General features: G+C 34.6%; 3 protein-coding genes across 19 annotated transcripts in view; 2 read left to right on the top strand and 1 right to left on the bottom strand.

Moving 5' to 3' along the window:
• Positions 1 to 22,449, top strand: part of Pdcd4 (programmed cell death 4) — a 26,008-nt gene extending 3,559 nt beyond the window's left edge. For 2 of the 4 annotated variants that reach the window (XM_020171551.2, XM_020171554.2), the window contains exons 2-12: positions 482 to 584; positions 7,490 to 7,792; positions 9,370 to 9,464; positions 11,681 to 11,794; positions 13,643 to 13,864; positions 15,134 to 15,231; positions 16,112 to 16,226; positions 18,691 to 18,798; positions 19,051 to 19,161; positions 19,782 to 19,921; positions 21,732 to 22,449. In XM_020171551.2, the coding sequence (XP_020027140.1) occupies positions 542 to 584; positions 7,490 to 7,792; positions 9,370 to 9,464; positions 11,681 to 11,794; positions 13,643 to 13,864; positions 15,134 to 15,231; positions 16,112 to 16,226; positions 18,691 to 18,798; positions 19,051 to 19,161; positions 19,782 to 19,921; positions 21,732 to 21,792 (1,410 nt within the window). In that variant the 5' untranslated portion in view covers positions 482 to 541 and the 3' untranslated portion in view covers positions 21,793 to 22,449. Of the gene's footprint in view, positions 1 to 304; positions 380 to 481; positions 585 to 7,489; positions 7,793 to 9,369; positions 9,465 to 11,680; positions 11,795 to 13,642; positions 13,865 to 15,133; positions 15,232 to 16,111; positions 16,227 to 18,690; positions 18,799 to 19,050; positions 19,162 to 19,781; positions 19,922 to 21,564; positions 21,603 to 21,731 lie in introns of all 4 variants that reach the window. The other 2 variants (XM_074078321.1, XM_074078320.1) reach the window with 2 other exon arrangements.
• A 904-nt stretch (positions 22,450 to 23,353) lies between these two features.
• On the bottom strand, positions 23,354 to 41,927 carry Bbip1 (BBSome interacting protein 1). Of its 10 annotated transcripts, none has more exons than XM_074078325.1 (5): positions 41,806 to 41,927; positions 40,968 to 41,055; positions 40,672 to 40,779; positions 25,232 to 25,307; positions 23,354 to 23,944 (listed from the first exon to the last, which is right to left on the bottom strand). In XM_074078325.1, exons 2-5 carry the CDS (start codon positions 41,001 to 41,003, stop codon positions 23,766 to 23,768), a joined length of 399 nt encoding a protein of 132 aa, XP_073934426.1. In that variant the 5' UTR covers positions 41,004 to 41,055; positions 41,806 to 41,927; the 3' UTR covers positions 23,354 to 23,765. The 10 variants fall into 10 exon arrangements, with proteins under 10 accessions (XP_073934426.1, XP_073934427.1, XP_073934431.1 ...); XM_074078326.1 differs by having other exon boundaries at positions 40,968 to 41,043; positions 41,806 to 41,913; XM_074078330.1 differs by having other exon boundaries at positions 40,672 to 40,835; positions 40,968 to 41,043; positions 41,806 to 41,879.
• On the top strand, positions 41,451 to 143,014 carry Shoc2 (SHOC2 leucine rich repeat scaffold protein). Of its 5 annotated transcripts, none has more exons than XM_020171557.2 (9): positions 41,451 to 41,644; positions 82,633 to 83,568; positions 101,196 to 101,333; positions 114,914 to 115,044; positions 119,669 to 119,857; positions 122,792 to 122,914; positions 130,045 to 130,182; positions 130,474 to 130,591; positions 132,303 to 143,014. In XM_020171557.2, the coding sequence occupies exons 2-9, from the start codon at positions 82,866 to 82,868 to the stop codon at positions 132,509 to 132,511; spliced, it is 1,749 nt and encodes a 582-aa protein (XP_020027146.1). In that variant the 5' UTR covers positions 41,451 to 41,644; positions 82,633 to 82,865; the 3' UTR covers positions 132,512 to 143,014. The 5 variants fall into 5 exon arrangements, with proteins under 5 accessions (XP_020027146.1, XP_020027145.1, XP_020027144.1 ...); XM_020171556.2 differs by having other exon boundaries at positions 41,545 to 41,683; XM_020171555.2 differs by lacking the exon at positions 41,451 to 41,644 and adding an exon at positions 42,239 to 42,328.
• The last annotated feature ends 1,165 nt before the right edge of the window (positions 143,015 to 144,179 follow it).

Here is a 144,179-nt window from a genome sequence, read left to right as displayed (position 1 = left end):
ATCTGCTCTCAGATGGGCTGTGGTGGGAAAAAAATGACACATCATGTCATATTTTTAATTTACCAAAACTATGTTATGTTTGAGAGTACCTTTTATAAGTCATTGGTGGAGGACTATCCAATATTTGTGTCCTTATATATGTATATCAGATTAATTTTGAGACTTAGTATTTTTAAAAGACTGGAAAGTGTGTATGTGTACATGTATATATTTTTTGAAATATATATCAAATATGTCTTGATTCCAAGTTTAAGACGTGTTGGCACATGCTGAGATCTGTTTTTTTTCTCTTTTTTTGTCTCAGATAAACTTGTGAAGAAAATTGGAAGCAAATGTTAATTAGGTTGTTTTCAAAATTAAACTCTTGGAAAAATGGCATGTGGGTTTTTTTTTTCTTTTTTACAGCATGCTTAAATAAATTGAATTTACCTTAATTGCGTCAGTTTAGAAGATGAATTTTTTTCTTTATTCAAAAAAATAGATTCCAAAGGAAGACTTCGAATTGGTAATTTGTAATCAGTGCAGCTGAAATTAAGGAACAATGGATGTGGAAAATGAACAGATACTGAACGTAAACCCCACAGGTAAGTAAGTAGTATCATGAACCCTGACTGCTTTGTGATCAAGCTTCAGGTTATATTTATGAAAACATGATAATAAAACTGTCTTTAAATGCCATCTTATCATTTCTATAAGAAAATAGGCCATCTTATTTTTAAGACAAGTTTGTGATTTTTATTTTCATGTAAGTCCATAACATGTCCTTTTTTTCTACTTGTCCTTTCATATCCTGTGTAGGCTTACGTGCCACTATTTATAATAAAGTATATAGCACAGAATGGAGAACAGTGGTGAACCTATTTATTAATATTTGCACATGGGCTAATTAGTGATTTCTGTAATACGAACTGTGATTGGTATCTTCTGTATCTTTCCTAACAATTTATATGTTATAAATTACATATGATATTTCTCCCAATTTCTCATGGTGCTATAATGGCACATTAATACCACAAAGATAAAACAAGGTTTTGTGGTATAGATGACCAAATGTTGAGTAACTGAAGACAACCTAAAATGTATTTATTGTATAGCTTTCAGAATAATCGTCTCAAAGAGTTAATGAGGATGGTAGAATATATGAGTGGTGAAAACTTGTCGTATTGTTGGATTTTAGATAATTCATTGCTTACTAAATAAAAATACTGGAATCTTTTCTGTTTTCTCTAGTTGTAAATACATTTTGTGATTAAATACCATAGCTTCATTTCTTCAGTGACGTTAATTCACTGATGTGTACAACTTTAGTTTTGTTTGATGTAAACAAATACTTTGCAATCATAACTTTGCCTTTCTATATCTACAAACCTTTTAAATGTGTTGTTCTAAAATTATAGTTGAAAAAATTGCTACAATAATTGATGCTTATCTGTGCTGCTGTATATAATAGCTATGTGAGTACAATTTTTTTAGGGTTGTAAATGGGTAGTAGCTCCTTACTAAGAAGGAGATGTTAATATAGTTTAAGAATATGTTTAACCTAAATTCTCCCAAAATTAGTGAACCAATAAAGAAATGGGCAAGTGAACTAAACAGAACTTTCTCAAAAGAAGAAATTCAAATGGCTAAAAAACACATGAAAAAATGCTCACCATCTCTAGCAATAAAGGAAATGCAAATTAAAACCACACTAAGATTCCACCTCACCCCTGTTAGAATAGCCATCATCAGCAACACCACTAACAACAGGTGTTGGCGAGGATGTGGGGAAAAAGGAACCCTCTTACACTGTTGGTGGGAATGTAAACTAGAACAACCACTCTGGAAAAAAATTTGGAGGCTACTTAAAAAGCTAAACATTGATCTACCATTTGATCCAGCAATACCACTGTTGGGGATATACCCAAAAGACTGTGACACAGGTTACTCCAGAGGCACCTGCACACCCATGTTTATTGCGGCACTATTCACAATAGCCAAGTTATGAAAACAGCCAAGATGCCCCACCACTGACGAATGGATCAAGAAAATGTGGTATCTATACACAATGGAATTTTATGCAGCCATGAAGAAGAACGAAATGTTATCATTCGCTGGTAAATGGATGGAATTGGAGAACATCATTCTGAGTGAGGTTAGCCTGGCCCAAAAGACCAAAAATCGTACGTTCTCCCTCATATGCAGATAGTAGATCAAGGGCAAACACAACAAGGGGATTGGACTTTGATCACAAGATAAAGCGAGAGCACACAAGGGAGGTATGAGGATAGGTAAGACACCTGAAAAACTACATAGCATTTGTTGCCCTCGACACAGAGAAACTAATGCAGATACTTTAAAGCAACTGAGGCCAATAGGAGAAGGGGACCAGGAACTAGAGAAAAGGTTAGTTTGAGAAGAATTAATTTAGAAGGTAACACACACGCACAGGAAATCAATGTGAGTCAACTCCCTGTATAGCTATCCTTATCTCAACTAGCAGAAATCCTTGTTCCTTCCTATTATTGCTTATACTCTCTCTACAACAAAATTAGAGCTAAGGGCAAAATAGTTTCTGCCGGGTAGCGAGGGGTAAGGGGTGGGGGAAGGGGGAGAAATGATGTAATCATTGTATGCACATATGAATAAAATAAAAATTAAAAAAATATGTTTCACATATAGTTAATTGCTTTTCTGCACTGTCTAGTATGATGAAAACCACTAGCCATGTTGGCTCTTGAACATGTGAGATGTGGCTAAGTCTGAATTGAGATGAAATGTCTCAATATTTATATTAATTGCACATTCAAATTATATTAGAATTAATTTCATCTGTTCATTTTACTTGTTAATGTAGCTACTAGAAAATTTAAAATTACATATGTGATGTACATTTTGTTTCTATTCGAGTACAATTCTGATTGTAATTTTTGTTTTCTGACTACAGTAAGACCTAGTTAAAATCATATGCCTCTCCCCAATACTTCGTTAAAATAAAGGACTTGTTCCTCAGTATTTAGATAGGCCTAAGGCAAGCCCTTGTTTGCAGTAAATTCTTCCCATGGCAAATAGTTCAAGTTAGACTAGTATACTAATTCCAACTTCCATCTTTACCAGTTCTTTTTCTCTGAGTTGGTAGGTTATTTACTCTGTCCTTCAGTTTCCTCAAATATAAAATTGGAGTATAAATAGTCTATACAAAGTACATGGACCATATTCATCCTCCTTCCATTTCCGTTTCCCTTCCCCTCTCTCACTGGTACCCACCCACCCATGGACAGGACCTGTTTTACCTTCCTGTCCTTCATTTTTTTTAAAAGTGTATATTGATTGTTTAAGGGAGTTTTACCATGGTATTTCATCACACATGCATGTATTGTACTTTAATCAGATAACCCTCTCTGTTACTTTTTTCTCTTACTGTCCTGCTCCCCTATTATTCAGCAGCTTTCAGTGTATTTCATTATGCTATCTTCATAAACAGATGCAGCGTGTTTCGATGTTACTCATTCTTATATCATTCTTTTTACCTCCCCATCTCCCTGTAGGCCCCTCAGACAGACCTTCTCTTACAATCCTGTTCTCTGTGTATATGTATATATATGCACATATGAATATAAGATCATGTATGTATTTATACATGCATCTTTTAAGTCTAGCTTACAAATAGGGAAAACATGGACCTTTGTCCTTCTGAGCCTGGCTTACTTCGGTTAACATGATGACTTCCAATTCTGTCCATTTTCCTGAAAACAACATAATTTTATTCTTTATGGCTGAATAATACTCCATTGTGTATATATACCACATTTTCTTAATCCATTCATCAGTCTGGTATCTGGGCTGTTTACAAAGCTCAGCTGTTATGAATAGTGCTGCAGTAAACATAGATGTGCAAGTGTCTGTATTGTATTCTGGCTTGCATTCCTTTGTGTATATGTCCATGAATGGTATGGTTGAATTCTATGGTAGGTCTATATTTTTAGTTTTTTGAGGAACCTCCATACTTTTTTCCATAGCAGTTTCACTAATTTACATTCCCACCAAGAATGGATAAGGGTTCCTCCCCTGGTTGACCTCCCCCAGCATTTGTTGTTGTTTGGATAGTTGATTATAGCTATTCTGACTGAATGAGGTGAAATCTTAGTGTCATTTTGATTTGCATTTCCTTTATGGCCAAGGATATTGAGCATTTCTTCATGAATTTCTTGACCATTTGTACTACTGCTTTTGAGATTTTCTGTTCAGTTCATTGACCCATTTATTTGTTGGGTTGTTGATTATTTACGGAGTTAGTTTTCTTTTTTTTTTTTAACTCCTTGTATATTGTGGTTATTAATCTCTTGACAGATGTATAACTAGCAAAGAGAAAATACTGCGAATTTTGTCCTAATTATTCCGTTCATTGGACACCAGAATTAAAAATGTGATTGTCTGATACTGTGGTCATATTCTTTGGAATGGTAACCATTAAGATGTCACAAAATTCAGAAATTAGTAAACAGTAGAAAACAATATTGAAGTTACCACAGTCTCTGCTCAGTTTGGTTGGTTATTCATTTGTTTAAACTCAGCCTTGTGCATGCTGGGCAGGTGCCCTACCACTTGAGCCCTTTTTGCTTTAGTTGTTTTTCTAATAGGGTTTTGGTTTCATGCCCAGGTTGGTTTGGATTTTGATCTTCCTATTTATGCTTCCTGTGCACCACCACACCAAGCTTTTAGTGACTGAGAATCACTAAAATTGCCTGGGTTGGCTATGAACCACAGTCCTTCCTCTCTATGCCTCCTGAGTAGCAAGGATCATAGTTGTGACCCACCTATAATCCTTGTTTCTTTCTTGGTTTTTTTTAAGTCAGATCAGTAGTGATTATGAAATCCAAAAACTTAGGTGTGAATAACAAAATATAAAAATGTAATTGATGTAAACATGGGTTAACATATTTTATACCTTCTAGGTATAAAATATACCTAGAAGGAATGTTTACTGCTGCAGACTCATAAAAACATATTTGAAAGGTTATTAAAATAGTTGAAGAAACTCAAGTATGGGAAATAGATGTGCTTAAATAAAATTCTTTAATATTTCAGGGACAGTTTTAAAATACTTCATTATATTTGTCTTTTTTTCTTCTGTACCAGTTTTTTGGTTCATCTTATTGATAGAATAATGAAAGCAATATGTTGCAGGTAAATGTTTAATGTTTTTTCAACCATCTACTCATATGAAAATGCCATCTAATATGTCTATCTTTAGTCTTTCTGTCTCTTTCCCCTGAATCTTATGCTTATCTCTCTTTACATTGAATCCTTTGTTCATCTTCTTTACCTCTTTATCAATACTGCTGTTCTCTAGCTTTGTATTTTCTATAGTTATAGTGATTTCTATAGTTGTAGTCAAATTCAAAATGTGGGTTTGAATCCTGGCCATAATCCTTCTAGATGTGTAACTTTTTAGTGAAACACCTTCTTTCTGCAAAATGAGAATTAACAACTTCTTTATAGAGCTTTGTGACTCTTATATACCACATATGTAAAACGTTCAGCGTGGAACCTGGTGTCTAGTGTGTACCAGATAGCACAGAACTTGTTATATGGTAGGTAACAATAGTAGCCATAATGCTGAAGTAGTTCTACTTAGACTACAGTCACTACTACAACTAGTTTAGTTATGATTATGTCTAAACACCCTTACACCACCAGCTTCCCACCTATTCAGAACTGGCAAGATATCATTTTGCTTGACTCCTTAATCGCCCTTTTTTAAAGGTATCATATTGTTAACTCCAGTTACTAAGCTTACCCTTTCCCCATTAGCTTGTGACTGAATTAATGCAACATTTTTTTTAAAGCTGATTTTCCCCTTTATACTTTCTCTAATATATTCTGTTTTCTTCTGCCAAACTAATCCCCTCACCTATCTAAGACACCAAATCTCAGCTGTGATGCTTTGAATGTGGGAGTGATCAGCAGTGATCTGATGGATGAAGCAAGGGCAAGCTGATGGGTGACCTTAAGTTACATGGTAGGATTTACACTTTGAGATAATGGGAAAACCTTTCAAAGGGTTTTCAGTGATGGCCTGTTTTAGAAAACCAGTCTGTATACTTTGAAGACTGAAGGCAGGGAGACTTACTTTGGAGACTCATGAAATAATTTGATTCTACTTAATGTTTTTGTTTGTTTTTTGATTACCTCAGTATTTATCCTAACATTTATACTTTTTAGACAAAAATTGTAAAGGTTTTAACATCTTTTTTTTATAGACTGATTAAAATTTTTAGTTTCAACATGTCTTAAAACATGTTAAAGACCATACATATACTTGACACATTGTAATTATAATTAGGCATATTTAAAACCATTTGAGTGATTCATCTCTGATACTGAACAAAACTGATGCAGTGGCAACTAATTTAATAGCCTTTCTGAATTAAAATTTTCATAGCAAAACTGAGTGTCTGTGATTTCTGTGGACATTTGATGGTATGAAAGATGCTCTACTTAGGTGCTGGTGATGCAAAGAACAGTTGAATTGTGGTTCTTCCTTTGAGGCTATGACCTAGTTGGAAAAGCAAGACTGCTTATAAAAGAAAGGATTTTGTGATGGGTTAAAAGAACAGTATGTGAGCATTAGTGTTAACTATGGCTAGAGTTAAGAAGGTTTTATATATATACATACATACACACACATATACACAGTATTTTGATAACTGAAAGAGCAATGAAGTGAGGATGACATTTTAGGCAGGGGATCATTGGAAACTCCAATTATGTTGCTGTCTTTAAGGAGATATAATGCCAACCTTATGTACGCAGGAACAATTTCAGATGATAGGAAGTAACATGTATCAAGTTAGGGTAAATGAATTAGGACTTGGAGATGATAGCTTTGAAAGAAAGCCTTATCTTGAAAGCAGTGAAATAGCAGAAGTGCAGCTCAACAATCTGATCACCTATTTTTCTTCCACTCTCTTTGGATTACGAATATTTCCTGAGTATCTGTAATTCTTCAAGGAATGTTTGGGAAGTTATTTAAATACTCTGGACCTTAGTTTCCTTATCTGTATAATTGTATAGTAATTACTGAACTTGTAGGTAAATGAAAAAGTATCCAGCACAGTGCCTAATAAATTACAGTAGATATTATGTAAATATTAGTTTATCTCACTTTCTCAATATTGTCTTAGTATCTCCAGTTGCTTAACACTCTGCTCATAGAAGTCTGCTCTGTGGTGTTCATATTAACATAGATTTTATTTAAACATATGAGATAACTTTTTTCAGGGAACTTTATTCATTAAAATTCAGTGCTGTAGTTTACTTTCCTTGATAATGGTACAAGTAATTCTCATTAGTTGTCATTAGATTGATCCCTATGAAATTGCCAATATGTAACTGTTACTAACCTATAAAAATGGTAATTTTATGTATTCACCTGAATCAAACATGACTGTACTGGTATAATAGTGGATACTTAAAATACTTAGTTTTCTTTCTTTTTCTCTTTAAGATCCTGATAATTTAAGTGACTCTCTCTTTTCTGGTGATGAAGAAAATGCTGGGACTGAGGAAGTAAAGAATGAAATAAATGGAAATTGGATTTCTGCATCCTCCATTAATGAAGCTAGAATTAATGCCAAGGCAAAAAGACGTCTACGAAAAAACTCATCCCGAGACTCTGGCAGAGGTGATTCAGTCAGTGACAATGGAAGTGAAGCAATCAGAAGTGGAGCAACTGTGCCAACCAGTCCAAAAGGAAGGTTGCTGGACAGGCGATCGAGATCAGGGAAAGGAAGAGGACTGCCAAAGAAAGGTTGGTATATACTATGTGCAAAGAAACAAATAGTAAAACAAATTGTCTCATTCTTGTACTGTGATTATTTTGTTCTAGAAATGAAATACAAACAGTGATAAGGTTTATATAGTAATAATGATGACTGTTCAACTTTTTTCTTTAGGTTGATTCTTTTTTCTTGTTTGAGTTGATTTACTTTCCTGGGGTAGAACTTTATCTCCTGTTTCCAGCAAAATATAGTATACTCTAATGTTTTTTAAGTTATGAATATGCATGTATTTTGTTTGCAAGTAGTCAGAAATTTATCATACCTATTATTTAATGAATCTAGTTATGTCCCTTGTTAAGAATAATCAGTGAAGTCTTCACTTCCATTTCCTACATGGGGTATAGGAAATATTTCTCCCTTTTTTCCTTTTTTATCCTGTTACACTAAATTCTTTTCCTGATAAATTTTGCTATTACTATCACTAAAAACAAACAAAGTAGTAAGTATACATTTGGTAACCTCTTTAACATTCTCAAAGATCTGGTTTGGAGTTCTCTTCAGCTGTTTTTGCACTTTAAGTGTAGACATTTAAAATTTGTTGAACATGGGTTCTGTCAACTTCTCTCTATAGTACGATTTTGATACAATTGGAGATTTGACTAGTTTCTTTCTGAATGATAGGAGCTTCAGTTTACAGCCTAATTAAAATCTTAATAATTTAAGTTACTTTCTTCTGGTGGAGAAAATCCTTAGAATGAAAAAAAAGAGTGAAACAGGGAATTGGATTTCAGCATCCTCCATTGAGACTTGAGAATTATCACCAAGTCAGAAAAATGATAGTGGAAAATTTTTCCTTTGAGGGGAAGGGAGAAACAAATGTTCAGATAAGCTGAAATTATAGTAATGTGTTAGAAATTATTTTTTTGTGAATAGTTTTATAATCATTGTTTGGGTCTAAATAAAACCTAGTTGTCAAATTATGGTTTGCTCTGATGGCAAGGATTACACTTTAGGTAAAAAATAAAACCTTCCAATAAATTAGTTATTTATGACATATTGTTAATGGCAAAGTGTAATTTAATATGTAATTTTATATCTAAATTTGCATATGTGAGTATGTACATTTATAGCAAATGTTTTAAAACATCTCACAGTTGTCATTGTGTTTCTTTGATTAATAATTTTCCCTTCTTGAGTTTTCTATGCTAAATTTCACTGGTCCAACATGTTTCTTTTTTTCTTTTTAGCCCCAAGAAGTACCAAATTTAGAACTCACCTGTAGTATCACTTCCCACAGAGTCCTTGAAAATGGCTGGTTTTCAGTTTTCTTTTTGTTTTTACTTTTTAACTCTATAAGCTATTTCAATTTGATGTTTTTGAAAATAGATTACAAAATACATGTAGTGTAGTCATTATTAAAAATCTAAATAAAAAGGAGTTCCAAATATAACTCTCAATTGAACAAAAACTAGCATAGAAATTAAAAGTTTTTAGCTGTTACTTAATATTTGCACATTCAGAATTATGTCAGATTTCATTTAAAATTTATGAATTTATGAACTATGAACTTTGTGTTTTCTTTTTTCTCAATTCTAAACTTTTTCAGGTGGTGCAGGGGGCAAAGGTGTCTGGGGTACACCTGGACAGGTATATGATGTGGAGGAGGTAGATGTGAAAGATCCTAACTATGAAGATGACCAGGTATTGTTTACTTTTTTGTTTGTTATTTTGAGACAGGGCCTCTCTGTGTAGCCCATGCTGGCCTGGAACTTGCTATGTTCTTGTCTCGGCGTCCCATGTGTGGGGTTTTTAGGCATGTACTACTATATCAAGCGCTTACTTATATTTTTTAAATATTTAAAACGTTTGTAAACTTTTGACTTCATGTTTGCAGTTTACTCATAATTTGTCAAATGACATGTATATATTTGTACTCTTATAGCTATCAGATCATGTATATGTTTACAACATGTACATCAAAATCATATATATTCAGTACTTTCAGATTGTTAAGTTAATTTTAGATTAGAGAACCTAGTTAACTGGTAGTAATGTATCAGTCATTTTCACTTAATTTCTGTAGCTAAAAGGTCATTATAAATTCACTTAGAATTATTAATTTACCATTGAGTTAAAATAGGTTCTATAGTAATGATAATTGATAAAGGAGATATAGCCCCCTTTGAATATCATAAAAATGTTACAAATACAAGTTCCTTTTAACTATTACTATTTAGAATAGTAACTATATGATAAAATTTGCATTTTTTCCCTGAGAATATAAATTTTAAATAGATGTTTATAATGAGTTTTTATATTTATCTTTCTAATGGGAAAATTCTTAGAGTAGTGTAATAAACCTGCTTGTATTCACTAGTGTGAGTAATTAACTCATAGCAATCTTGTTGCATTTTATACCTTCATCTACTTTCTCTTTCTGTTGTCTCCTTAGCCTCTTCCCCTGCCCCATCCTGGATTATTTTGAAGCAAATACCAGATATCAAGGCTTTTTTTTTTTTTTTTTAAACAGTACTAAGGATTGAACTTGGCCTTGTGCTTCCTAGGAAGGAACATTGTCACTTGAGCCACTTACCTAACCCTTTTTCTTTATGTATTTTTCCTATAAGGTCTGGACCTCAATCCTCCTATTTGTGCTTCCTTGCTTTGTTGGGAATAACAGGCATATACCACTACACCCAGTCATTGGTTAAGATAGGGTCTCATGAACTTTTTGCCTGAGCTGACATCTGACCTCAATCTGCGATCCTCCTAAGTAGCTAGGATTACAGGCTTGAGCCATTGCACCTGGCCTAGTTGTTTCTGTTGTGTATTGTTTGTATGTACGTACTTAACCTATTTTAATTAATAGTTGGATGTGAAAATATTTCTAAGAGAATATGAAAAAATACATATTTGATTCAAATATTGTGGAATTTGCTAAATATTAGTCTGTCCAGAAAATGTTGTTTGCCTAAAGCCATTCACAAATTGCAAATAAGTATTTGAGAGAGGATGGTTTGGTGATGGACATAAATCTTTTTAAAATTTCAGTTGAGGGCTGGGATGTAGCTCGATGGTAGAGCACTTGCCTAGCATGTGTGAGGCCCTGGGTTCAATCCCAGCACCAAAAAAGAAAAGACAAAAAAAAAAAAATTTCAGTTGAACAGTACTTTATTTACTGCAATACTAAGGTTGAACCCAGGGTCTTCATGCTTGGCGAGTACTCTGGCAGTTGAGCCATACCTCCAGCTGAGCATTGCTTTTGCTTAGTTTTAGATTTTTCAGTCATTATGATACTGAACTTTTATAATATAATAAATGCAATATAAATCATGAAGGCTTTGGTTCCTGCTTTTATTTCTGTTTAATTTTTTTACTTCTTGATTTTTTGAGTCAGGGTCTGGCTATGTAACCCAGGCTAGTTTAGAACTTGCTGTGTGGCCCAGGTTGGCGGTGAACTGGTCATCTTTTGCTTCTGCCTCCCGAGTGCTCAATTTATTGTTTTTCTTTTTTTTTTTTGGTAGATGTCTAATACTAGTTTATATTAATGGAGTACATCTTCATCTTTTTAAAAAGTGAAGTTTTAATGAAAATATTGTATATGATAGGAATCCATCTTAAAGATTTTTGGTTTTGAAAGATTTTTTTGAGAGGACTGTAAAAATTAACAAAAGATACAAGGGTTGGGAGCAAATCATATTTGCTATAGCTAGTGGGGGCTAATCTGTATATTGATTTACTAAATTCAGAATTTATAAAAGGGCATTGATAAACCTTTATATAAGTGATCAAAACAGGTAGAGCATGTTTTAATCTTGCCTTGATGGGGATAACTAGTGAGTTGAAATACAAAGTTCTTATTTCAGTTATTCTAAATAGTTTGTTCTTCATAACTCTTTTCCCCTTTCCTTTCACAGGAGAACTGTGTTTATGAAACTGTAGTTTTGCCTTTGGATGAAATGGCATTTGAGAAGACTTTAACGCCAATTATACAGGAATACTTTGAGCATGGAGATACAAATGAAGTTGCGGTAGGCTTAAAGTTACAAGTGTGATACAGTAAAAGAGAAAAAACAGTATTAGTATTTTTGATGGCATAAACACATCTCTAAGAAAGGAAATAAGATCTCATTATGTTATATTAGTTTTTATGTATTTGGAATCTGATGAGACCTATGTACTGTTTCCCCCAAGATGGTACAACCACTATTTTTAGAATTATATAAATTTGTAACATTTTTGTAATTTATAAAATATGATTTTAGCAATTTCACCCTGTGAAACCTCTTGCAGGCCCTCAGTTAAGGATGCCTTACTTAGTTTCTTTTTTTTTTTTGACACTTACTTCAGTGTTCTGGATTAGATTAAAATTTATCTCTGTACTTTGTCAAAAAAAAAAAAAAAAAACCTGATACAGAGATTTGAAAAAGACTGACTGCGTTACAGAAATCAAGAGAATAAACTTAAATGTTCTTGAAACATAATTTGATGGGAATGTTTAATAAGTTTGTTATGAATTGTTCATAAAGTAAATCTAAAAGGGTAAAATAAAATTGTTTAATTAGGATTACTGGGCTTAAATACAATAATAATTCTTTAGAAAACATAATTTAGATTCTTAAAATCCAGACTGGACTTTCTTGGTTTATCTGTTAGATGAGGTTTGATCTTTGGAAATATAAAGTCTTTAGTGTTAGCTTGTGGAAGAATTTGATAGGTGATTTCTACCTTTTTGAATCTCAGTTATGTGAAGGAAATGATATGGAAACAGTTACTAAATGTAAGGTGAAACATTCTGTTTCAGAGGAAGCGTTTAAGACCTGCAAAGGCAGGAGCTGTTGAAATCTGGGTGTCCATCTGTACTAATTGTATATTAAGTTTAACTGAGTAGTGCTATACAGAGAGTGTTGTGGAAACATATGATGGAGGGCAAGAGGAGAGGTGATTCTCAACTGTCTGAAATACAGTTAGGAAGTTGCTGGAGGTTTTCCGAGAGAATATCATGTTTAAAAGCAGTGAGGTAGTTGTTTAAGTACAGTCGATGAAAATGTAAGGGTGTAGGAAGAGGGTATAGGTTAGTAAACCAGGACACCAGTTAGGAATTGTGAAAATAATTCTGGTACTCTTCTATTAGTAGTTTATGATTTAAAGGTTCTAAGAAAACTTTTAGTAAAGAGGAAGACTGTTTGGCTATTCTTGGGTTCCCTCAGCCACTTCTTAATTTTTCTGTGCTTTGGGATTTAATAATTTAATATTCAGAAGTGTTACTTTGAGCATTAAATGAGGTAATACAGGTGGCTGTTATGATGCCTGATAACATTGTAAATGGTCAGTATTAGCTGGTAACTTTGTTTTTAATAGAAAAGTTTAACCGTATCTCAGTATTTAAAACATTAATTCCATTTAAAAAATGTGGTTTAAGATCTCATTTTAAATATTACATGAAAGTATAAAGTAAACTTTTATTTCAAGAGAAAGCTTTGAAGAAAGTATAGAGTATATTAATAGCCTATGATAATATAAAATGAATTTTTCCACAACTGCTAATCAAACTGTATTTTTGGAAATAGTATTAGTAAATTGTAAAGCAGAGGATTAGTTAACACCAGACTTAGCCACATTATAGTTTAATAATACTCATTTAATAGTTTAATAAACTATTTTCAGTATAACTCAAATTCATGAATTTAGTGATGCTTAGGCAGTGTAAGCTTAACAGAGTGGTTCAATATTATTCTAGCCTCATGAATAAGTCTGCGTCTCTGTTATTTAAAGAGGGAGAGGTGAGAAATATAGATAAAAGCTTGATTTTCCAAAACAAATTTTATTGAACTTTGTCGTATACTCTTTAAAATAAAAATTTGTATTCTTTTGAATAGGAAATGCTGAGAGATTTAAATCTTGGTGAAATGAGAAGTGGAGTGCCAGTGTTGGCAGTGTCCTTAGCACTGGAGGGGAAGGCTAGTCATAGAGAAATGACATCTAAGCTTCTTTCTGACCTTTGTGGGACAGTAATGAGCACAAATGATGTGGAAAAATCATTTGATAAATTGCTGAAAGATCTACCTGAATTAGCATTGGATACTCCTAGAGCACCACAGGTTTGTCATTCTTTTGTTCACTCCTTTTTCTTCTACACTTTTAACTGTAGAAACATGACCTGTTCCTGCTAAGCTTTAATAGAAGGAAAGTAGCCCACATTTCTTGCCATACAAAAAATAGCAAACACTTTGTATATTTTTGCTATTTTGTCTTTTAGACAGTCTTCATGAGAACATAAATGCAACTTTACTTTTTACCCCCCTCCACTATGCTTTGTAATAGGTTTTAGGTCATATATATTTTTTCTGTCTATATATTTTCTATGTATTGTTTTATTAGCTAGGATTTTTTAAAATGTAGATTGTTATAACAATTATAATTGAAGTTGTTTGATGCTTATAAGAGTCATAAGTAATGCTATTATTTCTTTTTATAGTTTTGAAAATAAAATTGCTATTATCAAAATTTTAAAGTTTTAAAGTAGAGTGTAAGTCAATTTTTAAAAGTGGCTTCTGTAATAGTTAAGTAGTCTATGTAAGATATTGAGCTGTGACTCAAAATGGACCTTTTTTCCCTCTTCCTCCCAGTGAGCACTTTAAAAAATGATTACGAGTTCTTCTTTAGAGTTTTTGAAAAAATAAAAGCCAAAAGAAGATAGGCCAGCAAATAGCCACTGCTAACATTTTGATGTTATGTTTCCCAGGTTATTTATCAATGTATGGCTTTTATATATGCTTACATTTTGTTTAATTTTATAAAATGGAATCATAATATACATGCTATTTTGTAAACTTAGTTTTTCTCATACCCTAAGATATGGTAAAATATCTTTCCTTATGTCCATATGGTATGCCATTTTGTATATACACTATTTAACCACACCTTTCTTATTGGACACTGAAGTTGTTTTTAATTTTTATAATTTAAGAATATACTTTGAAATAAGTATTTTGACTTAACTTTTCTCCATAAGGTAAATTCCCTGTAATTTTTTTTTTGAGAAATGAGTCTTGCTTTCTTTTTTAAAGAAGTTTCTCTTTAAGTCATTTAACAAATATTTTTGATCATACATGAAGTGGGCATTTGGGAGTGAGCAATACAGATGCAGCCTCCACTCTGATATTTAAATTGAACGTCAAGATGAGGGAGTATATGCCAAGCATAACCAACAGGTGCTAAATAGATGTTTTTGAATATTCCAACTTGTCTTTTAGGTATTGATTATATAGTTAAACTAATCTTCATCTTAGAAATTGTGTCCTATAAAGATTTGAGGTAGGTTTTTTTTTGTTTTTTTTTTAAAATATAGCTTTGTTTCTTTCTTATAGTTGGTGGGCCAGTTTATTGCTAGAGCTGTTGGAGATGGAATTTTATGTAATACCTATATTGATAGTTACAAAGGAACTGTAGATTGTGTACAGGCTAGGTAAGTAAATTAATTTTGATACTTACAATTTCAAAGTATGGGGAAATTCTATAGGATCCTATTGAAATGACATTTGCATTAATCATACATTGTGAACATGTATTTGTCCTGTGTCTGTATTCTCCATTATTAAAATGAAAAGATTGTTGGCACGAAATAATAGAAAGAAGGAAAGTAGTAAGATGCAGAAGTTCGTTCTGGGTTTTAGTTAACTTATTAGCTATCCTTATGTCAAGTCACCCTTTTCTGGGCCTTAGTTTTCTTATTTAAAATGAAACCATTGGGTGTAGAATGTTAAGGTCCCTTCAGCTTCTGTCATTCTGAAGTTATTATTTTAACAAGATAGACATTAATAGAGGAGCTTTGTTTACAGTTTTATTTTGTATTTACCATAGAAGTACCTTTTTAGAAAATAATGTCTTTTTTATGTTTATTCTTTGTTATAATCACTGTAAGCTAAATGTGATGTTTAGCTGTATGATTTTCCTTAACTTCCTGGAGACTTAGATTTGGATTTAGCCATATCTTAGGTTTTCCCAGGTATAGATGGCTATTTCAGGTCATAGTTGAGATAGTCCCCCTGGGTGGGAAGTTACGGATCTAGGTAAAAGTTTTATGTGAAATGTTTTCTCAGTGTAAATCAATTATTTTTAATTTTTTTTGAATGAGAAATGGAAATAAAAGAACACGAGCATATTAATATGTAATAAGTGTTTTTTGCTATCTACTTTTATTTTGGAAAGGAGTTTTGAATTTTATATTTTGTGTTGTATGAAAGTTTTTGGTATATATGGGATTTTGTCAACTTTATCCATAATTTGATAGCTTCGGGCATGTCCATGTATCAAAATTAAATCCTTTCCTTTTTTTTTTCTTTTAGAGCTGCTCTGGATAAGGCTACTGTGCTCCTAAGTATGTCTAAAGGTGGAAAGCGAAAAGATAGTGTGTGGGGATCAGGAGGTGGGCAGCAGTCTGTCAATCACCTTGTTAAAGAGGTACCTGTTGGGTATTATTTTTTAAAACACATGGATTCTTGTAGAAATACCTGTTAGTTGGTATTTTTATGGGCAAAAATTCCATCCAGTTTTATAAATTATACAATAATTATGTGATTGATAAATTTTTCTGTGATTTTTAAATGACACTGTTAGGTTGAAAGGGCTTTCATGAACAGTTATGAAAAGGTTGCCTGTGAATGTCCATGGAATGCCTGAAATCTTTCTTATGTTGGTATTTAAAACTTTTCAAACACTGTTTAAATAAACCTTTATTATTATTATTATTATTATTATTATTTGAGGTGATGGGGTTTGAACTTGATAGGTGCACTACTGCTTGAGTCACATCTCCAGCTCAATAAATGTTTTATATGAGCAATTTGAAACTGGCTGCTCTCAGACTATAAGTCATGAATTAAGAGCACTAGAGTAGCTCAGAGTGGTAGATTTTTGTGAGGATGTTTACTATCTGTATGTGTTTACTATCTATATGCATTTATTAAAAGAAAAAGTAGTGGAGTTATTGTGTTAAAATGCTGGTTTATTGCCAGTTGACTTTTTTCTGGTATTCTGTAGCAAGAAATGTAAAAAGTAATGTCTTTAACGCTAAATCATTAAAAAATGCAGGCAATTAAAAGAATTGTAGTTTCTGTGCTTTTGATTTTTTAGTATATTGTGATTATAACTGATTTTATTTAATCTTTTCTATATGTAAGTGATAGAATATATCTATTTAATTGCTGAGGAGCTCAAAAGTTAAGAGTATTGACTATTTTTGGTTTTATATATGTTAGAATGCATAGATCAGTGTTTCTAGTGTCACAATTGGAATATGTTTTTAAAAAATAAAAAAATTGTTAGAAAATTTGAGGTATAAAAATGGTCAAGATGCCAAGGCTATTAGGCAAGAAAAGCAATAAAGGGCATACAGATTGAAAGGAAGAAGTAAAGCTAGTTCTATTCCCAGATGATATGATCAGTAGACAGGAAATCCAATATGAATTCCCAGAATAACTCCAAAAGAAACCAAACAATAATTCAACAAGGTTGCAGGATATAAGATCAATATATGAAATTCATTTCTGCATCTCTACAATAGCAATGGATGATCTGAAATAAAATTTACGATTGCACTTACAATAGTAAATTTACAACAGTATCAAAAATAAAATACTAAGGAATAAATTTACCAAAAAAAGTGTACAAGTCTTGTACACTGAAAACTGCAAAACAATGAAGGAAAGTAAAGACCTAAGTAGAAAGATACTCCATGTTTATGGATTAAGACTTAATACTAAGAAAATGCTCTCCAAAGTTAATCTTTTGAAACTGCCAAACTGTTTAATGTTATGTCAGTTATCTCTTAATAAAAAGATGGAAAAGGTAAAACTGGAAATATTACTAATAAATGTTTGAGGTTGATGTTATTTGGATTCCCATTTACATAAAGGAAGGGTTAGACAAAGAAGACTTCTAGAAAGTTTTCATGTTTTTGAAATTTACCATCCTCAGATGTGCATGGAATCTGATGCAGAACATTTTACTTTGTTATAAAACAAATGCTAAAGCTAATATAATTGAAATAACAATATATTATAAAGTAAAAGTAGTTTATTCAGTTGTTATACATTATTAATCAAGATACATTCTAGCGATTACATTTTACTTTTACTTTTTATGGAAATACATTATAGAAGTAGAATGTAGAGGATACTTAACTACTCAGTTAGCCATTTATTGCATGCTCTCTAGACCCAGGTAATTTTATAGGGAATTTATAGTGAAGAACATTTTTAGTTGAGGCTCTTTTGCTGAAAAACTTTTCCTACTTTTTTCCTAGAGCCAGAGATACTACCGTACTAGCTTTAGTTAGGAGAGTCAAGATTTGAATTTCTTTAGCTACAGCTGGAAGCTGAATTACTGAGTGTTTTTAAATCATGGGTTTCAAATCCTCAATTGTAGAGAAAAGAGAAATTGTATGGAAATCTTTGCCTTGCTGTGTAATGTCCCCTTATCATGTCTCATGTTTTGGTTCCCATTGTATTGCTAAACTCAACTTGATAGATTATTTTGTGCCACTTAAAAAATTCATATTGAAATTTTTCAGTTAGTGCCCTCTAGTGGTATTTAAAAAAATCCCTTTCAATAGGAAGTAGTGAAGCATTATGGTCATGACCCAGGCCATATATACATTATAAACCCACTTGCAGCTCTCAGTTATTACTCAGACACACTGAAGCACTGCATTTGCTTCTTAATTATGAGCCCTTTAAAAGTTGGAAATTTATTTTTTTAATTATGAAAAGTTCTTTTATGACTGTACCTTGTTAGATCTCTTTGTTCTGTTTATGATGTTGTTTCATCATGTAATATATTGGGAGAAATGTAAATAAATCCTTTAGGCAAGCACAGTCTTTTAAAAAGTCAGGAATTGTAACATTTCTACTTTTAAATCTGATAGATTGATATGCTGCTGAAAGAGTATTTACTCTCTGGAGACATAGCTGAAGCTGAACATTGCCTTAAGGAACTGGAAGTACCTCACTTTCACCATGAGCTTGTATATGAAGTAAGATTACTTTGCCATGCCAAAGAGAATTTTTAAATATTGCTTTTTGTACCAATGACTTTAATCCTTGTAGTAACACATATCCTTTCATTTTTCTTTTAAAAAATGTTAAGGAAGCAATGTTTAAATTTTTTAATCATTAAAAAATCATTTAATTATTACATCTTAGAGAAAGGGGACCTAATACATTTTAGGAGCAATTTCTTATGTGAATTAATGACCAAAAACTTCATTTCTTTATTTAATTTTTAGGCTATTGTAATGGTTTTAGAGTCAACTGGAGAAAGTGCATTCAGGATGATTTTGAATTTATTAAAATCCCTTTGGAAGTCTTCTACCATTACTGTAGACCAAATGAAAAGGGTAAGTATAGCAATATCTTGAGTAGGTTTTGGGCTTACACATGTAAATATATGATTGAATAAAGATTTAAAATTTTTAATGAAAGTTTCTTTTAGGTATGTTTAGTTTTATTACAGTAGATTTTGTTTTTTAATGTTTGAGATTTGAAACTCTTGCACCATTTCTTAGAAAGTAAAACCCATACTTCAGTGGGTTTTTTGCTTATTTAAAAAAAATGTAATAGTGTGGTAGCCCAAGATTTCACTTTCCTAAGATATGATAATTTATCTAGAGAAAAACATGAGTCTTTAAAAAATTATATTTTATTTAAAATTGTTTTTGAAATGGTGGGATTCTTATTTGGCCTTGTATTTTTTTAAAAAGATAGTAAAATGTAGCTAGAGAAGTAGATGAGGCAGGAATTACACAGCTTTTGATGTCTGTCTGCAGCGCTTTTGGGAACAGTTTCAAAGAAAATGTTCTGTAGCAAATGTACTTTCTATACTTGCCACGTCACATCTGACTTGCTACATCATCTAAACAGTTGGCCTTAAATGTAGATTGATACAGTGATGGGTTGTTTCATGGCATGTACTTTATATGGGCTAACAACAATTCTGTGTGTAATTTTATGGTTTTAGGGATATGAGAGAATTTACAATGAAATTCCAGACATTAATTTGGATGTCCCACATTCATACTCTGTGCTTGAGAGATTTGTAGAAGAATGTTTTCAGGCTGGAATAATTTCCAAACAACTCAGAGATCTTTGTCCTTCAAGGTACTTTTAAATACTTCTTTTCTGAATATATAATACCTGGGATATACTTGGGAAGACGAAGTTTTCTGTCATTCCACCTGGCAGAAAAATAAAATAGTGTTTTTTCTGAAGTGACTGAAGAGAGAACCACCTACTTGAGAGTTTATGGGGAAACAAGGGTGATGCTTGTTTTGCCACCCTGTAAATCTGTCCAGGACTACTTTGTGAAACCCCTGTTCATGTGGACAAGCTCTTGTTCTAAGTAGTGTAAGTATCATTTCAGAGTAGATGTTACGACGAATAAGATGAGAAAATGGAAACTTTTGGAGGCATACCTTTTCTAAGGTCACTTAACTAGTACATCATAGAGGTCAAGTATGAATTCACACTTTCTGAGGCTTCTATACTCTGTGGTTTCCTTTGCTTCACAGAAGGGAGAAATTGGGACTATTTGCTGGAAAGTATGTGTGCATAGGGGTTTTTCCTTTGTAAGTAATATACTAAAATATAATTTTTAAGGGATAAGGTGTTTTTTTTTTAAATAACCTTATAATGAGTAGCTAAACTTCATTTTGTATAAATTTTAATTTTTTTTTTTTTTTTAGAATTCACCTGAAAAATGTCTTAAGCTATGAGAATTTTTATTTACATGCATTGTGAAAATGAAGTCTCATAAAATATTTCCTGGTAGGGTCACTTGCTCTACAAAGTTTAGAACCCATTAAGGGAAAGAAAAAAAAAATGGTAAAAGATAGAATTTTAGTGACTTTGGTAGAAATGTCTGGAAGCATAGACCTTGGTTTATGGATGGGACCATTTATATACTTGTGTGCTAAATGGTATGTATCAGTTCAAAAACTCACCTTTGGCAAGCAAGGCTTTTTGCTGACGACTGCTTCATTCCCTACCTTGATCTTGTAGTTTAAAGCCTTTGCCTTTATATTTGAAAAAATGTAGCTGGTTCCCACTTAATAGTAAGTATGAAAAGGAGTTAGTACTTTGGCATTGCTTATTAGTTTAGTCTCTTCACTCTCTTTAAGAAAATCTCTTTAGTTTTTTTAGGAAATGTAAATTTTTAGTGCATACCAAACAACTTTGACTTTTGTTCTCTATCCTTCTGCATATTTGTGTGTGAGCTTCCATACTTGTACATGTTGGTCTGGGATCAGAGAGTAAGGACTAATTCTGCAAAAATTCCCTTTTCCACTGTGTTCCTCCTGGGCTATTGTTACTACATACAGGTAAAATGTGGTTATGTGATAGGGAAGGGCTTCTTGAGTTTGAAACAGAATCTCAAAATGATGGAGTATAGGCTAGAAGTAAATGGATTCTTAATTGTTATTCCACATTTGGATAATGGCTTTTCTAAAGCTGAGAAAAATTAAAAAAAAAAATTAAACATGGATCTTTTGATAGGTTCTACAGTTCCAGTTTGCATAATTCTCAATCTTGTTGGTGTTTCCTATTTGGTGGGGTTCATTGTTTAGTTTTCAAATAATGTGGTAGAGATAAATATTAAATTCTAAATAAAATGTTTATTTTAACCTTTTTATTTAAAAAAAAAATTAACTTTTAAAAATATAACTACTTAGCTAATGAACTTAGTAATGAAATTTTTTTTTAAACCGAAAACTACTAAGATTTGCTGTTCATGTTTTATAAAGCTAAGATGTATACCAGAGGGGAAGAAGTCTTTTTCAAAGTAAGTTTTTAAAAACAGTCAAACCATTTAAATCTAAATGTGTAACCAAAAAAATACCAAGTTTAAAAATTTTTTTCAGTGAAGATAGAATTTGTATCTGTTTTCATGGTTTTGTTCTTTTAATTACAGGGGCAGAAAGCGTTTTGTAAGTGAAGGAGATGGAGGTCGTCTTAAACCAGAGAGCTACTGAATATTAAGAACTCTTGCGGTCTTAGATGTTATAAAAATATATATCTGAATTGTAAGAGTTATTAGCACAGGTTTTTTTTTTTTTTTTTTTTTTAAGCACTTGTTTTGGGTACAAGGCATTTCAGAAATTTTATAAACTTACGGGGAATTTTTAAAGGAAGTGTTTTCTTTCTTCTTTGTTTTTGAGGGCATAAAGGAGGGACAAAAAAGTAACCACTTCTTAAGTGGAAAATTCTAATAAGCTACCTTTTGTAAGTGCCATGTTTATGACCTAATCATTCCAAGTTTTGCATTGATGTCTGACTGCCACTCTTTTCTTTCAAGGACAGTGTTTTTTTGTAGTAAAATCACTGGTTTATACAAAGCTTTATTTAGGGGGTAAAGTTAAGCTGCTAAAACCCCATGTTGGCTGCTGCTGTTGAAATACTGTGCTTCGGGAGTAAAAAAAAAAGTTTTTTGTCTTAAAGAGTTTTTAAAAATGAGTTAGTCATGAGACTTATTCATCTTTCCAGGGAACATACTGAATGTTCTTAAAGACTAAACAGTTAAGTATATGGTGGCTGGAACATCTATTTTTCTACAAAACTGGAAAATTAAACCTGGTTCTACAAGAATGTACAACAGAAAATAAAACATGTGAAACAGTGTTGATTCTTTATTGGGAGTATGTTTATTTTAGGTCTTTAAAAATTTTTTAAAATTTCTTTTCTAGCATCACAAGGCCCTGGTCCAATCCTCAGAACTGCCAAAAACCAAAATTAGAAAAACAAAAAACAAACCCAAATACCTTAAAATTTCACACAGTAAGTGTTAAATCGTTTGTTAAAGGTAGCACATTTAAACCTAGTGAATTTAACCTGCATTCCTTATGAAGTTTCTTATTTTTTACTTGCAGACTTTTAAATCAGTAAAAAGAAATGCTTATAAGGTTATATTGCTGAAAATGCATGCACACTTTAAATCATTGTTTTTCTATCTAATTTAGAGCTTAGTGATATTTCTTTTGTTATTTGTAATACTTTTCATCATTCTTAAGTTCTATTGTCAAGTAATGCCAAATTAAAAATTATTCTCCCAAGACTCAGTGCTTTACATTTACCAATCAGAGAAATACTGGCTACCAGTAAATAACAGTTATCTAAAGAATGATCACATTTCTAACTTCTTTTACAGAGCCTAATTACTCATCAAGGCTGCAAGGTCTATGATAATTTAAAGTGCATATTGACTGCAGTAAGCCAGTCAAGAATAATGTTCATAATTTACAAAGGTAATTCTTAGGAATATACCTATTACAGATTTAGGTACAGTCTTGCAGAATGAAAGCTCCAAATTTAATGTTCAGTTACTTCATGGGGTCTTTCAAGCCTGTGTTACTTACTAAAGCTTACTGTAGATAATTATAATAGCATTTTCAGCTTTTTAAATTGTGTTTGATACTTGGGTGATAAAGTTAGTCCTGTAATTCCTTTAGTCCTTAAAAATTTAAGTAACCATTTGTCATTACATAGGATCATTACTGATGAGGCTAGATAGCATTAAATATGACATGGCACACAAAATTGGTTTAAAAATTATTTTTAATTAGGTAATATAAACGCCCAGCATAAATACTTTATGCAACAATAGAATGTATCTTCAAATTTAGGTTTTTAATAAACATAAAGAACATCTGTATATAAATAAAAGTTGGATTTAGTTACTTGTGACTACTTAAAACAATCTCTATGATAATTTACAATTCTTAAAAAGTAACATGCCTTAGGTAAAAGAAGAACCCCATAAAATTTGTCCAGGTTTAACTGCTGCTTGTGTTTCATGCAAACCATTGTAAATTCAAGAGGTTCCTCAATCTTCAGTATTTTTACTCATGAATATTCAGTTTTATTACCAAATACTACTTGTGGCACACAGATGCAGAATGTTTTCTAGTTAATATTAAATAGTAGATAAGGTAGGGTGTTCCCTAAAGTGCTAAGTTACTGGTCTCTTTGTCATTTGCCGTTGTTCCTTTTCTGCTATTTCTTGTTGGCGAATTGTATCCTGTGCTGCTTGCTGCATTTTCTCCAGTTTTTCCAAAGTTAGGGATTTTAAGGGTAAGATTCTGGGTTTACACAGCACCATTGTGGTTACATCTTCCACAGACAACTGCCCTAAGTTTAATAAGAAATAAGAATTAATTTGGTGACTGGGCACGGTGGCTTCACGGAATCCCAGATACTCAGAAGGCAGAGACTTGGAGGATGTCAGTTTGGGGTCAGCCTGGGCAGAATGTTAGCAAGATCTTATCTCAACCAAGAAGATGGGCATGGTGGCATGCACCTGTCATAACAGCTACTTGGAAGATGTAAATAGGATCACAGCCCAGGCTGGGTAGGGCAAAAGGCTGAAAGTCTATTAAAAACATAACTAAAGCAAAAAGGGCTGGAGGTGTGGCTCAAATGGTAGAGCCCTGAATTCAAACTCAAATACTGCTCCGCCCCCCCCCCCCAAAAAAGTTACCCTGTTTGGTTACAGCTAGAATGAAGGTCTAAAAGCTTCATCTCTTCATTGTCCATCAAAAATTCTTTGTTTCTAGACTGACTTTTACTTGGGACCAGAAAAAGCATAGTTTTCTCACAACATTTAATATTGAGGTGTTTGGGCTGGAGGTCTGCGCTCAAGCAGTAGAGCACCTGCCTAGCAGGTGCAAAGTCCTGAATTCTAACCTCAGTACCTCTAAAAAAGCCACAAAACAAAACAAAAAACTAAAAACCTGAAGTGTTAAGGAAGACATTTTGAACTTTCTTTGCAAGATTCTAAGCTACTTTAAGACAATTTTTGTGTCGAATATTTAATTGAAAAAATTTAGAGAATATGCGATATAGAAAGATACAGGAAAGTGATACTAATTTATTCAAATTACTGAATGTTTAAGATAAACCTTCAGCTTTTCTTAACACTTTAGGTTATATTTCCCCCCACTTTTAGACCTTATGGTGAATTCCATTAAGATACTACTTTCACTGAAAATTTCACATTGTAATCTGCATTTTTTGTTACAACAAACATTATTTCAAGCCGGGTGCTGGTGGCTCACACCTGTAATCCTAGCTACTCAGGAGGCAGAGATCAAGGAGGATTGTGGTTCGAAGCCCGCCCAGACAAATAGTTTGAGAGACACTATCTGGAAAAAAACCCCATCACAAAGATAGGGCTGGTAGAGTGGTTCAGGGTATAGGTCCTGAATTCAAACCCCAGTACTGCAAAAACAAATCATTGCTTCATTTGTCTTTTTACTGGAAAACATGATTCATCCTTTACAACCTACCCAGGAAAATAGTAAAGTGGAGATTAAATGAGGAACATACAACCCGATAGCTGCAGACATTTAGTTTATTAATGTCTGCTATGTTACACTGCCTATCACTTTGTGACCTAAGTGTCTGTGATACAGATACCTTGTTTTGGAAGAACTTCCCGGAACATTGACTTCGCTTCTGCCATATCTGAATTGTTGGATACAGTAAATTTCTCCTTCAAATAAGAAATAAATTATTAATAATTTTAAAAATGAATCCACACAGCGTATTACTTGACATTGCCATTGTAGTTTAAAAAATCAATTCCTGTAGAAATCACAATTCCTACATAATTTTCACATTAATTTCTTAGGATTCTTTTCACTGAAACAAGTTTGAGAGTTTATGTAAGAGACTAGATCTTGTCAGTTCTTACTAAATCTGTGGTGGTGGTAATTGGAATGTTGAGAATTCTTAAGTTTTTTTTTTTTTTAAACTCTCCTAGGGAAAAACTTGGTAGACCTTGAGTATTTTGGACAAAGATGATTAATATTATCTGAGCAAAAGGCAATTATATACAGCCACCTTGATTCATTGATAGCATCTTCCTTCAATGGAAACACACACACATACACACACACGGCCACCCGCTATACAGTGAGGTAAGGCAGGTAGTTGGGGAAAAGAATAGTATGCAGATATTTCCTAACACTTCCACTTTTCTCAGTAGTTCATAGCTGTTTTCTACTTTCCGTTCATTGTAACAAAAAAAAGTACTTTAAGGATCACAATGCTTCATTCTGTAAGAAAGCAACACCATAGGTAAATTGGCTTCCAAATAGAAATACGCTTTCAGTTTACCATTTTCCTTTAACAGATACTGTATGCTAGAGGACCAGAATACATCTTCACGAGTATTCTGTTAGGAATATTCCAGCATATATGCCAATGACATTTGCTCTGAGTGTTACATCAGATTATTGCTGAATTTTCAAAAGGTATTCTAGACCAAGTTGTAGAATGATCCTTTTCCAAACAGATGCTTTTTCAGACAGTCCCACCCATTTACTGATGTTTCACTGCACTGATGCAACTTTACCATAGGTCTTTCACAACATCACCACAAAAGAAAGATTTATTATTTGTAAAGTGGTGATGCTGGCTTGGTGCCTGCCTTTTCCACCCACTGCAAGTTAATTATAATCAAGTGAAGCTGCTTCCGGTCTTTGTCATTCTTGCTCCACTACTTTTGACATTCCTAGTTAAAAGCTTTCTACTTGCCATTCTCCAAGCTTCTTCCATTCTCTGTTCAAATTATTCTGAAATGTCCAAGTTCTTGAATCTGTTACCTGCTCTCCAGAATTCCTGTCATCAAACTTTATATGCTCTACCAGGGAGAGAAGACAAGCAGGGATTGGACTAGCAATGAAATGGAAAATGCAGTAAATACACCGTGCAGTTTCCTCAGAATGCACAGCCTTTATCATGTTGGTTCTTTGTTTCTTAGACCTGCCAGTAATACATAATGATCATAGCTTTTTTTTCCTTCCAGGTTAGACTGAAGGCTAATTAATAGTGCAGATTCCCAATTAGCTTTGAATATAGCTACCAGAAACAATGCTGAGCCTCTTTATTAAAAACATCACAATGAAAATAGGTCTGTATTTGGTACAAATTTGACATAACACTAAAAATGAAATGTAAAAGTGAAGTGTAACAGCTAAGTACTTTTAAATGTGTTGCCAAAATGGTGGGAAAACAACACTTAACTGTTTTATAGAATGAGCAACTCATAATTAAATCTCTATCCTTTGTTTTCTCTTAGTCTATTTCTCTTTCACATTCTAAGTCTGGCTTAGGGAAAACAATGAAACTTGGTGCTCTACCAAACCTCAGTTCTCTGACTAAGCTGTCATTGTTAGTGGAAAGGGTGGAGGCCAAAGGACTGGTACAGAGTGGGTTGGGCCTAGTGTGGGGAAGATCAGTGTGCCCTCACTTGCCTCGGTGGTTTCTGCTTTACTAGGGAAGATGCTTGTTCCTAGACCCTTAGGCATGGCAGGAAAGAAACAGGAAGGGAAGGGCTAAAGTAAGCAAGGTTGGATGGCCAGCACTGGCTGGGCTACTGTCTTGGTAATTAGCTTCTCTGGAAGTGCCTTCCCCAGGTGGACTACTCCTAGTCAAACAGGTGTTCTGTATGGTGTGATGTGCTCTAAGAGGTTCTGGCTGCTCCTAAAGTGTACTTAATCAGTGGTCAGGTGAGATGCATATAAAACCAGGGACAGATGGGTCAAAGGAGAAACATACCAGCTATTGCGGAAACTCCTGTGTATCATACAACTGCCATGGTCATTCAATAAATATATTAGTGCCTACAATGTGCCAGACACTTCATCAGTAAACAAAACAAAAAACTTTTGCCTCCTGGAGTTTATAGACTTGAGTAAGGGGAGAGAAACAATAATACTAGAAGGTAGTTAAGTGCTAGAGAAAAAATAGCTTAAGATTTAGGAAAACTGGAAAAGGATACAATAGGAAAACTGATGATGTCATTTAGGTGGCACTTAAGCAAAGACTGCTTTTGTGCATCAAAAGCCTTGCGTGCACAGTGAAGATACAGGGAAATGGGCACTCTGTTTAAGCTTTTAGAGGGATATTTTGCTGAATCTACTAAAACTAAATGTTTTCTGACTCAAAACATTCTATTTCTAGTCAGCTCTAAAGAAACAATACAAGTGTATAAAGATAAGAATATTCATTAAAGAACTGCATTACTCAGCAATAAATGAACCTACATATTCACCAATAAGTCAAAGATGATAAAATTGTGGAACATCCACAGACGGAATACTATGCCAGAGCAAAAAATGATGCAGATTGCCGAAGCCTTTTTTAAGACAAAACATTAAATCACAGAAGACTATTCTTACACTAATGGAACCCAAACTTTTAATGCTCAGAAAATGCAATGTTAACTCATTAGTGTCTACATTTCTTGGAGCCCTTGGTCTGGGTACTTGGAAAAATGCTCTATTGCTTCCTTTTCTTCCATACTTTCTTAAATTTGTAGTCTCTCCCAGAGATAATAGCTCTAAATGGATAGTACATTTCAAATTATGAGAAGGTATACAAACTTCTTGTAGATATTTGAGCTGGATATATGAAATTAATGCAAACAAACTTGGCCAAATCTTTACTACAAAATATTTTACTTTTTTGGTAATGAGAGTTGAAATACACGTCTAGGAAGGATCAGTATTTTAAAATCAATTGTGTACACTTGCATGAATTAAAAATCTCTGGGTTGATTTAGTTTGACAACCAAACCAGATTTTAGGTGTAGGACCAGACTAGATCACTAGTGTCCCTCTGAACTTTGAGAATGTATACTAATGGTCCTTAAGTTTTCTGTCTGTAGCTGCCTAAAGGCATTTAGAAAAACTACTACGTATCACTACATATTTCTAAATTGACAAATTTTTCACTTAAAATAGTTTAACTTTCCAGAGTATTGAAAAATAGTTTTTAATCTTTAAAGATAGAGTTAATATAATGTAAACATTATAGCAATTTGGTAGCTACTTACTATCATTAATTTAAAAAATGAGCTCTTTTAAGTCAGACATTTTGTATTATCCTTATTCTCCCTAGACCTCTTTATCTTAATTTTCATGTAATGCAACTAATTTTAATCTTTGTCACTTGAGAGATTTTTATCCCCTGGAGCATTTCATCATAGTAAAATTGTATATGGTCTAGAGATGTCTTCCCTTGGTGAAGTCTCAGGTGATTGTGAGAGAGGGAGATGGGAAATGAGATTAAGCAATAGTTTATCCACAGTCTCATTTTCTCAGGAATTTAAGAGACTAAATATGAAAGTTTAGATCTAGAAATTGATTACCCTTAACTTTGCTTGCCTGCATTTTCTTCTGATTGTCTTTAGGCATACTGAAGGATATGTGAACCCTGGTAAAAATCCCATTGATCTATATGAGAAACCATACTTGTGTTGTTCTTAGAGATGTTAATGGTCTTTCTAAGACAATTTCATAGTTACTAAATTTGAGAAGCCCTGGAAGGAAAAAGTTACTTTTTCTTTTTTAATAGTAGGGCATTTCAGAAACTTCAGCATTCTTACGTGATGAGCCTTTAATAAGAGAACTGAATATATATTGTTTACTAATCTTACTTGGCCTTGGGATCCTTTAAAAGTGTTTTCATGGACTAGTATTCCCTAGAACATACTTTATAAAGAACGTACTTTATATTTTAGAAGCAATGCCTTTTTCAAGGGCATGTGTAATAAGATGCAATAGGTAAAACAAGTATTTAGGAAAATACCAATTTTACAAATAACTAATTTTAAAATTAGTGAAGGCTACATTTTTTGTGAATGTAATTTATTAAGATCAACTTAAGAATGGCTTATCTTCCTTGCCTAGTTATGTGAAAAGTTTAGAACATCTTGGACAAAACTGTCTTTTAAAGGGTCTATTTAAATATGTAAAGAGAAAATCTTCTTGTAAAGTATTTGGCAAAAATGACAGCTATTTTTGTTGCCTATCACAAGGAAATTCTAATATGGGTGCTTCTGTAACTAGTTCAGTATTTTATACCAACATGTTAATAAATGGTTATTTATGGGCTTTATTTCCAATCTCTAATTTTATTACACAACCATCTGTCATTATTAATAGATTAAGAGCAAAATTTAAGTACTCAAGTCCAAGTCATCTTATATTGAGATTGAGTCAAGACCAGAATGACTAAGGCATAGTCTCTAGGTTTGAGAATCTTGGAAAGGGTAGAGAAGAAATAGACACATAAACCACCACAATACAACTTAAGTTCTATACTTAGGAGTCTGCAAAAATGTCATGGGAACACAAATGGGGCACAACTGTATAAGGTAGAGATGATGAAGAATTTCAGGTTCAGGTAACAGTTTTTGCAGTGGTATGAAGACGAACAACCCAAAGCTCAGTGCATTATGGGGACTGAGGGGAAGTGATGCTAAAAAAAAGTCACTATCAGATACTAGTCTAGAAACAATCACAATCCAAATTATAACCAAATTAATTCTAAAGAAAAGAGAATCACTGAAATATCTTAAAGGTAGGAATGACCCAAACAGACCTAGTGCTGAGGACAATTAAAAGGCTCTTTAGATAGTTTAGAAATTAAAATGGATGTTTTAATTTCTGCAACCAGTTACAATCATGAAACTAAGAGAAAGCAAAAGAAAAGTCAAGGAGGACAAGAGTTCGGTTTTGGATCTAATGATAATTATGCTTATGAGACTTTTAAGAAGAAATGGCTGACAGGCAAAGGGGAAGTATGAGTATGAAAGTGATTTAAGTAGAAGGGATGACAGAGTAGTGATAACTCAGGCCAGAAAAAATAATGCTACACACAGTAAATTCTCCATTAGGCAACCATCTTCATAAAAACAAACACAAGCAACAAGACCTTTTAAACTGTGAAGACCTAAAGATTTATTTAATTTTGTTATGGAAAAGCTGGCTCTTAAGTCATCTCTTGAACTTGAATGTTGTAGACGTATAGGAGTAGGAGATGACCTTTTTTTGTGAAATGTTGCTTTTATTTATTATTGTTGTGCTGGCTGGGGGTACACTGGAGTATTTGCAAAAGTTCATACAATGTATCAAATATATTTGAATTCACCTCACCCCTTCTGCTGCTGCTCTCTTTCATCCTCCCCTCCTGATTCCTGGAACAGTTTCAACAGGTATCATTTTTGCATTTACTTACATACGTATATATTATTTGGACCACATCCCCCTGCCCCCAGGCAGAACCTGTTCTGCTTTCTTGTTCTCCAATTTTGTATAAGAAAAAACATAAAAACATGGTGTTTTTGCTAGTTTGAGATAAAGATAGCTATACTGAGATTTGTTATGTTGTATCCATGCATATGTGTATTACAAACCAAATCAGTTTGTCTCTACCAGACCTCTTTGTTATTCCCTAGTCCCCTTGCCCATATGGCCTGGGACAGTTTAGGATTACTATATTCATTCCTACACAGTGGAATCAACCACATTCAAGTTTTTGGTTTCCTTCCCTTGCCCTATCCCTCCCGTGTGTGGTCTCCCCTTAGTGTGATCTGTGTCCAGTAATAGTACTGCATTTGTTTTAGGTCTATAATCCACATATGAGGGAGAACATGGGATTTTTGGCCTTCTGAGCCTGACTAACTTCACTCAAGATGGTGTTCTCCAGTTCCATCCATTTACCTATGAATGACAAAATTTCATTCTTTGTGGCTGAATAAAATTCCATTGTTTATCCTTTTCATTGATATCTTACCTATGTGGAAAGAACAGCCTACATCATAGTCCTCTATTCAAGACATTGGGGATCTCTTAAGTAGCCATAAATTTTAGTTTATAGACTAAAATTAATGCTGCACTTTGTATTCAATTTAGAAATGAACAGTGGATAGTCAAGAGGGGAGTGATAAAGACTGTTTAGGTGATAAGTAAGGAAATTATTCTTTCAGAGTAGAAAACTAATAAATGTAACATAAGAAAAGGAATTTGGGACCATAACTTCCTATCTAACATATTTTTTCTCTCAACAAATACTAAATGTGTATAAAGTACTTACACAGCTAAATAAGGGAGACAGAGTGAATAAGAACCAGTTCTCCTTGAGGAAGTTGGGGGAGGCTAGTTGAGGTAAAGAAATATGTAAATAAAGAAATGAATACTGTGTTTTGATAAGAGTATGACTGTTGTGCTTTAAGAAACAAAAACCATGAACACCAGGATAGGGGACAGTGGGTAGTCACTGACAAATCAGTAAACATGATACTACAGTTAGTACCAGAAAGATGGAAATTTTTTTTTTTTACCAGGCAGGGAAGTGGTCTGTAGCAAGGTGAGGGTGTTCTAGGCAAAGTGAACAATACATTAAACAAAAAAGCATTTAAAAAGATTTGTTTAGGGAAAAGTCTAGAGGTACAGTGTACATACAGTGTACACCAGGTTCTGTGGTGTTTGAAAAACAAAAGCTTATAATGTATCAACTTGAGAAGGTTGTTATATTAAAGATATAATTCAACCTGCACACCCATGTTTATTGCAGCACTATTCACAATAGGCAAGTTATGGAAACAGCCAAGATGCCCCACCACTGATGAATGGATCAAGAAAATGTGGTATCTGTACACAGTGGAATTTTATGTAGCCATGAAGAAGAACGAAATGTTATCATTCGCTGGTAAATGGATGGAATTGGAGAACATCATTCTGAGTGAGGTTAGCCTGCCCAAAAGACCAAAAATCGTATGTTCTCCCTCATATGTGGACATTAGATCAAGGGCAAACACAACAAGGGGATTGGACTTTGAGCACATGATAAAAATGGGAGCACACAAGGGAGGGGTGAGGATAGGTAAGACACCTAAAAAATTAGCTAGCATTTGTTGCCCTTAACATAGAGAAACTAAAGCAGATACCTTAAAAGCAACTGAGGCCAATAGGAGAAGGGGACCAGGAACTAGAGAAAAGGTTAGATCAAAAAGAATTAACCTAGAAGGTAACACACAAGCACAGGAAATTAATGTGAGTCAACTCCCTGTATAGCTATCCTTAACTAGCGAAAACCCTTGTTCCTTCCTATTATTGCTTATACTCTCTCTTCAACAAAATTAGAGATAAGGGCAAAATAGTTTCTGCCGGGTATTGAGGGGCTGGGGGGGAGAGGGAGGGGGTGGAGTGGGTGGTAAGGGAGGGGGTGGGGGCAGGGGGGAGAAATGACCCAAGCATTGTATGCACATATGAATAATAAAACAATAAAAAAAAAAAAGATATAATTCATATAAAACTATCAGGCCAGTCCTAGGTAATAAAAGCTCATTGAATGTTGGCAATTCTTATTGCATTGGTGGTACTGTGGCTTGAACTCAAGGCCTCACCTTAAGTCACTCCACTAGCCCTTTTTTTTGTAATAGGTTTTTCAAGATAGGGTCTTGAGAATTATTTGCCTGGGCTGGCTTTGAACCGTGATCCTCCTGATGTCTGCCTCCTAAGTCACTAGGATTACAGGTGTGAGCCACTGGCACTCAGTAGTTATGGAGGCTTATTACTAAAATTTATTAAGAAAAATCTATAGGGAAACAAGACGTTTTAGAATTCTCCACTCACTCTTTCTCTAGTCATACTTTCTTTAAAAGTTATATTTAACATAGAATAATTTAAATGTTCAGACAGCTACCTTAGCTTCTTTCCTACAATCTGCTAAGTGGCTCTTAAATTTTAGTTAAGAATAGCACTAACATTCCTTCCTATTATTGCTTATACTCTCTCTTCAACATAATTAGAGATAAGGGCAAAATAGTTTCTGCCGGGTATCAAGGGGGTGGGGGGGAGAGGGAGAGGGCAGAGTGGGTGGTAAGGGAGGGGGTGGGGGCAGGGGGGAGAAATGACCCAAGCCTTATATGCACATATGAATAATAAAACAATATATATATAAAAAAAAAGAATAGCACTAACAATACTGGGTACTGGTGGCTCATGCCTGGAATTGTAGCTTCTTGGGTGGCCGAAAGTTGGAGGATTGCGGTTCGAGGATAGCCTGGGCAAAAAGTTAACAAGACTTCATCTCAATGGAAAAATGCTGGGCATGGTGGCATTTTAAAATACCAAAGTCCAGGCCAGCCTAGGGAAAAAGCAAGACCCAACCTCCAACATAACTACAGCAAAAACAGGACTTGAGGCATGGTTCAAGTGGTAGAGCACCTGCCCTGAAAGCACGGAGCACTGAGTTCAAATTCTAATAACAAAATAAAAAATCAGTGACAGCAGAGTGTTTTAGCGCAAAGTCATGTATGACATTTTATTTTATTTTAACATCATGTAGACATTTTAAAAGATTTTCTATATAACTTGCATATAACTAAAGATGATTTCAGAATTGCATTACCTAGGACTAGGGATGGAGCTCCGTGGTTAGTTAGAGCTCAGTGGAACATACTTGGTTAGTATGTTTGAGATGCTGAGTTCAATTCTCAGCAAGACAAAAACAAAACAAAAAGTCCAAAAAAAAACCAAAACAAAACATTGAATTATCTATACACCTCCCTACTCACCTCCCAATTGTATCCTTCAATACATATACATATATATTGAAAACATATTCAATACATATCTGCATATATTACTAAATTTAGCAGATTAAAACTAGGTCTACAGTAAGAGTGCCCACCTAGCAAGCATGAAGCCCTAAATTCAAAACCCCAGTGCCACCAAAAAAGAAACTTCTCAAAACCAGGTCTAGAAAAAGTTACCTTGTCCAACATTACATAGTTTGAACTCATGTGCCTCACTCCAAAGTCTGGTCCCTTTTTCAGTTTTTTCTATGCTGCATTGGGAAGAATGGTCTGGATGCCTTGAGTGGATTTAGTGTGCAGCCATAGTGAAGGAACACAAACATTTAAGAAGATGTTAAATAAGAGAGCAGACTTATCATGAACAGAAGCCAATGAAAGTTAAAGTAACATTACTCTTCAGTATCTACTGGAATGGACAATTTTGAAGCCACTTGACCTTTACAAAGAAGGATGAAATGAATCAAACAGTTATTCTCAGGAATGAGCTAGATTAAAAAAAAAAAACCAAAACTGTAGCACAATTATTTTTTTCTCTTTAATCTGGGAACTGTCACAATCAGAACAATGTATGTGAGTGTTCTCTTTCTCTTTAATTTGTGGATTTCAGGTGTCATGTCTAAACCACCCTGAAAACAATCCTTTAGGAGGAAAAATTGTTTTGACTATGGACTTTGTTTATACATTAAAGTGTCTTGGGGGTGGGGGTGCAGTGCTTGAGATCAAACCCGCAGCTTCATGCATGCTAAGCCAAATGCTCTCCCACTGAGCCCCAGCCCTAAGTAGTATTTTTAAAAGAATATGCCAGTGGAACTTTCAGATTTCAAGCTTGATTAGAAATATGCAATACTTTAGAAGCTTACAAGTTCAATACTTTTTCACTGTCTTCATCATGAGATATCACAGATTATATCAGTTTATTCACAGCTGAGATGAGAACATACTGATTAGACTAAGAACAGTGGTTACATAGCTAAACAGGACTATTAGCTCTAGATTGCAACCTGTTTTCATCTACCCATCCTGAAAATGCAGGCTGTGGTCACATAAGGAACAGAGAGAAAAGAGGACAAGGTTACTAAAAGGTAAACTCCATTCCCAGTAACTCAAATCATATGCATATGGATCAGAAACATCAACATGAAAACACAGTGTAGATGCTAAAGCCAAGTCTTGGTTCCAAAATATGTTCAGGACAGGATCTGGATCTCTTCTTAAAACTACCCTCTTTTGTCATACTAGATCTCCCTGGCCCAATATTTGATGTTTGCCAGAAGCCCCACAGAGCTAGTCATGGGCAAATGTGATTACATCCCTTAATATGTGCCTGTCACTCCTAACATGTTGGTTAGTCTTCACTGTCATTCCTTTTCCCATCCATTAATTTATCTAAACTCATCAGCTTATACTAATTGTATAAATCCCTATTTCTAAATTCTAAAATGGAAAGTTCCAAGAGTATTCTAGGGGTCTGAGAATTTTTAGTAAGTCCAATGACATAAATAACACAGGCTTCTATTGGAGGCTTTTTTTCTGATCAATTTATTTCACAAATATTTTATTTATTTTTTCAGTTATGATTTTATTTGTGGTACTGAGGTTTGAATTCAAGGCCTACACCGTGACCCACTCCACCAGTGTTAGGTGGGTTTTTTTTTTTTTTCGTTTATTCATATGTGCATACAATGATTGGGTCATTTCTCCCTGCTTATCCCCAATTCCCCCCGCACCTCACTTCCAGGCAGAAACTGTTCTGCCCTTATCTCTAATTTTGTTGAAGAGAGAGTATAAACAATAGTAAGGACAAAGCGTTTTTGCTAGTTGAGATAAGGATAGCTATATAGGGAGATTCTTAGCATTGCTTCCATGTACATGTGTTATGTTCTAAGTTGATTCTTCTCGAACTGGCCTTTTCTCTAGTTCCTGATCCCCTTCTCCTATTGGCCTCTGTCGCTTTAAAGTTTCTGCATTAGTTCCTTTGCATTGAGGACATCAAATACTATCATGTTTTTTGGGTTTCTTACCTATCCTCGTACCTCCCTTGTATGCTCTTGCCTTATCATCACATATATTTTAAACAAGGTACAGGAGTATATTCTGGCCACAATGATAACTAGCTGTGTGACTTTGAAGATGTTTTTTTATGAAGAAGCCAAGCTTCTGATTAATTAAGCAGTGTTTTAGTTATCTATTCTGGGTTGCAAGGTTCAAGTGAAAAGTGGATATAAAAGTACCTAAAAATATATTGTAAGCATTTATTATTTTAGATCTAATTTTTATAACACTATTATAAAGGACTTGTTCTAGATTATCATTAAGGTGTCTTCTGACTCCAAAAATCTTTGAATCTTTATAAGCACCATATTGCCTACAAGAAGGCATAATCTATTTAAAAGGTATTTTCTTTAAAAAGCTGTTTTAATTACTTTAAAGGAGCACATGCTGACAAATTATGTCTTTAAATAAAAGTTTCTGGAAGTATGATAAATCTACTACATGATATGACTCATGGTTGGAAAAATGCAGAAGCTTTAAAGTGGGCAGCAAAGAAGAAAAACCTTTAAAATTGTAATTGAGGGAACAGAAGCTTGCTGTACTTAAGAATTTATCAGGAATTTCTGGTGGAGATGACAAGTGACTTATTGCTTAGCATAGAGGAATAATGGAACCTGAAATATGGCAAAAAAGACAAGAATTTTAAAGCATTTTGAGATTCTCTGTCCAAGTACTTATCATGAAAGAAACGCAGTGATCATAATAGCCAGGTGTTATGATGCACACCTATAATCCCAGCTACTTGGGAGGTGTTGTTAGGAGGACTGTGGTTTGAGGTCAGCCCAGGCAAAAAGTCAGTGAGATCCTAACTCAAAAATGAGCCGGGTGTGGTGGTACAGCCTGTGGTCCCAGTTACTTGGGAGGTAGAGGCAGGAGGGCTGCGGCCTAAGGCGGCTCTAGACAAAAGCACAAGACCCTATCCGAAACAAAGGAAAGCAAAAAGGGCTCAAGAGGTGGCTCAAGTTGTCTAACAAGCTTAAGGACCTGAGTTCAGAATGCAATACTATCAAAAAAAGAAACACAGAAGTTATAAGCTGGTGTCCTATGTTCTCATCCACTTAAATGTTTTACTGGCTTACTGGATATTTAAAAAGTATTTGAATCGATGTTTATGAATCTGGAAATTTTTGCATAAGATCCAAATTTTAGCTATACTTGACAAATCCAGCAATACCAAGCTCACAACCCCACAAAGCAAAATTTGGCTTGGGCTGGGAAGTAATGCCCCAGTTTGGTTAAGTACGTGCTTTCACATTCTCTAGTCCTCATTACTTCTGTTGTTTCCTTTACCTTACTTGTCCACACATTAAAGGCACCTGACTCTGTAACTGCAGTAAAATACAGAGCCACTTCAATATATTGTATGCTAAACCATATAATTCTATCACTTGGGCATTATTTTTGTATTATTTTGTATTTTTTGAGACATGATCTGGCTACTGTTACAAGGTTGGTTTGGAACGCCTTAGCCCAAGAGATCCTCACATCTCATTCTCTGAAGTAGCTGGGACTGTTGGTGTTCATCACTGGACCTCGCATAGTGGGCATTCCGAAATAATGCAATGGGAACTGAAGGAGGCACCAGGAGAAATTCTACTTATGTAAAAGTCAGTAAAAGATATTTTTCTTCTGTTAGTTCCTTTAAACAGAAGGAAGAATTCCCCCCCTCCCCCGACAGACACAGAGTGTAGTAAGCTCACTCTCACTCAAGCAACTGTTCACATGCCAGCAGAGTGCTTCATATGATTGACAGTATTTAGCTGGAGAAGCCAAGCAACATCATATGTCATACAGTTGGAGACTACAGTAGATTCTATTTTGCTTTGCTACCTGGCATTTGCTGGCAGAAAAATGTTGCAACATGCTCAATTTGGCTAATTAATTCAGACTCATGTGAATAAAATGTGCAGTGTCTAGTTTCTGAAGTGTGCCTAGGTCTCAGAGCAGGAACTGTTTTTGGGTGAATCTGGATGATGCCACTGGCTCTGGTATACTCCAATAGCAGACACCACTGTTAAGTTACTAGAAAATGACACATCCTACTTATGCAAAATGCTGTTTTATAACAACCTCCCATTTCAAAGTTCAGTACTACACAGTGGCCTTAGAAATACTAACCACATGGCTAGGGCATGGCTCAAGTGGTAGAGCACCTGCCTAGTAAGTGTGAGGCCCTGAGTTCAAATATTACTTCTGTCAAAAAAACCCCCCCAAAATCCAAAATACTAACCATTAATCTTTAGAAAAAGTATTTGCCCAGCACAGGAGCTATTTAGTTAGCTACTTCAACAGTGTGCAAGTAAAGAAAAAGAATTGGCATTTTACACACTGTTTCTCAAAGGCCAGTCCTCAGATCACCTCAAATTCCCCTGTACCTATCATTAAAAATATATTTTTCTACAGCATTCCAGAAATCAGAACCACTGAATCAAAATCTTTAAGTTTTCTACATTAAACTTGGAGAATTGTCTTAGGTTTATTTGTTCATTCACTAAATATTTAATGCTTACTATGTGCCAAAATTGAATTGCTTAAGAAGTTATTGGTAATAACTACCATACATACCATTATGACCACATTCTATGTACTATAAGCTAAGCTCAATCACTTTACATATATTTGAATTAGTTCTGTTTGACAAACTTAAAAAGTAAACTGTCCAAAGCCACCTAGCTAGTAAATGGTCCTGTTCTAAATCCCAGGTCTGATTCTAAAACCTACATCTTAATTATACATTGTTTTGCCTTCCTTGAAACCAAATTCAACTTAAAAATTGTTTCATAGTTCCATATGAGCAAATTTCCTTCTACCCAAAGAAGGCAACTAATACTGTATGTTATTTAGCTTTCAACATGGTGGCTAAAAGCATTCTGTGCCAATCTAGGAGATTTCCCTTTCAGAGCATTCTTTTCCTTTCACTGTCTTTCAAGATGAAAAACAAGTTCAGGGTATGAGGAACACATAAGCTTGAGAGTAAAACTTGTGATTATAAATTCCAACACTTCTCAATCCATTGGGCAGAGAATGTTCCTAATGAACTAAGTGTTAAATATAATCTTGATTTTGTAATTTTTAATAGGCTCTGCTTAATGTTACCCAAAAGCTATCACCAAAACACCCGGACCAATTAAAACTTGCAAGAGAATTTCATGGAGAAAAATAACATTGTCTAATGGATTGTGGCCAGATGTACAACAGTTGCCTTGGAATCTGCTTTGATAGCATCAAGATTCATCTGTATTTGAATTGCAAAGCCCACACATCCTTCAACAACAGTCTGCAGGGTGCCAGGAGTTGAAACTCATGAAACTATGCTGACATCAGTACATTTTGCTGCAGATTACATTGCATCAGCTCCAAGTATAGGCAAACTAGTAGCACTTTAGTAAAGGTAGGCAGTCTGTGTTGTTAGTTTAGGGCACTAACTTATACTCTACACACACAGGATTATTAAATGCTAAACTCTTTGTGTGCTAAGTGGGATTAATTTAACTAGGAATTCATGACAAGGTACAAGGGTATATGTAGTTGAATCTGAGAAGGTTTAATCATGATTGGGAAAGTATTCCTGCAAAAAAAGTTGAACTGAATCAAACCTCTAAACTATCAGTTCACAAGAAATAAGAGACCTCTTTTTTCAAAACATCCCAGGCTTAACTTTTTTGAAAAGCCAAATTTCCAGGGTTTGGGAGGTGGGGGTCAGGGCTAGATGGGGACTGAGGTTAGAGAGTTACAACACTCAAATACAAAACAGAAATTTTAATGAATTCTGCTTGGGGGTGGGGGTGGGCAAAAAGTGAGGAGAAGTTATAAAGATATTCTTAAGTCAATTAGGATGATTTGCACATGGACTACATTTTAAATATCACAGAATTAGTAATGATGATATTGTGCTTTGTAGGCGAATTGAAATTTTTAGGAAATTCATGTTAAGAACTCTTGGGGATTTCTGCCTAAAAACAGTGTCTGCAATCTTTTTCCAAATGATTCTCTGATAATTCAACAGTACGTGGGGGGGATGAGTTACGCATGACATAATGCTAACAAATGTTGGGTATAATTGAAGGGTAAATGAATGTTCACTGTACATTTTTCCTTTTTTTTTTTCCCCCCAGACAGGGTCTTGCTATGTAGCCTGGGCTGGCTTTGAACTCAGAATACTCCTGCCTCAGCTCCTGGGTGCCCGTACTATCACACTAGGCTCTTTTTTCGTTTTTTAATGTCTGGACACTTTCATGACAAGACGTTTGTGAGGAAAATCATGCTGTAAAGACTTTAGAGGGAAACCTAAGAAAAAATTGAGTGTCAGGGACTACGTTAATTTTTATAAATTGAAGACCCATAAAGCATGGCTGGCAGTGTCTTGGTCATCCAAGAGACACCCAACATAGTCCATCTTTCCGTAAGTACTTACCAAAGGGCTCTTAGGGTCGAGTGAAATGATAGGTGATAGTGACTGTCCTAAAGGAGGTCCAAGAAGCGCCAGGCAAAACTTCCTGTTGGGGAGAATCTGGAAACACGTCTTCGAGGACAACAGAATTATGTGTAAAAATTCGCAAAGGTCACCGCTACAACAGACTACAATAAGTAACGTCAGAAGAAACAAGTAATTCATTTTAGCTGGAGCAAAGTACTGAAGTAGAAAGAAATTAGGGAGAGAAGGTGGATTTGCTCTCATTTTCTACTGGTTAGAAACAATTTTCAATTTACCTGAAAATTTTGGTCTTTGGTCGCAGCTTTAGGCATCCAATTTGGAATTATCAAGACGAGAGTTCTCCACTCAAACCTACAGAAGGAACTACATGAGATAATGTCATAATCTTGTAAAGAGCCATATAAAACTAATGCGGTATTTTTATGGTGTTTAGTCGTAGTCAAACGGGATTAGGCCAGTAAACCCCTACAGTCTACGAAAGACCCTAGCGAGAGACAAGGCAGCGTGAGGACAGGCGGCTGTTCTGGCCACTCACATTCCCCAGCCTTGCAAGCTCCGGGAAGGTCCTGCACAGCGCTCCACAGGAGCTCGCGGGCGCGGTCGGGCGCTCCATTTTGCGGGAGTCCGGGCCCCGCCCTGCGGCTCGGCAGCCCCGGCTCGGCCGGGAGGCCCGGGCGGCCTCGCCCGACGGAGGCTCCGCGGGGCGGAGGGAGGGCGGAGGGAAGGCGGGCCGCTACCCGGCCGGCCGGAAAGAAAGCCTTCCGCCAGCGGAAGTGGCCCCGAGCCCGCCAGCCTTCCCGGACCTCCGTCCCCCGGCACCGTGCGGCCCTGGCCTGTCCCGGGCGGGGGCCGACGGCTACTCACCTCACTCTGCAACCGCGGCGGAAGCCGGGGCCATTCCCACCTCTCAGCTCTGACCCTACTCAGAAGTGCCAAATGCAACTTCCGACAGGTGAGGGATTTTCGGAGCCCTCCTGTGTTGCCTTTCACAGTAAGTGATCAGACGTCTCAGTAAAATAAGGGTCAAGAACCAAACCTGCACTCCTGAACGCTAATTAACTTGTTTAATTTGGGATCTGTGGTCATCTATGCTCCCTCTTTGTGCCTACTTACAGAGGCGTCCCTTCTCAGACGGCTCAGTTGTTGCCGCGGGTAACGGTGAGAATGGGCAAAGGAGAAACCTACGTCACATTGGAAACAGGAAGTCAAGAAACTTTTGCTGCCCGTGTCAATTATGGCTGCTTTAGCTTCAAAAATAATTTCCGACTGGGAGTTGTCGCTCTGCCCTACCAGAGGCTTACTCTGTAGTCCAGCTAGCGAGCGGCGCCCAGTGGGCGGGAGACCGCGTAGAATCACCGAGCAAAGGAAAAGGGAGGAGAGAGGGACGCTAGCGCTAAAGCCTCACTCTGATTGGGCAGCTTCACTAGCTCTGGCTCCGCCTACTGTTCTTCCCGAGCGAGTGACGAGCCCGCGCAGGAGGGATGGGGCGTGGCGATTGGTACGAGAGTGTGTGGAGGGGCGGGGCGAGTGGGGGAGGGGAGGGCGGGGGGCGGTGGTTGGGCAGCGTCGCTCCTAAAGAGGAGGAGGAGGAGGAAGAAAGCGAGCGAGGAGGATGGCGGAGTGCTGGCTCTTGACGGTAACCTGGGGCCGACAAGGCGGAGGGCGTCTGTGGGTCGGTTCTTCCTGCCTGCTTTCCTGTCCGTCCCGCAGTCGGGCCGGCAGTCAGTAGGGGGAGGCCCCGCGCGCCCTGTCAGGCGCGAGCCGGGGCGAGGCCCGAGGGGCCGGGGCCCTGGGAGGCGCCACCGCCGCTGCTTTCCTGGGTGCTGCCGCCGGAATTTCTTGGGCCCTGGGAGCCGGCTGGCGTTCGGAGCCAGCAGCTGGGCGCTCTGACAGCGCCGGGCCGGGCCTGCTGCGACGGGGCGGCGGGACAGCGCCGGGGCGAGGGCAGCAGGCGCGAGGGCGCCGGCGGGGGGCTCGGTGGAGGCCGCCTACAGCCCCGCTCCTCCGGGCTCCCGGGGCCGCGGGGCCCGGGCTGCGTGGCGCACGGAAGGTGGAAGTGGTTGGAGGGGCCCCGGGCTCCGTGGTGCTGGTATGGGGTGGGGTCTTTGTCTCGCCTCCTCCCCGAAGCCCCCCGAGCTCTCTCGTCCTCTCTCCCGCAAAGACCCTTCGGTAAAGAGTGGGGAGTCGGCTTTGGGCGTGTTGCCTGGTGAAGCGAGTTGTGGCCACCCAAGACCGCCTGTTAAACACGCCTGATGGCAATCTCTCCGTGATCGCTTTAGGGATAGAGGAAAAGTAGTTGAACTCCCCGCCCCCCTTCCTCCTTCCCCCTCCACCCCCCAGCTCTGAACGCCAGAGGCTTCAGGGCAAAAGGATTTTTTCCCAGCCCCTCTGTATCCATTGTTTTCTACTATCCCCTCCCCCATGCCTAGGTAGGAGAATAATGACTCCAAAGCTTTGCCCTTCTTTCTTTTCTTTTCTCTTTTCTCTCTTTCTCAAAAGCCGGGGGTTTGTATTAATTGTGAAAGTATGGATTTTCAAACAGGTGGATTGAATACCGATTTGAGAATTGTAAAGAAGATGCTTTTGGGGTGTGTTTTCAATTCAGCCCTTGACGATTTGATTTTCTTGTCTGTTGGTTTGTATCATCCTGGGTGTGATGAAAATAAAAGAGGAAGCACTGTTTTGTAACCTACCCACCAAAATATTTTCAAAGTCTCTGGGGATGCCGAAGCAAAATTAGGTTGCAGATGTGGACTGTATGGTATTTGTCTCTAGCATGATAGCTACCAAGCAGTCTCTAAGCTTACACCTGAGTAAATCTTGCACACTCTTCGTAGGTGCCAGCAGGTCTCATATCTACTAAGAAGTATTAGTGTATCAAAAACTTTTTGTTGTTTTCAGAATCCTTGGATATACTTGCGTAACCAAGTGTTTTATATCTAAATTACCAACACTGAAACATAGTTTTAATTTTAGAAACCTCAACTTATTAGTGTACTAATCTCCACCTCACCCTTCCGTGCCATGATCCTTTATAACTATTTGTTACTATGTATTTAAAGAGATTTACCCATTACTTGTAATTAATAACAATCATTAAGTTTATGATTTGGATTTTATCAAATGTTTGTATTTTTATATGTGGCAGTGACAGTTTTTAGCATTGTAAGGTGCCTAAATGACCATCTCTCTGTATGGAGCTGACACTGAATATGTTAAACCTTTTATACTTGTTAGGACATAGAGTACACTGTAAATTTTTTATGTAATTGGGAATGTGCATTTGAAAAAATACACCATAGACAAAAGTACAGGTTTTTGTGTAATGTAACTTTCAGATTGCTTAAATGTAATGTAAAGGGTAGCTTATAAAATTGCATGTGTAGTTACGGACAGGACTTGTGGTTAAGACTACTACAGCTTCCCAAGGTGCTTGCTCACTTTTGAAGAAACTTTGTCTCAGTTGACATTTGTTTTTTGATCTCTTGTTGTTTTTCTCTTACTAGAAATGTTTATGGATTAGAGTGATGTTAAAAGATGCAGTAAAGTTTGCAGCTGGATTATTTTTTAGTTTTTTAGACTACCATATTCAGAAAGTTGATGAGAACTGTTTTTGGAAGCATCATACATCAGCTTGTGAACAACAGTAAAAAATGCGAAGCATTTTCATGTTTACATAGGAAAACTAAAATTATAAAATCTTTTGTAATACTTAATGGAATATGCTTTTAGAACATTAGTGTTTTTTCTGTGCCTTGGGACAGGGCATGATGCCTCCCCATACCCAGTGAAATTCTACACGAAGTGCTCTCAAAGATGGCTTCTGCATAGTTACTTTTTTTTTTTGTTTGTTTTGACTTACCTATATAGATTGTGGGGAGTGTGCTTAGTTAATTTAAGTCATACTTGTTTTGAAAATATTCTGGATTACTAATACTGTTTAATTCCATATTTCTGAAAAACTTGTGCTCTTTAGATTAAGTACTTTTAGATTATTTTTAGTAAAAATGATATTTAAATATAAGAACCCTGTTGCATTTTTGACATACATAGATATAAGTATGCATAGTTTTGAATAGTGAAGATTAAATGAATATCTCTAAAATTCAGTTGTCATTCATATGTCCTTTATATGTGCAAAAAAGCATGAGATCTATGCTTATAATAAACAAGACAACCCAAAAATATTAAAAAGCAATCCAACAAGTTAACTTACAAATCCTTTGGTGAGTTACAGGGTTTATAGCTTGGACTTGGTGTAAGAATTCTGAAACTTCATTATAAAAGTATCAAGAGATGAAATTTAGATATAAAATACTTTGACAGTTCCTAATAAGACTAGTAGGAAATTGATAACTATTTTATTGTAGCTGAATTAGATAAATACAGACTGTAACTTAGCAGTAGAATGATATGTAAATACTTTCATGTGATACTTGAAAAATGAGTCCTGCAAATACTAGTTTGGTAGATATTTTTAGACTTCTAGTATATGTTTATGCACACATTATATATTATGCATTAGACATTATGCTGTAAGGCTAATAAACTAAGTTATGAACATAAAACATCTGCTATCCTTGTGTCCCCCTATTTTAAGTGCTTAGTCTTGTCTTCACAATTTTTCATTTACATGTAAAACTATATCATAAAAATTGTGTCCTGTTGATCTTTATATTAATACTATCTGTTTATATAGTAGTTAAATTTTTGTATTTTCCTACCTTCCTGTTCACACTTAACGCTTAAAGTCTAAAAAGTTTTAGCTACAGCTGAATTGTGATGTGCTTGAATTTGATAGGTTTCATATTCTGAAAATGCACTTCTTAATCAAGGTGATTTGAAAGAACAATGCAGCAGTCTGTAAAACTTTTATTTTCTAAATATGTAGCTGCATTAATATTAGGTCAAATAGTGTTCAAGTACTTTTTTCTGGTTCCCAACTTTTTATCATTGTCTTTAGTTCAGCAAAGTTCAAACACATAGAAAGATTATTATAATTACAAAGAGCCCTTAAGCTTTTGAGATGCTGGTAACATATGTGCTTCTTGAGAAAGTATGCAGCTCTCATTATCAAGATTTAAAAGAAAACTAATTAGATTTCACACTCTGTGTCTCATTCTAATGTTTGAAGATCAGAACTATTGCAAAAGTAGTGCGTTTTGTGAAAGGTAAGAGAGAATGAACATATTGCTTTTAGCTAAAACATTACAGGAGACCTTAAAAAGGGTATAATTGGTCCTTATGTGAAGGATACCTGACTTTTATGAATTATGTTAGCAGTCTCTTTGAGTCTCTTTGAAGACTTCTAGTGTTTCAGTACATTATATACCCTCCATTACTATCTAGAAGTTCTACAACTTTAATTAAGTAATTTTATAGCTGATAATTTCTAATGTCCTGGGGGGAATATGGAAATGGTTTGTTTTAACAGATAATTTCTAGAACTTGTAGTTCTAATTTCATCAGTTAAGATTTGGACTTTCTGAGTTTTCGGTTTTTGTGTTACGAAGCACTTACTTCCTGCTTTCAAGACAGTAGTCTTCAAATTAATTTTTCACTTCTGTTCTATGTCTTACTAACTTTATGTTCATATTCATTAGTGTCATAGAACTTCTATTGAATGCCATATGTGTCATGCTGTGAAGATGCAGAGGTAAATGGATCATGTTTTCTGTTTAGGGTTTATTGAATGAACCTGCCCAGTCAGTAGTTTGTTATACAATGTAGCATGTGCTTTAACAGCATTATACATTGACAAACTCAGATGTGGTAAAAGTCAGCTACCCTTATCACTGACAATGCTTACTGTAGGATAAGGCCTGTGCTAACTTTTGAGGAATAAATATTATAGAAAAAAGGAAGAAAACCCACAAATGTTAGAGACATCAAGGTCCATTTGTAAAATATCAGTGAATAACTAGTTGAATTCCAGTAATACTATTTTAAGTCCTACAGTAGACTTTCACTAAAGCTTATATTTTTACTGGTTATTTTTTGTGTGCCTAATTTAATGTTGAGGGGCTATTCCAAATTATTATTTAAAACTAAGTGAGTTTTTCGTTGATATTTTAATTAAATACAAGGGTCGCATATTAGCCTAACCAATTTTGTGATAATCCCCAGGCTTAGGACTTGGTTATTGATAATGTATTTCAAACCATATTTAAATACTTTTTTTCTCTTGTAAAACATATTGACGAACCTTTATAAACTCCCTTTGAACTCAGGACACATTTTGATTATATAAGCATTTAAAATTTGTTCTTCTGAGTATATTTAAAAATCTTGGCATACTTTCCTGAACAGTGTCCACTCTTTTTTAGGTAACTCAGACTGTATGATCAGCAGTTGTGTTCTGATATGAAGGCTTTGCATGTTCTTATTGTCTGAATTTTGAGGACTGAGTAATTTTCTTTTTTTGAGACAGGGTCTCCCTAGGTAGCCCATGCTGGCATGGAACTCTTGATCCTCCTGCCTCAACTTCCTGAATTCTGGGATTACAAGTGTGTACCACCACACCCTGTGATTAAGTAATTTTTCATATAGTGTGATTTAATACTTCTTCAAGGGTATAGTGAAGCCTATTTAGATGTCCCAAATCCATCCTGTCCATAGGTGCTGTAGTTGTCCATATTGCTTTTTGTTTATTTCAGTTTCCCTCGTGATTTTCATTATAAAAATTTGAGAAATTTCTTTTTTTAGAATTACCCTTTATGTCAAGTTTACTTATTAGAAAACCAGAACTTTTTGGTATTATCTGCTTGGGCACTACACAAGGCATTCTTTTCTGGCTAACTGCTAGTCACTCTTCAGGCCTCAGTTGTGTATCACATCATTTGGGAGACCTTTGATCCCTAGTTAGATGTCTTGTTTTAAGGTCCCTTAGTACTACCTCTTTTAGTATTTCCTCTTTTATAATGCTTATTGTTTTTGTAATGGTATGTTTAGTGTCTTTTTTGTTAAACTGTAAACTTCATTTTGTGGATTGAGTATACCTATCTTTACTACTATTCCTCTAGTATACAATGTCTGGACCTTGTAAGCTCCTAGTAGAGAATTAATTTTAAATTTTAATATTCAAGCGCTCCAAAGAGAATACTAAAAAGGACAAAAAGATAGCATCACATTCTTGTCTTAAACACACATTTCCTACCCTGAGTGCTCCTCAGGCCTTAATTTAAAATTAGCCTTAATTCAGGCTTTCTTAACTCGCATATAAAACAGAATTTTCAAAAGTTGTAACCAAATGTTAAAAAGGATTGAAAATTCTCCTAGAGCCCATAAGAGAGTTGAAAACAAGAGCAGAGGGAAAACACCTTTTTTTTTTAATTCCCATTATTTTTATTAAGATATATTCATTGTACAGGGGGGATTTCTTGTGACAGTTTTGAATAGTCTTACATTGTACATTGGTGAGATCACCACCTCAGTCTCTTCTCCTGCCCCAACCTTTTCCCTGCCCCACTTAAAGCACTTGGAAGAGGTTTCATCAGTCTATTTTGTATATGTGTATGAAACGCATCAACCATATTTCCTCACCTTCATCTCCATTCATTCTCCCCCCTCTAATAAGTATCAACCCCACCTCCCCAAAACTGTACTTAACTTTCTAGTACTGTTTTTTGTTAATAATTCCTAAGTCAGTTTTCAAAGGGATTTCTTGATGTACCACTACGGTAAGTATACTTTGGTCAGTTCAGCCCCTTCCTTTACTCTCTCTTACCTCTTCCCTCCCACCCCCCATTATTCAGTGGCTTTCGATACATATTGTTGGATCCTCTTCCTGCACAGGTGTAATGTATTTTAATACTGTTGACTATCATTCTCTTTTCTTTTCCCCCTTCCCCTCCCATGTTCCCTAAAGTAGCTCCACTGTTGTAAATCTGTTCTACATATAAGTTTGTATATGATCATAAAAACACTTTTTAAAGCAATTGCAAGGCAGTTTAAAAAAAACCCAGTATTTTACAGCAACTTAATAAACATGTAGAATCTTTTGTGTTATGCATAGTATAGCGATGATGGTGATAAGATCATAAAGAAGTTGTTAACTGATAACTGGGGGTGTGTTTTGGCAGTTCTGGGGTTTGAACTGGGGCCCCATGGTTGCTAGGCAGGCACTCTATCACTTGAGCCATTCAGTCAGCCCTTAAATGGTGTATTTTGTTAAAGATGACAAAAGACCTTGTATTATGTTTCAGAAAGACTTCTGTCCTAAGTGATATAATTTAGAGCTTTTAATGGGTTAAGCTTTTGTTATTGGAAAGATTTGTATAATGAGGCAAAACATAATAGGTACCAGTATTTATTGAAAAAGATAAAATGAATTAAGTAATTATTTTGAAAGTACTGAGATAGTGTAGTATAGTATTGCTACCTTAAAATTTGTAGAGGTAGATTTTTATACTTAACCATGTATTTGTTTAATTAGCTATCAAATATGTAAAATTTGTGATTGTTTTTCTTCATCTGTGTTGAATGAAAACGTAACCTACTAACAATGACATGACAAAATGACTTAAGTATTGCTGCAACATTTATTCTGTTACAGAGAATAAGCTTTATTCTCTTGCCATCTTCAGATCACCTGGACTAGAAAAATTAGGTTGGAGGTCACAATTACTTTGCTAGAATTATGTGGTATGTAAGATTGGGTGAGTTGAAATAGATAACGTTTAATTCAGGTTTATCTGGGATAGAGAATTCAGTATTTCACTGAAAAATTTTAGCTTTGGTTCAAATACATTGCATTTTTATCTTAATTTCAGTATCTCAATTCTGTGACTATATAAAGATCGGTAGAAGGACTATTTTGTTGATAAAACAAGTACTGATTTATCTACTGTGTGTTAATTAGTTCTAAATTCATAGAAGTGGAATCTTCATATACTAGGCAGCTTAAAATAGTAAGGCTTTATGACTTTATCTTGAAGACATTTATTTCTGTACTTTGGAAGTAGTGATTTGAAATTTTTAATACTAGAACTATAGCTTTTTTTCAGAACACCCACCAAGCAACTGTGGGAACTCAACATACTAAATGGCTGGTAGTGCTGCAGTATTTAAAAAAAATGTCCCCGCATCTTACATAATAGCTTATAGTAGTACATGTAGAACATGAGTATTTGGGACAACTACAAAGTATTTTGAAGCCCGGTGAATGTGTGAGAGACTGTGTAACGCTTTGTTTAGTGCACTGAGGACCTAAAAATGATCAGATAAAATGGTCAGGGAAAGTTTGACCTAAGTCAGGTGGCTGATGTTTTACGTTACATAAAAGGCATAAAAATCAAGAATTATTTTGGGGCTTGAGAAAAAAATTCTTTAAAAATGGAGTCACTATTTTCAAAACAAAATTTTAAAAGGTTTTACTAAGAAAAGTTTAGTAACTCTGTTACATACATTACCATGATGATCGTGTACAGTATTTTAAAATTTCAGTGAGAGAAAATATTTTTTACTTAACTATTTGCCCCAGAGTAATGTGCAAACTAAATATTGACGCATTGTTAGTCTATCAGAACTAGATACTGAAGTTGGTTAGAAATTACTAAGGGTGAATTCAAGTATGATATATTTGATACATTGTGAGAACCTTTGTAAACACTCCAGTGTATCCCCACCCAGCACAACAATACTAATAAATTATTAAGAATGAAATCCACTAATTTTTATTGCTCAAGAAAATATGGTTTTAAAGGTATTTGATAAAATATACTTTTATCAGCTTTTGTTAATTTTTAAAAGGGATCAAGTTGAGCCTGCACTAATTGCACAGAAATGGATATTAGCATTAAAAAGTCAGCTATAAAATTTGTAGAATTAGTTCTGTGAATAATGTTTAATGTATGACTAATTGCATGCAAAATTAAAAAAACAAAGAAACCCCTATCTGGGCTTTTTTCAACTGGGGCTCAATTGTACTTGACATTTTCATATATATATATAACTTCATGGTAATCAATATAACAATGATTCTGTGGCAAGATCTGGAAGATTTTTGTTAAAGTTGAAATTAAATTTAATGTAATTAAATTTTGCTATCTTTTATCAAATTCCTTAATCAGTAATCCATAAATATTAGGTTTATGAGACAAACATTTTAGAAACAGCTAATTAGCACATCTTATTCCTTAGTATGACTAGTATTCAGTACCCATAACTACACAAATTGAAAAAAATATTTAAGTTGTTTTAAGAGTAACTAAAAATCTTCTTTCTGGGGTAATTTAAATATATCACTTGCTACCTATAAACTACAAGTGATTTGCACATTTAGGTGTGGAAATTTTTTTTTTTTTTTTTTTTTTGTGGTAGTGGGGTTTGAACTCAAGACCTACACCTGAGCCACTCCACTGGCCCTTTTTTCTGTGATGGATTTTTTTTGGAAATAGCGTCTTGTGAACTGTTTGCCAGTGCTTGCTTCAAACTTCAATCCTCCTGATTTCTGCCTCCTGAGTAGCTAGGACTATAGGTGTGAGCCACTGGCGCTCTGCTTGAAAATTTTTTTATAGTCAAACTTCTGTAACCTGTATGGGAATTATATTTTGTGATTTGTCTTAAGTCTGATTGGTCTGCTTTAACAAAGTACCATAGACTGTGGCTTACACAAACAAAAAAATACAGTTTTCAGCATTGCAGAGGCTAGAAAGTCCAACATTAAGGTACCAACCAATTCTCTTGGCTGTCTTCTACTGTATTGTTACTTGACAGAGAGATCAAGCTTTCTGTCTCTTCTTCTAAGGACACTAATCCTGTTATGAAGACCCTACCTATGACCTTATCTAAACCTACTCCAAATGGCATCACATTGTACTCGACATAAGCCATAGCAGGATTACATTCAGAAATTATAGATAGTACATAACAGTTGGGAATTGTAGGGTAATTTGTTATTTGTTAAATTATAAAAATAGTCAAAAAACTAAAACGCAGAATTTAATTATCTTGTATGAAAGAAATTTCTTACTAACCTTAAGTTAAATTGGGCATGGCTGTCTAATATCTTTCTTTGGAGCTTAAATTTGGAATATTTGAAAAAATAGAGATAAATGAGATACATTTAAAACCTCAAATACATTATATATATTAGTAATTAGCTGAGCATAGAAGTCTGCCTCTAAAGTCTCAAAAATGTGCTATATAAATGTACAAAAGGCTTGTTTTACAGTGATGGCAAGTTACTAACAAGGTATCTAGTTTGAAGACCGCACACTGTAATCTTGCTGTTAATACTACTTTTGTTTGTGTTTTTTTATTATAGTGTCTGATAGTTTGAAGAGTGAGTATGGTGATGGAGAAGATATAATCAGATAAACCTGACGAAGGAATGTGTGGGTTTATACATACAGAAATGAAGGATGTAATGTAATTTTTATAGTTTAAAAGTGCTGAAAATCATTTTTTTTTACTTCCAGACACTCTCTTGGATATTATTGTCACATTACTGTATATAACCTAAAATAGTAATTGCGTCTTATTTCTCCTATTTTACACTTATAATTGGGTAATGGTAAGGGAGGGAAAAGTGACTTCCCTCCACCCTTCTGGATTCTTTGGCTGATCTACGAATTAAATTGATATAAGATTTACAAGATTAACAAGAACCATATGTAATTACATGCTTAAGCATGAGAGTCCCACAAAGCATGAGACTCAAGGAAGGGTCAAGTGATTGAGATACAACATTCTGAGCTACAGAAAGAAGAAGGGCTTGGGGCTTCTGGAAGATGTTGGAATATGAGTATGGGGGCCAAGGAAGGGATTGGGTGGCAATAGAAGTTGTGTTTGTTATGCATATAAAGTTAGGTAATAAAAGTTACATTAGAAAGGGCTGGAGAAGTAGCTCAGTGGTAGAGTGCCTGCTTAGTATACCTAAGACCCTGGGTTCAGATACAGCTTTTCAGTGCCATTCCTTTGTCTGCAGTATCTCAGAAAAACCAGCTGAAAATATGCTAGGGAAGAGTATTTTGGGGTGAAGTACTCTGGTCCCCTGTAATCATTTTGGGGTAGTGTGTACTAAGCCCTAACAAGAACCAACATTCGAATTTATTGCCAGTTTACAATGATACCTTGGGAATACTTAGGTTGTATATGACATGTTGGAGGTCCTTGGCAAGAAAGGCAGTTTAAACAGTATTTACATGTACACCTTAGATATGTTTGTGTGGCATAAAACTTTACAGATAGTGTTGGGTCAAGATATTTGATATTGAGACTTTGCTGGAGAATTTTGCAATTATACACATGGTATATTGGAGAGTTGTACAAGAGATCTGTAATTCCAACTGTGGTTTATGTTGTGGTTTGGGTAAACAGGAATTTGCAGTTCTTTGCTCTAAACGTGTTTGTGTTTGGCTGGATTCTAAATTAACGTAGAAAGAGTAATGTAGATTTCCTGAAAAATTTGCTACTACTTGAAATCAGCCCCGCCTCTCTCCATGCCTGTTGAAAGCATTTCATTTTGCTTCCTTATCAAGAAGATTAAAAAAAATAGCAAAAACCAAACTGAATGAATTTTAAGGTGCTGTGAGTGTAGGCTTGATTTAATTTTGGTTTTTTTATGGACAATAATGCCTTAAAGCCTCTATGAAAACTGGTCCTATTTTAGGTTTACTTGGTTGTATAATGTGTTTCTCCATTTCTCTGTAAACAATAGTATTCTCTGAGCATGTTAATTTTACTGGGTGGATTCTTGGTTTTTGGACCAATATTTTTGCCAGAATTCTCATTTTGAAGATTCCTTTTTTAAATTCTCAAGTTAGGAAAATAGATAGCTGTAGCAATTTGGGGAGGAGAGCTGCTTATTTTTGTTCTTTAAGTTATTTATACTTTGTTTATAGACAAGAGAACATATAATTGAGATCTTGCAATATTTAAAAATCTAAGTGATGTAAAATTGATTTTTAAGTAGAATATAGGGAAACACCATATGAAATAAAACTTTGTCGTTTGTTCAGCTATCATCATTCAACAAATGTTAATTGGGCACTCAATTGTGTGCTAAACACATAGTTCATAATGTTAGGAAGCACTTTATAAGTAATTTTTCCTCTGTGTAAGAAGCAAGCTGTCTGGTATGTTAGATAAACCTAAGTTAACAAGTATTTATTATTCTTTCAATAAATATGATAGCTATAAATATTGTTCTAAGTCCTGGGATTTAACTGTGAAAATGTAGGTTAGTCTGTATTCTCCCATTATATTTAAAATAGAGTCATCTAACCTGGTAAGTATAATACAAGATGCTAAGTGTTCTGATAGGGGAAATTTTAAGTGGGAGCATAGAGAAAGAATATGTAGGAAGTCTTTTCAATAATTAGGAGTAAGTGGGAGTTAGTTTGGTGAACTGTAAAGCTATGTTTCTGGCAGAAGAAAATAGTCTTTGCAGTGTACTCGACACAAGAAATAGCTGGCCCTGCTATGGTATGTGAAAGACGTTCATGTGATCATAGTGGAAAATAGTTGTGGCAGAAGTAAGCAGGGGCTAGATTTCCAAAGGATTAGTAATCACTACTAAGAATTTTGAATTTTTATCCTGAAGGCTTCCTCCAAGTATTTTGAATTGGAGGTAACCTGTTAGATTTGAGTGTTTGAAAGAACGCTGTAATTACAGCAGAGAGATTAGGTAAAGAACAGGATTTGGGGGTGGAGGGAGTGGTGGTGGACATGGTGAGACCAGTTAGAAAGCTATTAGAGAGAATTTACAGAATTCAGTGTACTACAAATGGGGTAGTGGTAATGAGAATGAAGAGGAATTGATGGGAGTTGAGAGAAATTGTGGGAGAATAATCAATAGGATTTAGTAATTGTTGGAATGTGAGAATTAGGGAGAGAAAGAATCAGGATGGCTTTAGGATTCCTGGTCCCTTTCTTGTTTTCTTGTTTTTATCTACTTGTCTGTCAGTTCACAGGCAATGATTATGCCTTATTAATTTGCATACTTGGCATCTTGTACAGCGACACTTAGTATGTATGAAGTGTTAACTGAGTGAAAATACATTTTTTATTTAGTAAAATTTAATGTTTATAAGTGGAAAAAATTGGTTTCCTGAACTAGTAGCCAAAAACTTGTTTTGCAACTTCAAAGTAAATCAGATCATTTCATGACTTTTGAATACTGCTTGTAAAAACAGTATATTTTACAACTCAGACCTGAACCTGAAGTACTATATAAATTAACTTCTTTTTTGGTATTGGGGTTTGAACTCACGGCTTATACCTTGAACCACTCTACCAGCCCTTTTTGTGATGGGTTTTTTCAAGATAGGTTCTTACAAACTATTTGCCCTGGCTGGCTTCGACCCATGATCCTCCTGATTTCTGCCTCCTGAGTAGCTAGGATTACAGGCATGAGCCACTGGCACCCAGCAAACTTAAATTCTTTATGGGCTATTATTAGGCTACTTTAAATTAACTTTTATTATATTGACCTCCTTATATTATGCATTCAGCTTGTAATTTTAGTTTTATTGTCAGTTTAAAAAGTCAGCATGACCTAACATTAGATTTAAAATGAAAATAATTGTTCCTTTTATGATTATAAAATGACCGGTAGGTCATTGTATATTTAAAAAATAATATGTGTGGAGGTAAAGAAACATAAAAATTACCCTTAATTGAAGGATAACATTGCTAATATTTTATGGGGGTCTTTTTAGACTTTTAAAATTTTATGTATGTTTGTCAATATGATTAAGTTAAAAGACAACTATCAACTGAAAGGTAATATTTACAACATGTATTTAAAACAAGGTATTAATATATTTCATATAAGAGACCAGGCAGGTAACTTAAACAAGGTGAGGTAGTTGGAAAGCATGTAGGGGACACCTTCTGTTAATGCCAGTTGATAATTGTCATCAAGAAATATGGACCCTGTGACCCAAATCTTTTGATATTTTTAATGAGAGAGATTGGGGTTTTTATGTGAAGCTCTCAATTACTAAATTTTGGTAAATTAAGAAAAATTGAACACTGTGTTAAACATATAGCTATGAGCGTATTTTATCTGAATGCCACAAAAGTGTAGGAATGGGAGGATTTGCTCACTAATAATGTAGATTAAAAGACCACCAGTTTTCATACTCGAAAAGGGTTGAGAGTATAACTGGAATGGAGGCTCTTCAGAAGAAGACAATTAAACACATACTAGTCTTTTTTGACTTAGTTAGCTGTTCTACTTTCAGCAATCTGCCTTACTGAAATGTTGTTATGTTTGGTGAGAAATTAATTGTTCTGGCCCAAAAATATTTTTTAATCTAAATGGGGAAAAAAAAGCAAATAGAACCAACCTTAGTGTGGATTGATAGAGGAATAATTGTGATATAACCATAGCATAAATCATAGCACTAAGAAGGGATGAAGTATAGCTACTGGAAAGAGTTCAGAATTTACTATTTACCATTTACATGTAAAATTCTAACATATATACATAAACTTACACTGTATGGTATTCTTAATGTTCGTATAACTTTCCATTGAATGGCACTGTAATTTAGTCAATGTTGCATAAGTTACATCTAATGTTATTTGTATGTACATTGCAGTAAATACTCCTTTACGTGTATTTTTGTAGTGTTGTCTCCTAAAATAGGTTCCTTTTGTATTTTAATGGTAACACATGAAGTATCTGAACTTTATATATAGTTTGGAGAAACACATTTGTGTCTGAGAGTTTTCTACCTATATAACCTTTGAAGTGAATAAATGTACCTTAGACATGATAGTAAAAGAAGTAACCAGAGATGTGGCACTGTTCAGTTATCCTACATTCCTTAAGATTTTAAGAAGTAGTTCAGCAGTTTTTGTCTAGTCAATATATGGTTATGGAACAAAATTCAAGATACAGAAGTGTAAAGAAAACCTCTACCACTCTAAACTTCTGCCTAGTTTTTCTTCTTAGGAAACCACTACCAGTTTCTATATTCTTTTACACACTTTATAAATATGTATATCTTACTTATGTGTATGTATTTCATATAAATGGTAGCACACTATGCTTTTCTTTAGTTCAGTTTTTCTCACTTTAATAATATCTGACATTTATATTGCTTGTTGAAACTGTGGGTTGTGTTTCTGTTTCTCATTCTCCTTTGAGTTTTTCAGGGAATTTTCAAGAGGAAAAGGGAGCCATACTATCTAGAAATCCTAAGAGCTGAAAGCTCAGTTTTATTATAATTAAGATCATTTTACTGTAAAGAATAAAATAGTGCTGATGTGGTTTTCTGAAACCACAAACCAGTTTATTTGTAAAAGGTCTTTCAGATCATTTAAAGAAAACGATGGCATTCAAACCCAGGGCCTTGTGCATGGTAGGCAGGTGTCCTATCATTGAGCTACATCCCCAGCTTCAGATAAAAAAATACTTAGGTTAAAATCTCATTTTAACTTTTGAGTTTGATTACATTAGTTTGTATGTATGAATCCTTGTGTGTAGAAAGTATTAAGAATGAGACCAGAGACTATTATCTCTAGACATTAGAGTACTTATTAGTTAAAATTTTGAATGCTGATTCCTTTTCAACTGAATCTGAAAATTGGACTTTCATGCTCTAGATCCTGCCTTTAGAATATTTTTACTTAAGGCCTTTGATATAATAATGGTCTAGAAAAATTTAGTGTTTTGAGTGGCATCTGGCGGGAGGAGTATTTATTTATTTTTCCTTTTTGGCATCTTGTTTTTAAAGGGAAATGTCGATTTGTTTTCTTTACTTAATGACTCTGTTAAAAAGAAATATGTCCCAAATATCTCAGTAGTTGGTGGGAAAGCCTTACTGTTTTCTGATTTGAAAAAAAATTAATCATTTGACTCAGTTCCATCTTACCTATCCTTTATCCATTAGCAAAGGCAGGGGGTAGCAGCTGAAAGAGCGGGATGTTTTTTTCCACCCCATTTCTTCTCTATAATCGACTGTATTATTTCTTAGTCCCAATTATAAAAGCACATTTAATAGCCTCAAAGAAAATTTTAATACTTGGAAGAATATTGTTACTCCAGCTGTTGATAACTTGCAGTGTTTTTTAAACTCTCAATTAAACTTTTAATTTTATAAGTCAGTCATTGTACTAATTTGTCTGATAAGTGACCCATGTTTAGTACTAAATAGTTGGATAATGGGCACTTGTTAATGAGATTAATAGTTACGTCTCAGAAATAAATTTTCCCAAATAAATTTGAGAAGTCTTGTGCATAATTATTCTGTGAAGTTTGTAAAGAGCACAAATAGTTTTGCTGTAAAGACAGCGTAATTGTTTGAAATGCATCCTGAACCCGTTTGACCATAGAATTCTGTTGTAGAAATGTTAAGAACATACTACAGATTATTTTTGGATTAACATATTAGGGTATTCCAAAGTATCTGTTTCCATGACAGCTATGATTATTAAAGACATAAGGGCCTAATAAGTTTTTTCCCTGTCTTTTTTTATTACTGTATATTTATTGTGCAAGGCTTTTACTCTAATATTTCCATAAATACATAAAATGACCTCCCCTTTGGTCTCCTCCCCTTTTTAAAACAACTTTAATGGGTTTCATTATTCTGTTTTTGTGCATGCATAATGAATATTTTGATCATATTGTTCCCCCCCTTTCACCGTCTCCTTTAACTATCCCCTTCCTGCTGGTTCCCATCCTTAAACAGTCCTTTCCATTTTATGCTTATGTCATTCTTTTTTTTTTTTCAAGTCTAGATTCCACATATGAGAACATACGATATTTGTCTTAGTTAGACTTCTTTTGCCTAACATGATGATTTCCACTTCCATCCATTTTCCTGCAGACAGAATAATTTCATTCTTCATTACTAAATAATACTCAATTGTATATATACACCACATTTTCTTTATTCATTTATCAGTTGTTGGACATCTAGGCTGATTGCATAGTTGGACTATTGTGAATAGTAGTGTTGTAAACATGGATGTGCAGGTATCTCTATTGTATGCAGACTTACATTCCTTCAGATATATGACCAGGAATGGTATAAACTACATCTGGTAGTTTTAATATTTTGCGGTAATGGAGTTTGAACTCAGGGCCTCACGCTTGCTAGGCAGGCTGCTCTACTGCTTGGGCCACTCCACCAGCCCTAATTTTAGTTCTTTGAGGAACCACCATACTGACTTCCATAGTGGCTGCATTAGTTCACATTTCCACCAATAGCAGATGAAAGGGTTCCTTTTTTCCACATCCTCACCAACATTTGTAGTTCTCTTGATAATTGCCATTCTGACTGAGGTGAGACAGAATCTCAGTTTTGGTTGGCATTTCCTTTATGGTTGAGGATGTGTTTATTGGGCATTTGTACTTTTGGGTTCAACCTGCTCATTTCCCCATTTATTAATTGGATCATATGTTCTTTTGGTGTTTAATTTTTAGAGCTCTTTATATATTCTGGATATTATTCCTTCATCTGATGAATAGCTGGCAAAGATTTTCTCCCTTTCTGTAGGCTGTCTCTTAGTTCTGGTAGTTGTTTTATTAATATGGACAAATAACCATTGTCTCAGTTTCTCTCATCTATTAGTAGTACTGGCGTTTGATCTTAGGGCTTTGTACTTGCTAGGCAGGCATCTATCACTTTTGCCACACCCCCAGTAAATAAAAATATGTACTCAAAAGATTTACTTATGATACTTTATTTCCCAAGGGGTGTTTTAACCTAGGATTGAGCTTCCAAACTGTAATTCTCGAGTGTCTGTTATCTATTAAACATGCAAAATTGGTTACCTTTGGAACTACTCTGAATTGACTTCACAAGGAGGACTGTTAAAGCTCCACGATACCAATGAAGTCATGTAGCTTCCTACTTTTAACTTTTCAAATGAAAAAATTGAGGCCTAGAAAGTACCATTTGCCCAAGTCACAGTGTAATTTATCAAGGGATTTGGAACCCAGATCCATAGTTTGGGTCTTTTGGGTTTTTGTTTTTCTTCTTTCTATATATTATTTTAAAGCACATTCCTTTTTTTAAACATTTTTTTACTTTGCACTTTTTAACTTACTCATATGTGCATACATTGTACGGACCATTTCTTCCCCCACCCCCACCCTCTTCCTTTCCCCCTACCCCCATCTCGTCCAAGCAGAACCTGTTCTGCCCACTTCTCCAATTTTGTTGAAGAGAAGGCATAAGCAATAATAAGAAAGACATAGCATTTTTGCTAGTTTGACATAAGGATAGCTTTACAGAGAGATTCCTAGCATTGCTTCCATGCACATGTATATTACAACCCAAATTGATTCATCTCTACCAGACCTCTTCACTACTGCTGGTCACCTTCTCATAGTGACCTCTGTCATTTTAAGGTTACTATATTAACTCCTCTACAGTGGACACATCAAACACTTGTAAGTTTTGGGTTTCTTACCTTTCCCTATTCCTCATGTATGTGTTCTCCCCTTAGCATGTGACCCATGTCTGATAATATTATTGCATTTGTTTTAGGTCTAAAGTCCTCGTATGAGGGAGACCATATGATTTTTGGCCTTCTGAGCCTGGCTAACTTCGCTTAAGATGATGTTCTCCAGTTCCATCCATTTACTTGTGAATGACAAGATTTCATTCTTCTTCATGGCTGAGTAAAATTCCATTGTCTATAAATACCACATTTTCTTAATCCATTTGTCAGTAGTGGGGCATCTTGGCTGTTTCCATAACTTGGCTATTGTGAATAGTGCTGCAGTAAATATCAGTAAAGTACATTCCTTTTGAAATGGAGATTAGCTAACAGGCAGTTCCATTTAGCAGTAGAGTTAAAGGAAGGGATTGAGTCACTTTGTTAGATTATGAGGTGGGCAGATTATCTCATCCTTGGATGAGAACCCAAGGAAGTCTCTGGATAGCTAGTTCCTTCCTTATTGATCTGAATTATTACTCTCTGTGGCAAGAGAAAGAATAGCTCTATTTTGGCAGGAGTTTGAACCCAGGCTTTCATGCTTGCTAGGCAAGTGTTCTACTTGGGACCACAGGTGCTAAAACCACCACACTCAGCTTATTTGGTGGGATGGGGCTCTTGCTTGCTTTTTGTGCAGGCTGGCATTGAACCCCCAATCCTCTGATTTCTTCCCTGAGTACTGGGATGACAGCTGCTGGTGAAAGAATAGTTTGAAAATAAGCAAACACCCTTATTTTAGTATTACTACTAAGGAATTTTTAGTGGTGGGTTTTAAGAATTGGTACCTGGACCAAGGATAAGATGTTAGGTTTCTTTCTTATTGAGCTGAACCATCTTTTCCTAGTGGTCATTTTTAGAAAAATTTATATTCTGTTAATGGAAAAGTAAACTTAAATGACCATAGTGTTAATCTATGAACTTAAATTTATAAAACATTTTTAGCAGATGTTCCAGAAAAATACGACTCAGTAGAAAATAATCAGACCCTAGGTTATGTGAATTATGCATTTAGATACATTAGAAGAGATTCCTCCTTGCAACACAAGAATGACTCAGTAAAGTACTAGTGTGATCTGTAGGATCAGGGCTGAGATGAGAGCAGAGAAATAATTTTTTAAAGACATACTTGGATTTTCTATATTGGCTCCTTTTTTTCTGTAGATCATAGGAAGCAATTATCCCTTTCCAAATCTATCACATATTTTCCTTGGTTCACATGTCTAATCTTTATTGTTTGCATGATTGTTTATTTTTACTTAATGTATTCTCAAGTAGAGAGGGCTTGTACCATTGTGGCTAAGAGAGTGCTGGGTGTAGTTAGTGATGCATGCCTGTCATCTGGGCTACTGGAGAGATGGAAAAGATTGCTGAGGCTGAAAGCACAAGGCCCTATTTAAAAAAAAAAAAAAATTAGCACAAAAGGGCTGGTGTGGGGGGGGCTTAAGTGGTAAAGCGCCTGCCTAGCAAGTTCAAGGCCCTGAATTCAAACCCCAGTACCGCCCTACCCGCCTCCAAAAAAAAAAGAGAAAACTATGATGGTCTCATGACTTTGCCAACTTATGGTTTGTGTTTTCTTGGGTAAGTCAGTTAATTGCTCTGAGCCTAGGTTTCCTTATCTGTAAGTGGGGATTAATCTGCCTTAGAATTACTGCAATGATGACTTGAGGTGACTGCTAAAAATATTTAGCATAATGCTTGGCATGTATCAGTTGATCAATAAGTATTTTCTGCTGCTGCAAATAGTGTTGTCAGATTCCCCAAATCTTGGTTAACTCATATGTTAAATAGGAATACTACAAACTGGGGTGCTTGCGTCTCAAGATTTGTTTTGAAAATCCAATGTAATTATGTGAAAGTAATTTGTAAACTCTTAAGTACTATGTGAACTGAGGTAGTAAGTTTCACAGGTAAAAGCAGAGAGAATGCAGATCTGCTGATAAGGAATGAGTTTAACTGAGAACTGGAAAACAGTTCTGTTTTTCCAGAATTTGAGTCTTTGCTTCAAAATGGAAACATAACTTTGGACTTTATAAAGGAATCAACTTACGCTGTCTTTTCAAGTTTCAGCCACCTTTCTCTCATCTGTTTCAGCTCATCTTGCCTCCTCTTCTCTGCTCCAACCCTTCTTTCTTCCTCTGTCTGAGGTTTCAGGTAACTTCATCAAGCTTCATACAATGTTGGCATCTTACATAATTTAGTACAATACCAGTATCAAAAGCAGGAAATTGACATTGGTATAATGCTGTTAACTAGATTATAAACCTTATTCAGATTTTCTTTTGACATTTTTCCATGCATTCATTGGTTGTGTGTATAGTTCTGTGTATTTTTACGTTATATATAGCATCATGTAACCACTACCACAGTCAAGGTACAGAATAGTTTTATTGCCACAAACCAACTCTCCGTCTTCTTCCTTATTCCTGTCTTCTGGCAGCCAGTGCTCTGTTCTGTTAATCTATATAGGCTTGTCATTTCAAGAATGGAATTATAAAGTATGTTACTTTTTGAGATTTACGATTTACTTTTTTCACTAAGCGTGATGCTTTTGAGACCCCGGTTGTTACATGTGTCAAAAGTTTGTTCCTTTTTATTGCTAAGTAGTCTTTCTTTGTGTGGATGTACCAAGGTTAATTTTAACATTCATCCACAGAAGGACATTTGAATTGTTTAAAGGTTTTTTTTCCTCCATCATAAATAAAACTGCTATGAGCAATATAAGTATGTGTGAAGTTAAGTGTTCATTTCTTGGGGATAAATGCCAAGGAGTGCTGTTGGTAGGTTGTATGGTATTATTACTGTTTTTTTACTTTAGGTGCTCTGTTAGGCATTTAGTAATATTTTATCCTGATTTTAACTTCTCTAACTAGGCTGTGTTGGTATATCTATATGTTTGTGGGTAAATTTGACTTCTTCCTTCCCTGTGAAGAACATCAGATTCCTAAACAGGCAGTAAGACATACATGCTCAATTTCCAAGTCATCGCTCTAATTTCTTGATCTCTCTCTTCTCTTCTAGTTGTAAGTTCATTGTTTTCCTCTCTACCAGCCTAACCTCTACCATGTGTTCCCTTTTTTGCCACACTTACCCTCTAAATCCCTTCAACTTTAGATTAATTTAGGAGTATAATTTAGATTGCCAAATATTATTGTTTCAGGTCTTCATCCATTCCTTTTTACTTCTTTCATCAAAAACGTTTCCTCTCTCACCTGCACATCCATGTTTATTGCGGCACTATTCACAATAGCCAAGTTATGGAAACAGCCAAGATGCCCCACTACTGATGAATGGATCAAGAAAATGTGGTATCTATACACAATGGAATTTTATGCAGCCATGAAGAAGAACGAAATGTTATCATTTGCTGGTAAATGGATGGAATTGGAGAACATCATTCTGAGTGAGGTTAGCCTGGGCCAAAAGACCAAAAATCATATGTTCTCCCTCATATGTGGACATAAATCAAGGGCAAACACAACAAGGGGATTAGACTTTGAGCACATGATAAAAGCGAGAACACACAAGGGAGGGGTGAGGATAGGTAAGACACCTAAAAAATTAGCTAGCATTTGTTGCCCTTAATGCAGAGAAACTAAAGCAGATACCTTAAAAGCAACTGAGACCAATAGGAGAAGGGGACCAGGAACTAGAGAAAAGGTTAGATCAAAAAGAATTAACCTAGTAGGTAATACACACAAACAGGAAATTAATGTGAGTCAACTCCCTGTATAGCTATCCTTATCTCAACTAGCAAAAACCCTTGTTCCTTCCTATTATTGCTTATACTCTCTCTTCAACAAAATTAGAGATAAGGGCAAAATAGTTTCTGCCGGGTATTGAGGGGGTAGGGGGCAGAGAGAGGGGGTGGAGTGGGTGGTAAGGGAGGGGGTGGGGGTAGGGGCAGGGGGGAGAAATGACCCAAGCATAGTATGCACATATGAATAATAAAACAATTAAAAAAAAAGTTGCCTCTCTTGCTCTCAACAGATAGATTTGCTTCCGTGTTGCTAATCAGATATACTATATGTAGAATATAGATTCATCATATAGATAATTCTATGTATATAGTATATGTGGAGATAATCCCCCTTAATTACTTCCTGTTTTTCCTACCCCCAAATATACTTATCTGTAGCTGAATCCATTTTGAATTTCCTATTACAGTGGAAAATTATCCTTTTTCTCTGAGACCAAGTTTTCTGTCAGTACATTAGATCCTTTTAACTACTTCTTCCTTTTAAAACAGAAATAGCTGAATTGAGTGCTTGTTCGATAATGTTTTCCTTATTTATGTGTATTTCTCTTTCTTTATGATTCCTTCTTCATCCACCCATCTCTGTCCTTCTGTTCTTCAAAGTACAAGTATCCTTCTTTATGCTTTGTGGATTTTCTCATCTCAAACCTTTGCTGTTGGCACCAAAGCCGTATACTTTTTTTTTTCTAGCTCACATCTCCTTTCTTTATTCCAAACCTGTATTTTCAAGTTTGAACTACACTGGAACTTTAATATAAGCTTGTCAAAATGTTATTTTTTTTGTTTTCTCCAAAACGTTATTTTTTTGTTTTCTCCAACTTGAATATCCATGCTGGATCCACCTTATTACTTAAGCCAGCAGGTCTGACATGACTCGTGATCCCTTGCTCTTCCTTACTTTTACTTTGATTTGATACTTCATTGTCTCTGGAAGTATTCCTATCTGTTGTTACCTTTGTTTTTTAGTTTAAACCAATGGTTCTCAGGTGCATCAGACCTAATATTCCACTTATGTGACAAATATTTTATAACATCCCTTTTATAATAGTAAACTACATAATTTTTTTATAATGTAGTATCCTAACCGAGAAGAGAAATAGAAGAAAAATATTATTTAAATGCTTAGGCACAATGCCAGAAAATAATTATCTATATTAGAGGTACCTTTTTTTTTTTTTTTTTTTTTTTGTGGTGGGGTTTGAACACCTTACAAAGCAGGTGTTCTTTTGCTTGAGCCATACCTGTAGTCCATTTGCTCTGGTTATTTTGGAGATGGAATCTTGCAAACTATTTGCTCTGGCTGGCCTTGAACCAGGATCCTCCCAGTCTCAGCTTCCCACGTAGCAAGGATTACAGAAGTGAGCCTGGTGTCTGGCTCTAGATACTGGGTTTTGAACTGAGGGCCACATGCTCGTTGAGCAGGTGCTCTACCAGTTGAGCCAGATCTTCCCTCTCCCTTCCCCAGGCCCTTTTTTGCTTTGTTTTTCAGGTAGAGTTTCAGATTTTTTTGCCTGGGGTAGTCCTGGACTGAGATCTTCCTATTTACACCTCCTGAGTAGCTGGGATTTCAGTTATATGCTACCATGGCCAGTTTATTGGTTGAGATGGGTCTCACTAACTTTATTCCCAGGCTGGCCTCAAACTTCCATCCTTTTTATCTTTACCTCCCACGTAGTTGTGATTACTGGCACGTGTGTGACACTGTGACTGGCCCTCAGCAATGAAGAATTTATTGAATTTTACATGGGAATATGAAAATGCTTAATAGAAATGCTGAACAAAAACATACATATGTCATGAGTATAATAGCTGCAAGTACAGACTGATATAGGTGTATTTGATTTGTAACTCAAACACCAAGATCAATTTGGGTGTTACTCGTCACAAATAATGAATAAATCTTAAAGTTTTAATTTGAAGTAGTTTTCCCTTTAGAGCATAGACATTACTGCCTGAAAAGAGCAAAAACAGTTGAGGTTTATATGTAAAGTGGAACTAGGGTCTGTCTAGATGTTCAAAATTATAAATAGGTATTTCATCTAGTTATGTCTGGTGGGTGTTTGAAAATTATATAGTAAGCAAAAGTAGTTCTCATCTACAGACCCTGCCTGGAGCATTTTCCTGGAAAATATCAGTGGCATTTTCCTGAGCAGAACATTGAGACCACCCAAAGTGAAACTGTAAAATTGTACAATGTTACAATTAAAAGTAGTTGAGTTCTACACTTACTATGTTTGGCATGTACTATTGTGGTGTTTTCCAAATTTGGCCTTGTGTTAGAATTAACTAGAAAGTTCTTTGAACATAAAGATTACTGTGCCTTGCCACAGATATTCTTTTGGTTAGCATTCTTGGGCTAAGGTCTAGGATTCCTAAGTTCTTCCAAATGATTCATGCTGATTGGCACTGATGGAATATTTAAGAATTAATCATTAAATTAGTGCTACCATTTAACTAGTCTTCTGCCTTTTTTCTGATCCCCTGATTTTTAAAAATCTTTTTAAACAATATCAGGTAAAACTTTAGAAATATACCATCAATAATACTTTATTGGCTCGTTGTATTTACTTGTGGCAGCCCCTGAGAATACCTTCCTGGAACATTAGGGTTTAGAGAGGATAATTGCAAAATCATAGTTCATGAGGGATAAAAAGTCCAAATCACTAAATTTAAATAACCAGCCTTTCAAGGTTTGACAACTTATATTTTCAGTCTCATCTTGGGGCCTGAATTCTAGCCGTAGATAAACTGCTTATGGTTCCAGAAATGGGCAGTTTTCTCATATCTCTTGTCAAAATGCCCACTCCTGCAATATGAACTTGCAAGCCCAAATTCAACTTTCAGCATCATCACATTCTTCTTACCTTCTGTTCCTGTGCGCTCATAATCTTTTTCTCATGGTCTTGTAATTTGTCTGTTTCCTTCCCTTTGTTAAGATCATTGAAAGCAAGGACTTTGTCTTTTTTTTTTTTTAAAGCACTAGATAGGGTATAGTGTCTGACTCACAGTAAACATTTCATGAGTGAGTGGCTGTTTGGAAGGATTATGGGTTTATGTTAATCTCAAAGTATGGTTGATATTTTCTGCTTTTACCAAGAGAAAGTATGTGTATTGATTACTTTTAAATTTTGACATGTACTGATTAGCTTTTAATCTAAAACACAGTGTGACTGTTTTACATCTTGGCTGCCCAGGAGGGAAAACTCTATTGGCTGAATTGAAGTGATAATCTTGTTAATAGAGCAACAGACTTGTTAGTCTACTGCACATGAGAGGCTGCTATTAATATCTTATGGTTTGAGCATCTTGGTTTATTCAAAAGTGGAAAAACTGTCTCACCTACTGTTTCTGTCTTGGGTACCAAATATATGTAGTTTTTGTGGCTAATGGAAAGGGGAAAAAATTTTCCATTTACTGAATTTAAGTCTTTTTGCCATTTTCCCTCATTAATCTTTCAGTTTATAAGGAAAAGAAGAAAGTCAGAAGTTTCTCAGTTTTCTTTTAATAGTGATGGAGAATTTTTTTCTTCATAAATTTTATTATGCTGCTAGTGACATTTTACTAAAATTTTCTAACTTGTCTGAATAATTAACTGTTTCTTTTCCTCCTTTTTCCCCCTGTAGGTTAAGCATCTCTAATCTGAACATACAAAATGTTCTGAAATTTGAAACTTGGGAGCACTGGTGAAGCTCAGAATGTTTTAGATTTTGGAGCATTTTGGATTTTAGATTTTTGAATTAGGGATGTTCAAGAGGGAAAGTCTGCACAATATTCCAAAATCCAAAACACTCTGAAGTACTTCTGGTCTCAAGCATTTTGGAGGTGGGTTACTAAATCTGTATAGTGTAGTTGTGATTATTCAATTAGAACATATCTGTTGTATATTGGCATTGTCTGCAAAAAGAGAAAAATTATCTTTCGCATAAAAATTGAGAACTGAGAGTAGTATCACGTGTTTAAGCAAGTGATACTAGTTTGAAGGAATGTGCCAGAAATGGAATGAGTAAAGTTGAAGGTTCTTTTAAGATACATAGAGAAAAGTGCTCTGTGGTAAATCTGTTTTACAGATTAAAACTTCAGATTTGATATGTACTTTAAAAGATGGCTTTAGAGGCTGGGAATGTCACTCTGTGATGGAAGATTTTGCCTAGCATGTGTGAAGAAATAGGTTCAATCTCCAGCACCACAAAAAGAGAAAAATCAAACAAAACAGTGCTTTAAAAAGAAAGTTAGTCTGATATAAGACATTGGGTTTAGAAGTTGGGGAGAGGCTATACAGAGGTTACAGTGAGAATTAGAGGTATATCAGATTGACTGAGAGAATTTGAGTAATTTTATCTTTTTAAAGAACAAAGACTTCCCAAAGTGAGAATGATAGTTCACATTCATGTTTCTGTTTGGCTTAAAATATTTATTTAATTTTGTCATTTTATGTTGCTGATATATTTTAAAGATGGCAATATCATATAACTATTTTGTGGCCATGAAGTTCAGTGGATAACATGCAGTCCTCTCCACACTGGATTCCAAGTTTAATTTGTCCAGTGGTTAACCAATTTCTGAAACATGCCACCACTGAAGTTTCACCTGTGAGTTGCAGCAGCTATATGGAAATAAACAGTTCTTTTGGTGTATACTATACTTTGCTTAGTAAACTAGGCATTTTTCAGCACACAAGATAGGTATTTGAAAAATAAAGGGGCTCCTGAGGAGGGAGGGAGGGAGGGAGAAAAGAATAAATAAATGGAACAGAGGGGATTTTGGGGCAGTCAAACTATTCTATATGATACAGCAATAACCTGTAGAAAAGCCTGAAGAGCCTTTTAAGTTGTTAACTGTAAACCTGATCTTTCTCCCTTATTCACAGTTGTGAACACTGTTTTACAGTGTTCTTGGTTCTCTCAACCTTTACATATTTTCTCATTGTGGAGTGTTCTTTTTTTATTTTTATTACATGGCTGTAAGCAATTTGAAAGCAGGAACCAGATATATTTTATTTTCAATGCTTCGCATAATGCTAGACACATAGTGGTTCAGTAAATATTTGTTAAATACTTGGATGGCATGCAGTAAGCTTGTCTTATTTATGGATTCATTATATGCAGTTTTGATCAAACATGGTTAAAAAAATTAAATTTTTTGGTTTTATAATTTCTTTTAATTTTTAAGTTCCCACATGTGCATTACACAGCTTGGTTGATGCAGATAAGCTCTCAATCCTGCATCACCTGTTGTGTTCAAATTGTTGTGTGATCTGCTAAGTGTTTTTCTGTCCTTGATTTTGTGGAAATCTGCTTCCTCAAAACCAAATAGTGCCCAAAAAGCAAGGCAAAAGTTATGGTAATTCTCCTAAGCCAAAAACTGATAAATGTGGCATTATAGAAAAAATATCAAGCACCCATAGTAACTTACGAACTCTGTTTACCCTGAACATTCATGGTTTTTCCTGAATGGTGGTTTCCTTGGAACTGTATACCACAGATACCAAGAGTCTACTGTAATTGTAGTGTTTCTTTTGTTTGAGGTTTTCTTTGGACTCCTGTTTAGGAACTGTTATTCATCTATGTCTTAAATCTTCCATACATGTCCCATTTATAAAAATGTCCAAGTAAATAAAGTTTGTATGCATTGCATTTAAAAACAACAATTAAAAGTATCTCCAGGACCGTGTAACAGAAGTCTGGAATTCCCCTCTCAGGCGCAATTTAGTTATAAAATAATTTGCCTTTGTTTTTCTTCACTGATGTTCATCTCTGATTTTACAGTACCTGTCAAATATGTCACTTGTAGAAAGCATTTAAATGTTAAGCAAGTGAATTACAAAGTAATGAAATTATTTCCAAAGAAAGAAACTGATTGTAACTACATCCTTTTAATGTGACCTCCAAATTCCGAAAGAGCAATAGTGTGACATCAGCACAACCATTTTAGTGAATGTTGTCAGGTTATACTTTCAAGCTTGTGGTAGCACTTCTAACATCATCACAAGTATTTTTCCTCATTCTACTCCTGCTTAATTTTATTTACTTTTTTTAAATTGAAAACTCAGTTTATATTAGATTTTGTGACAAAAATGGAGTTACTGAGTATTTTGAGGTTTATTAGCCCAACTAATTCTAGTTAAATTATTTTAATCTTATCTAGAAGGTAGTGGAATTATGCCAGAAGAGATTTCTTACATTTATTTCATTATGATCAGTATAGTAGGTAAGCTGTATTTTTAAAAAAAATCCTTTTCTTTGTGGGTAATGTTTATGAAATAATGTACCTTTTCAAATTGTGAGAAGATACATTTTTATCTGAAATGAACCAGATCGAGATAAATTTTATTTGCATTGTTAATCTACTTTTTAAGAAATTACCTTCTTAATGTTTTTTCCAAAACATTAAAAAAAAATTCTGCTTAAGAAATCAACATGTTTCTTTATAACTGTGTTTTGTAGATACTGTCATGTATCCATTTTTTAACATTTTGTTTCCTAATTTTAGACTTAAGTTGTTGTATTTGTACAAACAGTCCAGAGTTTTCCTGTACCTTTTACCTAGTCTTCCCCAGTGATAACATCTTATATAACCATGGTACAACTATTAAAGCCAGGGAATCGACATTTGTACAATGTTAATTAATTTAATGTTAATTAAATTATAGTCTTATTAGGGATTCATCAGATTTTTCATATTTGCTGTCCTCCCCCGTGGGGTAGATGGTTCTATGAAATATAAGCTCTGTCAAAATAAAATATCAGACTGTTCATCACCTCAAAGAAACTCCCACATGCTGCCCTGTAACCACACCCTCTCTCCAACCCTAAGACGTGGCCGTCACTGATCATTGTCTATCATTTTACTTTTGTCATTAGGAATATTGTATGAACAAAATCATATAAAATCATATAAAACCTTTTGATAGTGACTTTTTTTTATTTGTGTAGTACTGGGGATTGAACCCAGAGCCTCGTTCATGCTAGGCAAACATTGAACCACTGAGCAGTATTCCCAGCCCTGATAACTGGCTTTTTTTTATTCCAGTTACCTTGAGAGCAATAATAGTTCCTCTTTATTGTCAAGCAGTGTTAAATTGGTTTTTGTCCATTAATATACATTTAGATTGTTTCCAAATAAGATTGCAGTGAATATAGATTTTTGTGTGAACCTACATTTTCATTCTACAGGATAATATAGATGTATTTATTACAAGCTAGCACAATGCTAAGTTGTATGGTAATTGTATGTTTAACTTTAGGAGAGACTGCCAGATTATTTTGTAGAGTGACTATGCCATTTAATATTCTCATCAGCAGTGAATGGGGTCACAGTATATCTGTATTTTCGTTGGGAAATGGTATCAGCAGTGTTTTTATATTTTAGCTCTTCTAACAGGTGTCTAGTTATTCTTACATTTCCCTAATGGCTAACAATGTTGAATATCTTTGCATGTACTTATTTTCCAATTGACTCTTTTAGAGTCTGTATTCAAGTTTGTTTTTATTTTCTGATTAGGTTTTCTTACTATTTAAATTTTTTATATATTCTAAATATAAGTCCTTTGTCATGTATGTACTTTCTCCATACTATAGCTTCTCTTTTGTTCTTTTAATTGAGTTCTTCAGTGGGCATATGTTTTATTTTAATGAAGTCCAGTTGTCAGTGTTTCTTCCATTTAAGGGTTTTACTTTGGTGTCATGACTGTTAACTCTGCTTACCCTAGGTCATAAAGAATTTCTCCTGTGTTTTCTTCTAAAAAGTTTCATAGCTTTATCTTTTTAATTTTGAGTTAGTTTTGTGTAGGGTATGAAGTTTAGAACAAAATTTATCTTTTCCTATAGAGGTTCAATTGTCCCAACAAACTTTGTTTAAAAGCTGTTCTTTTTCATTGTTGCTTTGCATTTTTGTTAAAAAATCATTTGGGCACCAGATGCTGATGAAGATACGGATCAACAAGACTTCTTTCATTACTCTCGTGAATGCAAAATGATACAGCTACTTGGCTGTTTCTTAAGCTAAACATGTTTTATACAACTCCTTAGCATTTGCCCTAATATGTTGATAACTTATGTCTACACAAAAACTTATGTGTGAATTTTCATAGCAAGTCTATTGTTACTGCCCAAACTTGTAAGAAATTAAGACTTTGTTCAGCGAAATGTTATCATTCGCTGGTAAATGGATGGAATTGGAGAACATCATTCTGAGTGAGGTTAGCCTGGCCCAAAAGACCAAAAATCGTATGTTCTCCCTCATATGTGGACATTAGATCAAGGGCAAACACAACAAGGGGATTGGACTTTGAGCACATGATAAAAGCGAGAGCACACAAGGAAGAGGTGAGGATAGGTAAGACACCTAAAAAATTAGGTAGCATTTGTTGCCCTTAATGCAGAGAAACTAAAGCAGATACCTTAAAAGCAACTGAGGCCAATAGGAAAAGGGGACCAGGAACTAGAGAAAAGGTGAGATCAAAAAGAATTAACCTAGAAGGTAACACCCACGCACAGGAAATCAATGTGAGTCAATGCCCCGTATAGCTATCCTTATCTCAACCAGCAAAAGCCCTTGTTCCTTCCTATTATTGCTTATACTCTCTCTACAACAAAATTAGAAATAAGGGCAAAACAGTTTCTGCTGGGTATTGAGGGGCTGGGGGGGAGAGGGAGGGGGCGGAGTGGGTGGTAAGGGAGGGGGTGGGGGCAGGGGGGAGAAATGACCCAAGCCTTGTATGCACATATGAGTAATAAAAGAAAAAAAAAGACTTTGTTCGGTAGATAAACTGGCACATCCTTATGATAGAATAGTATCAAGATTGAAAAGACATCAAGGAACCATAAATGCATGTCTTTTTTTTTTTTTTGGTGGGACTGGGATTTGAACTCGGATTAGTGCTTGCAAAGGAAGGCATTCTACCACTTGAGTCACACCAACAGTCCAATTTGCCCTGTGGTTTTCTTTCGGGGCAGAAGAGATGGGGTCTTGTGAACTATTTGCCTGGGGTGTCCTTGAACTGTGATCCTCTTGATCTTAGCCTCCCAAGTAGGATTGAAGGCATGAGCCACCAGCACCTCGCTTTATTTCTAAGTGAAAGAAGTCAATAAAAAAATGGTAAGTACTGGATAATTCAACAGTATGACATTCTGGGAAAGGGAAAGTTTTGAAGATAGTAAAAAGATCAGTGAGCCAGCTGGATGGCTTATACCTCCAGTTCCAGCTACCGGGGAGGTGGAGGTAAGAGGATTACAGTTTGAGGCCAGCACAGGCAAATTAGCACCAAGACTGTATCTGAAAAATAACTAAAGCAGAAAGGGCTGGAAGTGTGACTCAAGTGGTAGAATCCTTGCCTATCACGTGTGAGGCCCTGAGTTCAAAACCCCAGTACTGCTAAAACAAAATCAGTGATTTACAGTGGTGCAGTGGAAGGGAAGAATGAATAAGCAGAGCACAGAAATTTTAGGACATTAAAACTATTCTGTATGATACTGTATTGGTAGGTATATGCTGTCACGCATGTATCAAAACTCACAGATTGTATAACACAAAGAATGAACCTTAATGTCAACTGCGGACTTTAGTTAATAATAGATATCGATATTGACTCATTAATTGTAAGAAATGTACCACAACAATGCAAGATGCTAATAATAGGGGAAATTGGGAATTCTGTACTTCAGGGTCAGTTTTTCTGCAATCCTAAAACTACTCTGAAAGTAGTCTTATCTGAGTTACCGTGTTCCACTGGTCTCTGCGCTTGGCCCTCCCCCAACATCACATGGTCCTAATTACTATAGTCCTATATTTCTTAAAATTGAGCAGTATGGTCCTCCAACTTCATTAGTTGTCAAAATTGTTTTATCTGTTCTAGTTCTTACGTATGAATTTTAGAATCAAGTTGTCTTTATGAAAAAAATCGTAGAGGAATTTTGAGAGGAATCATATTAAACCTTGGAATTCCTCAGTCCATGCATATGTCTTTGCATTTATTTAGATCTTTGATTTCTTTTACCATTGTTTTAAGCATACAGATTCTGTATATTGTATTAGATTAATGCACAAGTATCTTAAATTTTGGAGCCATTGTTTTAATATTGGTGTACAGTTGTTTGTTTCTAGTGTATTGAAGTATGATTTATGTTAACCTTGTTGCCTGTGACTGCTAGACTCATTTAATATTTTTAAGATGTTATTGCAGAATATGTACAATGTTCTATATATGTGATCATGTTGTTTGCAAAAAGGGATAGTTTTCTTTCTTTCCAGTGTGTGTGCTGTTTATTTCTTTTTCTTGCTTTATTGCACCAGCTAGACTTTTTATTGCTGTGCTGAGTAAGAGTGGTAGAAGCTGAATTATTTTGTAAATACGGATTTTTGCATCACTGTTCATGAGGGCTGTTGGCTGATACAGCTTTCCTTTTTCATGACGTTTGTCTGTTTTTGGTATCAGGGTAATGCTGGCCTCAACAATAAATGTTTACCAGAGGATTCTGCATAAAATTGATGTTATTTCTTCTTTAGATGTTTAAGAATTCATTGGTGAAACCATTGGCAGTTGGCAGTTTCCTTTTTGGAACATTTTAAACTGTTTTAAATATCTTTAATAGTTTAGGACTATTCAGATCTAGTTAATCTTGAATGAATGTTTATAGTATGTGATTTACAATAACGTGGCCCATTTTTACCTAAGTTGTTGCATATTTGTGTATGGACTTGTCTTCAGTGTTTTACTATCCTTTTATAATGTCTGGTGTTGGAACCCTAAACTCACCTTCCACTTGGTCTGAAACCATTTAAGGCTTTTCATATTTGCAGTGTTTGTAATCATTTCCATTACTTCACGTGACAGTGAAGCAGTTTACAGAGAAGTAGGATGAGGACTCCTGATTGATTTATGATTAAGAAACCCAAGGCACTAGGTGGAAATGGCTAGTGCGTGGTTGCTCTAGCCCTACATGATTGGGAGGTTACTAGACTCTGGTACTGTTCCTGCTCACTGCCAGCTCAGATGTGTATTCAGCTGAGGCCTCTGGGACAGTAGCAAAGAAAGGTAAAGTAACAACTTGTTGACTTATTCTCCCTTTCATAGTTGAACATAAAATTTTAGACACTTTCCCAGGAAGTGTCTTTGGGTATCCATTGGATGTCTGGTGTAATTCTTGCCAGAAACATCTTCATTGTTGAATACAGGGTTCTACCCAAAGGTTTGGCTTTAAAGGCAGAACAGAGCCCATCAATCTCATTTTACAAGTAGACTTTAAATAGCTCATCTGTCTAATGGAGAGTATAATCTCTATGCTTCCTGTCTCCAAAATCAATGTGAAAAGTAAGATAATGTATGTAAAAATTTTGAAAAGGAGCAGGTGCTAGACAGGTATAGCTAGTGTGGTTCAAGAGTTGGCCCTGTGGATGCTGATTTGACAGTAATCTCTGAAAACAATAATGAAGCCACCTTTTCAAGAGAAGTTGAAAGGGTTTGGCCCCAATATTATCAACCATTTAAGAATTCTAGCATCTCACCTTAAAATATGTAAATGTCTGTAGAGTTGCTATATTTTTTCTGGGGATTAATTGAGAACAGTTTGTATATTATCTCAGATACTGACCATTTTAATGTATTAACTACAGATACTAGAATAATTACTGCTTCTGTATTTTGATGTGCCATTTCCTTTTATCTTGGGATTTGCTGATGTTTATCAGTTTTATGGATCTTTTAAAAAAGCATTTTTGTTTTTAGTGATTTCCCCCCCCTCACCTTCCATTCTTTTATTTCTTCCTGCTTTCTTTTACTTTTTCATGTGTCTGTATGTGGAAGTTTTCTGATGTGATCATTCAGTGTATAAATTTACCTCTGAGCACACCTTTACCTACATCTGGTAGATTTCGATATGTTACTTTTACTTAGCTTGATATCTAGTTTAATTTTCCTTGCTTTTCTTTACTTATAGATTATTTACAAATGTGTTCATTTCTAAGCATTTGGAGACTTCTTATCTTTCTGGTATTGAGTTTTAGTTTAATTCTGTTATGGTCTTTTGAATGCTTTTTAACAAGTGCATTCTGATTTATCAGTATTGTTTCTACAGTCTCTTATGTAATTTTTTTCTGTGATTGCTCTAGGGATTACAATGTTTGTTTCAAGTAGAATGTAATTATTTTAGCATAATTTCAGTCCTTTTCATTTCGTTACAATATTGTTTTAACTATTACTCTTCCTTGCATGCGTGAGGCCCTGGGTTCAGTCTCCAATACTGAAAAAAAATTAATATTAATGCATTAATGACAAACTCAAGTTAGAATATTTTTACTTTCAACAGTAAAACACAATTCACAAAACTGAAGAAGAGAAACATTGCCAATTATGCTCATACATATTCTTTCTGTTGATCTTTCTTCATTCCTGGTGTTCTAAGTTACAGTCTGTAACTCTTCACATTTTCCATCATCTGAGATGGTGTGTTTTACCTTCATTTCTGAAAAATGTTTATGCTGGATAAATTATCCTCAGTGACAGGTCTTTTCTTTCAACACCTGAAAAATGTTTTGTTACTTCCTTCTGGCTTGTATGATGTCTGATGATGAAGTCACTGCCTGTCAAATCATTGTTTTGAATGTTTGTATTGTTGCTCCCTGGCTGCTTTCAATTTTTCTTTTTTGGTGGAACTGGTGTTTCCTAGGCAGGAGCTCTATCTACCACTTGAGCCACTCCACCAGACCCTTCAATTTCTTACTGATTTTTAGTTTTCAGAAATGTGATTATCTTATATCTTGGGTATAGATTTCTTTTGAGTTTTTTTTCCTGTTTTATGGTTCGCTCAGCTTTTTGTCTATAGATATGTCTTTTACTGAATTTTGGAAGTTTTTAGCCATTATCTTTTCAAATAAATTTTTAGCCGTGCTTTTTTCCGCTTGAATCTCCTAAGAAACATTGGGTGTTTTATTTTTATTTTCACACACCTCCCAAGAAGTTCTATTGAGAATTGAGTTTTAGAAAATTTGTGTTTTTTAGTTTGGATAATTTCTACTGATATTTCTTCAAATTCCAGAATATTCTGTAATCTCCATCCTTATATTGAGTCAATCTATTATGTTGTTTAGTTGCAAAATTTCAGTTTTTATCTTCATATCTTTTATTTTTTTGCAGAGACTTTTTTGCTTACTTGTTTTAAGAGTGTGCGTATTGTTTGTTGGAGCTGCTTCCCCCTTTTTTGAGAGATACTTTAGAATTCTTATCAAATTATTCCAACATCTGTATCATCTCAGTGTTGGTTGTCTGTTGATTCCCTTTCTCCCTAAAGTTAACATTTTCTTAGTTCTTGGGATGGTATATGGTTTTAAATTGTATCCTTACATTTTGAGATTCTTAAACTTACTTATATTTGTCTGTTTTTGCAGACAGTCAACCTGTTTGGTTCAGAACACATATTGATTCATTTTTGTGGCCTTTCGTTCCAATTTTGATTTTGTGAATCCTGCTTTTGTGCCACCCTAAAGCCAATCTGAAATATGGGATGTCCCCACACAGGTTCTTTTCTTAAATCATTTCCTTTGATTGTAGTTGCTTTCATGCATGTGCTGCTAGGAGTTATACCTAGGAAACCTACACAGATTGAAAAAAAATCCCTTCTTCAGCCTGCTCTTCTGCTAATTATTCTTCCTTTCTTTTGTTAGGAGGGGTTGGTATATCAACTGTTTGCTGATGTTTGCTTAGTGTAGGACAGAGGGTGGTTAACAGGCCTCTTACTTGTAGTGTAACTTTCGCACCAGTGGGAATAGAAGGGGTTGGGTACCACTTTTTTTTTTTCCTGATACTTGGTCAGTGCATGGTTGAAATGGTGAACAGATTCACTTCACACATCTCAGACATACAGATGATATGAAGGGGGGATGTATGCTTCTTCTGTTCGAGTTTGTGCAAAGCTGAGATGGTTGGTAGGGTTTTACTCCACAATCTATGTGGCCTCAGTGCTAGTGGAGGAAATAGAAGGACATGACTTTAGAGTAAGGAAGGCATCCTTAATGCTACTCTCTTCACAATCCTTTGACTAGCCAGAACAGACTTCACTTGGAGCTTTTATTTATTGGTGCCTACTTAGGCTGAGATATATAGGAGACCAAACCAAACCAAACAAAACAAAAACCCCAAGCGCCCAAATAAACAGAAAACCCTAGGGAGTCCCAGCATCCCTAGTCAGTCTGCCTGCTTTTCAGTCTTCTGCTAGTTGCTTTATAAATTTTATCCAGGGTTTTTGGTTGTGGGATTCTGTCTGGAGCCAAAAGTCCTGTTCATGGTAATTCAAGATCTAATATTGTAAAGCTTTCATATCTGCACTTAAGATAAGGCAAAGGAATGTATTTAGTGCGTAGTTTTTAGATATTACATACGATGATTATCATACTTTGTATCTAGGGTAGTTTTCTTTCTTTCTTTTTTTTTTCTTTTTTTTAGACAGGGTCTTGTTACGTAGCCTAACCTGGGCTTGAACTTACGATCTTCTGCCTCAGCTTTCTGAGTGCTGGAATTACAGTTATGCACCACCGTATCTGGTTCAAGGATAGATCTTAATAGGCTAATGGTTTCTTCTTCCTATCTTCTTTCTAGTCCTCTTCCTCCTCCTATAGCACAGGAAATTTATTTTGGAAATAGCTAAATGTAATGTGAACATATTACAAGGGCAAGGAAAAATAGTTTTGCTTTTGTCCCATTTGCATAAAAATTAAGTTCTGAAAAGAATGAATTTAAAATCTCAGTGAATTAGGGCGGTGGCTGGAAGCTGTGAACCAATGGCCAAATGTAATTTCAGCTCTGTTTCGGTAAATACAAGTTTTATTGAAATACAGCTACTCCTTTCCATTTACCTATTGTGTACTACTGCTTTTGAACTGAAATGACAGGTTTGAGTACCTGAAATAGAGACCAGTCTGACTTCCAAAGCCTAATGTATTTAGTATCTGGTCCTTTACAGGAAAAGTTTGTTGACTTTCGTTACAACTTGGATCTTAACTGTCTTCCAAAGGCTCTTGTGTTGAAGGCTTGGTCCCCAGTTGATTTGGCTTTTGGGAGTTGGTGGAATCTTTAGAAGGTGGCATGTAGTGGAAGGAAGTTAGGTCATTAGGTGTGTGCCATTGAAGGGGATATTGAGACCCTAACCCCTTCCCCTCTTTTCCCTTCTTGGCTGCCGTGATGTGAAGAGCCATGATGTATGTATGACTTTGCCAAGGTCCCAAAGGCGATAGGGCCAAGCAACCATGGACTGAAACCTGAACCCCTGAGCCAAGATAAAACTTACTTCTTTATGAGCTATTTCTCAGATATTTTGGAAAACTGACCTAACACAGCCCAGTGACTGACCACTAGATATTGAAAGTGAAATGACTTAGTTTCTTGTTTGATGTCATTTTGACTAATAATAAAGTGAATTCAGGGAGTTAACTTGGTTATAAGTAGAGAAATGTGTTTAATATTTTCCTGGAGATATGCCTGTGAAAATAAATACAGGTAAAAAACTCATTAATTGCTCCGTGTGGTAGTTTTTAGGTGATAGGGAGTGGATAATCTGGGGTAGTAAAGATCCCAGTATAAAAACACCATTGCCAGCCTCAGCTTAATTAGTGATGTAATTTTATATTTTTTCCATTGAGTTTTGAGCATTTGGAGACTGAATATCATAGGTATTTTCTGTTATACAAGCAGCTATTAAGTTTAAAATTTGTACAAAATATTATACATACTTGATTGTCCCCCAAAATGTACAATTGGTGTTTTTTTAAAAAGAAAAATCCAAACTTTTGAATAACTTATTTCAAAGAAACATGAAAAATTACTCTCTCTGTTATCTAAAAAGTTTGATAGTGTTTCCTGTTTCAGATCTGACTCAGAACTTAATTTGAGGCCATCAAATTATTTGTTCTCCTGGACAAAATACATTTTACTGGAAGTGAAAATTTTTTAGCTAATAGTTTAGCCTGGTTAGTATATTAAGTAAAGCATAATGGTAATATCAAGATCCAAAATCTCATTCTTTCATTAGTTGTACTTCTATGAACTCATTAAATACAAGAGCTACAGGATAAGTGTATGCATTACTTAGTTCCAATCCATCACCACTGTAGTTAAAAAAAAAAAAAAAGTAACAGCTCAGATTGGTAGTCTAAACCTCATATATGGTAGATAGTCCCTTTAGACTTCAATGGGAACTTAAAATTATTGGTAACTGTGTTTTTTCATTACTGTGATTGACTTTCATTCATTATATTAGAATGATACTTGAGAAATACAATAAATACACTGGTGCTCAGATCCCTCATTTGATCAGATCTTTTGTTTCCCAGACTTGGTTAGTATTTGAGATACTTTTTTTTTTTTTTAAAGTTATTCTCTTTTTCCCTAAAGATTGTGACTGAGTGATTTGGGATAGAGTCTAGGAATTTCTATTTTTAAGCAAATACTATAGGTTGTAGGTTTTTCATTTAAGAAAACAGACCTGTATAATACCTAATATTTTTGACTTTTATTATCTCTTATTCATCTTCATTCTTTATACCATTTCTGTTATACCAAATAGAAATTAGATTTTTTAGAAATTTGGTATAATGACATTTTGTTTTATTTATTTATTTATTTTTTGCAGTACTGGGGTTTGAACTCAGGGCCCTCCACTTGCTAGGAAGGTGCTCTACCACCTTGGCTGCACCCCAACCTGACATTTCTTAAATGAAAACAAATAAACAATGCCTGTATCCATTGGTGCAAGTTTCCCATTATTCACTATAATGTTGTTTCAGAAGATAGGCTGCATGTTTTAAAGGGTAGTGAGTAGTGGTTGATAGAGGTATCCTGGTGTGCTAACAAATAATGCATGTTTATTTCAGCATTTATATATCAATATAAGTTCATGACTTTGCTGTTTCAAATTTCATCTATCCCTTACCCAGTTTCTGTTATTCCTGCATGTGTGATCTGTTGCTTCAAAAAACTACCTTTTCATTTTCCTAAGCAAACCAAACATACACTTCAGGCAAACCCCCCCCCCCTTCTCCATATGCCACATGTAATGCTTTGCTACCTCTCCACTACTATTAGTAGTTAAGGAATAGTTAGCCTAAGTTCTTCTCAACCATTCTTACTGATGTTGATTTTTCTCAAAGTGCTACTGCTTATGTCATCCATTTGAAGAATTAATATATTATCTTACCATTTACTTAATAGTTGCCGTATGTGAGTGTTTTGGCTATCTAAATTTGCATGGGTGGGGCTCATATCCTATAAAAAGTTTTTTTTGTTTCAGTCCTGGGCCCTCATGCAGGCAAGCATCCCATCCCAAAAGAAAAAGATTTTTAGTTTTGTTTCTTGAGACAGGTTTTTGGTATGTAGCCCAGGTTGTCCTGGAACTCAGAATCCTCCTGCTTCAGCCTCACAAGTGATGGGATTATGGTAGGTTTGTGCCACCATACCTGGATCCCAAAAATTTTTAAAAAGAAAATTTCAATTTGGTTGTTTGATAAAAATCTTAATAGCTTTTAAAACCACTTTGGCTAATTACGTGAGGTGTTATAATTTTATCTTTAATTTTTTTCCTTTTGTGTTTTCATTTTTGCTGCACTGGAGATTGAGCTCAGGCCTTGCTTGCCATGCTAGACAAGCACTCCAGCACTTGAACTATACCCTCAACTCTTTTGTTTTTACTTTGTTTTTGAGACTGGATCTTTGCCTGGGCTGCCTTCAGACTCACTTCCCTGTTGCCTCTGCCTGCTAAGGAGCTGTAATTACAGGAATTGGTCACCACTCCTGGCTCTGTCTTTAATTTTTAAGCTGTAATAACAAAAATAACTGTCAATTATATAGAATTGACAAGAGTCACAAAATAAGAATTATTCGTTTTAACTTCAAAATATTTAGGGAGGACTGATTCCTTCCACAAAAATTTTATTTATCTTTTCCTTTTGGATTTTTTTTTTTTTTGGTTAATTATCTTACCAGTGAACTTTTTGTACTTCTAAGTACCTTGTTCCATTGATCTTCCTTTCTTTTCCAGAGTCAAGACTATAGACATCATTTGAGATTTCCTCTTTGCTTTGTTTCTCAAAGGTGGTCCTCAGTCAGATCTACCTGTATTAGAATCAACTAGAGTGCTCACTAACTCTTCCCTGAGCTGTTTGCTTTTTTCCTACATATCTTTCACTTTGTTCATTTTGTCCTTTAATCTTACTGCTCTCCATTCTTTCATCAGTTTTGAAAACTTACAGTCTTAAACTATCAGACAATTAGTTGTAGATAGAGCAGTTTTAGTGTAGTAGTTAGGAATATAGGTTATGGATATCCTCTTCCTAATTTAGAATATTGTCTCTGTCACTTTTCCAAGATTACAAAGGTAGTTGCTTAAAAACACTTCTGTGTTTTAGTGTCCCTTTGTATAACTAGGATAACAGTTTGCTCCTCATAGGGCTGATATGTATTAGATGAATTAATATTTGTAAACTACTTAGAATAATGCTTGTATATAGAAAGCAATTAGTAAACATCAGCTGATGCTGTGGTTTCTCTTTTGAGCTCTCAGTTTTGTACTATAGTAACTTGTATTCATTTCTTACTCTTCCTATTAGATTGCAGGTTCTTTAGGGCCCACCATTTTAACTTACATAGTTTTCAGTGAATTCTGTATAATGAAGGGTGTTTGATAAATATTTGCTATATCAAATTATAGGAAAATGGCAAATTCCAGAATGATTGCTTTTCAGAGGCTATTTTTATAATATAAATTAAAACCTAAGTTAATTTAATACTCTCTGTGTTTCAGGAATTCTAATGAATCATTGGCCAGTACCATTTTACCAGTTGGAATGAGTTATATCAGAAATGGGCATAGTGCTTTTAGATCCAACATGTAACAAATGGATGCTACTTTATGCTGATGATTTCTTCATGGCAACATCTTTTTGATTGTGAAGGATCTTTGTCTCTTCATCTTTGTCTTTGGATTTTGGGCAAATAACAAGAGTTCATGTAGTTTTTGTCCACGATTGAGTCACCATGAGTAGTAGTTTAGGAAAAGAAAAAGACTCTAAGGAGAAAGATCCCAAAGTATCATCAGCCAAGGAAAGAGAAAAGGAGGCAAAAGCTTCAGGAGGTTTTGGAAAAGAAAGCAAAGAAAAAGAACCTAAAACCAAAGGGAAAGATGCCAAAGATGGAAAGAAGGACTCCAGTGCTGCCCAACCCGGTGTGGCCTTTTCAGTTGACAATACGATCAAACGGCCAAATCCAGCACCTGGAACTAGAAAAAAATCGAGCAATGCTGAGGTGATTAAAGAGCTCAACAAGTGCCGGGAGGAGAACTCAATGCGCTTGGACTTATCCAAGAGGTCTATACACATACTACCATCATCAATCAAAGAGTTGACTCAATTAACAGAACTTTATTTATACAGTAATAAATTACAGTCCCTCCCAGGAGAAGTGGGCTGCCTAGTAAATCTCATGACGCTGGCTCTAAGTGAAAATTCACTTACCAGTTTGCCTGACTCGCTTGATAACTTGAAGAAGCTGCGGATGCTTGATTTACGGCATAATAAACTGAGAGAAATTCCTTCAGTGGTGTATAGGCTAGATTCTCTCACCACTCTGTATCTTCGCTTTAATCGTATAACTACTGTGGAAAAGGATATCAAAAACCTATCAAAACTCAGCATGCTCAGCATTCGAGAGAACAAAATCAAACAGTTACCTGCTGAAATTGGTAAGAGGACTTGGTTATTATTATTGTAGTATTTATTATACTAAACAATTTTGTTGGGTGCTTTTCCCTACCATAAATTTCTTAATACTTGCCTAAAAACAGCTTGTTTCTAACTTTCATTTCGTTCATGGTTTACTTTACCAATAGACATGAACTGAAATTATTTTAGACCAAAGTGAGTTAGAAAATAGATGTAATTCGACCTTTCTCACACCAATTAATGAGCTTTAGTTTTCACTGGAAAAAAAAAATTGAAAAAAGAAAAGATGTTTGCCTAAGTTGTTGCCACCTACTTTTAAAGTCTGCCTATATGTTTATTAGCTAACATCTGTACTTTTCCATTCTGACTTTCCCTTCTTTATCTAGAAATGTTTAAGTTCACATCACTTTCTAATTTACCACTAAGAGTTGTCATAGCTTTAAGAAAGAGTATTGTCATGTGAAAATAGAATTTTTTTTGTTTTGTTTTGAAAGTACTTGTTCTTTAAAAAGAATCTGATATAGCAGCTGACCTGAGTGGCATGTTCCTGTAATTCCACCTACTCAGGAGGCTGAGGGCAGGGGAGTTGCTTGAGCCCAGGATTTGGAGGCTTGCCTGGGTAGCAGTGTGAGATCCTGTCTCGAAAATAGGGAAAACCCCAAACAAATCCAATACAGAAAGGCAGAAGAGGAGACCTTTAGTAAATGCAACATTTGGCATTTTGATAGATTTCATTTCACTTCTATATAAAGCTAAATTCTACTGAAACAAAGGAAATTTTTTTTTAAAAGGAATGGTAGTAGAAACAAGGAATATAGATGTGTCAATAAAAAGACAGCAGTTGTGATATTTTTAATGATGGGAAAAATTTTTTTGTGGCAGTAATGGGGTTTGAAGTCAAGGCCTTGTGCTTGCTAGGCAGGTACTCTGGTTAAATAGAAAAAAATTTATGAACCTTGGAAATACATTAATTCATTAGCATCAGTTTTTGAGAAATTGATACAGGTACTGCCGTAGTGAGCTTTTTTTTAATAAGATTTTTAACTCAAAAAAAAAAAAAAAAACCAGAAACCCTCAAAGTAAAATGTGGATCTTGGAATTTTAAGGGAAATTTTAAGTCCATTTTTTCTTCTGAATAAACAAAGATGAATTAAGTTTTATGTATTGGTCTTACAGTGAATGGTAAAAGAAACTTTGTGATTGTAGACACTGCAGCCTTTGCAGGGATATAATATTGTGTGATTTAAAAATTTTGTTTAGACTTAAAAATACTACAGTTTAAACTTTAAATGTGTTATTACATTTAACTCTTAACTAGACACTTAATATAAATACATTATAGATTTTCTTAGGTAGTGTATCATACATACAAAATACCACTCACTTGTGAGTTAGTAAAATGTCCCAGGAATTTTTGGGTAGAAATACTTCATTCCATGTCTTCTCATAGGAAAGTGGCTGTTGAATGACTTGGTTTAGTACTAGATTCAGTTAAAATTTGACCTTGCATATATGGTTCATTGTTCTGTTTTTATTATTGTTTTGTGTTTGTGTTACAATTGGTCCTAAAAGTTTGACAAATAATTTATGAACCTCTTAGGATTTATTTCTATCAAATTACCTGAGATTTAAGAATACACTTTTTTTTCCCCCCCCAAGGTGCTTGGGATCAAACCTAGGGTTCCTGTATTCTGGCAAGTGCTTTACCACCTCAAGCCCCAGCCCAAGAATTCAGGATGTTTTCTTTTCTTTCTTTCTTCCTTTTTTTTTTGGTGTTTATGGAGCCCAGGCTGGCTTTGACTTGAAATCCTCCTTCAGTCTCTCCAGGGCTGAGATTACACCCAGCTCTTGTAAATATCCATTTCTTAAGTGAGAGTTAGTTCACAGAATTTTCAATTTCATTTTTTTTGAGCATATAGATACAATATTTTTACTGAAAAGTAATTATTTAAGTTGACAAATTTTATATAATTAACTGGTTTATGTTTGTAGCTACCTAATCTTTTGATCTTTATTACTGAATTTATATTTTAAAAGACCCTTGAATTTCTTGAATAAATTCCCTCCCACCATTAGTGACTAAAGTTGGTATTCTTCTACGTTCTGGTTTTCTGTAAAAATGGAAACATCATACATTGTTTATTCTAAGCAGGGCATCAGAAAATAAACGTAATCTAATGTTTGTTAGGAGTTATAATTTATAAGGTGTAATGCAGATGCATGAATTTGGGACGAATCCATAGTCTTTGTTTCCTTATAGAAAACAAAAAATAAAGATCAAGTAAAAATACTATAAACAATAATAGTTATCTGAGCATAATGTCAATATACCAGGTATTGATATGTAAATGTCACTGCAGTGAATGAGGCAGTTTGACTTAAAGAAAAGCTCATAGTTCTGGAGATCCAAGGGCATAACACTGGTTCAGGTTGGTCTCATCACATTGGTGGGAGTGCCAGTAAGGAGAGCTCACATTGCCAGACAGAAAGTCAAAGGGGCTAAGGAGTAGCCAGACTTGCTTTTGTATTTAAAACAACCCTTTTTTAAAGAATTTAGGGGTTCCACAGAATTAACTATTTCTTTCTGAGGGCAGCATCTCAAAGACCTAAGCATTTCCCACTGACCCAAGTCACCCAGCCACCTCAATATTGCCACTCTTTAAGTACCAGCCTTCTAATATATGAACCTGTAGGGGGGTCAAACTATAGCCAAACCATAGCACCGGAATTCTTTACATGTATCATTAAATCTTTATGGTAACCCAATAAAATAGGTATTTCTTTCTCATTGTATACAATTTTAATTTTCTGGGAAGGCAGTGTTTGCACTTTGAAACCAGAGATAAACTCCATCTTTGTGTCTTATTAATGCTTCTGCAGTTTTCTTTTCCCTCTGGCTGTGGTTTGGTTTGGGAGGTTTTTTTTGTGTGTGTGTGCGATATTAGGGTTTGAACTCAGGGCCTCACTGTCATGCTTGCTAGGCAGGCGCTCTATCACTTGAGCCATTCCGCCAGCTCCTTTTTTTAGAGATAGGGTCTTGCAAACTATTTGCTAAGGCTGGCTTCAAACTGTGATTCTGATCTCTGACCCCTGAGTAAGCTAGGATTACAGGCGTGAGCCATAGGCACCCAGCTTGGTTTAGGATTTTTAAGAAAAATTCCCCACTTATTTACTATTATTTATAAAAACAAAACAGCTAAGTTTTTATAAATAATAGAGGCAATATTTAAATCTTTCTAAGCTATATGTTCAACAAAATGCTGTAATTTATATATTATACACTTTCATGTGGATTTGTTAAAAAGACCCTTTTTGTTTAGGAAAATGATCTGTTAAAGTATGGTTTTTGAGACCATAGATCATTCTTCCCCTCCCATTTAAAAACAGCTTTCACATCATTTAGATATGTGAGAAATTAGAATCAGAAGTTTTTTTACCCTTTGAATAACATTTATTCAAAACAAAATCAATTTCATACTGCTCTGCAATATGGCAGTTTTATAAGTCAAATGACATATAACCAGTATGTATGTTTTATATATATATGTATATATAAAATCAATAGCTATTCATATAGAATATACAATGCACAGAATCATCTTTTTTAAAAAGCTGAGTGAATTTACAGATTTGGTTTAAACTCCCTGTTGTGTGATTTTTCTGTGAATTTCTTAAACATTAAAGGTTAGGCTTTCAGTAAATATGGTTTAAAATGAACTTGATGAAGTACAGTACTGTTTACATATTTTTACTGTATTGGTATATTTTAGTATTATAGTATTACAATTTTATAGCAGTAAATTTAGTACAGTTTCTTTACAATCATGCATAATTATAATAGTATTAATAATATTTCAGTGTTATTTTCAATATTAACTCAAATTATAAGCCTTAATTCTTAAAGTTCTTGAAATTCTTCCAAGACTGCCAGGAGTGACAGAATTGCTTTTCATGGTCCAGGTAGCATTAGTAAATTTCATTTGAGTGTTTTTGTACAAATGCTAATGAGTAACTTACTTTACAGGAAAGGGAAATCAATAAAGAGAATTCATAGTTGTTAATAAATAACTCCTTGACTAAGTATCAGCAAGAAACCATAGACACCCAGAAATGAACTGTAACTTAGTTTATCGTTATCAGGTCTTTTACTAAAACAACAAGCACCTATGGAGAAGTTATCATTATTGCTAAAGGAGGCAATGAGAGAACACAGAAAATAGCATTTGAACAACTTTAGAAGGAACTGATAGGGTTAAAGGAGATAATTGACTTCTTACTCTGCTGAGGTGTTTGAAAGAGGGAGAAGAGGGCAATTATACTCTAAAGACAGCATGTCATCCATTCAAAGGTAAATAGCCACTGTTGTCCTTTTGTTGCTAAGGTACTTGCTTAAAAGAGCCCCTGAAATCTTCTATGCAATGAAAGGAAGAATTAAGCCTTTAAGACAAATTTAAATAATACAATGACATGGAATTCCAATCTTTCTAAATCTGCTCAAACTTGTATGACAGGTATTTTCAGCTTTGTTAATTATGTAGTTTTACAAATGTATTTTATAAGATTTGATGTGATTTTTATTTTTATAGAGCTAAACTGAATGAAAAAATCCTTATAACAAATTTGGGTTTTTTTTTGTCTTTTAACAGGCATCTTTAATGTGAGTCAGTGAGTTATATGCCACTTAGCAATGTTTCAGTCACTATTTATATGATAGTGACCCATAAGATTTTATTTTTTTGGCTCAGGGTAGGAAGGTACTGGGGATTGCACATGCTAGTTCCCTGTTACGTGAGCCAAGTCCCTAGCCCTTTTGTTTGTATTTTTGTTTTTGAGATAGTGCCTTGTTAACCTTACTCAGGCTGGTCTCCTGCCTCTGCTTCCTGAATAGCCTGTTATTACAGGTGTGTGCTACCATGCCTACCTTCTATAAGATTATTACTAGTAACATAGGAGCTGTCTTCATTTAAGTATACTCCTGTGATGTTCATACAATGAAATTGCATCTCTCAGAATGTACCTGGAGTAGTAATTGACATATGGCAGTATATTGTAGGAGAGTTCACATTCTGTGAAGTCTAAATTATTCATTTACCATTCTTTGAGTTCCTACTGGGTATATTTTAATAGGACCTTTTTATATATTGCTGGATTCAGTTTACTAAAAATTTAATGATTTTTGTATCCATAATGAATATTGATCTGTACTTTTTTTCCATTTTTTTTGTAATGGCTGGTATCATAGACTGTCCCTTTTATATTCTATAAGAATTTGTGTAGAATTAGTGTTACTTTCTATTTAAATGTTAGTAGAACTGATCAGTATATAATCTGGGACTACGGTTTTCTTTGTGGCTAAGTTTTAAATTACTAATACAATTTATTTAATAGATATAGAGTAATTCAGTTTTCTATACTAGAGTTTTGGTGGTTTGAATCAAGGCATTGTCTATTTATATAATTTGTTGAACTCAATCACTTAAAGTTCATAAATATTCTGTTAATGTATGTGATACACAAGTGAGATACATATAACACATACAGTGATTGGTAATTTGGGTCTTTTCTCTTTCACAGACTGACTGGAAGTCTATCAATTTAATTGATCTTTAAAAAAGTATGGTTTTTTAAATTTTGGTTTTAGATTTGTTTTCTGCTCTTTATTCCTTATTAATGTAGGTTTAATATGCTCTTGGTTGATAGTTTAGGTTGATTTCAGATCTTTATTCTTTTCATTGTATAGCACTTAGAGATTTAAATGTTTCTCAAAGTACTCTCTAATCAGCAACACACAAATTTTAATACTTTTGTTACAAACCAGCTCAAAATATTTCCTAGATATTCCTGTTAGTTTTTTCTCTGACCCCAGGATTATTTAGAAGAGAAGTGTTTATTTTCCAACCTATGAAACCTAGGTTATTTGTGAGATGTTTTCAGATTGTTTTATCTTTTATAAAATATGCTTTGTCTTGGTCTGGCAGAATGACTCAAGTGGTAAGAGCGATTGCCTAGCAAGCATGAGGTCCTGAGTTCAAACCCCAGTGCTGAAAAAATATAATGGCCTGTCTTGATAAATGATCTAAATGTAGTTGAAAAGAATGTGTATTCTGCTTTTTTTTTTCTCTTTTGAGCATTGTATAAATATCAGCAAAGTCAAGTTGCTGGGTAATGTTTTTTGTTCTATGTACTTAGTATTTTTTTCTGATGAGGGAACTTTTATCATTAAGTATGTCTTTATCCCTGAATAACTTTTTCCTAAATTCTAGCTTGTCTGATACTAATACAGCCACTCCAGCTACCGTATTGATTGGTGCTTGGGTTATGTATCTTTTTACCTTTACCTCTTTGTGTCTTTATACTTAAAATGTTTTTTTATAGACAGCATATAGTAAGCACACTACCACTTGAGCCACACCTCTGGTCTTTTTTGCTTTAGTTGTTTTTCTAATAGCCTTTTTGACTTGTGCCAGCCTGGGCTGCTATCCTCACCTCCCGTGTAGCTGGGATGATGGATGCACCCCCCACCATGTCCAGCTTTTTATTGGATGAGATGGGGCAGGGGGTCTCCTGAACATTTTGCCCAGGCTGGCCTATAAAACAGGATCCTCCTAATTTCTGCCTCTCAGGTAGTTTAGGATTCTTGGCTTCAGCCACTGTGCTCTGCTTGTGTTTTTTTTTTTTTTTTCTTTCCTGCTATTTGAATTCCATCTACTCTCATAACTCTTTAACCTTGTCCTGTGGTTTCTCAGATCAACAGGACTAACTTTTGACATGAGGTTTATTTCCCACATGCAGATTTGTGAGTAACTTAATAATAAAAAATGTGGATATCATGTGATTCCTGTATTATCTACTGTGTAACAAATGAAAACATAGCTCTTAAAACAATCATTTATTTTCTTACAGTTTCTTTGGTTCAGGAGTTAGGCACAACTTGATTGGGTCTTCTGATTCAGGATTTCTCACGTTTTCTCAGTTTTCTGAGCGCCAGAAGCCCAGTATTTTCAGGTATTTTCCCTAACTCCTCCTTAGGGGAAGGATGATTTACCATGGAGCATTTCTTCAGACCTACATTTTTTTTTCCCTCCTGGATGTCTCAGTAATATCTCAAATTCAGCATGACCAAAACACAACTCCTCACCAGGGAGTATGTATAGTTCAGTGTTGGATCACTTACCTAGAATACATGAAGCCCTGGGTTTCGCTCTTTACTATTGCCCCCCCCTCCCCCACCAGGGAAAAAAAAACCCAGAAATGAAAAGTAAGCACTTACAGCCTTATATAGCAAATTGATGTTCTTAAGGATATCTAATATATAATGCTGTGTGCTTAAAAATACTGTTCTGCAGCCAGTTGGGTGGAGGTAGGGACTGTACTTTATATGTAGTTTGAGAAGCACATGTTGCCTTTTCTACCTCTCTTAGTGCTTCTCATAGTAGCCTGTTGTTCATTCCACTTCCACTGCTATTTTTTTTCTTTTCTTTATTATTGTTGTATTGGGGGTACATTGTTTTACTGCTGGTCCTCATCTATTTCACATGGTCTAATTGCAATAGCTTATTCCCTAGACTGTTTCCTAATTCTTTCTTCTTGCAATCCATGCATTCAAATCTTTGAGAAAATAAACTTCTTAGAAAAGCATTCTCATTATTAGTTTGCTCAAAAATTTAATTTTTTACTTTATTACCTGGTCAAAATAGTTCATATTCCTTAGTTTAATACAGATGCCAGATTTATTTTTCCCCCTCCATGCCTTATTTCATTTCAAACACGAACATATTTGTTTTTCACCTTGACCTCCCCCAACACTCAAATTTCCAATTTCCCTATTTTATTTTTGATTACAGCAGTTATTGTGTCCTAACACTGTTTCTTTGCTTGTTTTGATTCCCGACACCAAGCACCAGTGTAATTTTCATGAGAACGGAGTTTTTGTTTGGTTCACTGCTGAATCTCCAGTAAGTGCACAATAAATTTTTCTTTAATCAGTGAGTGAATGAAATGGTCATTTAAGAAAAACCTTAACCAGCCAGGCATGGAAGTATAGGCCTGCAATCCCAATGATCAGGAAGCAAGGCAGGAGGAGCTCAAGTTTGAAGCCAGCTATATAACAGGATCTTATCTTCAAAACAACAGCAGCAGCACAATACACAGCAAACAAAACATAACAAAAACCCAAAGAATCTTAACCATGATGTCACCCTAAAAAAAGAATGGCTCCTAGTGATGAAATTTTGTAAGCAGGCAGTAAGGGTGCTATTTGGAATAGAGGTCTTCTCTAGCCCAGGTCAGATCACCCAGTGTCTTTACTAATTTTAAGTTCCATGAGAAAGAACAAAGCATTTGATACATTGTAGTCTCCTTTTTTTCAGTCTGGTATTGCACCTGGGAAAGAGAATGCACAATTTTTGTCTGATTTAGTGCTCTTAGAGGAATAACTTATCTGTCAAGTTTTAGAAATACAGTAAACTTGAATGTACAATAATATTCCTTTGTTGATGGTTAAACCACATACAGATAAAGCTTTTTTATTTAATCTAATGTTCATTAAACCTTTTCTGACCAAGGACTTACGTAAAGTATTTTTGACATAAGTCAAAGATTATTCTAAAATAAGATTTGGAAAAAAAAAATGAGAAAACTTAGGAAAGTGCCAAATAATTCTCAGGAATTTATTATCTAAACATGTTTTGAAGTCTCCAAAGGTGAGGAAGCAAAACTTCTCCTCTTAAAATTGATTTTCTATTTGATGAATATTAGTTTTATATCCCAGTTGATACCTTTGGGAGGCCATGTGTCTTGCTGCTTTTTTGTATGTTGAACCTGTCTTTCTGTATCATAAACTATCATAAAGCAAAAATATTAGGATAATGTCAGTATGAATGTAATCAATGTTAACACCCCTGGGAAGAGATATGTCCAGCAAACTTGATTGTCTAGTTGTAGGGTAGTGTCATGCTTAGAAAGTTTAGATACAGTCTACAATCTTTGCCTTCTCTAAAAACAAGACAAAAGCAAACTAATACAAATTTTTCAAAATACATTTGCTTTCCATTGTTGAAGATGATGCACTTTGTGCAAATTTTACAAGTGCCTGTTTTCTGCTGCAGTTTCAATTAAATGTTCAAAGATTTGGGTTTAATTTTTTTGTTGATGTATATTTACAGAAAGGTGCACCTACCATAAATGTACAATTTATTGAATCTGCAAATCATATAATCAGTATGTAAGTTAAAAAAAAGTCAACATCAAGACCATCAGCCACTCTTTTCATCACTACCCTTAGGGTAACCTAAGGGTACACGTTAATTGTACTTAGTTGTATATAAAATGAAGTCATTATGTTTTTGTATCTAACTTCTTGTACTTCATTACTCATTTCTAGTGCTGTATAAAGTTAGAGATTGTTTTAAGTCTTTTGGTAGAGATATGGTCTTGTTTCTATTGAACATACATACCTCGCGATGAAATTGCTGACCTCCTTTTTTATCCTTACGTTATTTCTTTTCTTGGAATATCTATACAGTTCCTGCTCATCTTTTAAAGTCTTAACTTTCCATAATTCACACAGCCAGAATCATGCTTATTTTACTTATAACTTTGTGTACAGGCTTATACACACATCAATGTGTAAACTTTGTTCACAACATTCTGCTTTTTATTAAATTTTTGTTTAGATTATAGTTTTCCATAATAGTTTTTAAGCTTTTTGAGGGCAAGCCTTGTCATGTCATTGTTTTTCCAAAAAACTGTCTTATATCCTGTCAGCTCCACTTTAAAAATACAACCACTACCACTATTCACTTGTTAGAATTGTTTAAATCCAAAAGACTAATAATGCCAAGTGTTGGTGAGGATGCTCACCTATTGCCAGTAGGAATGCAAAATAGTATAGCCATTTCTTAAACATCTTAATACATGATTTACCAGTCATGCACCTGGGTATTTAACTCAAGTGAGTTAAAATTTTATGTCCATACAAAAACCTACACATGAATGTTTTTAGCAGCCTTATTGCCAGAAATCTGAAGCAGCTAAGTTGTTCCTCAGCAAGTGAGTATGTAAGCTGATGTATGTATGAAATGAACCTAGTAAGCTTTAGAAAGAAATGAAGGAGGCTTTTGTGTATACTGTTACATGAAAGTCAGTCTGCTGTGTACTATATTCTTCCACTGCATGACATTGTACAAAAAGTGAAACTAAAATATCCAGGTCTCTGAAGGAGGAAGGGAAGGATGAATAGATAGGTGAAAACACAGGGAATTTTCAGGATGGTGAAACCATGTCTCTGTGATACTACAGTGACATGCATAATGTTACATACGTATCAAAGCCCGTAGAACTGGACAACATAGAGTGAATACTAATGTAAATAATTAGCTTTAGTGAATACTAATGTGTTGGTTCATCAGTAATAACAAATGTACCATGCTAAAGTGAGATGCTAGTAATAGAAACTGTGTTGTAGGAAAGTGGATGTATGGTAACTATGTTCTTTCAGTGCAGTTTTTGTGGAAACCTAAAATTTCTCTGAAAAAATGAGGTCTATTAAAAGAAAAGCCAAAAAATGTACACAACTTTGACTGTCCTCACCACTACTTCCTAGTGAAGTCTCATGTCCTTTTCTTGGCCTATTAAACATGAAGTGAATCTGGCCACTTCATCTCAATTACTTTCCTTCTCTGCCGCCGCAATGTATTTGCACTTACTGGTCCCTCTGTCTGGAATATGCTTCTTCCTCTGTGTTATTCAAGTCTCTTAACTGCTACTTCGTCTGGGTTACTTTTTCTACTATTTTTAAATCTTCTTATCTTTCACACCCTTTCTTTCACTCTTACCCTGCTTTGTTTTCTTTTATAGCCCTTAGTACTTTTTGACATTGATTTTATATTACCGTGGTGTTTTCCTTATTAAAATGTATGCTCTGTGAAGTCATACATTTCCTCTGTTGTATTCTGAGCACCTAGAACATAGTAGGTGCTTAATAAACATTTGTAGAGTGGAAGAATGAATGAGTCCTTGTTTTCTCTTCAGACAAGTCTATGTGGGAAGCTAAACTTAAAAATATTACTTAGTAAGAATGGAATATGAGCCATTGAGATACATAACATTTATGGCCAGTATCAGTGTAATAATGTGACACATTCATCTTAATAAACAGATGCCTCTGCTTCACAGACAGGAAACTTCTATTTGTGGTTCAGAAAAAAGTTTTTCCATGTACAATGTGGGAGAAAATGCTGGTGTTTACCTCTTGGCTCTCCTATTTTTCCTCTTTGAATTAAATAATGTATAAAACCAGGAAAATCACAAAATACAAACTTTTATAACCAGGAAAATAAAACTCTTACACCTAATTAGAGACAAGTCACTTGTTAATACCTTGGTTATTATCTTTTAAAGCTATTTGAGATGGACTTAACAGTTCATTTCATTCTTTTTAATATCTTTGTCACCCCCTGCCCCGCTATTAGGGTTTGAACTTTGGGCCTACATCTTGAGCCACTTCACCCACCCTTTTTTGTGATGAGTTTTTACTTTGAGGTATGGTCTCCCAAACTATTTGCCTGGGCTGGTTTGGAACCTCAGTCCTCCTGATTTCTGACTCTAGGATTACAGGAGTGAGCCACCAGCGCCTGACTGATAGTTGGATCTTAAGTGTTTAAAAGTACTTTATAATTAGAGTATAGAATAGTAAATGGTGTAAAGTATTTTATTAACTGCTTAAATATTTAATATCCTGTACCTTATAAAATATAACACAGGCTCTTAAACTGCCACAGTGTTGTCTGGTATAGAATTTACCATATATTTAAGAATTTCAAGTATTTGAGAGCAAGAAGAGGTTGGGTACTTACTTAAGAGGTTTTAAAATCCTTTTCTTCCTCTCTTCCCCCCTTAAAAAATTATTAAATTATGTTTTTTGTGAGTCATTTAAAATTTGCATGTGGTTTATAATTTAGCTGTAAGTTGTTTGTGTCTCATGGACTTACAGACCAAATTTTTAAATCATGTTGTTTTTGCGTACTGATGCTGTTCAAATTACATCACATTTCCTGAGCATTTTCAAAACCTTCAGGAATTACTAGATTTATGAGAAAGAGGTGTTAGTGTTCTTAGATGACATTCTTGATTTGTCAATAATTGTGATTTCCAAACTTAGTAGACACTTATATTGTTGGAGGATACTTTTCTAGGGAGAACAGAGGCTCAGAATAATTCAGTTATTTAAAATGTGGTGATTTATACAAATAAAAAGGAAGTTTGTTTACTAATCAACATAATTTGAATCTGGATTATTACATACTGCTTTTTCAAAACACATTGTAGTTTTAATATTGGGTTAGCGATAGGCAAATATCTGTCCTAAGACAGTGATAATCCATTTCTGTTTGCAGAACTGTCAAATTTGTGTCCTGATTACTCTTAAAAGTCTACAAATGAGTGCTAGCAGTATTTTGTTCTGTTTTAATAAGTGGATTAGTTATTAACATTTGAGAATTAGAAGATTTTATATGGAAATGTAGATTTACAGCTTTTCTTGAAAATGTGAGAATTGGACAGTATTGAACTTCCATTCCAGCATAGCAGTGATCTTTAACTGGGGACTGTTTTTGGCAGTGTTTCAACAAAGGATATTAGGGCAATGTTTGGAGACAGTTTTGATTGTCATGACTTGGGAAGATGGCTACCAGCACGTAATGGGTAAATCCCAGGGTTATTATCCTGCTGATTATCCTCCCACAACAAAGAATTATCTAGTCCAAAATGTCATGGAGCTGAGAATGAGAAGTACTTCAAAATAGTAATTATTGACCTGAATTGAATCACAAGCTGCTTTATTTAGTTGCCTGGTCCCTCTACATTTTCTGTTTGTGTACCTCCTTTTACTTCATTGAAAGTTACTTAAGTAGAAATCAAAATACCTTCAAACACTATTTATTAGAAAAACAATGACAAATTCATAAACAAGTTTTCTGTTAGGAAGAGTATTAGAATCCAAAATTAATTTTCCTCAGTTATCTTCGTTCTTTCAGTTGACATAATGCTTTCTTTGTACTCTGCACTGCAGTAGATAAGAGATAATCAAGTGTGCACATTTTCTAAGGATTATATCTTAAAGATTTCTCCCATTCATTTATCATTATGCCATGTTTTCATCCTTGGTAACTTTCCTTGCTTTGAAGTCTGCTTTGCCTGAAAAAATTTTTTTCTTTTATTACTCTTATTTGGTGGTATTTGGGTTTGAATTTAGGGCCTAAGAGTGCTCTACCATTTGAGCCACACCTCCAGCTCTTGTAATCTACCTGTCTTTAGATTTAAAGTGATAGGTTGTTGTGGGGCTTTTTGAGGTGGTTTCAGTCCACTCTGAAAATCTTTCAACTGGTACATTTTGAACATTCACATTTAAATGTGAATTAAGGTAAATTTAATTGATTATTCTTATATTTGCAGCTGTTTTCTATTAATTGAATTTGTTCTTTGTTTCTTTTTAGGTCTTCCACTGTTTTTTCTGCCAGCTATGGTTTTAGTTGTGCTTTTGATATTTTTTTCTTCTAGTTACTCTGTCAGTGATGTTTTTAAATTTGTGCAGGGTAGGGAGGTATTAGTTTGTCCTGGAGTTTGTAGTGTGCATTTACTAATATAAGTCCACTTTGAAAGAGTACTGTATATACCAGTTCCTGGGACATGTGGATACCTTAGGGCAGATTCACATTTCTTATGTTTTGTCCCTTAGAACATTGCTGTCATTTCACTTAACCTTGAGTTAAACTCATCCAATGTATTATTGCTGTTAGATTAACTAGAGTAAGAAAATAAAAGGTTTTATCTTCATTCTTTCTCTACTCTTCCTTTCTTTATGTAGAGCCAAGTTTCTGCATATATCATTTTCCTTTCTGAAGAGCTTCTTTAAACATTTTTTGCAAGAGAGGTCTACTGGTGACATGTCTTAATTTTTGTTAGTCTGAGGAAGACTTCATTTATCCTTTTCAAGGATAATTTCACCCCATCACTGTCTTGTTTGCACTGTTTCTGGAGAAAAATCTGATATAATTCTTCTGTTCTGTAGACAAGGTGTATCTTTCTTCTAGCTGCTTTCAAAAATTCTTTGATTATGCCTAGGTGAAATAATTTTTCTTTAGTCTTTACTCTGAGAACCTGGGATAGTACTCTTAGAGATAAAACTCATGAAAGTGTGGATAGAGTGGCCCCTTCTTTAGGAGGGTCTCACACTCTGTTTTTATCACGCCTGTATTCCATACTCAGTTTGTAGCAACTAATCAGTTAACCTTTGTTTCCACCAGACTTTAACTTCTATTTCTGGTAAACTGTACATCTCTGAATTCAAATTTCTCTACAGTTTGGAGGTGCAGAGTTTTGTCTTTTGTCCTCAAGTCTCTGAAGGATGTAAGATGAGTGGTGAATTGTCAGCTTTTACATTCTTTTTCTTATTGTGAGGACAAGAGTGATAGCTTTCAAGTTCTTAACATGTCAAACTAGAAAACTCAACACAGCTGCAAGTTTATATAGAAGTTCTTTATCAAATTGATATTCTTCTCTATTCCTAATTAGTTTTTTACAGTGCATTTTTTACATTGTCAAATACTTCTCTTGGGTCAGCAATTAAATACATTGATCGACTTTGAAATACTGAGCAGTCAGCATTATACATCTGGAATTAATCCCAGTTGGTCAAGGTGTATGATTTTTATTGTTGTTGGTACTGGGATTTGAACTCTTTGCTTTGTGCTTAAAGTCACTTGTGGCTTGACTTGCAGTCCATTTTGCTCTGGTTATTTTGGAGATGGGGATCTCACCAAGTATTTGCCCTGGCTGGCCTCGAATGGTTATCCTCCCAACCTCTGTCTCCCAAATACCTAAGATTACAGGTGTGAGCCACTTGTGAAAAGTCCCTGACATTTTTTTCCTCTTTTCCTTTTCCCCTTTTCTCTCTTCCTTCCCCTTTTTCCTTCCCTTCCCCTTTTACTTCCCTTCCCCTTTTACCTTCCCTTCCCTTTTTTCCTTCCCTGCGTCTCCCTCCTTCCTTTCTTCATCAGATTATATAATTGGTTATATGTATATACATACACACACATGTATTTTATATGGCATGAGAGACTTTATAGTTTCCTCTTTTTTGTACTCCTTAAGGAAATGCTAGTCTCATAAAATAAGTTTTGACATGTTCCCTCCTTTTTTTATATTTTGGAAGAGATTGCATATTAGTGTTAATTTTTTTTTTTCCTCTTTTTGGTAGTTCTGGGGTTTGAACTCAGGGCCTCATACTTAACCAGGCAGATACTCTGCTGCTTAAGTTGCACCTCCAGCCTAGTGTTAATTCTTGTCTAAGCTACTGGTTAACGTCTTCGGTGAAGCCATTTGGGCTGAGGATTTCATTTGGGAGGAACTTTTCAATTACAAATGAAATTTATTTAATGGTTACAGTACTGTTAAGGTTTTCTATTTCATCTTGGTTGAGTGTTTTGGTTGGTTTTTGAGGAATTTCTCTTCATTGTCCAAAGTTTTGAGTTTATGGTTATAAAGTTGTTTATAATACTTTCTGAAAAATTTTGGCAGTCTAGGAATTGAACCCAACTCCACCCCCCTTCCGGTGCCCTTTATATCTTTTTAAAGATTGTAGGATCTGAACAAGGCATTGTGCTATATGCCTTTATTTTCAGCTCTCCAGAGGTGGAGGCGGGGTTCAAAGTCAGTTTGAGGCCAGCCTTGGGCTATGGGGTGAAATCCTGTCTCAAACAAACAATAACAAGTTGTAGAATTTGTAGCCTTGTACCATTGCTAATATTTGTAATATGTGTCTTTCCTCTTTTTCTTTTTTTAAAAATTGTTCCAAGTCTTGCTAAAGTATTATCACTATTGGATTTTCCCCCAAAGAACTAGCTTTTACTTAAACCAAGTTATCTTTTTTGTTTTCAACTTTCTGCTTGCTTAGGCTTTTTTTTTTTGGATGAGAACTTACTGATTTGAGACCCTTCTCTTTTTTTCTCCTTCCTCTTTTCTAATGTAAAAAATGAGTGCTTAAATTTCACTTTAGGTAGGGTTTTCCCAGATTTTGTTTTCATGCTTACATGGCCAACAATACTTTCTCCCTTACTTTTTTCCTATAATAGCCAAAATAATGGGTGTTAAATGGTATCTCATTGTTTTGATTCATATTTTTCTAAGGATTGGAGATGTTGAATTGTTCATACCTTTTCATGTATTTATTGGCCATTTTTTTTGTCTATTGAAGTCCTAGGTTGTCGTCATGTGTCTTCTCTCCTCCCCCTGCCCTTTAGCTTTAGTTACTTTTCAAATAGGATGTTGTGTTTCTGCCTGGTGCCAGCCTTGGACCTTTATCCTCAAACCAGCAGCCTGTCTTCTAGGTATGGTCATGGGCTTGTTGGTTGAGATGGGGTCATGTCTTTCTTTTTTTCCGCTGAAGTACTCAGGATCTTTCACTTGCTAGGCAGATACTACCACTTGAGTGTGCATCAGCCTGTTTGGCTTTTTTAGGTTATTTCTCACATAGGGTCTCATGATTTTGCCCAGGTAGGCTTCAGATTCCATTTCGTTTCCCAAGTAGCTGGGGTTACAGGTGTGCTTGTTTTTTTGAGGTAGGGTCTTGCTAACTTTCCCCATCCCCACCACCACCCAGCTGGCCTCCAACTGAGATCTTTATGTCTATGCTTTCTGAGCCCTTGGAATTAAAGGTGTGCCCCACTATGTTTTTAAAGGACAGATAACACTGAGAAAAACCTAAATTGCCTCTACAGCTTTTTCAACCAGAATGGGTAGGAAAACTATACCTTGTTTTCCATCTTTTAATGTTCTATTAAGATGAAGTAATTTTTAAATTTATAATCTCAATTTATGCGCTTATATCATCAGAACATTTTGAAAGCAGATATATTTTGAGGTAGAAGATACCTCTCAAATTGAGCTCAAGATGTATCTAATATCATTGTGCTGAATTTGATTTGAGTAAGCGCTTTTGAAATTTTGGAATATATCCACATTCGTAGTTGAATTGACTACTTAAAAAGAATATATATCCAGGCATGGTGGCTCACAGCTATAATCTCAGCTATTTGTGGTTTGAGGCCAGCCTAGGCAGTTAGCATGAGACCCTATTTGAAAAACAAGCTAAAAAGCAAAAGGACTGGAGGTGTGGCTTAATTGGTAGAGGCAGATTTTTTCATCCCAAAGAGTGTAGCTCAGTGGTAAAAGTGTGTGCTTAGTATGTTGAAGCCCTGGGGACCAAAAATAAAAATCCCTAGGACCAATAAAAATACGGGCAAAAAAATACATATATACAAAGAAAAAAATTCCAGACAGGATCTATGAACATATAACAGACATTGATAAAACAATAATTTATAAGCAGTACTTTAATTTTATCAGATGTCATTTTGTTTCAGGTATTGTGCTTAACTTTTTCAGAAAGAATGTAATTATAGAAAAAAAAATGAAGTTTTTTTTCCTTACAGTGCAAGTTGGTCACTAGAAAATTTATCATTTTCAAATAAGTTACCTGTGTATTAAGATGTTTCCAGTTATGTTTAGAAATCATAAATTACTCCCTTGTTTGAGTATTAGCTGATACAGTTTTAATAATGCTTATTAAATTATGTTGGTCAATTTACAGGTGAATTATGTAACCTCATTACGCTGGATGTAGCTCACAATCAACTTGAACACCTTCCAAAGGAGATTGGAAACTGCACACAGATAACCAACCTTGACTTGCAGCACAATGAACTGCTAGACCTCCCAGATACTATAGGTATGAGGGGAGAAAGAAGCTATTGATAGTTATTTATATAGCTACCTGGATATTTAAAGGACTTCTTTAAAAAAATCTATTTTGGTAATAAAAATTAGTATTAAAATTGAAATTCTCTAAGTAGTAAGTAGTAAAACTTCTAAAATAGTATTTTAAGTCACTTTTCCCTTCTTTTGTGGCAGTACTCGGGCTTGAGCACAGGACCCCATTCTTCTTTCTAAACGGTTGCACTACCTCTTGAGCCATGCCCCCCCAGGCCATTTTTCAGTTTCTTGACAAAGAAAATAATTAGACTTTGGAAAATGAACTTAGTTGAGGTTTATAAAGAAGATAGAGTATTGTGTTATATGTATATGTTCTTAAAGTATGGTATGAAGAATAGATAGATTTCCTGTGCTGCTTATTTCAAAATGTTACGTGTGATTATCTCATGTGGTTCCTTCTTTACTAAAGTAGGCCACACTGAAAAATAAAACCATCCCTGTTCAGTTTTTAAAACATAGCCAACATAGTATAAAGGTTGTTTATAACACTGAAGGGCTGGAAGAGAAAGAGTTCTTGAAGTTCAAATTGTGTTTCAAAGATTGCCAAAACATTGAATTGAATAATTAATAGAAATTGAAAACAGGATTTTAGATTTTTATTTATTTTTATTAGGTGGTACTGGGGCTTGAACAAGATTCTAGAAGTTTTAAAACTTTTGTTGGTTTAGATATTGGTGTGGTATAAGGATACTATAATATTTAGAAAAATTATATCTGTACTTAATTCACAATTTCAGTAATGAATATTTCAGAGGTGCTATTAATTAATCATTTGAGGCCTATGATGATATCTTTATCCAGTAGGGTTTTTAGCTTTTCTCAGGTACCTAGGGGAACCATTTAAGTCAGTCTATGTCCAAAGCTTAAGATTTTTCTGGTCCCTTTGGTAAAGCAGAGGTTTGTTGCAGACTAATTGGAAGACAGTTTTGTTTCCAGTTAACCCTTAGTAATAAGAAATAGCCATGAAGGGCTCCATTTTTGGCAGGCCCTAGATTTTGACTGTTTTCTTTTTCTTCATTTTTTAAAAAGTTTATTTGCTTTTATTTATTTTTGGTGGTACTCAGGCCTACACTTGGTAGGCAGGCACTCTGCCACTTGAGCCACACTCCCAACCCTTTTTTGCTTTTAGTTATTTTTTAATAAGGTCTTACTTTTTTTGCCCGGGACTGACCTCAAATTGTGCTCTTTCTGCCTAAGTCTCCCGCATAGCCTGGCTTAGAACCTGGAATAGCTGGGCTTAGAGGTTGAGCAACCATGTCCAGTGTTTTTAGGTTTTTTTGATCGTAGAGTTTGAATTACCTACCGTTACTTGTAATAGAAGCAGTTGTTAATGAAATTTTTAATAAGAGTGAATTGGTGTCTCAGGTTATGTGAGGCAACTATTTACCCACAGAAAAGCAAGTTTAGACTTCGATATAATTCCCAGCCATTCAACCTGTCTTCCTAATTCTTGGCCTGTGGTTCTTCCTATCATATTAGTATTTGTTGTGGTAACAGGTTAAGTATTCTAGTTTACTAAACTGGATACTTTGCTGAAAGACAAGATAATCTACACCATGTAATGAATTATTTTATATGTATAATGAATATTCTATCAAACTTTTTTTGTAAAAGGATCAGACTTATGGCTCAAGATAATAGATGCCAGCACAATTATTTCCATGCTTTTCTATCTTTAAAAATCTATTGAAATGGCCAACATCTGTTTTGCATTTTACTTACTCCTAGTTTCTTACAGTAGAAGCTTGAGGTTATTGATTTGCAATCTTCTCTTCTCATAAAGACATTTAATGATATTACTTTCCCATTAAATCTTATGCCTTAGCATTCCATAAATTCTTATATGTCATGTTTTTCTTCTTTCTGTTAATCATGTCTTATTCTGTTGTGAGCAAGAATATAACATCTGTGTCTTGAATTAGTTTAAATTTATTGGGATTTTATGGTTGGGTATATGGTCTATCTTGCTAAATATTCTATGTGCAATTTTTGCTGAGTATTCCGTAAATGTTAATCATTAGTCATGGTGCAGATGAGGAAATCTGAATTTATTCTAGCTTCTGACCCACCCCTCTTTTTTTCCTATTCTGTTACAATTTTTGCACCAGGACAGGTAACATATATTATGTTAATCTCTAATTCTCATTTTTGTTTTAACATTCAGGAGCAGTCCTGGTGGCATAGTTGCTTTAGTGAGTTTTTGATGGACTAAAGTTAGTCTGGTAGTAGTTTTTTCAAGTAGTTCATGGTAACAGTACACTTTTTATTTGTTTGTAACCTTTATACTTGAACAGTTTGGATGGGCTTAAAGTCATTAGATCCAATTTCTTTTCCTTGAGGATCTTAGTAGAACTAAGAGGTAGTTTTCCTGTCTTTTGGAATTGAATTTGACAAACATGAGCCCAGCCCAATTTTTTCCCCATTATAAGTGATACAATTTTTATGCCTGGCCATACAAAATTATTTCTGAAGTCCAAGAACTGGGCTCCAGTGGCTCACACCCATACCCCTGGCTTCATGGATCTGGAGAATCAGGTCCAGCCATCTCAATCAATAGCTGGGTATGGTGGTACATTCCTATCATCCTAGCTACTGTGGAAAACATACGTAGAAGGATCAGCAAGGCAGCCCTGACAAAAAATGAGACCCAGTCTCAAAAATATCAAAGCAAAAAGGGGTAGAACCATGGTTCAAGCGGTAGAGCAGCAGGCATGAAGCCCAGTACTGCCAAAAAAAAAAAAAAAAAAGAAAAATCTTAAAACTCTAGTAAGATTTTTCTCTTTGATCTTTCAGGGCCACATTTCCCAGTATACTCTGGGACGACTCAACATACGCATTTTATTTTTGTTTCAGTATAGTTTTTAAAAATTACATAGTGACATGTGTAGTTTCTGTTGTATGTTCTTACATTGAACTACAAGTCTGTAAGTTTGCTTGCTTTGAACAACTGTAGAATGGGATGGTAAAGGCAAGAAGAAAGAATAATCTTAGCAGGTTAACTTTTCAATGGAACGTCACATTAAAAGTAATATCCATTTCAAAAATAACTTCTGAAATCCAAAATTGCTTAGTGTTAGAAAGAAAATAAAAATGTTGTTCTACTGCAAATCAGATAGAATCTTTTTTCCTGAGTAGCTAGGATTACAGGCGTGAGCCATAGGTACTTAGCCAGAGTATAGTTCTCTTGATACCGTTTTGTTTTGCTTTTTTGTTTTTAAATCCTAGCCTATTTTTTTAAAGTATAACTAAAAATGAAAAATAAAACTCCAACTTCTATAGAGTTGATGCTAGTCCTACAGCAGCTGTCCTACTTTTATCTCCCTGGACTAAAGAATCTGGCTATAAATTCACGACTAAACATCATCTATCATAAGCATTTAAAAAAACCTGTTTTCTTTCATTGACTTTTTCTTTTGCATTTTGTTTTTCCAGATAATTAGACCAGGATAACTTGTTTTTCTTTTAGACATTGTCACTCATTTATTTTGCAGTTCTTTGGGAATACTGGGAGATACTTTCACATTATTTAACATCAACACTCCTTAAATAACTATCCCTATTTGCCAGCAATCACTGCCATTTATTCCCAGACTGAGTGCTGCTAGCTAGGATCATGATAGCTCATGGGATGTTGGTGAAGAGACAGAAAGAAATGGGAAAAAGCAGTTGGTTGCAGTAATAAGTGACAGTACTTAAAATATTTTTTTCTCTGATTTGAGCATTAGTTAGTTAACCGTAGTGAAGAATTAAAAGTATATTATCGTTCACAAATATTTTCTACTTTAGGAATTGGCTATGAGCAAAAGAAAATATTAAAGCCTCATTATAATTGTCATTTTATATCAGACTATGAACCTGATTTCCTTAAAGTCTTCTGGAATTTCTGATGGTTTTATGAAATCTGAAGTAGGCAAAATATTTTACTTATTTCTTCTCAAAATTAGATAGAAATTTGCAACAAACCTTTGCCTTCAAGGTTGAAGCACAGACCAGTTCACAGAGATCTTTTGTTGCACTGGGCTCTGGGGAAATGTCACAGTAATTATGATTATCAGTAAGTAGAGTTTTAATAATTCAGTTTAAGGAAATACAGTGAATCTTATTTTTTAGTGTTCTTTTTAATAGTTATATGTTAAAAAATTTATTAGTATACGATAGTTCTACAGGGTGTTTTGTTGTGACATTTCCATATATTCATGTAGTATACCCCAGTTTGGTGCATCCCCTCCAGTAATCTCCCTTTCTCCTATTCTTCTTGAAATGACTTTGACAAGTCTCAGTGTTCCATATTCATACATGTATAGAAAGTACCTCAACCATATTCACCCTCCTTTACCCTCTCCCTCCCACTTTTACCCTCCTCTTAGCGGCCAGTATTACATTCCCATCCTTCATTGTTTTAGTGTCTGTCCATTGGTCATTATGGTTTTGTCTTGGTATTTCACCTGTAAACATACTGTACTTTAGTCAGTCAAACCTTCTCTATTATTCTTCCTTATCCTTTTCCCCGCTCCCTATCGTCTAACATTTTTTGTTGTATTTCATTGTCTTCTTCCTACACAGATATGATGTATTTCAATATTATTCACTCTGTCAGTCTTCTTTTCCTTGTCTGTTAGTCTCCTATAACTCCCTCATTTGGAAACATGTTCTGAATACACACACACACACACACACACACATGCACGCTACTGCTTGTATTTGGATCTATCCTCTACATATGAGTGGAAACACGATTGAATCTGGCTTACTTCACTTAACATGATATTTAACTCCATCCATTTACCTGCAAATGACAAAATGTCATTCTCCTTTGTGGATATTCAGCCATAGTATTCAATATTCCATTATTTATATATCTCTCTCTATATATAGATATATATATCACATTTTTTTAATCCACTCATCAGTTGTAGGATATCTGTTTCCATAGCTTGGCTATGGAATGAACATGGGTGTGCCAGTGTCTTTATTGTATTCCTTTGGATATATGTCTAGGAATGATATTTGCTGGATCATTTAGTACTTCTTTTCTTAGTTTTTTGAGGAGCCTCCGTACTGCTTTTCAAAAGTTTTCTCATTCTGTAGGCCATCTCTTCAGTCTGGTGACCATTTTCTTTGCTATGCAGGGTTTTAGTTTCATGTAGTACCATTTGTCAATACTTTCTTTTAATTGCTGAGCCACTGAAGTTATATTTAGGAAGTTATTGGCTATGCATATATGTGCTAGTGTATTCCCTACTCTTTGCTGCAGTAGTTTCAGACTTTCAGGCCTTACATTAAGGTCTTTGATTCATTTTGAATTGATAACTTGTACAGGATGAGAAACATGTGTCTAGTTTCAGTCTTCTATATGCAGATATCCAGTTTTCCCAGCAACATTTGTTAAAGTGGCTGTCTTTTCTCCATTGCACTTTTTTGGGTGCCTTTGTCAAAAATCGGGTGGTTGGAGCTGCATGAGATTATGTCTGGGTCTTCTGTTCTGTTCCATTGGTCTTCCTGTCTCTTTGTTCCAGTACCATGTCATTTTTATTGTTATGGCTCTGTAGTATAGTTTAAAGTTAGGTATACCTGATATCTCCAGCCTTCCTCTTTTTTGCTCAGAGATGTTTTAACTGTTTGAGGTATTTTGTGCTTCCATGTGAACTTTAGGGTTGATTTTTCATTCTCTGTGAGGAATATCATTGAAATTCTGATAGGGATTGCATTGAACATACAGATTGCTTTTGTAGTATAGCTATTTTCATGGTATTTCTGCTGATCCATTTTCTGATGTCTTCTTGGAGTTTTTGTTGTAGAGGTCTTTTACTTCCTTGTTTATGCCTTTTAGGTTTATGCCTTTACGTTTAGGGCTTTTTTTTTTTGAGGCTATTGTAAATGGAATTGTTTTCCTAAATTCTTTGTTAGTCCGTTAATTATTAGTGTACAGAAAGGCTACTGATTTTTGTCTCCTGCTATTTTGCTAAAGATTTTATGACGTCTGGGGTTTTTTCAAGTGTTCTGAATCTTTTAGATATAAGATCATGTCATTTGCAAATAGGGATAATTTGACTTCTTCCTTTTCTATTTGAATTCCTTTTATTTCTTCTTGTCTTTCTGCTCTGGCTAGGAATTCCAAAACTATGTTAGGTAAGAATAGAGAGAGTTAGCACCTTTTCTCATTCCTGTTTCAGTTTTTTCCCCATTTAGTATGATGTTGGCTATAGGCTTGATGTGTATAGCTTTTTAATGGTTGTATTCTTTAGGCTTTAGACATTCAAGAGTTCTTGTATTGCTGTTTAGTTTGCTTTCATTGTTTTCAGTTCAATGTTTCCATAAAAATTGTACTTTGACATTATTTCATCTTTAGAACTGTGTGTTCTTCCTACTTATTTTTTGCTACTTGCCTAGAATAAGATTAAGGCCATTTGAATTAGTCTTACTCAAAAGTTAAACTGAATTAATGTAAAGATGCTTTATATTTGCTGAAATTGAAAGCATCTGATTTAAATTCATAGCCATTTGATTTCACCATATTTTTAAGACCTGACAGCTTAAGAAAGCAAGCTGTCAAAGTAGAGCACAGAACAATTTACAGTCAAAGCTAGTGATCAGCCTACATTTATACAGAGAAGCCACAGTGATTTTCTTAGTCCCAGTGGCTCAACATTAAAGCAAGCTATGTCTTGATTTCTAGGTTGTAGCTCAGCTTGTGGTTAAAACCACTTCTTGAAAGAGGTTAGAGTTAAAACCACTGCCGAGGGCAAATCACAATAAATGTCAGACTTCTGATGTCACACTTTGTTTTTGTTTTGTTTTGCATAAATCCGTTTTGATATTTCAGGTTTACTTTGTTAAATAAACCTTTTATTTTTTTGAGAGTAATGGATTTCACCAAAATGTGGATGACTGTTCGAATATATACCGTGCTCTCAAGTAATAATTGGAGGGGTTGGAGATTTAGCTCAGTGGAAGAGCGCTTGCCTGGCAAGTGTAAGGCCCTGAGTTCGGTCCCCAGCACCGGAAAAAAAAGGAAAAAAAAAAAAAAAAAAACAAAATCCTTTCTCAAGTAATAATTGGAAATGTGGATTTTTCCATCAGAATAGCATATTCTCATAGGTCACATTTTTAAAAACTTAGTCCCTTTTTACCCCACCGAAAAAGGAAAAGGTAAAAATTTAGATGCAGGGAAGATGGAGTGCCAGATGTCATGTAACAATTCACTACATCATTTTTATAATTTTAATAGTCTAGACATCTCATTTTCAAAGTAGATTTTTGGAAGAGAAGTTTCAAGGATCTGGTTCTACTCACTGGGATTTTGATTACCATACCATGTTTGTTAGCACAGAAAGTTCTTAGGTTTCAGTGAGAACATTTAAAATTTTTCATCTGTCTTCTACTGTAAAGAGTGATTAATGAGGAATGTCCATTGATGGAGTAAAATTATTGGAACTTTCCTATTTTAGGAGGGACAGTAGTGGGCCTTGCACTTTCTAGGCAGGTGCTCTATGACTTGAGCCATTACACTAGCCCTTTTTGTGAAGGTTATTTTTCAGATAGGGTCTCACTTTTTTGCTCAGGCCAACCTAGACCCAATCCTACTAGTGCTTCCCCTCAGAACTAGCTGGATGACTAGCATATGCCTCCCACCTGCCTTAGGTAGGTAGATCCTGGTCTGGGGCCAGCCATGTTAAAACATGCCAGACCTTCCCTAAAAAAATAAGTAAAACAAAAAAAAGGGCTTGGGGGCATGGCTCAAGTGGTAGGGTGCCTGCCCAGCAAGTTCAAAGATGCGTTCAAACCCCAGTGCTGCCCCCTCACTATCCCAAAAAAATTGGAGTAGAAGGAGTGCAGAAAGAATTGTTGGAACTTTCTTTCTGGGTGACATCTAAGAATGGCCTGCACAAAATTGAATATCCCAGGAAAAAAAATTCCTGAAACTTGTGTAGAAGAATTAATTTATATTAGGATGGAGCAGGCAAATCTGATTATATTTAAAATCATGTCCAGTAAAGTCTAACTTTCATAGACATGCTATTTAAAAAAATAAGAAAAGGTAAAAAAATAATTTTATGGGCCTTTCACAAAAACTTACTTGTATTTTGTTCCTGATGGAGAAGAGGGCAGGTAGCTAAATGGTTTAGCTTTTGTAGTTACTAAGAAAGTAGGGATGAATGCCTTTTATGTGTTTAGCACTAATGAAAGTGCTTTGGAGAGAGAAATACACAGATCTGTGAAACAGTTAACAACTTAGGATCAAATATTTTTAAATCCCATTTTGTGGTGAAAATATTATGCTGCCACAAGTTCAGACTATAAGGAGATCAGTAAGGTCTTGATTAGAGTGGCCAAGGAAATCTTCATGTTGAATTTGGTATAGAAGAAAATACGCATTCGATGAGCTGGACAGCCATCCAATATGGAGATAATTATGAGCAAAGCATTCTTGCATGTCAGTGAGGAAACAAGCTAACTAGAGCAAAGTCAATAAAGGTATGAAAAAAAATGTTTGATAGACTCAAACTCAGCTGGCTTCCTATCTCTGCCATTAGCTGGTAACAAATCACTTCATATACCTATGCTAAATTTCACACTTACTGCCCTTAGATAGCTCTAGTTCTTGCTTCTTGGTTATTTTTCTTATTTTTATTTATTTATTTATTTATTTTACCAATTATCACAGGATGGCATTCTAAAACTTCAAGCTACCAAGCTCTGTTTTTGTACAATTTAGCTCACTTTCTAGAGAAGATAAGTCATACACAATACAATGTCCAAACATCTTACCACTACATTCTTTATTTTCCTTCTTTACTCCTCTTTCGTTCATTTTCCCCTATTCTTCAAGGCAGAGCGATATCTCCTGAAAATTACTCTTCCATCTGCTTTTTAAAGTCAACTTTGCTCTTTTCTGCTGAAGTTGTCTCTCCCTTCAATAAACATTCAGAGCCTTTTGTTTATACCTCTTTAGGACACTGTCATAATCTAAGTATAATAGTGGGTTTTTTTTATTAGTTACTTTAGTATTTATTCATATAGAAATAAGCAAGGACATACTCCATACTCTTCCTCCCAAGAAAGAGAAAAGTGTAGTCATTCTCAGGAGAAATCTAGAGAGCAGCTACACAGCCCAGGCCAACAGAAGACAGGCCAGGGGAAGAGAGTGGGGTCAGTGTCACAACACATGCACGTATGGAAATATTTGTACAACTTATATGTTATTAACTGTAATAATAATGAAGCTTAAAACCCCAGGAGGATTAAAAACTCTTCAGTTAATCAGCAGGTGCTATGTTTTCCTTACATGGGAAGATTGAACCAGAGTTGCTTCTGTAAGAGGAGGAGGAACTACCTAACTGACCATCCCATTCAGGGGGACCCACTTGACAGCCCACCCCAGAGCTGGGCCTTATGAGCTGCAGGCCCGGTCTCCACCTCTGAGTAGAGCTTAGCTCTTTTTGTTCAGTCATGGGCTACTTTTCCACAGATGGCTCCCCACTGGTGCTGGCTGCTTTCCCCAGGCCTCTCCCTCTGGTAGCTACAAGAACACTCACTGCCAGGAGTGTCAGGATTGGACCATTCCAGAATGACATTGTGAGGAGAAAAGCACACAGATCCTAAAGGCACAGCCCTGAGTTTCTCTGGTCCTTGTGGGATTTTCCAGGGTGGTGTCCTTAATAGTGGTTTTTTGAAAATAGGTTTCTTGATAGAACAGACAGTGTCTTATATTGACACTATGCATTTATTTATACAGCAATTAAACACCAAAGTGTAAATCAGTAGGGTAATGCTATATTCTCGGGGACAGTAAAAGTAGCAAGGAGTGCTTACATTTGGCACATTAGGAAAATAGGTTCTTTAATTTTTCTCAGCTGAATAAAAATAGGGAAAAGTAGATTGCCCAAGGATTGAGATTTAAAATCTAGTCTTTAAGACCAGCTATTGTAATGATTTTGTTTTGAGGTAATGAGGGAGGGACAGGAGAAGGGATAGATGAACTGTATTTTGAGAACTCTGTTTTTGATGACTGCCTAGGAAAGAATGAAACTTGTGTTAGAAAGTGTTTCCAACTAACGAGATAAATACTTCCTTTTCTTTCTGTAATACAGTTTTACAAAATACAGTCTACCACTTAATTTCTCTGAATTTTTGCATTATTATAATAAACTTCCACTAATCAAATGTATTGTGTGCCTGGGTTTGTGCTAGGGTTCTGACAAAGTCACTTGTGTCTAAAAAAAGGATATAAAAGTGGAGATAACCATTTATAATTAGGGTCCTAGAAGTATTGGCACATTGTTATGGATGCATCCAGTGCAGACTGTCAAAGTAAATAGAGCTGTGTCACAGAGTATAGTTAAGTGAGTTAGGAATCTGGAAATTGAGAATTGTTTTCTTGTGGTGCTGGGACTCGAACCTAGAGCCTTGCACATGTTAGACAAGTGCTCTGCACTGAGCTTCATCTTTAGCTCTTTCTTTGAGAATTTTAGAATAAAACTTTTGGATGTATTCTACTGTGTTCTTCAATATGAAAGTGGTGCATACTGTTTTCATATATATCCCCTTTGCCATTTTTGCATTGTTAGGATATTACATTTCCAGCTGAAAACCAGATTAACTTTGAAGGCAGAATGAAAGAAAATAGCCAGTGTGACTTAATTTCAAATGTTTTCTCATGATTATTGCATCCTTGTAAACTAATTGAAGCATAAGATATAATGACTCTCTGTAGACTTAAAAATATGGGTGCAGAATTAATTTCAATTAGGAGTCCTGTACTGTAGGGTCACGCTATAATGAAGCTTATTTTGATACATTGACAGACTGCATCACAAATGTTTTAAGACTGGCCTGTTGTAGGATTAAAGGGTAGAATAAAGTAGTCTTTATGGGAGAAGAGGGCATTTTAGGCATGAATCATAAAGATCAGCCATTTATTAATCAGATCGTTGATATTAAAATATCACAAAGTAGACATCACTTTGAAATAATTGAATCACTGCACTGGGGTATTTCAATAATTGTCTGACTTTGAGATTTAGCTTCTTCAGGTCCAGGTTTGTTTATTATCATAGGAGATTTAGTTTGTAAATGCTGCCTTTTGATTCCCATATTAAATGATGCTCTAAAAGGAAAACAACCACAGCGGCATTTTTGAGCTTTCAGTGTTATGGATTTTACATATACATCTTCTGAATATTTCCAATCTTTTAAATGGCATTTTAGATCACAAAAATTTTATGTATCTTTCTATATATATGGATTATATATGTCAATATAGTCTTAAATGATGTTAAACAGATGTGTAGATATTTAATGCATATTGGTTACATAAATATAAAATTTCTCTAATTTAAAATATTCATCTCAAAAAAAGAATGGGTGGCAAAAAGTTTATTTAAAAAAATCAGAATGACTTTAGAATTATAGATTTGTTCTTTAACAAAATTTCTCAAATTCCAAAATACTGGAAAATTAGGAGAAATATAAACAAGTTTAATTTTTTCTTCCACAATTCCTCTATTGCAGAGATTACTGTGATAGTTTTGGTGCATTTTCTTCCTACTTTTTGTGTGTTTTTAGATTGTCGAGGTCATAACAAATCTCAGTCTTGTTCCCTTGTTTTTTTTCAGTTACCATAACAAATTCTTTCACATAAAATTTTTGTGATATTTTAACAGGTACAGAATATAAGCATACCACAGAATAAAAATTTGATTTGGAACATCTGTTGTATGTCAGTCATGGTACCTAAGTATCTTAATTACATTCTAACCTTTAGCACAGTCTTGTCAGATACATGACAATATTGCCACTTTATGGCTCAGAAAACAAACTTATAGTTAAGTAACTTGCCCACTGTCACATAAATAATATAAAGTACTTTGGTTTTTCTATTATATTGTGATGCTTCCAGTTAAAATAACTTTTCTGTTGTCGAACTTTTACATTTTCCCCACTTTTTAAATTAATGTATTTAGTAATGTATTTAGTTATAAAACAGGTCATTTTACTTTCTGTCAACTCATCTTTTAAGTATCATTTGTATGGTATCCGGAACAATGCTAAATATTATTCTTAACCTTATTTCCAATCTCCACATTTTTTGGTGCTTTGGGACAGTCACATCATCCTTGGTTTGTTTTCCCTTTCAAAATGAATACATCCTACTAGAAAGTATTTAGAAAATATAGGAGTGACGCTTCTTTAGTTAATTTAGAAAGAGTTCAAGACAAAATCAATCCATCTTTGGTAAGTTGTAGTTTTTATTGTTGCATTTGTATTTTATGCCTGTTAGATTCTTAATTAGAACTAGCAAAATTTTGGTGGTCCAGTTTCCCAGCACTAATGTAGGAAATTGATGTGAATGAGCTTAACACACCTGTGGAATAGTTCTAGTAGGAAGATTCGAAATGCTTGCCAAGTGTTTCTGCATTATAGTTGATTAAACTTGAAATGTAGAGTTGAGGGTATGTTTTATTGTCAGTGACTAATTCTTACTTTGAAAACACACAAGATAATAATTAGCTCCAATTAATCACTTTCTTATAACTGCAATCATTGCCTTCTTTAGCAAGAAGGAAAGAAGCAGATGATTGATACATAGGTAAGGATTTGAGGCATAATGTCTGCTCTCTTACGATGTTAAGGCTTAATTTATGCTGTAGACTAAGTGTGTTTTCTATAACAAGTATTATAGTACTGCATCTAAGAAAGTAAGTTGATCATATAACAGCTTTGACAAATGGTGAAAGCAAAAAGATATGGGCAGATTGGAAGGTTGCTGAAAGTGTAAAGGCATCAAAATATTTATCTCCTAAAACTTGTGACATACAGATTTCCATTTCTATAATTTCTAACACTGGGTAAAACTTTAATTTAGAAGTAAAGGCAACATTTGGCATTTTAACCTGACCCATTCAAGAATGTATAATTTGCACTTAGAAATTAAACAGCCATAGCAAAGAAATACATTGAACTAAAATTCTTATTACTGTGACCTTTTTATGTCAAAATGAACTTATTTTCTTCATGATATTTGGTAAATTAAATTTGATTAGAATATTTTAAAATAACATCATCATATTCAGGTAGGTTATCTGTAGCTAGTCATGTAGTTTTGACAATAAAACTAGAAAATGCCTGCAACATAAATTCCTTTGCTTTTTATGTATTCAATAGTGACTACTGTATTCAAGTTGGATATGCTTAAATATGATTGATTTCATAGATATATTTGTATGTAATGCTTAGAGCAGTTGAGATTTTAGAGTATTTTGGATTTTCAGGTTAGACATGCTCAACTTGTATAGCTACTTGTTATAAATTGCACCTAAACATTAATTTGTTAAATAATATTTCATTTTAAAAATTGACTAATAGCTGTGTATTTCATTATTTCTCTAGTACAAGTTTTTATGGTTCTAGAAGTTAAGAGTCTTGCTGAAATAGTACTACAAAATAATTTGTAAATACCCCAGTGGATAGCTTGTCAAAGTAAGAGCCTCACAGATTTTCTGAAAAAAATAAATTCCTTTTTTCTTGTATTTGCAGGAAATCTGTCAAGTTTAAATCGACTTGGTCTGAGATACAATAGACTGTCAGCAATACCCAGATCACTAGCAAAATGCAGTGCACTTGAAGAATTAAATTTAGAGAACAATAACATTTCTACTTTACCAGAGGTAAGAACTGGATTAGAGAAAATGAGACTTGATTGAAATTAGTCTACAAGATAATGCAGGGAAACTAATCAGTCTTAAAGCTGGGTCAGTATTTTGGCGACTAAGATTGTTTAAATAGTGAGTATACTATGGATGTATAGCCACCACTAAGATAGAAATTCTGAAGAAAGAAGAATGAGTGTAAAAACTTCTTAAAAAAAAAAAAAACAAAAAACTGTGGAGAGGAGTAAAACCAGAAGGAACTTCTGTGTGCTATATATCCCCCAGTTGACCGTGCAAATCTTTCTCATTATTTTGGGAACTGGCAGTATATACTACTAAGAAAAAGCTGTGTGGCTGGTTTTAAAACTCAGTTGTCCTATCCAATTCAGTTATAACAAGGTACTGTAGAAAGATGATAAATGGAAAGAACAGTCTCTATAGAATGCATTATTATTAGTTTAAGATTGGCTGCAGCTCTCATGTGACCCAGATTATTAACCTACTGATGCAGCAATATTAAATATATATTTTATTATATAGCAAGCACCAAAATCTTTTATTTTCAATGCATTGTTTTTGACTTGAGTTATATTAATGGTTCTATTAGGAAAATATTTGCACTTATTTTACTTACAGATTAAGAAATAATGCTCCTTTTAATTTCTTAATTGAAGACAATTTCACTCTTCATTAAAATAATGTGCTACTATTTTCATACTCAACACATCTTGATGTTTATTCAAACATAGTATCTTATAGTATTCTAAAAAAATGAAACAGTTGAACTGTGGACTTACAAATTGATAGAGCTTTACAAAGTCTTTTTCTAACAAGTTAAAAATGGTTTTTACAAGACAGACAAGCCAAATGTTCTCACTTACATATGAAAATTTTACTATGTTGATCTCAAAAAAGAGTAGAATCATTACTACTAGAGGCTAGAAAGAGTGTGGGGCAGATAAAGGGATGTTGGGTAACAGATCCCAGAATACCAATAGAGAAGATGAGTAAGTTTTAGTACTCGCTACACAATAAGGCAACTGTAATTGCCATATATAAAAAAGTGTATGTACTATATATTTTATGAGGAAGTAATAGGAGTTCACAGACTACAAACACTAAGAAATAGAAATGATAAATGTAAAATGAGATGAAAATGGTAATTAAACTGATTTGGTCATTACATACCATGTATGTGTGTTGAATCATCACTTTGTATTCCATAAATATGCACAGTTATGTGTCAAATAAAGAGGAAATATGTTTATGAAAAAGAATGTTTATAAGCTGGATGTGGTGGTGTACATCTGTAAATCCCACCTGTTCATTACTCAGAAGATAGAGACAGGTAGGGTTGGAGTTGGAGGCATTCCTGAGTAAAGTTATTGAGAACTTGTCTCAAAAACAAAATAGGAAAAATAAAAGAACTGGGAGCGTGGCTCAAGTGGTATTGCTTGGCTTGCAATTGGGAGGCCCTAGTTTCAATCCTCAGCATCACTGAAATGGAAGATATGTCTTACTTAAAATGGTCCTGTTAGGTTTTGACTATTACTAGTTTTGCAGAGTGTGTGCATGTATGTATATAAACATATGCATATATTCATATTTTTCACATTTAAGCTTGAAGAAAACCATTTGGGTAAATGTACCTGTAGATTTCTGTCAAGTACTTTATAATTTAATTCGCTGGATTTGTTTCTTAGAGGGACAAATAATATAAAGTATTAATTTGGCCTTTATTATTTTGGGTGTTTTCATTTTCAGGGAACATCTTCTTCTTTTGCCTTTTCCTCCTGAGTTCTGGGGTTACAGGTATACACAACATGCCTAGCCCTAGGTTAACTTTTTGCATGCGGTATTTTATAACTGAAATAAATTCAAATTTTTTTAAACAGCAGTTTTAGGTTTACCAAAATTCAGTGGATGATCTAAGTTTCCTATATATCCCTGCATATATGTAGCTTTTCTCCCATACCAAGGAGACATATTTGTTATGGTTATAATTGATGACCATATGTGGACACATTTTGATCACTCAAAGTATGCTGTTTACACTCTTGGTGTTGTATATTCTGTGGTTTAAACAAAATTATAGTGACGTATATCCACCATTACAGTATTATACAAAAGAAATCCATTATCCTAAAAGTCTCTGTGTTTAACCTGTTCATCCTTTCCTTCCCTCAATCTCTGGCAAGTGCTAATCGTTTTACTTTTGTTTTTAAATGGGTGGAGGGACGTCCCCACAAAATGTATTATATGCCTCGAGCATGGGAGTATTAGACTTATTTTTACTTTTGAGAAGAGGATGATAAAGAAGACAGTTCTTTAATCTGAATGTGAAAGGTTGTGTGGATGAATACCTGTGTACTTAAACTGGCTCATTTCCAAATAGAGATGCTTTGAGGAAAACCTTTTATTGGCCTTGTCCAAATAATGGGAAAGCATTAAATCTTATATAAAATTGTTTGTGCTTTGAAAGTGACATATTCTTAATGCAAAGGTATAATTTTCTGCATATATAATAAGCACAGTAAGGAAAATAAAATCCATTATACAGTACTTTGGAGACATTCAAGTGAGATTAGGTAAGAAAAATTATGAAAGTGATTTTCAGTGGCAGCTGATTATATTACTGAAGTCAGCTGGTAAAATGACAAAATTTTTTCAGTTTTAGACTGTCAGAAAATGGACTAGTTTTAATGTAGATAAGTACACATAAGGAAGAAAAACTTTAAGCACATATGTCAAGGCATGAAGGTAGGAACTCTGCATGTATTTTCATTGAATCTTCAGTATAACCCTGTGAGTTACTGGGATATTCTTGTTCAATGGAGAGGGAAGTAAGACTTGAGAGATGTAATGTTTTTGGCAAAATTTGTTACCTGAAATATTTTTCCAAAAATACATACTGAGTATCTAGTTAACTCACCAGAACTGACCAAATTATTAAGTAGAAGACCTAAGATAGGAACCCATGTTTCTGATTCTAAAGGAACTGATAAGCTACCTGCACATTTCACATTGTGATATAAAAAATAAAGGATTGAAGAGCTATGTTCCTGTTTCACCTTCTGTATATTCAGATGTTTTCATTTTGTGATAGAAGATTGTCAATTTAATAAAGTCAGTTACAAAATAAGAATGTTTTTGCCATGCAACTCAATAAAATAGATTGAAGACATTTTCCTAAGTTGACTGCCATGCAAGGTTTTCTCAAGCAACACTCTTAACCTGCACTCTTCCCTTTTTTTGTGTAAGGGTAGCCTAAAGAGCATGTTTCAGTGTACTATCTAACTGTGCCTTCATTTGTATAGTTACTTCATCCCTTCATTGCCAGTTATACTGACACCTCAGATGCTAAGCTAACTCTTCAGTTTACTCATGATGGACAGCTAAAGTTTGAGGCTTCTCCCTGCATTTGTCCTCCCCCCGCCCCCACATTGTGCTTGTTTCTTTTTCCTTCTGTGTTAATCTAGAATGTTTGTTTTTCCTACTCTTAAAGTACAAATGTTTTTCATCCTTCAAAAACAATGAGATTTTGAAGGATGTTCCTAGTTCCTCCTTCCTATGTTTCTAGTTATTCTAGTATTTCTTTCCTTTGAGGGATTTCTAATTTAAGCACTGAGTATACACCAGGTTTTGTACAATTATTTCTGTATTTTATTTTAGTCTTCACTAAACCTATAAATTAAGGAACTATTATTTTTTTAAAAGAATAAAGGTTCAGAAAAGCAGCTTGCCCACAGTCACAAGCTACTAAATAATAGAGCCAGAATTCAAAACTATTTTAGTGGCTTGTACAAGAGTTTCTCAAGCATTTTTAATGAGCATAAAATCACTGGGGAGTCTTTTGTAATGAACATTACAATTCCATGGGAGTGGACCCAGCCTGCATTTCTAGCAGGCATCCCAGGGGATGCTAATTTTACCTTCCTTGACCTAGAGCTTATTCTATATAACTTATTACTGATGATAACACAACTATGTATTCTAATTATTTCCTGTCTGTGTGCTTTATTTCCCTAAATAGAGTTTAGTGATAATGTCAGAGATTGTTTTGTATCTATACACTAAGCACTTTGGTTACATACATAATAGGAAGCTAAAGTGGGGAAGATAGGATTATAAATTCAGTAAATACTTGTTTAATAAATACTTGTAGTTCCTCAAATTTTACCATATAGGAAAATAGCATATTGTCCTTTATCAGGAAGTATAATCATTTTTTGAATCTGATATTGCTTAAAAAAAAAAAAAAAAAAAAAAAACCACAACTGGCTGACACTGCAGTTTCTTCTCTGTAGAGGTCTCAAACTGGCCATCCATGAGATACTTCTCACCTGAAAGCATGTTTTCTTTTATTCCATGGTGTTTAAAATAAAATGAAGCCAAAGAAAAAAAGAGAATTTTCTGTTGCTTGTGAAAGCTTACTCCACAATTTCTACCAGCAAGGCAACAACTTGTTAGTACTGAGTAGTTATTGTCCCTGTAGATAAGGTATTGCAGAACTAGCCCAACAGGTTCCTGTTGTTTGTTGCCTCCAAGGCCTTTTGAGGAATTTGTATTTGGAACTGCTGTTACATTTGAAATAATATTTTTTTCACTTTTAAATCTTATACTTAATTTTGTTCTTTTACAGAGTCTGTTATCAAGTCTTGTAAAACTGAATAGCTTGACGTTAGCTAGAAATTGCTTCCAGTTGTATCCAGTGGGAGGTCCATCTCAGTTTTCCACCATTTACTCCCTCAACATGGAACACAATCGAATCAATAAAATTCCATTTGGAATTTTCTCCCGAGCAAAAGTACTAAGTAAGCTGAATATGAAGGTAAGCATCTGTTGTGTTAGGAGAGGAGAATTACTCTAATTCCAGTATTTATATTTTCTCTGTTGGTGTAGAAAATAGGTACTTACTCCTTATTGATGGAGTCTAAATTGATAACAGAATACTCAGGAGTCTTCATTCCCACTTCTTGCATAGAGAGCAGAAAATGTGCCCCTTCCCCAAATTTCTCCCCAGTTAATCCTATTACACTAAAATATATCTTTGCTAAAACTTAAAAATTGTTTTATCAGATAACAAGTGTCTTAGAACTCTGTCTGCATACCCATAGGGATTTGTCCCTAAGAAATAATCATAAATGGCTGCAGAAGTGTAGTTGCAAGGATATTTATTATAGAACTGTTTCATTTCATGGGTACCAACTATTAAATGCTAATAAGGATTTAATTCTTCTAAGTAATGTATCTCAGTGGAATATTTTAGAGCCACCAAAACTGATACTCTAGGCTAGAAAAATATTAAATAAATATCAGTTGCAATATTCTGAGTTTATTAAGTAGAAGAACATGTAAAAATCTCTTCCCAGTTTCTAAGACAATTTTTAATATAGTTAATTATATATTAAATACTTAAACTTCAGTACCACAAAAAAAAAAAGTGATAAATACCTGTATATTCAAATACATATAGCCAATGTTTTCCAAAATACAATGTTTTTCTTTAGGTATCAGTTATTTATGGGTGAACTTCAGTTTCTTTTTGCTTATCTATATACTCTATATTAAATGGGCCTCACATTTATAATAAAGCTGATTGTGAAAAGAGAAAAGAAATAAAAAGTTATTTAGTCCAGTGATTTAGTTTGTAATGAATAAGCTTTAGGCCTAGAGAAGAGAACTGAGTTCATCACATAGCTATTTCATGGCTAAGGAAGGAATCCAGAAAATTTAGGTTTTCTTATTTAAAGGGGTAGAGGAGTACTGGGAGTTGAACTCAGGGCCTCAGCTTATTAGGCATTCTGTACCATTTGAGCCCTGTCCCCAGCTGTTCTTGCTTTAGTTATTTTTGGGGGTAGGGTCTTGTGTTTTTGCCCAGGCTGGCCTGGGCCACGATCCTATTTATACTTCTCATGTAGCTAGGATGACAGGAACCTGCTAACATTCCAAGCTTTTGGTTGACATGGGGTCTTGCTAATGTTTTGTCTGGGCTGGCTTCAAACTATGATCCACCTTAGTCACCTTAGTCACCTTAGTCAGCCTAGGTTTCTTGATTCCAAACAGTGTATTTCTGTCATGTACTACATCTTTTTGTCTTTGATGTACCATTCAATTTAATCGCGGTCCTTTATAATCTAAATACATAATTTCTTAGTTGTAACTACACTTGGTCATAAATGTAGTATGTATCTTTTATAATTCTTTGAATGTTTGTAAGTGAACTAGTAAGTTTAAGATAATATAATCTTAAGCATAAAATTCGTTAACCAGTCTAGTTATATGATTAATTTTGCAGTTATAGTTATTAATGCAGTAATAAGAGCATTAATTCTGTGTTTATTTTTTAATAGGTATAGAACACAATGGTCCAGGCGGTCTTTAGTTTCTGTATTTGATTATACATTTTTATGGATCTGGTCATTACAGTGTTAAGTTTAGAAAGGCTTACTGTTTTCAGTAAAATAAAAATAAAACTTTACATAGAGCTTAGCATTACTTTTTCCTCAAACATAATAAATGTTTAACAATAACTTTTTCTTGAAGGAGTCAAAATGAAGCTTCACAGTTTCCTCCACTACAAGCACCAGTAGTAAATTTTTGTAAGCTAGTACTGTAACTATTATTAGTTGGGGTGTAGGTAAGTAATATTTAAATATTATAGCAATAGATAATAAAAGATTTTTCAAGTGGATATTCGCTAATTGGGAATTTTATGAATGTTTTTTGTAAAATAAAATGAAAACTCCATGTAAATATAGAAAAATGCAGATTAACAAGAGAATGTTGGAGATGTGACTCATCTGATAGAACACTTGTCTAGCAAGCATGAGAGCCCTAAATTCAAACCCACTACCACCAAAAATAATAATAATAATAATCCTGTCAAGAAATTAACATGTTGGATATACCATTGATACCCACCTGGGACAGGTATGCAGTCATCCACTCCCATTTCCAATATCCCTAACATACAGTGTGGTGATGGAGATGTTTCTCAGTGCCCCCTTAATTGTTTAAGCATAATAGTGGGGAAACTGGAATTGGGGGAAACTTCCAAAGCTTCCCACTCTGGTCAACTCCAGTTCCTTTCTGTAGATATGCATTTGGAAAGTGAACATGTGGAAACAATAAAAAGGTAGAGGACCAGTTAAAATTTCTAAACAAAATTAGGATCATACATTTTATCCTCTGTTTTTATTAGTTAATGATGAATATATCTTATAATCTCATAGATTTTTAAAGTGAAATTGTAGATTCTTAGTGTTTCAGTGATTTAATTTGCTGTCCTAAGACTGTGTTTTCTCTTCTACTTTACTATTCAGCATCTCTAGAATTCCTGTGCTCATCTGGGTTTCTTTTTAGGCTATGATGTGTGTCTTCTTCCATTGTGCTCATATCCTAATTTGAACATTAACATTTTATTCGGTGATTTCTGTACATTATTGTAAAATGTGCAAAATATTTACCACTAGAATCTTTGAAATCACATATGGTTTCTCTGTATAGTGTATTTTTTTTTCTATTTCTATTAAAATATTCACATTAGAAATAACCTTCCAATTTAGTGTCAAAACAAAGATCTGATTACTAAAAATTTTGAAAGGTCAGTATTTTTGTTCCTAAGTTTGTTTTTTCTCTCCTCTTTTCTTTCTATAGTTATCGACAAAGGGAATGTTTTCTATTTAAGAATTTTCTTTCCAAAAAGAATATGGAACTTTGTTTTTGTGGTTCTACCTAGAATGATTTGTTTTGTCTTTGCTAGGACAATCAGTTGACATCTCTTCCTTTGGATTTTGGAACTTGGACCAGTATGGTTGAATTGAATTTAGCCACAAATCAGCTTACAAAGATCCCTGAGGATGTTTCTGGTCTAGTCTCTCTAGAGGTGAGTGAGTACAGATGAGCATTTAGAACTCTTCATGACTTTCCACAGTTATTTTCACTTATAAAGTTTCAAGATAACATAGCATTTTCTAATTGGGTGAAGATCATAATTTAAAATGATCATAAATAGAGCTCTTTTAGGCATACAACCTTACTGGGATGTGAGGTTTTAATTAGTCTAGGTTCGATATAGTAAGCCTGCCTTACTTGCAGATTGGTTACATGTAGTTTTGACCAAACACAGTCAAGAATAAACATAAGAATACATAAATCAAATTTCAGAAACAACTTGTAAATTTCTTTGTACACATTACCTGCCTGGATCAGTTGCAGAGAAACTCTCAGTCCCATGTTATCATTGGTCGTATTGAAATCATTTTGTCATCTGTTGCGTGTTCCCCTGCACTTAATTTTGTGAAAATACGCTTCTTAACAAACAAATGGTATCAAAAAGCGAGATAAAAGTTATGGTAATGCTTCTAGCCAGAAAAGGCATATAATGTGCTTAATTTAAGTGATAACATGAAAATTTAGATTTAGTGAAGTTGGGCGGCTTTTAGTGATTTAGTTTACTGTACTAAGAATATTTTTGTCTCCTCCTTTATTCACCATCTCTAGAAATCTTGAGCTCATCTGGGTTTCCTTTTAGGCTATGACATGGGTCCTTCACTGGAAAAGTGAATCAAGCATTTGAAATAAAAAAACATGAAATCAGTTCTAGTTTTTAGTGAGCAGTATTATTGAATACAATGATAATTTTTGTAACAGTAATATAGCATATTCCATGTGGGTTCAAGTTAAGGAGACTCAGACCTAGTATAGGTGAATTTGAGTGATTTTAGAGTACTGAACTTTAATTTTAATTTGCAGTTTTCTTTAATGGCAATCTCCTTAGACCTGTAGATGCCAAGGGTCTACTCTACTTCTGAATTACTCTTGTCCACTAAAAGTTGATAAGTTTCAATGCTGCAAAGTATCTTTGCAAGGAAACTCTCTAAAATGTAGCATCGTTAATATGTAATGTTTTTCCTTAATTCTCTTTAAGAAATACAACATTGCCCACCAAAATAATTATGGGTTATTCAGATTGGCATTTAGAACCTTTCGTGCTATGACTCTGACCTAATCACCTACCTACTTCTTTTTTTTTTTTTCTTTTTAGTGGTACTTGGAACCTACCTACTTCTTGTTAAAATGTAGTGTCCACATTTCTCCTTCTGTATGTTTATTTGTATTGTTCCAAGTTCCTAGAATATGCTCTTCATTATCCTAGGTTTTTCTTTCACAAACCTTTTTCTATGTTATTGTTACTTCTTTAGTCATGAATGAATTGCCCCTGCCTCTGAGTACCTAGAATGTTCATCTTTTTGATGAAAAGGCTTACTAAAATAGTATATATACTGTTTTAAAATTTTTCTCTATCCCATATTTTTTAAAAGTCCTATTAAATAATGTGAAATAATATGGTGTGATGGCTAAAAGCATTGGCTTTAAGGTCAAACAGATCTGGGAACAATTCCAGTTTGATCTCTTTAGAGTTTAACCAATCCAAACTTTGTTTTGCTGATGTGAAATGAGGATAATAGTACTTTACAGAATTGCAGTTGGGATTAAATGCACTTCTGCATATAATACTTTAGGTACAGTGTTCTGCAAATAATAAACTCAAATAGTAGTTATTTTCTTGATTGTATTTTTTTGTCTTATTGCATATGATAATAATGGGTTGTATAACTTTGTGGGAAATAAGTGAACATAAAAATTAGCTAAAACTTTATGTATATCTGTCCACTTAGTACTCTTTCTACTATCCCAATCCCATTATTGTCTCCCTACTCCATTACCAGTTTATAACTTCTTGAGAACAAGGATGATCTTTCTCAGTCTTTTTTTTTTTTTTTTTCTTTCTGCACTGTCTTTTAGGAAACCTTGGAACATAGTAAATGCTACAAATAATAACTGCAATGGGTTTATAGAGGTAGTTATAAGTTATACTTTCCTTAAGTGATTATTTGTAAGGGATTTAGAATAAATAATCAGTTGCTGTTAGACAATATATACAGTATTATTATTCAATATCAAAACACATTAGCTATATGAATCTCAGTACAAATAATACTTTAAGAATATTTTTTGTAATGTAGTTAAAATTATTTCCTTTGGAATAGGGAAAAACAGAAAAAACCAAAATGACTGGAAATACCTACCTTTCAATATTAATATTGAATGTTGATGGCCTCAATTCCCCAATTGAAAGACATAGAATAGTAAGTTGGTTTAAAAAGCAAGACCAAGCCATTTGTTGCTTATGAGAAATACATGTCACTGGCAATGACAATGAGTTAGAGTGAAAGGGTGGAAAAAGATCTGAGCAAACAGACCCAAGAAAAAGCAGGAGTATCTATATACTCGTGTCTGATAAAACAGACTTCAGATGAAAATTAGTCAGAAGAGACAGTGAAGTTCACTTCATATTGATAAAGGGAACACTTCATCAAGAGGAAATAAAATTTCTTTATGTGCACCAAGCATTGGTGTGCCCAACTACATTTTAAAAACAAAAAAACTACTGCATTCAAAAGCACAGATAAAGACTCTAGACTCCAACACAGTAATAGTGAAAGATTTCAGTACTCCACTCTAACCAATAGATAGGTCATCCAGATGAAAGTCAACAAAGAAACCTCAGAATTAATAGACACACTACACCAACTGGACTCAACAGACATCTGCAAGGTATTTCATTTAGATACTGCACAATACACAGTCTTCTCAGCAGACCATGGAACTTTCTCCAAAACAGATGATGTTTTAGGACAGAGAGCATGTCTTAACAAATATGACAGTTAAAATAATTCTCCATTTCCTGTTAGATGACAATGGAATAAAAGTAGAACTGAACCACAAAAGAAACTACAGAAAATAATCAAACACATGGAGACTAAACAACAAATTGGTGAATAACCAATGAATCATTGTCTTCAAATAAGGGGGGTGAAGCCCAGAAGTTCCTAGAACCTAATGAAAATGAAAACACATTCCAGAACCTATGGTGTAAAGTAAAGTAAAGTTAGTGTTAAGGGAGTACCTGCATAAAAACAAACACACACAAAGATGTATCAGATGACCAAGTGCTGCACCTCAAATTCCTAGAAACAAGCTAAGTCCAAAACTAGCAGAGAAAAATAATAAAAATGTGGGCCAGAACAGATAAAATAGAAACCAAAAAAAGATAGCCAATAAAACAAGAATTGGTTCTTCAAAAGGATAAATAAGATTGATACACCCTTAGACAATCTCACTGAAAGGAGGAAGGGAAAGACTCAAATTAATAAAATTAGAGATGAAAAAGGGGATATCAAAACAAATACCAATGAAATCCAGAAGATGATTAGGGAATACTTCTAAAACCTGTATTCAAATGAACTGGAAAATGTAGAAGAAATTGATAAATTTCTAAATGTATTTGAACAACTAAAATTGAGCCAAGAGAACATAATTTATCTAAATAGATTTATGGCAGGCAATGAGATTAAAGTGGTATCTCCCAACAAACAAAACCCAGAACCTGAATTCTACCACATCTTTAAACAAGAACTAATACCAACATTCCTCAAATATTTCCATGGGATAGAAAGGGAAGGAATACTACCAAATTCACTATATGAAGCCAGTATTATTATCATTCCAAAACTAAACAAGGATGTGAAAGAAAAATTACAGGCCAGTCTCTAATGAACATAGACACAAAAATTCTCAGTAAAATACTGGTAAGTAGAATTCACAACACATCAAAAAGATCATACACCATGATCAAGTCAGTTTCATTCCAGGCATGCAAGGATGTTTCAGCATATGTAAATCAATAAAGCAGAAGCAAGGACAAAAACACATTATCATCTCAATTCTACCTCCAGATTGAAGGCTTTGAAGAAATAGGAATAGGAAGAATGTACAACATAATAAAGACTGTAGACAGCATCATACTAAATGGGGTGGAACTGAAACCATTTCCTCTAAACTCAGGAACAAGAAGAGGATGTTCACTCTCCCCCCCCTTATTCAATATAGTTTTAGAATTCCTAACCAGAGCAATTTAGACAGGTGGAAGAAATAAAATGGTGATTCAAATAGGAAAGGAAGAAGTCAAATTATTATTTGCAGACAATATGATCTTACACCTAAAAGACCTAAAAACTCCTTCAAAAATATTTAGACACTTGCAGCAAAGTAGCAGGATACAAAAATCAATATACCAAAAGTCAGTAGCTCTTCTATATACCAATGATTAACAGACTGAGAAAGAAATCAGGTAAACAATCCTCAAAAAAAGTCTAGGAATAAATTTATTGAAGGAAGTGAAAGATCACTGCAATGAAAACTGCAAATCACTGAAGAAATTGAACAAAATACCAGAAGATGGGATGATCTCCCATGCTCGTGGATCTGCAGAATCAATGTGGTAAAAATGGCTATACTACCAAAAGCAATCTGCAAGTTCAGTGCAATCCCCATCAAAATTCCAATGACATTCTTCACAGAGATAGAAAAATCAATCCTAAAAATCTTATGGAAGCACAAAAGATCCGTTGGGGGTTTCACAATACCTGACTTAAAAATTATACTGTAGAGCCATGGCAATAAAAATGGCATGGTACTGGCACAAAAACAGACAGGAAGACCAGTGGAGAGCAGAATAGAAGACCCAGACATAAATCCACACAGATAAAGCCATCTTATTTTTAATAAAGGAGCCCATAAGGTACATTGGAGAAAAGACAGCCTGTTCAACAAATGGTGCTGGAAAAACTGGATATTTGCATGTAGAAGACTGAAATCTTGATCCCTGTCTTTCACCTTGTACTAATATCAATTCAGAGTGTATCAATGACCTAAGTGTAAGACCTAAAACTTTGAAACTACTATAAGAAAGACTAGGGAAAACACTGAAACGTACAGGCATAGGCAATGACTTCCTCATAGAACTCCAATAGTTCAGCAATTAAGAGAAAGGATTGACAAATCAGACTGCATCAAACAAAAACACCTCTGCACAGCCAAGGAAATAGTCACTAGACCAAACAGTCTAGAGAATGGGAAGAAATCTTTAAGTATATATCTGACAAAGAATTAATCACCACATTGTACAGGACGCTCAAAAACTATATCCCCCAGAATCAACAACCCCACTGAAGAAATGGGAAAATGAAATGAACAGACAATTTTCAAAGGAAGAAGTAGAAATGGCCAATAAATATGTGAAGAAACGCTCAACATCCCTGGCCATAAAGGAAATGCAAATCAAGACCACATTAAAGCGTCACCCCGCTTCAGTCAGAATGGCAAGCATTATGAACATAACAAATGTTGGCAAGGATGTGGTAAAACAGAAACCCTTATATACTGTTAGTAGGAATGTAAATTAGAGCAACTGCCATGGAAAGTAATTCTAAAAACAGAACTAGCATATGATCCAGCAATACCACTTCTGGGCATATATCTGAAGGAATGTAAGTGTAGAGACACTTGCCAATCCATGTTCAGTGCAATACCATTCACAATAGTCAATTTATGGAAACAGCCCAGATACCCTTCAACTAATGAACAGATTAAGAAAATGTGATACGTATACACAGTGGATTATTACACAGCCACAAAGAAGAATGAAATTGAATCATTTTCAGATAAATGGATGGAACCGGAGATCTTCAAGTTAAAGTGAAAGAAGCCAGGTTCAGAAAGATAAAGGTCGCGTGTTTTCTCTCATGTGGAAGATAGATCCAAATTTAAGTGAATGCACATATACAGACATAATCTCTCAATTTGTCTCTCTCTCTCTCAAACACACACACAAAAGGAAAATGTTTGCAGTAGTTGGAGCTATTTGATGGGACTAGGAGGAGGAGGAAGAGGAAGACAGAATGATAGTGAATAATTGAAATACTTCCATGTAAGAAGATGGTATAAAGAAACACAGAAAGTTGTTAAATAATAGGGGGTAATGGCAGTAGATTAAGGAAGAGTAATAAAGGTGGTTAATCTGATTACAGTACAGTATATTCGCAGGTGAAATACCATGGTGAAACCCATTCGAATAATGAATATTCACTTGAGAAAACGAAGGACAGGAAAGTAAAACAAGTCCTACTAGGGGTTGGGTACTAGTAGGAGGATGAAAGTGGTTAATGTATTTTATATACTTGTATGGAAATAAAACCTGTTGAAATCATTTTAAGTAGGGAGGAGGGAAATAAGAAAGAATGATGGTGGGGTGAACCTAACTGAGATATATTGTAGGCATATGTGGAAATGTCACATTGAAACCCCCTCTACTAATATACTAATAAAAATGTTAAATAAAAAAAATTCCTTTATTTTCATTAGTTTTGACATAATTGAGTAATCATCTTCCACTAACTATGGTGGGTTATTTTTTTAATTTTTAGACTAGTTAATTTAAAGTTTTATGTTTTTTTTTTCTTTTATTCATATGTGAATACAATGTTTGGGTCATTTCTCCCCCCTTCCCCCTCCCATACCACCCCGCCCCCTCCCTCTTCCCCCCTACCCCCTCATTATCAGGCAGAAACTATTTTGCCCTTATCTCTAATTTTGTTGAAGAGAGAGTATAAGCAATAATGGGAAGGACCAAGGGTTTTTGCTTGTTGAGATAAGGATAGCTATACAGGGAGTTGACTTGCATTGCTTTGGTGTGCATGTGTGTTACCTTGTAAATTAATTCTTCTTGAACTAACCTTTTCTCTAGTTCTGGTTCCCTTCTCCTATTGGCCTCTGTCACTTTAAAGTATCTGCATTAGTTTCTCTGCATTGAGGGCAACAAATGTTACCTAGTTTTTTGGGTGTCTTACCTGTCCTCATACCTCCCTTGTGTGTTTTCGCTTTATCATGTGATCAAAGTCCAATCCTCTTGTTGTGTTTGCCCTTGATCCAATGTCCACATATGAGGGAGAACATATGATTTTTGGTTCAAATTTTATGTTTTAAAATTGAATGTTAACCCTTGATGTTCACTGTCTGGGAAATTAGCATTGCTCAATAAATCTTAATCACACACAGTAATATATAATATCACTTCATGAGTTGCAGATATTATCAATAATTTTTCTTTAGGTTCTAATATTATCAAACAATCTTCTAAAGAAGCTTCCCCATGGTCTTGGAAACCTTAGAAAGTTAAGAGAGTTGGATCTTGAAGAGAACAAATTGGAGTCCTTGCCAAATGAAATTGCTTATCTTAAGGATTTACAGGTAAAACATTATCCCGATGACTTTATTATTGCATGATTAAAGTTTTTGGAATCCATTGCAAATTGCACATAAATTTCTATTATAGCATTATGGTGAATTTGTGCAGATAACCTTTCTGCTTTTGTCCTCCTTACAAATGATACATCTTGAAAGAAAACCCTATAAATTTAGTGAGTCTCATCCAATTTCATTTCCTTGTTAATTTATTTTATTCTTTAGTCAATGTGTTATTTTAATTTTCCATCAGTTGTTAGAATTATCTATGTAACTTTTATTTTGTTAATCTTTTAGAAATTAGTTTTGACAAACAACCAGTTGAGTACTCTTCCCAGAGGCATTGGTCATCTTACCAATCTCACACATCTAGGCCTTGGAGAGAACCTACTCACTCATCTTCCTGAGGAAATTGGTAGGAACTGAATGGATGCTTCACTCTGTACTAATAATTTATTCTTGTGCTTTCCAACAGTATTTCAGATAAGTTTAACAAATGTATTTTTGTAAACTTAGACATATCAGGTTTTAAGATTTTTTAAAATAGAGTACCAATAGTTGGTGTTGGTTGGTTGATACTGGTTAAATTTTCCTCATGAGATACTGGGATTAATACTGTATTTGAGAATGATTTAGTATATAGTATTTCTAATAGGTTTTATGTAATCCCAATTTAGTTGCTTCCAACTTTAAAAATGATTCAGGCTTGAATTAAATTACACTGAAAGAACATTTCTCTTTTGTTCTGTTTGGTTTTGTTTTTAATTAACCAGTATATTATTTTCTTATTGGCTTTTTGGGGTTTTTGTTGTTGTTGTTTTGAGAAAGGATTTCTCTCTGTGTTGCCCACACTGCTCTTGAGCTCCTGGTCTCAAGTGATCCTTTCACTTCAGCCTCTCAAGTATATGGTACTACAGGGGTATGCCAGCATCCCCAGCTTCAGAAAGAATATTTCTTTATGGGGCTTTAGGGTTAATATTAATATTTGATTAATATCAGTATCTAGATGTATGTCAGAATTTTTCCAACTGTTTTTTATCCGTTATTTCATATATTCAACATGACTGTCATAAATTTTTAGGCAGCACAAATTGTTTTCCAAAGAGAGTTGATTGACTTTGCCTAGTGATTAAGCAGTAGTTCTTAAATTAACAAGTCTTTGTATTATGTTCTGCTATCTATGGTGTGCTGTCCCAGGATCACTATAGATAAGTAGTGAAGAATGATTTTGAGATGGTAGACAATTTAAAATCTGACTCTGCCACTTACCAGCTTTGTTACTTTAAGCAAGACACTTAAACTCTGTGAGCCTCTAATTTCTACCTATAAAATAAGAAGAGTTAGTGGACCGCAGGTGTTCCTTAAGCAGCAAACCAACTGCTTTGTAAGCACAGTGTTCAGTTAAAACCAAGTACCATCAAAAAAAAAATTAAGAGTTATAAGTTAGTTCTTACAGGTTTATTCTAAAATTTAAGTATTTTACGTGTATATAAATCCATTACCTGCTGTGTTAGTTTTACTACTTTTCTAATAAATATCACTGTCAGATAATCCAAACTTTGACATTTAATATTAGAAATATATGAAATAAGTTTACACTTATCTTCTTAGTGTATTTATTTAGCTGGCCTCATTTAAGTGCTTGAGAAATTTTGACTATGCTAAGACAGTCTAAGAAAAGTTTGAAAGTCTGCATATATTGATTTTAGCTTACAACCAAATATGATTGTTGTCCTATAATACCAAATAATAAAAGCTGTCCACATTGTATTAATGTGAGAAAGTGTCATAAGGTCATTGTAAACATTGAATATTATAATAATTTCTAGAATTTTAAAAATACATCACGAATGCTAAGCTGTCAGAGTTTCTGAAGTTGAAGCATTTTCAGAAAACTCCAAACATAAAACAACCATAAAAAAAAAGGGTTCGATTTTGTTGGTATAAATTGTGGTCAAGGCATGTTGGTTTTTTAAAAAATCTCTTAATTTAATATGCAGCAAAGTTTTACCAAGGGAACAGATTAGAAATAGGTATTAAATATATGTGGTGTCCAGGATATGCACAGGTGAACTTTTTTAAGCTGATTTTTACAAAGTAACTGTTTTGTTTTGTTTTTAAAACAGGTACACTGGAGAACCTAGAAGAACTGTATTTGAATGACAACCCCAACCTGCATAGCCTTCCCTTTGAGCTGGCTCTCTGCAGCAAACTTTCAATCATGAGTATTGAGAACTGTCCACTTAGTCACCTTCCACCTCAGATTGTTGCTGGGGGACCTTCTTTCATCATTCAGTTCTTAAAGATGCAGGGTCCATATCGTGCCATGGTTTGATAGAAATCTGCTGGTCCCACACACTGTTCAAAAATAAGCTGCCATTGATGTTTCATATCTGTATCTATCTATGTAGATATTGATATATATGGCAGATTTATAAAGACTGCATTATGTGTTTCTGCTAATAGAGGAATTATAGCCATTTAGATTTTTTTTTAATTCTGTACAAAAAAAGGCTTATGTAAGTTTTCTTTGCTAAATTTGATAGATGTTTTTCCTTTGTGTAATCTGAAATACCAGTTTGTGTAAAAAAACTTGCCAGCAAATTATGAAGTTACTAAAATTTAAGGAACAGAGATAGTATAGTTAGCTATCTTTTCTCTTAAGAAAAATACGGCCAAGGCTTTTGTTGCAACTTTTCATATATATTTTCCCAATACCAATTGTCAAATCTTCATAGTATCTTAGGCCCTGAAACTAGAATTTTTCTTTAACTTATTTTAAAATTGGAGATTTAAATTTTATATATTCTTTATAGTCAGAGGAAATCACTGGAATTTTTTGTTCGTTTTGATTTGCTCTGTTCTAATCAGTCAAAATTAGAGCTTAATCCTCTTAAAGAATTTGCATCAGTTGGTTTAAATATTAAATATTTGTTTTGTTTGAAACAACTGGCAAAATGAAAATATATGATCAGAAATCTAGAATTCCATTAATTTTGCTTCTCTGATGAACTGTGAAGCAAAAGATCTGAAGTAAGTTTTTTTTTTTTTTGGGGGGGTGCGGGGGAGTATTGAAATCTTCCCTAGTATAAATGTTTTCTTAACTTGGAAGAACAGAAACTTGTGAAAAAAATTTTTTTTATTCCTAAGAGTTGCAGAGCCACAAAAACTTAACAGAGAAATTTGGCAAATAAATAAATTACACACAAACACATTCTATATATGTATATACAATGCTATATAGATATGTATTTATTATATCATAAACTACAATAGGTAACTTTGAGGATTTTTCCCTATCCTTGTACAATGAAATGAATGTCTTTCTTTGAAAACTGCAATATATGTATGTTTCAAGGTTATTTAACAGTGTACTATGGTTTTATATCTTGACTTGCCTTGTACATCTTTCTGTTTTGGAATATCTGTGTCTTAAGCACAATATCTTCACACTGTGCTATATTGCTGCTGAACTAAATGCACTTTTCCCCAAATATGGGGCACTGGCTTCAAACAATTCAGTTCAGTACCATTACTTTTAATCTCATCTCTTCTCTCTTGGTAGTTGGTAATACAGTTATGGAAAAGAGGCACATTGCATAGAAGCCATTGGTAGTTCTGTGGAAGTTATGTCAGATGTGCATGTCCTATTTAATACATTTTCTTTCTTTAGCTTTTCTGCCTTTTAAGACTAGCAAAATTGTAAATGTGTGCCCCTTATATAGTGCTGTTCTTTTTGGTAGTGTTGGTCTTAAGTCAGTTTAATTATTGAGAAGACTTACAGAGCAAGTGCATTCTAGTTATCATTCTGAAAACACTTACTATATAATGAATAACTATTATATATAATTACATATTGCTGCTTGGGTTTTCTTTCCCCCCCCCTTTCCCCCCAATTTTGTTGGGCATTGTGTTCTAAACAAAACTTTTTTCTTTAATTAAGACTATAATATTAAGAGAAATTTGGACTCTTTTGCTTTTTCCTGGCATTCAAGGTCAGGACTAGGTTTGAAGTCAAATCTACATTCATAACTGGCAATTTTATAAAGAACAAATAAAAAAAATGTAAGGCAGGTAAAGATATAAAACCCTAGAATGCTTAAATGTGCTGTAAACTATTGTAGATGTCACTGGATTTTACCAAGTAATATCCTTTCTTTTTTCCATCTACTGTGGCTTTTCAGTTAAATTTTTGTTTATAAAAGGAATTTGTTTATTACAGCTCTACCTAGAGCTTGTGTGTATGTGTGTTTTTTAAAAAAATCTCCTTATCTGGTATGTTTATATATTAAGATGATGGAACTTGGACTTTAAAGGTAGTAGTCTGTTGTCTTTTTTTCTGGTTATTATTTCTCAAAATGAAAATAGTTTTTAAAGCAATTTGTTTCCCTTACCTTTGTTTATATTAATCTACAACAGAAGTATAAAATTATCCCAATCTTACATATAGAAGCAATGCTTCTATGATAACTGTAAAATCTAAGCAATGTGTAGTTTTTAAAAAATTTTTTATTTTAAAATGAATAAGACGTATCTTCTGTATGGATGGCACCTTGTAAAAGCCCATTAATTTCACTATATCTTCTACCAAGACACTAGAATGGACTGTAGTTAGGATATCCTTGTGGAATCAAGATACTGAAATAGTTTGAAAATAATAGAACATTGTTGAGTAACTACATATGAGCTAATCTTTTTCCCTCAAATTGCAGTGGGACTAATTGGCAGATCCAGAAAATTTACTTTCTTTTAAAGAAATTATGTTAATTTCTGAGGTTCAGTAAATAAAATGAGAGAATGTTGTACTGCAAAACATTGATCTAAACTTTGATTTGTTAATCCATAGCAAGAAAATGGGCAATAGTAATATCAAAAGTTTTTCTTTTGTGTGAATTTAGCACTTTCTAAATTCCAAATGACTATTTCATACACAAAGAAAAGGTTGATGCTGAATCATTTATGGATTTGGATGCTAATGAAAACAGTGGAAGATAGAAAACTCGGGAGGAAAATGCGCTAAACTGTTCATTTGTTCTTATATTTAAAAGGTTCATAATGCCATTGGAATGAGCTCTAAAAATATAATTGTAAATTTCTAATTTGTCTTGTATAGCCTGAGTCATTTAAAATGGATAAACTGAATGGGTGCTGGTGGCTCACACCTGCAATCCTAGTTTCTTGGGTAGCAGAGATCAGGAGGATTGCAGTTCAAAGCCACCTAGGTAAATAGTTGTGAGACTCTGTCTCAAAAAAACCCATCACAAAAAAGGGCTGGTGGACTGGGTCAAGGTGTAGGCCCTGAGTTCAAGCCCCAGTACCACCAAATAAATAAATAAAATGGATAAACTCTTATGCATCACATTTTATCTAGTTATTTGTGATAACATTTGATATAGCCCTTTGTTTTTCATCTTTTATTTTGAAGCCATGTATATTGAGCCCGAATTTCAGCTTGCAAAATTTATAAATATTTATTAGTAAGAGTGAGTAATAATTAAGTATATAAAATGGGATACTTTGAAATTGAAAGGGAAAGGGCATTATCAGTAATTTTGGGGGAACTGACAGCCATTATCAGAATTCTCTCAGGCAAATCAATACATTTGGTCACTTTTGCAAAGCAAGTGGCACAATCCAAAAGAAGCAGGATAAATTCCTGAAGTCTAATTTAGCTGAAACAAGTAACTCATGAAGAATGTTTTTCTTTTTCCTGTTCAGAGGATAAGATAGCATACCAAAACTTTTGCTTTACTCTTTTGATCAGTTTAGCCTTCACATTTGGGAATTTGGCAAAAGCTTGACAAACCATTGGTTGATTATCTAGTCTCTTGAGAATTTGAATAGGGCAAAAAATATGACATTGATTTGGTATCTAAAGGAGTATCTTGTATGTAGTGTTAAGAAAATACAAGAATGACCTGGCACTGGTGGTTCACACCTGTAATCCTAACTACTTAGAAGCTGTTTGGGAGGCTGAAATTGAGGGAATTGCTGTTTAGCGGCTAGCCCAGGCAGAAAAGTTTGTGAGACCCCATCTCAAGCAATAACTGGGCACAGTGGTATGTGTTTGTCATCCTAACTTTAGCAAGAAGCCTAAAATAACATTGCTGTCCATACTGGCTTGGGCAAAAAGCATAACCCTGTCTTAAAACTAATCACAGCAAAAAGAGCTGGATGTGTGGCTAAGACAAGCCACTGCCCAACAAGCGTGAAGCCCTGAGTTCAAACCCCAGTACTATCAAATACATAATACATATATATGAATATCAGTGTTTTAAATAGCTATCAGTACTTTGTTATTAAATGCCTTTTTGTAACACTAGTTTTGAAGAAACATTTCTGGGTTTATTTTTTAAGTCTTAAAAATAGGGTATTAAAAAATTTTTTTTAATGGAGTTGGTTTTCATTACCCTGATACTTTCTTCTAGTACTCGCTTGTTAATTATCCCACTAACACTGTACATTCTCCATATAAACTGCTTTGAATATGAATACCTGTTTGTGATTAAGACTTTAAGAAGATAGTAGATTATAGTATTTCAGATTGGGTACTTTTTCACATTTGGGAGGAGAAAGTCTCTGAAGTTGGGGACAGGGCTGTCCTGTAACAGATTTTATAGTTTGTGCAGCTATGACAGTATTATGTGTTGGGGGAAGGTGTTCATTTACATCTTTGGCTTGTGTATTTATTGTGACAGGTTTTTTTTTTTTTTTTTAGCAGATGTTAGTAAAGTTCCTAGTTTTAACAAAGTTAGTATGTTATTTCAAATATCTGACAGATGGACATAAGGAGTCTTGAGAGGAGCTATTTAGCTTTTTCTCATTTGCACAGTGGTACTAATTTGACTAGACTAGAGAGATTCAGTCTTTGTGCAACTTATTAGAGCTCTGTTCTAAACAGTTCTAATAGTGGAGTAATATTTAAATGGCAGTAGGACATTGTGTATAGTATGTATACTCTGAAAAATCTAATTTATCAGTGACTGTCTTAGATTTCTTGTGTGTTATGCATCATGATTTTAAAGAAATTAATCTGTTCATTTAGCTAGTACTTTAAAAATCTGTTGTCCTCTACTAAAGAGAGTATTATATTTATGGCTTAAATAATTATTTTAAGATTAATCTTTAATAGAGAATATATTAATATATATTCATTTTCCGTTCTTCCACTTCACTTTTTTTTCCTTTTTTTTTTCTTGATAGTACTGGGGTTTGAGCTCAGGGCTACTATCTTAAACCAAGTCTCCAGCTCTTTTTTGGTTTTCTTTTTGGAAAGGTTCTTAACATATTTGCTCATGGCCAGCCTCAAGCATCCTCCAGATCTCTGCTTTCCAAGTATTGGTATTATAGCCATGAGCCACTGTGCCATCACTCTCGGCCTCAAAACTCATTTTTAACATAGTTGAGGAAGTTGTCTTGTGATTGCTAAATAAGAATACAACAAAGTATTTTTTGTTGTTCATTTATTCACATGTGCATACATTATTTGGGTCATTTCTCCACCCTGCCCCCTTCCCCCACCTCAGTTCCAGGCAGGTCCCATTCTGCCCTTATCACTGATTTTGTTGAAGAAAAAACATAAGCATAATAAGGGAGACAAAGTGTTTTTGCTAGTTGAGTTAAGGATAGCTGTACAGACAGATTCCTATTGCTTTCGTGTACCCATGTGTTACGACCCATGTTGATTCAACTCTAACTGATCTTTACGTTGGTTCCTGATCCCCTGCTCATGATAATCTGTTGTTTTAAGGTTTCTGTATTAAGTCCTCTGGAGTGGGGACATCAAACACTTGCATATTTTGGGTTCTCTACCTGTTCCTATATCTCCTGTATGTGCTCTCCCCTTACAACAAAGCATTTAACGGTTTGAATTTTTCCTCTAGTACCGATTGGATTTCCATTAATGTTGAACAGGCTTTGTACTGTTAAATACTTAAATATTCTGAATTGTGATTCAAGGCTAAACAATATAAACAGCCCTCACAAAATATAATTTTAACCTGAGTTATATTGTTGGTTATTTTGACTGTAAAAATTATCTCTTTAGTAAGTTAGTCTATTCAATGTTTCTGTAAATGTTCTGTTAGTATGTCCTTTAAAAATTTTTGATTCTGTGTATAACTATAGTCAGAGATGAAATCAATCTTTGCTTTGTGTTGAAACCACAAAAACGACAAGCCGGGTATAGTGGTACATTCTTGCCTGTAATTCAAGCAATTCAGACACAGAGGCAGGATGGAGTTCAAGTCCAGCCAGAGCTATATAGTGAGTTTGAGGCCAACCTGGGCTACATAGTAAGATCCTGTCTCAAAAAGAAAGGAAATAGTGTTCTGAGAAATGATTTACCGTGTGATGTGGAAAATTCAAATGGCAAACGACACATATAAGGTATTCAAAACTAGGTACACAAAAAACAGTGCAGCAAGATATTACGTATGGTCAAACCACTGTCCTTTAATATAGTTGTTTAAATTTACTATTTATAAAACCGTAAGTTACAGGGTTTTTTTTTAATGTGTGTTTTTACTGCTGCATCATGTAATGAAGTCTGTCCTGTGATGTAGACATTGACTTATTAGAGTTATTTGCCCATTCTCTCAGCCTTCTAGTCCTAGAGAGAGCCTTCTCTCATGTTCTCCATGTGCCATAATGAAAATGCTTGTTTTTATTTGTTTCTGCAACCTTTCAAAAGAAAGTCCACTCCTCAGCTGTCATGTCTGATGTCATAGTAACTAAAAAAGGAAGCTGAATGCAGGATTATTTTGGGGGGTGGGAAGATAAGAACTATTTCTTTTTTAAATATTTCACAATAAAATTATAAGGTTAAAGAAGATCCTACCCAATAGAAACTGATTGGAGAAATTTTACCAAAGAAGTATTAATCCTGTGAACATGATTAAATTTTGTCTTTCCTCCTAAGAGTCTTTGATACAGTTTTTAAAATCACTCTGGCTACCTTCAAAAGAATGGATTGAAGTGAATTAAAGGTAGAGGCCAAGAAGCCGGATGGGAAGTTGTTGGAGTAATCCAGATGAGTGATAACAATGGCTTCAACTGGGATTGTAGCAGTAGGGTTTGGGAGAAATTAATATTAAAGGACCTTTTAGGAAGAAATAGAATTTGATTGGTTGGGTAATCAAATTGTAAGATTACTCTATGTGGCTTAAGTGTTTGGGTGTGTTTACTAAACTAGTTTGATGATTGGGAGATGATGTGTTCTGGTACCTGTGGGACAGCAAGTAGAAATGTCAAACAATTGTGTACTTTAATCTGGTTCTGAGAAAGTTAGACCTGGACTGGGGGTATGGCTCAAACAATAGCAAGCTCGAGGCCCTTGTTTCATAACTGAGTACTGCCAAAATAATGGAAATGTAATCCACCATAAAGATAGTTATTGAAACAAGGATTCCCTGGGGAAATAGTATAGAGTTGGAAGAGAATGGGATTTTAGTGAACTCCAACAATTAACTTCTGTGTACATAGAGTGGAACTTACAAAAACTGAGTAGCTGAAATAGAAATGGAGAAATTTTATTTCCCCATAGAATTGGGTGGAATGTGCCAGATAGAGAAAAAGGCAACTCTTCATTGTCTTTTCAATAATCTTACGACTGTTCGTACTTTCATTCAAGTTTGATTGTAGTAAATCTTCTCTCTAGAATTGTACTCTATGTATTGAACTTATTTTTCTGAATTTTTAAACTTTTTGTTCTTTTCCAGATTCGAATTATTTAATCAATTATTTAATCAGATTAAAGTGGTCAGTTGCTTTCTTGACACCTCCACTTAAATGGACTTTTCTCTTTTGTTTTTGTTATCTTTTTACTTTGTAATTAATTTTCTGGAATAGACTAGCTTTGTGATAACTAGCAAGGTGTTTGTGCTTTTGTTTTTACCACATCTTTGACCCAGACTTAATGATCTGGTCCATCATGGTCTTAGCCTTGCGAGCAAAATTCAGGCCTAGGAATAAGAATGCCAGTGTTTAGGAGGGGTTCTAAGGTAATACACAAAAGACCCTGAGTTAAAGAATATTATTATAAAGCAATAGATTAAATTTAAGCAATTATTGTCTGTGAATTCAGTTTATTAAAGTGATTACACTAAACTCTTAAACTGGTTTTTACAGGAGTTTAAAAAATCTGGGTAATATATTATGCTTTGAATTATAAATGCATTATATCTGAGCAGATACAAATAACATCTTCAGAAGGCATTACAAGTGTCCAGAAATCTGTTAAAAGATTTCACTTGCCGTGCAGTTATTTTCAAGTGTTCCTGCTGAGATGAGAGAGAATAATCTTTCTGGGTTCTTCTTAAAAATTCACATTTTATCACTAATTTAAAAAGTGGTTAAGAAAATCCCAATTTTAATGTTACCTAGGGGAAAAAAAAAGGAAAGTGAGTTTTTAATGCTTAGTTTTTAAGAATCTAATGGCTGTGTTTATGACAAAAAGTAGCACTCAGAGCCAGGCATGATTTCTCCGGTTTATAATCCCAGCACTCAGAAGGTTGAGGCAGGAGGATTATATATTCAAGGCCAGCCTGAGGTACATAGCTAGATCCTGTCTCCAAGAAAAACGTGCTCAGACTGGGATTAGTCTTATGTGTACATATGTTTGAATATACTACAGAGGGAGTGTAAGAAAAAGTCTTTTCTATCAAAGTATATGTCACCCTCTTAGATTACTTAAAATTCCTTAGGTCGCCATTTTAGGTGACTTGTATAGCTTAAAGGGTTCCTGTTTTCTTCCAGATTCTTGTACAGTCCCATTGCCCACGAAAATTGCCCGTCAAATTATGTGCCCTGACCCATCCCCTAAGCCTTTTAGCCAATCAAGAAATATGGTGAACTTTTGACCTGGACAAATCCCAGGTGAGGGGCAGGTACAACTGCATCAGGGATATAAGGAGCCACTGTCAGCCATTGTGTGCTCCGCATGTCTGCTCAGCTGGAGTGAGTACATGCTTGTTGCACCCTTTTGATCTAAAGAATTTGCCTTATCAAATTTTTTCTGTCTCATGTGTCTGTTTTTGGCACCTGAGGGTCTTTAATTCCTACAGGAGAAATGGCAAAAGCACAAGGTTGAAAAAAATCAAAATAAGATTATGTGTTTCAAATCAGGCTGACCTGATTTCTTGACCACTTTGTCAAGAAACTTTGTTTTTTCTCTAGTTTGGGGGTTATTCTGCTGAAGTTTTTCATTGCAGTTTGAATGTATATTATTTATATTTGTTTAATTTATTTATGCAGATCTGGGGATAAATCCAGACTTTGTGCATGCTAAACAAGCATATTACCACTTGAGCCATGCCCCCAGCCCATAGAGTCCATGTAATTTTAACTAGGACTATTCTTGATGGAAAATTGAATAGCCTATAATCTTTATTGTCAAACAGATGCTACAGACACATAGGTATTTCTGCTAATAGAGTTCACGTCTGCTCTGGAAAAAAAAATCCAGTTCCATTCAGAATTCAATTCTTTTCAACCTTTGAATCGCTTCCTGCAACTGCTGAGTAAAAGCTATCATGAGGCAATTGAAAACACTGATCGCCTTTTTAAAAAGTACCTATGTACTTGGATTGGTAGAGGTTTATAGAAAATAAAATCTTAACATGAATTAAGGATGAGCCTGAATTTGGGGGTAATTACCACCTTTTTCCAAGATGTTCGCAGACTTTGGTTTTCTTTCAGTGAGTATTGTCTTAGAAACAATTAATAAATTATACATTTTTGCCTTTAATGTCAATGTCAAAAGAACAACCGCACACCCAAGAATTCTTCCAAGTTATCCTTTATTTGGATTGCAGATGAAAACTAAATCAATTTTTCAACTTTTCTGTTTTTGTACAATCTGCTTTTCACAAGGCATAGTGTTATCACATTCATTAGGTAGTGTAGATAAGATTTCTGAGAATTTTAGCTTGCTTTTTTCATTTTATGTGTATGCATATGTTTTCTGGTTCAATTACTCATTCATAGAGATTGCATTTTCAGTGCATTTGAGTATCACGTAACTGCCAGCTTTTTAACGTATAGTACTGCATACTCTTTCAAAGGAAGACTTCAAGTTGTTTTCTTGTCCTTGACTACCTTAGCATATTTATAGCTTTGCCTTTTTTCTCTCTATTGTTCTAAAAAATTTTTAAAAATAATTTAGAATACCAGGATTTCATCTCAACCATGAATTTTGGACTTTATGGAAGATGCAAATTTCTTAACTTTTAAAAACCTGCCATGACAATCTTGGTGTTTTTGCCACTTTTCCTTTTTTGAGTTGGTTGTACATTAAGCAAAAAAGCTGATTTTTTCCTTTTTTTTTTTTTTTTCCTAGTACTGGGGTTTGAACTCAGGACTTCATGCTTGCAAGGCATGTACGCTACTGCTTGAGCCACACCTGATTCCATTGCTTTTATTTTGAAGATAACAGACTATATAAGCAAAGTCAGTGAGTTACACATGCAGTATCATGTCATCAATGAAATTAAAACCTGAGTTATCTGACTACTTAATCTGTATTCTTTCTATTCCACTGTATTGCCTCACCATCTAAACCTCAGAATCTCTCCTGCCCTGGTTGAAATAGGTCAAGCAGACGAAAGCCAAATCCTTCCAATTTGAAAAACCATAAGCTTGGTTTAACTAAGTTTTTTAAATTTATGGTTTAACTAAAACTTTGAACAGTTTAACACATCTTTCCTTCTTTTAAGCCAAATGCAAGATAATATGTACAAAACTTTAAGAGCAAGACTTGAATCTGTGATAAATAGTTTATATACTTTTATTTTTATTTGGATAGTGTTCCTGTTCATAGGTAATAAAATTCTTAGCTGTTTTATTGCTATGGCTGTCCCCCAACTCCCAGATACAGAAACTGGGAAGTACCTCTCTGAGCAAGTACAGTGTTCTTTTGTCTCACATTGACTGGTTGTGAGCTGTGAGCATGTCCTTTTAAGTTTCTGCTTGGGAAGAGATTGTTTGCAGCTGTGTGTGTAACGGTAACTAAGAAATGGATGGCTGGGCACAGTGGCTCAAGGCTGTAATCCCAGCTACCCGGGAGGTGGACATTGGGAATATTGAAACCCAAGGCCCACCAAGGCAAAATTTTTGAGACCCTATCTGAAAAATACCTAAAGCAAAAAGGAATGTGGATGGGCTCAAGTGGTAGAGCCCCTGCCTAGCAAGTTCAAACACCAGCAGCACCAAAACGCCAAGCCTGATCGGCTTAAATGAATTCAGGGGGACAAGGGTGTAATAAGTGTTGTAGTAAAATTACATTTACTCCCAAGACCATAGAACATGTATATGTAAATAAAGTTACCATAGTTGTTTTTTGTAGGAGGATTAACATAACTACATTCATTTGTTCCTGTGTTCTAGAATTAGAAAGTATATATCCTTGGAAAACTGAGGCTAGTAGGTTTTTTTTTCTATATCCTGTTTCTTGGGAAGAAGTAGTGTACATACTCATTCAGCAAATATCTGAACACTTGCTGGCATGCAGGCACTGATTTCTGTGTAGTATATACTCATGAAAATAACAGCCCACAGTTAACAATTATGAAACTTACGTTTGAGTGATGCAAACAACATAGTAAACTTTCTAGATTATTAAGAGGTTGATAAATGATGTTTAAAAAACTTCGTTTTTGGTCCAGCATTTAAGGAGCTTGAAAGTTGTCGCTTTGTCCTAGCAAGTAGAAAATTAAAACTGAAAATCAACTCTTAGACTCATCAGAGAATGGAGGTCACAGGACAAATCGCTACCCCATCCCCAAATCGTAGACAGAATCATAACTTACTGGAGCAGAAATCCACAAGAAAACTATGGAAATGAGTGCCTGGGTGGGAAAACCCTGAACTAATTGACAAACTATTAGATTATGTGGATATGTTAGCCTAAAATTCTGTGGGAATAGTGATAGCTATGTTTGTGATTAGTCAATGTGCAATGTATAGATATATCATCACCGTGTTGTATACCGTGAATATATTCAATG

This window comes from Castor canadensis, chromosome 7, assembly GCF_047511655.1.
Source record: "Castor canadensis chromosome 7, mCasCan1.hap1v2, whole genome shotgun sequence".
Classification (NCBI taxonomy): Eukaryota; Metazoa; Chordata; class Mammalia; order Rodentia; family Castoridae; genus Castor; species Castor canadensis.
Note: the sequence above shows the minus strand (reverse complement) of the source record. Positions and strands in the feature narration are given on the sequence as shown.

What these genes read in the sequence shown, in the direction of transcription:
- Bbip1 (XM_074078322.1), bottom strand. An exon ending in TCGACCCTAAGAGCCCTTTG is followed by an intron (nt 25,308 to 40,671) that starts GTAAGTACTTAC and finishes TCTTATTTGAAG; the next exon opens with GAGAAATTTACTGTATCCAA. An exon ending in GGAAGTTCTTCCAAAACAAG is followed by an intron (nt 23,945 to 25,231) that starts GTATCTGTATCA and finishes TATTAAACTTAG; the next exon opens with GGCAGTTGTCTGTGGAAGAT.
- Shoc2 (XM_020171557.2), top strand. Translation starts at nt 82,866, where the DNA reads ATGAGTAGTAGTTTAGGAAAAGAAAAAGACTCTAAGGAGAAAGATCCC. An exon ending in ACAGTTACCTGCTGAAATTG is followed by an intron (nt 83,569 to 101,195) that starts GTAAGAGGACTT and finishes GTCAATTTACAG; the next exon opens with GTGAATTATGTAACCTCATT. An exon ending in TCATCTTCCTGAGGAAATTG is followed by an intron (nt 130,592 to 132,302) that starts GTAGGAACTGAA and finishes TTTTTAAAACAG; the next exon opens with GTACACTGGAGAACCTAGAA.